Source organism: Oncorhynchus clarkii, unplaced genomic scaffold (assembly GCF_045791955.1).
Source record: "Oncorhynchus clarkii lewisi isolate Uvic-CL-2024 unplaced genomic scaffold, UVic_Ocla_1.0 unplaced_contig_559_pilon_pilon, whole genome shotgun sequence".
NCBI lineage: Eukaryota > Metazoa > Chordata > Actinopteri > Salmoniformes > Salmonidae > Oncorhynchus > Oncorhynchus clarkii.
The window spans coordinates 1-143,818 of record NW_027260878.1 but is presented as its reverse complement, the minus strand read 5'-3'; the positions used below and the strand labels follow the sequence as shown (position 1 = coordinate 143,818).

The 143,818-nt window shown below is 45.9% G+C and overlaps 5 protein-coding genes across 9 annotated transcripts; 3 read left to right on the top strand and 2 right to left on the bottom strand.

The window, feature by feature from the left end:
* Window positions 1-8,856: 8,856 nt before the first annotated feature.
* On the top strand, window positions 8,857-38,758 carry LOC139402048 (dynein axonemal assembly factor 5-like). Its single transcript, XM_071146102.1, has 8 exons — window positions 8,857-8,901; window positions 9,707-9,850; window positions 12,194-12,362; window positions 20,322-20,469; window positions 27,522-27,672; window positions 31,974-32,130; window positions 32,520-32,711; window positions 38,098-38,758. Exons 1-8 carry the CDS (start codon window positions 8,857-8,859, stop codon window positions 38,235-38,237), a joined length of 1,146 nt encoding a protein of 381 aa, XP_071002203.1. The 3' UTR covers window positions 38,238-38,758.
* A 3,255-nt stretch (window positions 38,759-42,013) lies between these two features.
* Window positions 42,014-49,617, top strand: LOC139402049 (glycerophosphodiester phosphodiesterase 1-like). 4 transcript variants are annotated; one of them, XM_071146106.1, is made up of 6 exons: window positions 42,014-42,403; window positions 42,899-43,074; window positions 43,978-44,083; window positions 47,833-47,925; window positions 48,332-48,543; window positions 48,932-49,617. In XM_071146106.1, the coding sequence occupies exons 1-6, from the start codon at window positions 42,143-42,145 to the stop codon at window positions 49,077-49,079; spliced, it is 996 nt and encodes a 331-aa protein (XP_071002207.1). In that variant the 5' UTR covers window positions 42,014-42,142; the 3' UTR covers window positions 49,080-49,617. The 4 variants fall into 4 exon arrangements, with proteins under 4 accessions (XP_071002207.1, XP_071002204.1, XP_071002209.1 ...); XM_071146103.1 differs by having other exon boundaries at window positions 48,899-49,617; XM_071146108.1 differs by lacking the exon at window positions 47,833-47,925.
* A 267-nt stretch (window positions 49,618-49,884) lies between these two features.
* Window positions 49,885-55,830, top strand: LOC139402050 (MAPK regulated corepressor interacting protein 2-like). The gene is made up of 5 exons (XM_071146109.1): window positions 49,885-50,459; window positions 50,773-50,839; window positions 51,827-51,969; window positions 54,244-54,360; window positions 55,354-55,830. Exons 1-5 carry the CDS (start codon window positions 50,405-50,407, stop codon window positions 55,422-55,424), a joined length of 453 nt encoding a protein of 150 aa, XP_071002210.1. The 5' UTR covers window positions 49,885-50,404; the 3' UTR covers window positions 55,425-55,830.
* Window positions 55,831-60,148: 4,318 nt separating this feature from the next.
* Window positions 60,149-73,832, bottom strand: LOC139402047 (heat shock protein 75 kDa, mitochondrial-like). Of its 2 annotated transcripts, XR_011633193.1 has the most exons (19): window positions 73,625-73,832; window positions 72,837-73,094; window positions 72,526-72,608; window positions 72,213-72,353; window positions 71,673-71,744; window positions 70,551-70,711; window positions 69,523-69,632; window positions 69,272-69,345; window positions 68,716-68,871; window positions 68,334-68,454; window positions 68,090-68,159; window positions 67,744-67,891; window positions 65,982-66,167; window positions 65,612-65,750; window positions 63,069-63,154; window positions 62,169-62,314; window positions 61,914-61,986; window positions 60,378-61,302; window positions 60,149-60,278 (listed from the first exon to the last, which is right to left on the bottom strand). XR_011633193.1 is itself a non-coding variant. In XM_071146101.1 (18 exons), the coding sequence occupies exons 1-18, from the start codon at window positions 73,740-73,742 to the stop codon at window positions 61,201-61,203; spliced, it is 2,244 nt and encodes a 747-aa protein (XP_071002202.1). In that variant the 5' UTR covers window positions 73,743-73,816; the 3' UTR covers window positions 60,149-61,200. The 2 variants fall into 2 exon arrangements, 1 of the variants encoding a protein (XP_071002202.1); XM_071146101.1 differs by having other exon boundaries at window positions 60,149-61,302; window positions 73,625-73,816.
* A 413-nt stretch (window positions 73,833-74,245) lies between these two features.
* On the bottom strand, window positions 74,246-141,671 carry LOC139402046 (CREB-binding protein-like). Its single transcript, XM_071146100.1, has 30 exons — window positions 141,101-141,671; window positions 128,252-128,455; window positions 126,656-126,905; window positions 122,865-122,978; window positions 120,014-120,268; window positions 119,582-119,672; window positions 106,003-106,140; window positions 105,580-105,697; window positions 104,551-104,779; window positions 104,239-104,301; window positions 103,162-103,283; window positions 99,409-99,609; window positions 98,916-99,188; window positions 98,335-98,535; window positions 97,932-98,127; window positions 95,158-95,276; window positions 94,490-94,729; window positions 90,397-90,485; window positions 89,135-89,245; window positions 88,676-88,732; window positions 83,599-83,676; window positions 83,437-83,504; window positions 83,116-83,266; window positions 82,600-82,746; window positions 80,353-80,466; window positions 79,862-80,027; window positions 79,463-79,630; window positions 79,010-79,168; window positions 78,414-78,695; window positions 74,246-77,664 (listed from the first exon to the last, which is right to left on the bottom strand). Exons 1-30 carry the CDS (start codon window positions 141,599-141,601, stop codon window positions 75,244-75,246), a joined length of 7,326 nt encoding a protein of 2,441 aa, XP_071002201.1. The 5' UTR covers window positions 141,602-141,671; the 3' UTR covers window positions 74,246-75,243.
* Between the last annotated feature and the right edge of the window lie 2,147 nt (window positions 141,672-143,818).

Genomic DNA, 143,818 nt, shown 5'->3' with positions numbered 1-143,818 from the left:
CCTCTACCTTGAGAGCACTTGATTCAGTATATCATGCAGCTCTCAGGTTCTTTACCAATCAAAAACGTTGGTGGAGTTTAAATACTTGATCCATTATAAATATCATGGAAGAGTGTAATTGTCTTTAGGACCGCTGTTTTTTAGTTATGACATTTTGTGTTTCTTTACGTAATATGTCATTGTACTGTATGTGTGTCTATAGTTTTGTTCAATGTTGTGTTAGTGTATGTAAGTAGTTTTTTGTGAAACGTTGTTTCCCTTGCTGCTGTCGGACCAGGTCTCCCTTGAAAAGTAGATGTTACCTCTATGAGAAAAACCTGTGGAAATAAAGGTTAAATAAAAATGATCAAATACTCTGACATGAACTTCAGAGACCCAGTCATCACACAGATGGTGTGAAGGTTAGCCAGCAGCCACAGTGATCATGCTTGTTGGACTAACTGTCTGTTTTTGATATCAGTTTAGCTCGTTGGTTTTTAGACATGTAAGGGGAAAATGTCATATGAGCACATTGGGCAGCGGTGGTGATAAGATAAAGTAGAGTTAAAAAATAATAGTTAAATTGCAGACTCAGATGCTCTGCTTTTTAAAATAAACTTCAAAAGTTGAGAACAACTTTTTGTGTTTTTGATCCTTCCAACATTAGAGAGTTTTGTGCAAGAGAGTGAGAGGTTTGACTTGGACCAAAAAGCAGTAATAAAAATCCAATATAAATAATCTTCAAAGTCACCACTCTGGTCAGCAGAGAGAGAGAGAGAGAGAGAGAGTGGTGGAGCCCCTTGAAGATGTGGACACTGATATTGTGCTTGGCACTCACAATGACTTCACTGTGGCAGAGAGGAGTTGAAAGGAGTGTTGGTTAGTTAAGCTTCCGTGTCGTACAAGTTGTAATTATAGGACATACCATAAAACACACACACCCACAGACATTAAGCTATTAGTACATAATAGGGACACGCTCTCACTCTACAGCTGAGGGCCATTGTGGTGTTGCCGTGGCTACGGCCCTAGTCTCACATTTGCGGAGCTAAAGCAAACAGGCAGATGGGAGAGAGAAAGGTGAAGGGAAGGAGTGTTTACAACCACGTCGTTAACAGACAGAACATTACACAGCAAGACACTGTCAAAGTGCTGAGCCAGAGGAGGCTCTGTTTTCTATCTTGTCTTCTGTGCAAATGCTGCCGAGAGACTTGGGAGTGGCTGTCCTTTGCGTGACGTGGTGATGCCATGTCGGCCATATTACTGTCTCTCAGAAAACACAAACCCACTCTGACATGTTTCCTCTGTCTGATGTCATGGCCGCTGACAGCTGTGGCCTGCTCCTCTCGCTGTTGAAAGAAAGGAGAAGTGTGGTGGTGGGTTGGGCTTACCGTAGCCGTGCCCGTGGCTGCCACCTCACCTGTGGACTGACACAACCGGGTCTGAGCTCCAGGGGTGTATCTGTTTCCCTGTTGCCATGACACCGGCAGAAGTTGTGGGGGGGGTGGTAATGAATCCCCAACTACCTCAGTATGTCAGTGTGCATTTGTGTCAGACACACACGGTGTTACGGGGCCCCGTGGCGTGTGCAATGGCACAGCACCAGTCAGGAGGCTACAGGTGTGTCTAACACATGATCATATCCACTAAGCCACCTACTGATGGCTGTTTTGGTGTCAGTGTCTGTCTGTGTGTTACAATGTTAAATGTCTGGTGGTGTCTCGCTACAGCATCCTGGGCTGCCTCCCTAGGGGTGTTGTAACAGACCACAACAAACCAGAACAGACCACAGCAGAGAACAGAACACAACAGACCTGAACAGAGAACAGACCAGATCACAGCAGACCAGAACAGAGAACAGACCAGACCACAGCAGAGAACAGACCACAGCAGAGAACAGAACAGACCACAGCAGAGAACAGACCAGATCACAGCAGACCAGAACAGAGAACAGACCAGATCACAGCAGACCAGAACAGAGAACAGACCAGACCAGATCACAACAAACCAGAACAGAGAACAGACCAGATCACAGCAGACCAGAACAGAGAACAGACCAGATCACAGCAGACCAGAACAGAGAACAGACCAGACCAGATCACAACAAACCAGAACAGAGAACAGACCAGACCAGAACAGACCACAACAAACCAGAACAGAGAACAGACCAGAACAGAGAACAGACCAGACCACAGCAGAGAACAGAACACAACAGAACAGACCTGAACAGGCCACAACAGAGAACAAAACAGACCACAGCAGAGAACAGACCAGAACAGACCACAGCAGAGAACAGACCAGAACAGACCACAGCAGAGAACAGACCACAGCAGAGAACAGACCAGAACAGACCACAGCAGAGAACAGACCACAACAGAGAACAGAACAGACCACAGCAGAGAACAGACCAGAACAGAGAACAGAACAGACCACAGCAGAGAACAGAACAGACCACAGCAGAGAACAGACCAGAACAGACCACAGCAGAGAACAGACCACAGCAGAGAACAGACCACAGCAGAGAACAGAACAGAACAGACCACAGCAGAGAACAGACCACAGCAGAGAACAGACCAGACCACAGCAGAGAACAGAGAACAGACCACAGCAGAGAACAGAGAACAGAACACAGCAGAGAACAGAACACACCACAGCAGAGAACAGAACAGACCACAGCAGAGAACAGACCAGAACAGACCACAGCAGAGAACCGAACAGAACAGACCACAGCAGAGAACAGAACAGAACAGACCACAGCAGAGAACAGAACAGAACACACCACAGCAGAGAACAGAACAGACCACAGCAGAGAACAGAACAGACCACAGCAGAGAACAGACCAGACCACAGCAGAGAACAGACCACAGCAGAGAACAGAACAGAACACACCACAGCAGAGAACAGAACAGACCACAGCAGAGAACAGAACAGACCACAGCAGAGAACAGAACAGACCACAGCAGAGAACAGAACAGAACACACCACAGCAGAGAACAGACCACAGCAGAGAACAGAACAGACCACAGCAGAGAACAGAACAGACCACAGCAGAGAACAGACCACAGCAGAGAACAGAACAGAACACACCACAGCAGAGAACAGAACAGACCACAGCAGAGAACAGACCACAGCAGAGAACAGAACAGAACACACCACAGCAGAGAACAGAACAGAACAGACCACAGCAGAGAACAGAACAGAACACACCACAGCAGAGAACAGAACAGACCACAGCAGAGAACAGACCACAGCAGAGAACAGAACAGACCACAGCAGAGAACAGAACAGACCACAGCAGAGAACAGAACAGAACAGACCACAGCAGAGAACAGAACAGAACACACCACAGCAGAGAACAGAACAGAACAGACCACCGCAGAGAACAGACCACAGCAGAGAACAGAACAGACCACAGCAGAGAACAGAACAGACCACAGCAGAGAACAGAACAGAACAGACCACAGCAGAGAACAGAACAGACCACAGCAGAGAACAGAACAGACCACAGCAGAGAACAGAACAGAACACAACAGAGAACAGACCACAGCAGAGAACAGACCACAGCAGAGAACAGACCAGAGAACAGAACAGAACAGACCACAGCAGAGAACAGAACAGAACACAGCAGAGAACAGAACAGACCACAGCAGAGAACAGAACAGACCAGAACACAGCAGAGAACAGAACAGACCAGAACACAGCAGAGAACAGACCAGAGAACAGAACAGAACAGACCACAGCAGAGAACAGAACAGAACACAGCAGAGAACAGAACAGACCACAGCAGAGAACAGAACAGACCAGAACACAGCAGAGAACAGAACAGACCAGAACACAGCAGAGAACAGAACAGAACAGACCACAGCAGAGAACAGAACAGAACACAGCAGAGAACAGAACAGACCACAGCAGAGAACAGAACAGAACACACCACAGCAGAGAACAGAACAGACCACAGCAGAGAACAGAACAGACCACAGCAGAGAACAGACCAGACCACAGCAGAGAACAGACCAGAGAACAGAACAGACCACAGCAGAGAACAGAACAGACCACAGCAGAGAACAGAACAGACCACAGCAGAGAACAGAACAGACCACAGCAGAGAACAGAACAGAACACAGCAGAGAACAGAACAGAACAGACCACAGCAGAGAACAGACCACAGCAGAGAACAGACCAGAGAACAGAACAGAACAGACCACAGCAGAGAACAGAACAGAACACAGCAGAGAACAGAACAGACCACAGCAGAGAACAGAACAGACCAGAACACAGCAGAGAACAGAACAGACCAGAACACAGCAGAGAACAGACCACAGCAGAGAACAGAACAGACCACAGCAGAGAACAGAACAGACCAGGCCACAGCAGAGAACAGAACAGACCACAGCAGAGAACAGAACAGACCAGGCCACAGCAGAGAACAGAACAGACCAGAACACAGCAGAGAACAGACCACAGCAGAGAACAGAACAGACCAGGCCACAGCAGAGAACAGAACAGAACAGACCACAGCAGAGAACAGAACAGACCAGAACACAGCAGAGAACAGACCAGAACAGAGCAGAACAGAACACAGCAGAGAACAGACCAGAACACAGCAGAGAACAGACCAGAACAGAGCAGAACAGAACACAGCAGAGAACAGACCAGAACAGACCAAAACAGAGCAGAACAGAACACAGCAGAGAACAGAACAGAGCAGAACACAGCAGAGAACAGAACAGACCAGAACACAGCAGAGAACAGAACAGAACAGACCACAGCAGAGAACAGAACAGAACACAGCAGAGAACAGAACAGACCACAGCAGAGAACAGAACAGAACACACCACAGCAGAGAACAGAACAGACCACAGCAGAGAACAGAACAGACCACAGCAGAGAACAGACCAGACCACAGCAGAGAACAGACCAGAGAACAGAACAGACCACAGCAGAGAACAGAACAGAACAGACCACAGCAGAGAACAGAACAGACCACAGCAGAGAACAGAACAGACCACAGCAGAGAACAGAACAGAACACAGCAGAGAACAGAACAGAACAGACCACAGCAGAGAACAGACCACAGCAGAGAACAGACCAGAGAACAGAACAGAACAGACCACAGCAGAGAACAGAACACACCACAGCAGAGAACAGAACAGACCACAGCAGAGAACAGAACAGACCACAGCAGAGAACAGACCAGACCACAGCAGAGAACAGACCAGAGAACAGAACAGACCACAGCAGAGAACAGAACAGAACAGACCACAGCAGAGAACAGAACAGACCACAGCAGAGAACAGAACAGACCAGAACACAGCAGAGAACAGAACAGACCAGAACACAGCAGAGAACAGAACAGAACAGACCACAGCAGAGAACAGAACAGAACACAGCAGAGAACAGAACAGACCACAGCAGAGAACAGAACAGAACACACCACAGCAAAGAACAGAACAGACCACAGCAGAGAACAGAACAGACCACAGCAGAGAACAGACCAGACCACAGCAGAGAACAGACCAGAGAACAGAACAGACCACAGCAGAGAACAGAACAGAACAGACCACAGCAGAGAACAGAACAGACCACAGCAGAGAACAGAACAGACCACAGCAGAGAACAGAACAGAACACAGCAGAGAACAGAACAGAACAGACCACAGCAGAGAACAGACCACAGCAGAGAACAGACCAGAGAACAGAACAGAACAGACCACAGCAGAGAACAGAACAGAACACAGCAGAGAACAGAACAGACCACAGCAGAGAACAGAACAGACCAGAACACAGCAGAGAACAGAACAGACCAGAACACAGCAGAGAACAGACCACAGCAGAGAACAGAACAGACCACAGCAGAGAACAGAACAGACCAGGCCACAGCAGAGAACAGAACAGACCACAGCAGAGAACAGAACAGACCAGGCCACAGCAGAGAACAGAACAGACCAGAACACAGCAGAGAACAGACCACAGCAGAGAACAGAACAGACCAGGCCACAGCAGAGAACAGAACAGAACAGACCACAGCAGAGAACAGAACAGACCAGAACACAGCAGAGAACAGACCAGAACAGAGCAGAACAGAACACAGCAGAGAACAGACCAGAACACAGCAGAGAACAGACCAGAACAGAGCAGAACAGAACACAGCAGAGAACAGACCAGAACAGACCAAAACAGAGCAGAACAGAACACAGCAGAGAACAGAACAGAGCAGACCAGAACAGGACAGACCAGACCAGAACAGAGTGAAACCGCCACATTCTCTCTGCTCTATTCCCATGATAGTGAGCTGCAGAGCTGTAAAGAGGGGGATCCCCACAGAAATACAATAACTAGAGATTCTATGGGTATCCTCACCACCCACTGTGAGCACGTCTACACTCTACGGGGGGGGGGTGAGTAAGCACACAGGAGGGGAGAACTGAGTCACAAGCCCAGAGGGGTGAGGGGGAGGCCCCAGGGAAGCCAGGAGGGGTGAGGGGGAGACCCCAGGGAAGCCAAGATGGGGTGAGGGGGAGACCTCAGGGAAGCCAAGATGGGGTGAGGGGGAGGCCCCAGGGAAGCCAAGAGAGGTGAGGGGGAGGCCCCATGGAAGCCAAGAGAGGTGAGGGGGAGGCCCCAGGGAAGCCAAGAGGGGTGAGGGGGAGGCCCAGGGAAGCCCAGAGAGGTGAGGGGGAGGCCCCAGGGAAGCCCAGAGAGGTGAGGGGGAGGCCCCAGGGAAGCCCAGAGAGGTGAGGGGGAGGCCCCAGGGAAGCCAAGAGAGGTGAGGGGGAGGCCCCAGGGAAGCCCAGAGAGGTGAGGGGGAGGCCCAGGGAAGCCCAGAGAGGGGAGGGGGAAGCCCCAGGGAAGACCAGAGAGGTGAGGGGGAGGCCCATTGAAGCCCAGAGAGGTGAGGGGGAAGCCCCAGGGAAGCCCAGAGAGGTGAGGGGGAGGCCCAGGGAAGCCCAGGCCAGACAGGGGGACTAAGGAAGCAGAGGTTATCCTCAATGCTCACTTTCTTTTAGAATAGTGTCTAGTCTCTCCTCTCCAGACCTGGAAGTCCTGACCCTCTAGTCTCTCCTCTCCAGTCCTGTCATAGACTCACTGCTCTTCCATCTTATTTATTTATGCTTTGATCTCTTTTCCTTCCCACTGAAGTGGCATGCTGCTCTCTGGCTGCTCTCTGGCTTCTCTCTGGCCACTCTCTGGCCGCTCTTTTTCTGCTCTCTGGCTGCTCTCTGGCTGCTCTCTGGCTTCTCTCTGGCCGCTCTCTTTCTGCTCTCTGGTCGCTCTCTGGCCGCTCTCTCCGCTCTCTTTCCACTCTCTGGCAGCTCTCTGGCTTCTCTCTGGTCGCTCTCTGGCCGCTCTCTCCGCTCTCTGGCAGCTCTCTGGCTTCTCTCTGGCTTCTCTTTGGCCGCTCTTTCCGCTCTCTGGCTTCTCTCTGGCTTCTCTGGCCGCTCTCTCCGCTCCCTGGCCGCTCTCTTTCCACTCTCTGGCCGCTCTCTCCGCTCTCTGGCCGCTCTCTTTCCACTCTCTGGCAGCTCTCTGGCTTCTCTTTGGCCGCTCTCTTTCTGCTCTTTGGCCGCTTTTTCTGCTCTCTGGCTTCTCTCTGGCTTCTCTCTGGCCTCTCTCTGGCCGCTCTCTTTCTGCTCTCTGGCTGCTCTCTTTCTGCTTTCTTTCTGCTCTCTGGCCGCTCTCTTTCTGCTCTCTGGACGCTCTCTTTCCGCTCTCTGGCTGCTCTCTGGCTTCTCTCTGGCCGCTCTCTGGTCGCTCTCTGGCCGCTCTCTCCGCTCTCTTTCCACTCTCTGGCCACTCTCTCCGCTCTCTGGCCGCTCTCTTTCCACTCTCTGGCTTCTCTCTGGCCGCTCTCTGGCTTCTCTTTGGCCGCTCTCTGGCTTCTCTCTGGCCGCTCTCTTTCTGCTCTCTGGCTGCTCTCTTTCTGCTTTCTTTCTGCTCTCTGGCCGCTCTCTTTCTGCTCTCTGGTCGCTCTCTGGCTGCTCTCTGGACGTTCTCTTTCCACTCTCTGGCTGCTCTCTGGCCGCTCTCTGGTCGCTCTCTGGCTGCTCTTTCCGCTCTCTGGCTGCTCTCTGGCCGCTCTCTGGCTGCTCTCTGGCTTCTCTTTGGCCGCTCTCTTTCTGCTCTTTGGTCACTCTTTCCGCTCTCTGGCTGCTCTCTGGCTGCTGTCTTTCTGCTCTCTGGCTTCTCTCTGGCCGCTCTCTGGCCGCTTGGGGAAGACAGTGTTGTGCTCCTCCTAGTGCCTGCTTTGAGCACTGAACAGACATTTTGTCATTATGGAGAATGGGAGGGATGAGGTGTGTGTGCGTGCGTGCGTGCGTGCGTGCGTGCGTGCGTACAGACTCTTGGCCATCTCTCTCCGTTCCCTAATACACCCCCTCTCTCCCTAAGCAAACACCTGGAGGCTGCCTCCCCATCCCTCCCTCCCTCCTCTCTAATGACAGGCCACAGCAAAACAGGAAACAAGGCTGTGCTCCCGGTGATGGCATGGAAATTGGTCCGAGTGGAGGTCCTTTTGTCTAAACATGAGCTCACCCTACAGAGAGAGAGACACAGAGAGAGAGACAGAGAGAGAGAGAGAGACACACAGAGAGAGAGAGAGAGAGAGACACACAGAGAGAGAGAGAGAGAGAGAGACACACAGAGAGAGAGAGAGAGAGACACACACAGAGAGAGAGAGAGAGAGAGACACACACACAGAGAGAGAGAGAGAGAGAGAGACACACAGAGAGAGAGAGAGAGAGACACACAGAGAGAGAGAGAGAGAGAGAGAGACACAGAGAGAGAGAGAGAGAGACACAGAGAGAGAGAGAGACACAGAGGGGGAGACAGAGAGAGAGAGACACAGAGAGCGCGAGAGAGTGTCAGAACTGAAGGGAGGATGGCGTGTCGTGAGAGAGGTGAGAGGGAGCAGATGGCGAGAAGTGTGAGCGAGGGAGACAGAAGGAGGGATAGAGGGGAGAGGGCGGATAGAGTTCAGAGAAAATAAATCTAGCTTCTAGGCTGGTGGTGAAGGGAGCGGTCACACCATTGACTTTTCCCTCATTTAACAGTATGACAGTGAGGAACAGAGGTCAGGGGCTTCTCATGCACCATCAGACTAGCACTGCAGTCTCTCTCTTACTCCCTCTCTCTGTACCTATCTCTCTCTGTACCTATCTCTCTCTCTCTGTACCTATCTCTCTCTCTCTCTCTCTGTACCTATATCTCTCTTACTCCCCCTCTCTGTACCTATCTCTCTCTTATTCCCTCTCTCTGTACCTATCTCTCTCTTACTCCCTCTCTCTGTACCCATCTCTCTCTTACTCCCTCTCTCTGTACCCATCTCTCTCTTATTCCCTCTCTCTGTACCCATCTCTCTCTTACTCCCTCTCTCTGTACCCATCTCTCTCTTATTCCCTCTCTCTGTACCTATCTCTCTCTTATTCCCTCTCTCTGTACCTATCTCTCGCTGTACCTATCTCTCTCTGTACCTATCTCTCTCACCCCTCTCTCTGTACCTATCTCTCTCTCTCTGTACCCATCTCTCTCTCTCTGTACCCATCTCTCTCACCCCTTCTCACACTTCACCTCAATCTACACATTCCCCTATCTCCGTCTCCCTCTCTCTCCCGGTCTCTCCTTTTCCAGGTGTAAATGTGTGAGGGCTGATATTTAAATGTGTTTGTGTGATGTATGATATTTACCCAATAAAGGGCTGAATTAGAATTGTCTCTCCGTCCCTCTCCCAGGCGGTGTATCTGGACCAGTTGCTGTCCTGTGTGGATGTTCTGTTGTCTGTGTGTGAGAAGGACTGTAGCTCGGTCAGTCTACAGCTGTTACAGGTGCTGGTTACTGTCCAGAGCCTCTCCACTGAGCCACAGCTCACTGACAAGGTAAGATGTGCTCACATACACACACATACAGGACATGGACACACACACGTATGTCTACACATCCATACATCAAACCCCAGCTCACTGCCCTGGTAAGACACACACACACACACACACACACACAGACACACATACACACAGCCTCACCCAGTGGCTCTAACGAGCAATCCCATTATCCTCTCTGTCTTCCAGGCAGGCCTCCCCTCCCCTGTGGGCTCAACGTTTATAACCATCCACCTCTCCTGTGTAACTACTCCTCTCCTTCTCTGCTCTGACATGTGGTGATCTAGAATGTTTTTAACATGTAACACTCTCTTTCCACCCCCCTCCTCCTTGTTTATTACAGCTGTGAGTATGTTTTGTATAGCGGGCCAGAGAAGCTATTTGAAGAATGTGAGTGTTAGCCCTGGTTCAAAGTGGGCACAGTGGAACTCGACAGTCTACTGTAATTACCCATTTAGTCAGAAATTGCACCTTTGGAGTGGAACTAGTTTAAACCGTTGCCGAGGGTGAAAGGAGGCGGTTTTGAGAGAGCGAGAGAATCAGCCCCATCTTTCCTCACGCCTGCTGCCATTACATGCCATGCGAGCGCCATCCTGCCGCGAAGGACACTCCTCGTCCGGGTAACTTGACCCAGAATAAAACAACAAAGAGAAGAGGCAGAGGAAACAGAACAGACTGTAAAAGCCCTGTGTTACGTCTTAGTTTAGCCGGTCTGTCTGGACTGTGTGCTAATAGCAGGTCTACGAGGAGAGGAGCGGGAAGTGGAGTTGCACTCTGGCCAACGGATGAATGACTGACCACTCAGTGGCCTTCTATGTCTGACTGTCTGTGTGTCTGTCTGCAGAAACGGTGTCCTGTTTGGAACTGGGAGGAAGAATAGGGACAGGGACATGTAGAGAAGGGGGGAAGGAGGGAGGGAGAGCATGGCCTGAGACATGTAGAGAAGGGGGGAAGGAGGGAGGGAGAGCATGGCCTGGGACATGTAGAGAAGGGGGGAAGGAGGGAGGGAGAGCATGGCCTGAGACATGTAGAGAAGGGGGGAAGGAGAGCATGGCCTGAGACATGTAGAGAAGGGGGGAAGGAGGGAGGGAGAGCATGGCCTGGGACATGTAGAGAAGGGGGCAAGGAGGGAGGGAGAGCATGGCCTGGGACATGTAGAGAAGGAGGGAGGGAGAGCATGGCCTGGGACATGTAGAGAAGGAGGGAGGGAGAGCATGGCCTGGGACATGTAGAGAAGGGGGGAAGGAGAGCATGGCCTGGGACATGTAGAGAAGGAGGGAGGGAGAGCATGGCCTGGGACATGTAGAGAAGGAGGGAAGGAGAGCATGGCCTGGGACATGTAGAGAAGGAGGGAGGGAGAGCATGGCCTGGGACATGTAGAGAAGGAGGGAGGGAGGGAGACCATGGCCTGGGACATGTAGAGAAGGAGGGAGGGAGACCATGGCCTGGGACATTCCTGGACGTTGTTCCACCTCCCAGGGGGAATGGCAACGCCAGTTTTCCCAGAAAATGATCTTCCAGTTTGTGTGGGGGGGGGGGGTAGGGGTTGTTGGCTCCCTTCGCAGGGGGTTAACACTATTGACTCAAGAGGACAGTCAATCAGACAGTGTCCATCCCCGCCTCCCCTCAAGGGGACCATAACGCGCCCCTCGAGGTCACTTCCTCTGTCCTGAAGAGACAACACTATGCTCACGCTCCTTTCTCTCACTCTGCTCATTTCCTCTCCGTTGATGTTTATTGTGACTATGGGATGTATGCTTCCTGTTTGTTTTCTGTATGGGTACATGTGTTAGTGGTTTGATGTATAAGACTAAGAGCATGTGAAGCACATTGTTTACAGTGTTTTTGGAGAGTTATTATTTTCATGGTAAAGTTACTGTTCATGCTTCTGTTTCCAGATGTAATCTAAACTTACAACACAGCCATTAACATTTTAATGGAATGTGTTGATCACTTTCTCTCACCTTCCCTTCCTGTTTCTCTCTCTCTCCCTCTCTCTGTCTCTCTCTCCTGTCTCTCTCCTCTCCATCTCCCTCTCCATCTCCATCTCTCTCTCCATCTCCATCTCTCTCTCCATCTCCATCTCTCTCTCTATCTCCATCTCTCTCTCTCTCTCCATCTCTCTCGCTCTCTCTCTCCTCTCCGTCTCTCTCTCTCTCCTCTCCGTCTCTCTCTGTCTCTCTCTCTGTCTCTCTCTCTCTCTGTCTCTCTCTCTCTCTCTCTCTCTCTCTCTCTCTCTCTCTCTGTCTCTCTCTCTGTCTCTGTCTCTCTCTCTGTCTCTCTCCATCTCTCTCTCTGTCTCTCCATCTCTCTCTCTCCTCCCTCTCTCTCTCCTCTCAGGCAGAGCAGAGCGTAGTGTCTCTGTGTAAGGTCCAGGGTCTGGCTACAGTAGCTGACCTCTACAGGCAGCACATGGATCAGCTGCTCCAGTGGCTCTCAGCCTCTCAGAAGACCTGGACCAGCTACTCCCCCCAGAGACTGCAGCTCCAGGTCATCGCCACCCAATCAGGTGAGACTATAGGTTAGGCTTCTCCAAGCGTGTTCCTGGAGAGCCTACCCTCCTGTAGGTTTTAAATCCAACTCCACTTGTAACTAACCTGATTCAACTGATCAGATCGATATTAATTCAAATCAGGTGTGTTAGATTAGGGTTGGAGAGAACCTACAGGAACATAGAGTTGATCAGGCTGTTGATTGTGGCCTGTGGAATGTTGTCCCACTCCTCTACAATGGCTGTGTGATGTTGCTACACCTGTCAGGAGGCTGGATTATCTTGGCAAAGGAGAAATACTCACTAACAGGAATGGAAACAAATGTTGGTATGTCCGTTCTATTCACTTTATTTCTACGCTGTCATCTACCCTTAAGACCTGTATGACTCTGAGACAAGTCAAAGACCTTTAACTCAAGTCCCCTTTAGAAACACTCACACAGACAGAAAGAGACTTGCCTGGCTACCCAAACTCCTTGCACCGGCAAAACATCACACCCATGGATGTTAGTTTCTTCTTCGCAATGAGTCTGTATCTGAGTACCTCCTCTACGGTCTGATTGGTCCCAGAAACCGATGGTTTGGGCCAGAGCCAGAACAAAAATGAGTCTGTATCTGAGTACCTCCTCTATGGTCTGATTGGTCCCAGAAACCGATGGTTTGGGCCAGAGCCAGAACAAAAATGAGTCTGTATCTGAGTACCTCCTCTACGGTCTGATTGGTCCCAGAAACTGATGGTTTGGGCCAGAGCCAGAACAAAAATTAGTCTGTATCTGAGTACCTCCTCTACGGTCTGATTGGTCCCAGAAACCGATGGTTTGGGCCAGAGCCAGAACAAAAATGAGTCTGTATCTGAGTACCTCCTCTACGGTCTGATTGGTCCCAGAAACCGATGGTTTGGGCCAGAGCCAGAACAAAAATGAGTCTGTATCTGAGTACCTCCTCTACGGTCTGATTGGTCCCAGAAACCGATGGTTTGGGCCAGAGCCAGAACAAAAATGAGTCTGTATCTGAGTACCTCCTCTACGGTCTGATTGGTCCCAGAAACCGATGGTTTGGGCCAGAGCCAGAACAAAAATGAGTCTGTATCTGAGTACCTCCTCTACGGTCTGATTGGTCCCAGAAACCGATGGTTTGGGCCAGAGCCAGAACAAAAATGAGTCTGTATCTGAGTACCTCCTCTACGGTCTGATTGGTCCCAGAAACCGATGGTTTGGGCCAGAGCCAGAACAAAAATGAGTCTGTATCTGAGTACCTCCTCTACGGTCTGATTGGTCCCAGAAACCGATGGTTTGGGCCAGAGCCAGAACAAAAATGAGTCTGTATCTGAGTACCTCCTCTACGGTCTGATTGGTCCCAGAAACCGATGGTTTGGGTCAGAGCCAGAACAAAAATGTGTAAAGTGGCACTTTTAAAAATGTGTCATTGGCTTTGATACTCTGATGGTTAGAGATGGTCCAATCGCTGATGACTTGGTTTTGTACAACACCCCGCACTTTGATGTCACTACAAATCACTTGAATGGTGGCAGTCTGACTGAAGTATGTAGCGAATGATAGCAGCAGAATAATTCAGTTTGAGGCATCTGGCAAGTCAGCAACATAACCTGCCATTATCCAGCTACACACAGAAAGCTTGTCATTAGAGCCAAGTTAGCTTAGTGACTAGGGTAAATCCCCCCCCCCCCCCACTCCCAGTCTGTCTCAGTCCAGGTTAGGGAGGGTTACAGGGCTCTGAACTCACTTTACGCATTACTTTACCCCTATCCACCATAATCCTCCGACATTAGCACCTCCGACACACGTTCTTTCATCCCGGATTGCTCTCTCTTTCTCTCTTTCAATTCAATTTCAATTCAAGGGGCTTTATTGGCATGGGAAACATGTGTTAACATTGCCAAAGCAAGTGAGGTAGATAATATACAAAAGTGAAATAAACAATAAAATTAACAGTAAACATTATACATACCGAAGTTTCAAAACAATAAAGACATGGGTTGTATTTACAATGGTGTTTGTTCTTCACTGGTTGCCCTTTTCTTGTGGCAACAGGTCACAAATCTTGCTGCTGTGATGGCACACTGTGTTATTTCACCCAGTAGATATGGGTTTGTTTTCGAATTCTTTGTGGATCTGTGTAATCTGAGGGAAGTATGTGTCTCTAATATGGTCATACATTGGCCAGGAGGTTAGGAAGTGCAGCTCAGTTTACACCTCATTTTGTGGGCAGTGTGCACATAGCCTGTCTTCTCTTGAGAGCCAGGTCTGTCTACGGCGGCCTTTCTCAATAGCAAGGCTATGCTCACTAAGTATGTACATAGTCAAAGCTTTCCTTAAGTTTGGGTCAGTCACAGTGGACAGGTATTCTGCCACTATGTACTCTCTGTTTAGGGTCAGTCACAGTGGTCAGGTATTCTGCCACTGTGTACTCTCTGTTTAGGGTCAGTCACAGTGGTCAGGTATTCTGCCACTGTGTACTCTCTGTTTAGGGTCAGTCAAAGTGGTCAGGTATTCTGCCACTGTGTACTCTCTGTTTAGGGTCCGTCACAGTGGTCAGGTATTCTGCCACTGTGTACTCTCTGTTTAGGGTCCGTCACAGTGGTCAGGTATTCTGCCACTGTGTACTCTCTGTTTAGGGTCAGTCACAGTGGTCAGGTATTCTGCCACTGTGTACTCTCTGTTTAGGGTCAGTCACAGTGGTCAGGTATTCTGCCACTGTGTACTCTCTGTTTAGGGTCAGTCACAGTGGTCAGGTATTCTGCCACTGTGTACTCTCTGTTTAGGGTCCGTCACAGTGGTCAGGTATTCTGCCACTGTGTACTCTCTGTTTAGGGTCAGTCACAGTGGTCAGGTATTCTGCCACTGTGTACTCTCTGTTTAGGGTCAGTCACAGTGGTCAGGTATTCTGCCACTGTGTACTCTCTGTTTAGGGTCAGTCACAGTGGTCAGGTATTCTGCCACTGTGTACTCTCTGTTTAGGGTCAGTCACAGTGGTCAGGTATTCTGCCACTGTGTACTCTCTGTTTAGGGTCAGTCACAGTGGTCAGGTATTCTGCCACTGTGTACTCTCTGTTTAGGGTCAGTCACAGTGGTCAGGTATTCTGCCACTGTGTACTCTCTGTTTAGGGTCAGTCACAGTGGTCAGGTATTCTGCCACTGTGTACTCTCTGTTTAGGGTCAGTCACAGTGGTCAGGTATTCTGCCACTGTGTACTCTCTGTTTAGGGTCAGTCACAGTGGTCAGGTATTCTGCCACTGTGTACTCTCTGTTTAGGGTCAGTCACAGTGGTCAGGTATTCTGCCACTGTGTACTCTCTGTTTAGGGTCAGTCACAGTGGTCAGGTATTCTGCCACTGTGTACTCTCTGTTTAGGGTCCGTCACAGTGGTCAGGTATTCTGCCACTGTGTACTCTCTGTTTAGGGTCAGTCACAGTGGTCAGGTATTCTGCCACTGTGTACTCTCTGTTTAGGGTCAGTCACAGTGGTCAGGTATTCTGCCACTGTGTACTCTCTGTTTAGGGTCAGTCACAGTGGTCAGGTATTCTGCCACTGTGTACTCTCTGTTTAGGGTCAGTCACAGTGGTCAGGTATTCTGCCACTGTGTACTCTCTGTTTAGGGTCAGTCACAGTGGTCAGGTATTCTGCCACTGTGTACTCTCTGTTTAGGGTCAGTCACAGTGGTCAGGTATTCTGCCACTGTGTACTCTCTGTTTAGGGTCAGTCACAGTGGTCAGGTATTCTGCCACTGTGTACTCTCTGTTTAGGGTCCGTCACAGTGGTCAGGTATTCTGCCACTGTGTACTCTCTGTTTAGGGTCCGTCACAGTGGTCAGGTATTCTGCCACTGTGTACTCTCTGTTTAGGGTCAGTCACAGTGGTCAGGTATTCTGCCACTGTGTACTCTCTGTTTAGGGTCAGTCACAGTGGTCAGGTATTCTGCCACTGTGTACTCTCTGTTTAGGGTCAGTCACAGTGGTCAGGTATTCTGCCACTGTGTACTCTCTGTTTAGGGTCAGTCACAGTGGTCAGGTATTCTGCCACTGTGTACTCTCTGTTTAGGGTCAGTCACAGTGGTCAGGTATTCTGCCACTGTGTACTCTCTGTTTAGGGTCAGTCACAGTGGTCAGGTATTCTGCCACTGTGTACTCTCTGTTTAGGGTCAGTCACAGTGGTCAGGTATTCTGCCACTGTGTACTCTCTGTTTAGGGTCAGTCACAGTGGTCAGGTATTCTGCCACTGTGTACTCTCTGTTTAGGGTCCGTCACAGTGGTCAGGTATTCTGCCACTGTGTACTCTCTGTTTAGGGTCCGTCACAGTGGTCAGGTATTCTGCCACTGTGTACTCTCTGTTTAGGGTCAGTCACAGTGGTCAGGTATTCTGCCACTGTGTACTCTCTGTTTAGGGTCAGTCACAGTGGTCAGGTATTCTGCCACTGTGTACTCTCTGTTTAGGGTCCGTCACAGTGGTCAGGTATTCTGCCACTGTGTACTCTCTGTTTAGGGTCCGTCACAGTGGTCAGGTATTCTGCCACTGTGTACTCTCTGTTTAGGGTCAGTCACAGTGGTCAGGTATTCTGCCACTGTGTACTCTCTGTTTAGGGTCAGTCACAGTGGTCAGGTATTCTGCCACTGTGTACTCTCTGTTTAGGGTCAGTCACAGTGGTCAGGTATTCTGCCACTGTGTACTCTCTGTTTAGGGTCAGTCACAGTGGTCAGGTATTCTGCCACTGTGTACTCTCTGTTTAGGGTCAGTCACAGTGGTCAGGTATTCTGCCACTGTGTACTCTCTGTTTAGGGTCAGTCACAGTGGTCAGGTATTCTGCCACTGTGTACTCTCTGTTTAGGGTCAGTCACAGTGGTCAGGTATTCTGCCACTGTGTACTCTCTGTTTAGGGTCAGTCACAGTGGTCAGGTATTCTGCCACTGTGTACTCTCTGTTTAGGGTCCGTCACAGTGGTCAGGTATTCTGCCACTGTGTACTCTCTGTTTAGGGTCCGTCACAGTGGTCAGGTATTCTGCCACTGTGTACTCTCTGTTTAGGGTCAGTCACAGTGGTCAGGTATTCTGCCACTGTGTACTCTCTGTTTAGGGTCAGTCACAGTGGTCAGGTATTCTGCCACTGTGTACTCTCTGTTTAGGGTCCGTCACAGTGGTCAGGTATTCTGCCACTGTGTACTCTCTGTTTAGGGTCCGTCACAGTGGTCAGGTATTCTGCCACTGTGTACTCTCTGTTTAGGGTCAGTCACAGTGGTCAGGTATTCTGCCACTGTGTACTCTCTGTTTAGGGTCAGTCACAGTGGTCAGGTATTCTGCCACTGTGTACTCTCTGTTTAGGGCCAAATAGCATTCTAGTTTACTCTGTGTTTTTGTTAATTACTTGACACATTGGAAATAATTATCTTTCTGTTTTCTCATGATTTGGTTGGGCCTAATTGTGTTGCTATTCTGGGGCTCTGTGGGGTGTGTTTGTGTTTGTGAACAGAGCCCCAGGACCAGCTTGCTTAGGGGACTCTTCTCCAGGTTCATCTCTCTGTAGGTGATGGCTTTGTTATGGAAGGTTTGTGAATCACTTCCTTTTAGGTGGTTGTAGAATTTAACAATTATTTTCTGGATTTTGATAATTAGTGGGTATCGGCCTAATTCTGCTCTGCATGCATTATTTGGTGTTCTACGTTGTACACGGAGGATATTTTTGCAGAATTCTGCGTGCAGAGTCTCAATTTGGTGTTTGTCCCATTTTGTGAAATCTTGTTTGGTGAGCGGACCCCAGACCTCACAACCATAAAGGGCAATGGGCTCTATGACTGATTCAAGTATTTTTAGCAAGATCCTAATTGGTATGTTGAATTTTATGTTCCTTTTGATGGCATAGAATGCCCTTCTTGCCTTGTCTCTCTCTCTGTCTCCGTCTCTCTCTCTCTCTGTCTATCTCTCTGTCTCTCTCTCTCTCTGTTTCTCTCGCTCTCTCTGTCTGTCTCCGTCTCTCTCTCTCACACACCACACACTTGCACTCCAGACCTATACACTCTTAGAAAAAAGGGTTCTTTGGCTGTCCCCATGTAGAACCCTCTATGGAATTGTTTCTACATGGAACCCAAAATAGAACCCCTTTAGGTTTGTCTGTATAATTCTAATAATAGAGAAGTTCTTTTTGTTCTTTAGTTTTATAGTTGTACTGTTATTCATGCTTAATCAGGACCAATAGATTTACACAGATATTTATCAGATGATAGTAACAGGATGTACTGAACAGGTATTTGAGGTTTCTGCTCTGATTGTATGAGAACAGCAATAAACAGCTGTAGTATGTCCTCTAGTCCCCTAAGCCTCCAGTCATAACTGACCAGTCCATTCTAAGCTTACGGTCAGACCCCCCCAGTCTTTGTGTGGTTATTTTTAAAATACTCCCTACAAAGCCCCTCGCCATTCCGGGGTTAACTTTTCACCTTTCTGGCCACTATGCCAAAGCATTCTGGGAATATGGGCCTGGGAGCCAAAGACATGCTATAGATTATAGCATCTATTAGTGGATGTTTGAGATCTGAGAATATCCCATTCTCTTAGTCATAGTCTGGTCTCACCTTCTGACTGCTGTTTGTCAGACATAAACTTTGTCCTCCCATTTCCTCTTCACACTGGCATTGCTCCTCTTTTCCGTACGTGTGTGTGTGGATCCCTGCGTTTGTGTATGTGTTTGTCCGTAAATGTCCCTGCGTTTTTGTGTGTGTCTCTGCATGCACGTGTGTGTGAGTGTGTGTGTGTGTTCCTTCACTGTCTCTGGTCTGGCACCCTCTGGCCCTGTAAAAATAAATCCCCTCTGTGTCTGTGTGCCTCCACCACACCACACACTGCCAGGTGAGCAGGGCAGGACACTGTGGTCAACTGGCTGTGTACTAGGGATCATTTTAGAGGAATCCAGCCTAGCTGACCCTCTCATTTCAGCAGTGAGTTAGTGTGAAGAGGCCTTGAGATGTCTGCTCTGGTCTGACACCTTCACCCTGTCTGTGGCACCGTTTTGATTCGCACAGTCCTGCTGTGTGACATCTTTCCATTTTGTTCTCTCTCTCTGTCTCTGTCTCTCTCTCTGTCTCTGTCTCTCTCTCCCTCTCTCTCTCCCTCTCTCGCTCCCTCTCTCTCTCTCTCTCTCTCTCTCTGTCTCTCTCTGTCTCTCTCTCTGTCTCTCTCTCTGTCTCTCTCTCTGTCTCTCTCTCTGTCTCTCTCTCTGTCTCTCTCTCTGTCTCTCTCTCTGTCTCTCTCTCTCTGTCCCTCTCTCTCTGTCCCTCTCTCTCTGTCCCTCTCTCTCTGTCCCTCTCTCTCTCTCTCTCTCTCTCTCTCTCTCTCTCTCTCTCTCTGTCTCTCTCTGTCTCTCTCTCTGTCTCTCTCTCTCTCTCCCTCTCTCCCTCTCTCCTTCCCTCTCTCTCTCTCTCTCCCTCTCTGTCTCTCTCCCTCTCCCTCTCTCTGTCTCTCCCTCTCTCTCTCCCTCTCTCCCTCCCTCTCTCCCTCCCTCTCTCTCCCTCTCTCTCCTCTCTCTATCTCCCTCTCTCCTTACCCTCCATTGCCTTGTTCTCTCTTTCTCTCCCTCTCTTTATCTGCTTATTGGGGGAAGTCCGTTCTACTGGCCAGCCGCTGCCCTCATCATCACAGGATATCCTCTGTCTTGTCTCTACAGCGTGTCATACACATAGTCAGACAGACACTTGGTTAGTGTGTGTGTGTGAGCTGGGAATACTTTCACTGTGAATTTCCCATCCAGTGACTGACCCAGCCTGGTAACACGACTTACCGCAACACACACACACACACACACACACACACTCAAGCAATTCACACACAAAAGCTCCTTTAACTCATGTCTCATTTCCTTGTTGCTGTGTGTCACAGTCTGGTCAGTCCTTGGAACTTTCCCTGTCTGACTGAGTAGTGGTCAGTGGTACTAATAATAGGACTTCTGTTCTTCTGTGTGTGTTGCGTGTGTGTTCAGGCCCAGTCATTGGAGAGTTCCTGCCCTTGCTAATGCCCCTTCTGCAGAACTGTCTGGACCCAGAGAGAGACCCTGAGATGAGACTACACATCTTCACCATGCTGTCCAAACTGCTGCTGGACGCTACACACACACTGGACTCCCAGGGGTGAGTTCTGAACACACACACACACAACCAGCCGGTCCCATCTGAATCCCTCCCCCTTGGCCCTAACCCTTCAAAGTTTACATATCTGTAAGGTTGAAGCAACACTGCTTAAATACCTCTCCAGGCATGCTAACATGGGGGGGTCCAAAAGGAGGGATAGGGAGTGATATGGGACCGGCTGATACACACAGACTCCCACACACACACAGACACACACACACACACACAGACTCACACACACACAAACACAGACTCACACACACACACACACACACAGACTCTCACACACACACACAGACTCACACACACACACACACACACACACACACAGACTCCCACACACACACACACATACAGACTCCCACACACACATACAGACTCCCACACACGCACACACACAGACTCCCACACACGCACACACACAGACTCCCACACACACACACACAGACTCCCACGCACACACACACACACAGACTCCCACACACACACACAGACTCCCATACACACACACACACACACACAGACTCCCACACACACACACACACACAGGCTACACACACACACACACAGGCTGCCAAACACAAACTGACGCAAGGACACGCGCATGCTCATGCACGTAAATTTACATACTGTACACACACATGCATACACACACACACACACACACATGCATGCACATACACGCACACATACACACACACACACACACACACGCATACACACACACACACACACGCATGCACTTACACACACAAACCTGTGTCCACCACAGACATAAAAAATGCATGATAAACACCTAGCTCCTACACCTACAGCTAAGTCGCAGAGTGAAAACAGGAAGTACCTCTGGTTTCCCGACATGCCACAATATGGGTAAAGGAGAGGTGAAAGTTCAGTAATGGTTTTAGATACACACAGTTAAAGCTAGGCTGGACCAGTATAGCCCAGGTTGACTTTCCACAGGCTCGTTAGCGCAGGCTGACCTAAACCTGTCACGTTTGTTTTCATTTCTCCAAACTGCCCTGAACGTGATGTGTTTCTCCCCAGGCGTTATTAGCAGATTTAGCACAGCTCATGTTTTTCCAACTTCCCCTCATTAACTGTAGAATTAGCAGCCCAGCGACACGGGACCCTCGTCAACAGACGTAGTTGTCAATGATGTATTATGTACAGCAAGTCTATGGTAGCTTTCCCATCTCAGGCTCTGCAGACTGCAGTGGGTCTGTTTATTCTCTATGAGGCTTGGGCTATATAGAGTCTATGGCTACTATAGGAGATTGGTCATAATAGGAAAAACCATGGGTCTAATTTCCACTAGTAATGGAGGGGACATGCCCCCCCCTACCCCTACTTTTGACTGTTTATATTTCTCATTACAAGGCTGAATTTAGAATTCATAGAAGCCATAGCTCAAATGTGTTGAAATGAGCTTTACTTGGCCTAAATTGTCCTCCCCGTCTCACTAATCTGGATGGAATCTACCACCACAGGCATCTTGTTACATCTGGGACCTACCAACATGAAACATACCTATCAATATGCCTCTGATGGGGGGGGGTGTATTTTGGTTTGATCTATCCGTCCTCAGTGAGTTAGTAACGCCAGGCCTCATCACCACCCCAGAGTGATCTTTCAACACTGTTAAGAGGGATGGAGCGTTGAGACTAACTGAATGATTGGAAGAATGAATGACAGAATTAAACTTGTATTGCCCTGAAGAGGATTTGATCTACACATCATGAGTCACATTGTAAACAGACACATACAACTAAATCACCTGTGGAGAGGCTACCTGTCACCCACGCATTCCACATTACATTCAGTCAAATCCAGACCAGGATATTAGCAGACAATCACATGAAAGACTCCTCATGGGGTCCCTGAATATCTCTGTTATCTCCGCCTCTCCAAGCCATTTCCACATAGTCCATCTCTCTTCCCCTCCAGCGCCTCTCTAGCGCCTCTCTAATCTTGGGGAATGCATTAAGTTAAGCCGGGGCCTTGTGGTCTGTGGTCTCTGCTGTGGCTCCTGCGGTCGCAGCAACAGTTGTCCCCGTCACTCAGTGGGGTAACTCGTCAGCGTGGTCCCCAAGGGTCGACCGTGACTGCCCGGGGTGCAGCGCGTGTCACCGTGGATGTGTACATAATGTCTAGGGTCATGTGGAGGTCAATCTGGGTAGTTATTATGGTGTGGAACCCTTTTAGTCAAACTGGCCAAAGGAGTTGGTAGAAGCAGACTGACACCCAGGCTAGAAGTCAGACATTAAGACATTAGCATTGTGAACTCCAAGCTCCAGAGGAGTGATAGGCTACATCCATCCCATAAAGGTAACAAGCAGAGCCTCTGTCCTTCCCCAACTCTCTCTTCCTCTCACAGGCCACCTATGCTGTTTAGTGTTGACTTGTGCTTTTAACCCAGGGCACCTTGGTAGTTAAGTCATCATAGGAAGATCAGTAGTGAGTGATTATACAGTATAGCAACTTTCATCTAAGGGCACCAGGTCTTCTGGAAGTTTATACTATGAAGAATTCATATTGACAGATAGGGTTGGAAGCATGAGTTTTTACTCACCAACGTGATGTGTGGTCAAAGACTTAGTAAGTTAGTTGTAGTCACGATCTGGTTACCTATAAGTACAAACATAGTTATTAAATATTTATTCACTTAATTCTGGAGATCTTCTCATCTACCCACAATGCACTATTTTTCAACGGCATTTGGAGGATCTACTCTGTGCTACAGAGTTTATATTCCAGCTCGGTTAGCCACTAGCCACTAATGTTAGCCACTAGCCATAAAGTCAGTGAAGAGCAGGCTGCATGGCAGCACGTGTCCCATGCAGCAATGCTCTTCACTGACATGGGGCACGTGTCCCATGTAGCAATGCTCTTCACTGACATGGGGCACGTGTCCCATGCAGCAATGCTCTTCACTGACATGGGGCACGTGTCCCATGCAGCAATGCTCTGTAGCAACTAGAAAAGTAGAAAAGTGAGCTGTATCTTTACATTGGGACTTTTAATGCATATACTAATGCAAATCCATTTGTTATATGTGGTTACAACCTGCCTTTTTTTAAGTAATACCTTCCCGCACACAGTCTCTCCCATGTAGAATGTTTGTAGTGCAGCACACCCACACAGACACACACTTCCATCTCATCAAGGCGATAATGATAATGATGCACAGTATCTCTCTATAATACACTCTTTGTTCCTGTAACAAAATGACATAATAACATGTCGGCAGCAGAACAAAGAGAAAGGAAAAGGGAAGAGAGAGAGTATCCTCAAACATATGCCTTAGTTCCACTGACACATAATGGCTTTGTTTCATGTGGATCTGTGGGCTGCTATTGAAGGTTAAGGTAGAACAGAAATAGAGAGGTGGGCTGCTATTAAAAGTTAAGATGAAATACAAGTAGAAAGGAATGTGTTATGGGAGAAAGAATACACCCCACACTGTGAAAATGACAGATACAATCAAAGTTCTTCTTCAGAAAGAGGTGTGTGTTGTTGGCAAGGAAGGTCTGTAATTGCTGTCTGAGATTTACAGCATAGAGCTAGGCAGTGTAGAGACCCGACAGGCTAGCAGTGTGTGTGTGTGTGGGGATGTGTACATGGGGATGTGTAAAACTGCCTCCTCAGCCAGAAGTGTCCCCACTTGCGCTGCCAAATAGCTAGCTATTCACGTGCCGTGATTGGTAAGACACTTCAGGAGGGTGGTCATGTGTGCTTGCAAAGAAGCAGAGGTCCTGTGTTCGGGCCTCGGTATGAGCCGAATCAGGAGGAAGCGGCCCTCGATAAGCAGCGTGACGTCCTTTACATGCGCGTTACTTGCTGGGAGTAGCACTTGTCTTGAGTCAGACTGTGTAAACGTGTGTTGGGTACCAAACTGACAATCATATCTTATTGTGCCTGCGAGCGCCATGCACACTATTGATGGGATTGGTCAATGCGATGTGGAAAGATCCATTACTCTTCATGGCATCCTTTCCATCCACTTCCATATAGGACAGATAGAGAGCAGGGAGAATAGAACACATGAAGGCTGCTGACTGGCTGCATTAGTGGGAGATAGGCTCCCCCTACTGGAGAATAGATGGTACAGCCCGCTCCAACATGTAGTCACACAGAACAGAAGTATAATGGGGGTGTATATAGGGATTATAGAGACTGCTGCCAGATTTTGCACTTACAAATACCACATGTCAGTGTTGGAGAGAAATGGGGTGCCGGACTCATAAATTAACTGTGTGTGTGTGTGTGTGTGTGGGCGCAGGCAGGCAGGGAGAGGGAGTGTCTGTCAGTATGATTGCATTGGCAGGAGAGTAGAGAGTGAGTGAGAGAAGAGGAGAAACAAAGGACATCCAGATGGTCCCCTTCTCTTCATCCCCTGTTCCCTCTCTTTCTGCACCTCTAGTCTTAGTATCCACAGACCGGCTGGCTGTGGGAAACATGGCCGTAGATACAGCTGTGTGTCAGTGGTTTGTCACTGTGTAGCGCTCAGTAATCTCCAGTAGCTGCCTGGTAGCTCTATATTACTCATATTCTCATCAAGTGTTTTCACATCGCGACACATAGGACAAGGAGGCTACTTCCCAGTCTGCTCATCCTGACTCTGATGATGTTGCCTATTTGTACACTGACTGCATCATTCATCACCATATCGTTAGATTATATTAGGTATTCCTAGACTTTTCTGCAAAGTTTTTAGGAATTTCATAGTGAATTATTCGATAATAGACCTGGGACTAGACCATTTCTTTATTTTCCGAAGAAAATAATGTATTTGTCCTTATCGTTAGAGAATTTCTTGGGAATGTGGGAACTAGAGTGTCACTCTACTAGAGCCTTCAAACTCATCTCTGGGCCTAAATGCCAGTTCCACTGTGTGTTTTCATTGTTCCCCTCTAACCAGGGACAGATTTAGACCTGGATGCCAGTTCCACTGTGTCTTCATTGTTCCCCTCTAACCAGGGACAGATTTAGACCTGGATGCCAGTTCCACTGTGTTTTCATTGTTCCCCTCTAACCAGGGACAGATTTAGACCTGGATGCCAGTTCCACTGTGTTTTCATTGTTCCCCTCTAACCAGGGACAGATTTAGACCTGGATGCCAGTTCCACTGTGTTTTCATTGTTCCCCTCTAACCAGGGACAGATTTAGACCTGGATGCCAGTTCCACTGTGTCTTCATTGTTCCCCTCTAACCAGGGACCGATTTAGACCTGGATGCCAGTTCCACTGTGTTTTCATTGTTCCCCTCTAACCAGGGACAGATTTAGACCTGGATGCCAGTTCCACTGTGTTCTCATTGTTCCCCTCTAACCAGGGACAGATTTAGACCTGGATGCCAGTTCCACTGTGTTTTCATTGTTCCCCTCTAACCAGGGACAGATTTAGACCTGGATGCCAGTTCCACTGTGTTTTCATTGTTCCCCTCTAACCAGGGACAGATTTAGACCTGGATGCCAGTTCCACTGTGTTTTCATTGTTCCCCTCTAACCAGGGACAGATTTAGACCTGGATGCCAGTTCCACTGTGTTTTCATTGTTCCCCTCTAACCAGGGACCGATTTAGACCTGGATGCCAGTTCCACTGTGTTTTCATTGTTCCCCTCTAACCAGGGACAAATTTAGACCTGGATGCCAGTTCCACTGTGTTTTCATTGTTCCCCTCTAACCAGGGACCGATTTAGACCTGGATGCCAGTTCCACTGTGTTTTCATTGTTCCCCTCTAACCAGGGACCGATTTAGACCTGGATGCCAGTTCCACTGTGTTTTCATTGTTCCCCTCTAACCAGGGACAGATTTAGACCTGGATGCCAGTTCCACTGTGTTTTCATTGATCCCCTCTAACCAGGGACAGATTTAGACCTGGGACACCAGGTGAGTGTAATTAATGATGAGGCAGAACAGAGAACCAGCAGGCTCTGGACCTCGTAGGGTCAGAGTTGAATAGCCCGGTACTAGAGAGCAGATTTTTTGGGGTATTTCTTAGTGAATCATTGGAGAAGTACTTTGTTGAGTGGGGACTGGGGAGGAGAGACGGCTTCAGAACATCTACTTCTATCCAAGACGTGTACTAATGTAGGAATCAGTCGATTGGAATAACTGACCGACTTCATTAATTCTCTCTCTTCTCTCGCTCTCTCGCTCTCTCTCTCTCCCTCTCCATTTCTGTCTCTCTCTCTCTCTCTTCCCCTCCCCCACGCCTCTCTCTTCCCATCTCTCACATTTCAAATGTCATTATGTCTATATACAGTGTTGTAATGATGTGAAAATAGTTCAAGTAGAAAAGGGAAAATAAATCAACATAAATATAGGTTGTATTTAAAATGGCGCCTCTTCACCAGTGAAGAACAAACACCATTGTAAATACAACCCATATTTATGTTGATTTATTTTCCCTTTTCTTGTGGCAACAGGTCACAAATCTTGCTGCTGTGATGGCACATGCTGGTATTTCAACCAATAGATATGGGAGTTTATCAAAATTGGGTTTGTTTTTCGAATTCTTTGTGGATATGTGTAATCTGAGGGAAATATGTGTCTCTAATATGGTCATACATTGGGCAGGAGGTTAGGAAGTGCAGCTCAGTTTCCAGCTCACTTTGTGGGCAGTGTGCACATAGGCTGACATGGCTCTCAAGAGAAGACAGGCTTTCTCAATAGTAAGGCTATGCTCACTGAGTTTGTACATAGTCAAAGCTTTCCTTAAGTTTGGGTCAGTCACAGTGGTCAGGTATTCTGCCACTGTGTACTCTCTGTTTAGGGCCAAATAGCATTCTTGTATACTCAGTTTTTTTGTTAATTCTTTCCAATGTGTCAACTAATTATCTTTTTGTTTTCTCATGATTTGGTTGTGTCTAATTGTGTTGCTGTCCTGGGGCTCTGTGGAGTGTGTTTGTGTTTGTGAACAGAGCCCCAGGACCAGCTTGCTTAGGGGACTCTTCTCCAGGTTCATTTCTCTGTGGGTGATGGCTTTGTTATGGAAGGTTTGGGAATCACTTCCTTTTAGGTGGTTGAACTCTCTCTCTCTCTCTCTAGGAGGTTCTGTGAGCACCTGGATGTGTTTCTGTTGGAGTTGCTGCTACCTAACCTGGTGTGGAAGGCAGGTCGTACTGCTGCAGCTATCCGTACCTCAGCTCTCTGCTGTCTGCTAGCCCTGCTGCAAGGGGGAGCCATCCCGCCCAGCCAGGTAAACACACACAAAGGTACCTTCACAAATGAACACACACGTAGAATCAGAGCTGCCATATCTGTCAGCACCATCTTACTAGCCTGGTGTATAAACTCTGAACTTTGGCTAAAAAATATGTTAGCATTGTCAGAAATGCTACAACAAGGTAGCACATCATTGGTTCTTAAATTATAAATGTAATCAAAACTGTTGCTCATACAACCTTATTCAGTCTGAAAGGTGGCAAGTCTGATGGTCAGTTTATGGATGCTGTAGGCTCGTTCTTATTCGATGCCTAGATAGTGAGCTAGGTCAGGGAAAGAAATAGTCCTTTTTTCCCCTAATGTTAATGACCCTGTTAAAACTCCGGTTCTCAGTAATGGCATGACGACTCATGACCAGAGGCCTCCAATCAAGTTGATTTGCAAAGTTTCATCAACATCCATGTCATATTGGTTTAGATATGATGGTAGGGAGCTTTGAATTTAATCAAACCATACTAATAATTATATATATAAAAAATATATTTTTCATTAAAATCAGTGGTCTCCATCATTCTTAAATGGAAGAAGTTTGGAACCACCAAGACTCTTCCTAGAGCTGGCCGCCTGGCCAAACTGATCTATCAGGGAAGAAGGACCTTGGTCAGGGACGTGACCAAGAACCTGATGGTCACTCTAGCTCTAGTGTTCCTCTGTGGAGATGGTTGTCATTCTGGAAGGTTCTCCCATCTCTGCAGCGCTCAACCAATCAGGCCTTTATGGTAGAGTGGACAGACGGAAGACACTCCTCAGTAAAAAGCACATGACAGCCCGCTTGGAGTTTGCCAAAAGGCACCTATAGACTCTCAGACCATGAGAAACAAGATTCTCTGGTCTGATGAAATCAAGATTGAACTCTTTGGCCTGAATGCCAAGCGTCATGCCTGGAGGAAACCTGGCACCATGCCTACAGTGAAGCATAGTGGCAGCATCATGTCTGGAGGAAACCTGGCACCATGCCTACAGTGAAGCATAGTGGCAGCATCATGCTGTGGGGTTGTTTTTCAGTGAACGGGACTGGGAGACTAGTCAGGAACGAGGGAAAGATGAACGGAGCATTATACAGAGAGATCCTTGATCCTGCTCCAGAGAGCTCAGACTTGGGCGAAGGTTCACCTTCCAACAGGACAACGACCCAAAGCACACAGCCAAGACAATGCAGGAGTGGCTTCGGGAGAGTCCTTAGTGGCCCAGCCAAAGGGCCTCCCGGGTGGCGCAGTGGTTAAGGGTGCAGCGCCAGCTGTGCCATCAGAGACTCTGGGTTCGCAAACCATTTAAACCATTGGGAGAGTTCACCTAGTTTAAACCATCGGGAGAGTTCACCTAGTTTAAACCATGGGGAGAGTTCACCTAGTTTAAACCATCGGGAGAGTTCACCTAGTTTAAACCATCGGGAGAGTTCACCTAGTTTAAACCATCGGGAGAGTTCACCTAGTTTAAACCATCGGGAGAGTTCACCTAGTTTAAACCATCGGGAGAGTTCACCTAGTTTAAACCATCAGGAGAGTTCACCTAGTTTAAACCATTCTTTCTCTCTCTCTCCCTCACTCCCCTCTCTGTCCCTCCCACTTTCTTTATATATATCTCTATCTCTCTCTCTCTCTCTCTCTCTCTCTCTCTCTCTCTCTCTCTCTCTCTCACTCAGACATATTAACACCCTCTCGACCGTCTGTTTGTCCTTGGGACTGTCTGTCCAGTCAGACATATTCACACCCTCTCGACCGTCTGTGTTTGTCCTTGGGACTGTCTGCCCACTCACACACTCAGACATATTCACACCCTCTCGACCGTCTGTTTGTCCTTGGGACTGTCTGCCCACTCAGACATATTCACACCCTCTCGACCGTCTGTTTGTCCTTGGGACTGTCTGTCCAGTCAGACATATTCACACCCTCTCGACCGTCTGTTTGTCCTTGGGACTGTCTGTCCAGTCAGACATATTCACACCCTCTCGACCGTCTGTTTGTCCTTGGGACTGTCTGTCCAGTCAGACATATTCACACCCTCTCGACCGTCTGTTTGTCCTTGGGACTGTCTGCCCACTCACACACTCAGACATATTCACACCCTCTCGACCGTCTGTTTGTCCTTGGGACTGTCTGTCCAGTCAGACATATTCACACCCTCTCGACCGTCTGTTTGTCCTTGGGACTGTCTGCCCACTCAGACATATTCACACCCTCTCGACCGGCTCAAACACCACTTTGCGTTGCACCACTTTTAAAATGGTGTTTAACAACGGTGAAAACAGTTTGGAGAACACTGGCTGTGTGTGGGTGTGTTCCTTTCCACAGGCAAATCAAACCGGGCTTTGTCTGGGGAGCATTGTTCCAGTCCTTCACTCCTTCCTGTAAAAACAATTAGCTGCTCCATTTACACACCGCCCCATCAGATAGACACTGATGTCATGTTAGATCACTTTAATGCCAAGCCCTCTCTCTCTCTCTCTCTCTCTCTCTCTCTCTCTCTTTCTCTTTGACCCTCACTCATGTGATCTTAGACCAGCTCAGGGATGGTTGTGTTCTGTTGTTGTCTACCTGGTCCAGTGTCAGTCTGCTGCAGCTCTGTCCTGCTGTGCTTTCCCCATCACTCCCACACTCACAGCCTGTCTCATAGTCACCAGGGATGATGGGCAACAGCCATCTCTGTCCAGTTCCTCCTCTGTTTAAAGTGTTTGGGAAGTCAATTGGTTATATAACAGGGTCTCCAGTGTCAGACCTGTGCTTTGGATTACTGTGTGTACTAGAGTGATTCACTGGCTACCTGTGAACATAACATGTATGAAATGTGAGTTCAGCTTTCCTGCTCTTTCGCTGCCAAGTGCCCACACACTATTTGCACAGTAGTAGTTGTGTACCGTAATTTCTGGACTATTAAGCGCACCTGAATATAAACCGCACCCACTGAAGGTGCCTACCGGTACATTGAAACAAATTAACTTTACACAGCCTTTAAACTAAACACGGCTTGTAACAAAAATAAATAGGCTTTAACTAAACACGGCTTGTAACAAAAATAAATAGGCTTTAACTAAACACGGCTTGTAACAAAAAATGTAAAAATAGCAGTAAACAGTAGCCTACCAAGAAAGTAATTGGTCACTATCTTCCTCCTCCTGTGCACTGAAACCACTGAAGTCATCTCCTTCGGTGTCAGAGTTGAATAGCCTCAGAATTGCTTCATCCGATGTTGGATCGCTGCCCTCTTCAACACGCAGCAGTCCAGCCTTTCCAAACCCGTTGATGATAGTGGATTTTTTGACAATGCTGTCAGTAGCTCTATTTCCTTTTCCAACAGCCAGATCGATCGCCTTCAACTTGAAAGCTGCATCATATGCATTTCTCCGTGTCTTTGCCATGATAAGGGTGACAAAATGACTACCGTAATCAGAATGATGGGAAGTTTGAGCGCGCTCGATTTACGTCACATTATGTGACGGTGCTCAGTTTTTTTGGCGGCATGAATCTTGTGAAAGCGGGAAAAATCCAGAAATTGGCTGCGTCATTGTGTAAGCCGCAAGGTTCAAAGCCTGGGAATAAAGTAGCGGCTTACTTCAGGGCCATCTCTAGCCTATTGCGGGCCCTAAGCAAGATTTGGTTGGCAAGACATGTTGCCATGGGGCAGAGAGAACTGCAATTCTACATGTTGCCATGGGGCAGAGAGAACTGCAATTCTACATGTTGCCATGGGGCAGAGAGAACTGCAATTCTACATGTTGCCATGGGGCAGAGAGAACTGCAATTCTACATGTTGCCATGGGGCAGAGAGAACTGCAATTCTACATGTTGCCATGGGGCAGAGAGAACTGCAATTCTACATGTTGCCATGGGGCAGAGAGAACTGCAATTCTACATGTTGCCATGGGGCAGAGAGAACTGCAATTTTATAACATATATTTTATGCAATTCTACAGAGAGAAATGTGCAGTTTTTCAGCTAATTTCCTACCCATTTGGGGTGGAGAGATTTTTACAGTTTTAAAGCACATTTCCTGCAGTTCTACACATGTTGAAATGAATGATGCCATGTTAACATGATAGTCATTCTCACTCAGATAGGCTAACAAAATCATTGGGGGCCCCCTGGAGCTCAGGGCCCATGGGCATGTTCCCCGTGTGCCCGGTCAGGATACGACCATGTTTACCAGAAGTGTAAATAGCTAGCTAAACTAACTACCAATTAAAACTTGGTTGCTGACATGGATAGTTGAGTGACTGACATAAAGAGAGAAAATACTGATGCACAACCAAATGTTCTGTTTTTATCTCTGTGTCTGTAGTTACTGGCCGTAGAGGAGAGGCTGAGCCCCCAGGTGTTGTCTGCTCTAGAGGAAGACTCTCAGCTGTCCAGACTACTGGCCTGTCGCTCTCTGTCCACCCTGCTCAAACTGATAGGACCCAGTCTCCGCCCAGATGCCCTGAACAACATCTACCCTGGTACTATACTGGTGTCTCCCTCTGTGTATCCTGTCTTTGTTAGGCATACTGTGGGCAAGAGAGGAGTTTGCTCTATCTTTCATTCACTCTCTTTCTTTCATTCTCTCTCCTTCTCTCTCTTTGTTCCTCTCTCAATCCTCTCTCATTCCCTCTGTCACTGACACACACCTTTTTTCTAGAATGCATCCATGATTGTTTATGATCCTATATAAATAGATTTAGACATTCTAATTTAGTCATTCTAATTTGTTCCCATCCTGCTCTCTGTTTGTGTCTGTGTGTCTCCTATCTTTGCGTGTCTCTGGGTTCTTTCATGTGTGTGTGTGTGTGTGTGTGTGTGTGTGTGTGTGTGTGTGTGTGTGTGTGTGTGTGTGTGTGTGTGTCCTCAGAGGTGCTGAAGCGTCTGGATGACAGCAGTGAGGAGGTGAGGGGCGTGGCCCTCAGGGCTCTAGGCCTATGGCTTGCCTCACTGGGGAAAGACTACAACTCCCAGCTCTACAGTCAACACCTGGAGGTCCTGTTCCAGCAGCTGCTGCTGCACCTGGATGACCCAGACAGCCGCGTGCAGGACACTGTGCTTGGTGAGACTCACAATACCACATTGGTCTAATCCTAGATCAACCCTTAGACCAGGAAGAGAGGTCATGACAACCCTTAGACCAGGAAGAGGGGCCATGACAACCCTTAGACCAGGAAGAGGGGCCATGACAACCCTTAGACCAGGAAGAGGGGCCATGACAACCCTTAGACCAGGAAGAGGGGTCATGACATCCCTTAGACCAGGAAGAGGGGCCATGATGGAAAAGATGGTATGGAGGAGAAACAGATGAGATTGGAAGACATGAGATGTTGATAAAGAACACAGATACCATGATGGTGGTGATGATAGCTAGTGAACATGAAGTGAGTGAATATGGCTTGATGTTGATCAGGTGGGTAGCAGTAGTGCTCATGTTTCACAGGCTCTGTCCTGTCTCAGTCAGAGTTTAAAGAGTTGATCCCTACGTCTAACAGCCCCATACACAAAACCACATTGCTAGGATATCAGATCCCCCTTTTCCGTCGTATCAAAGGCTATCTATCCACCTTTTCCACTCCATTCATCTTTCACGCTGACCCGTGCGAAGCCCCCCACTCCACACACACACACACCACCACTCCCCTCGTCCATCACGGGGCTGGGAGTGGATCCAGAGGGAGAGGAGTGTGTGTGATTGACGCTCCGTCATCACCCCTGAAAAGCTACACAACTTCCCTTCTGGATGACAGTGAGTATATAAGCGAAGGTCCTGTTCATAAACATGATTTACATCCCAACCACTGAACATCCTGTGGTCAAGGTTACTGATCTGATACCCCGACACACAGCCAGAACACATCATATTAACTCTGATAAAGGTTTCAAACGGAGTGGAATCCACAGTACGGTGGCTGTTGTTGCATCAGCTCTGTCCGACGTTGTCACAAACGGCATCCTATTCCCTACATAGTCAACTACTTGGCCCTGGTCAAAAGTAGTGCACTATAAAGGGAATAGGGTGCCATTTGGGATACAGCCCCATTGATGTTCTTTTCCCTCCATATGAAGATGGGAGAATATGGTTGAATCATCAGGCGTTTGTCACAGATAATCAAGGAGGAGCCTCCATGAGAAGCAGAGTGAAACTCCAGCAGTGTTCTCCGCTAAGGCCCCACATCCACACTACAGGAAACACACTCAGACCTTCTGCCAATAAATAACACACACACGTATGCACATTGCTCGCACGCACACACACACACACACACACACACACACACACACACACACACACAAAGACAGAGACTCATGCACACATGTACACACACACAAATAGCCATGAAACCACAGAACCGTCAAACCCTGTCGGAAAACACCAGGCATGAGAGGGGGAAGAGACAGGGAGGAAAGGGGTGAAAGAGGGATGAGAGAGATGAAAGAGAGGGGGATAACATGGAGTGGCTGTGTGGAAAGATGAGGGAGAGGGGTCTCCATGTGGTTGTGATTAGGGGGTTGTTCTCCTGGGTAGAGGGGGGACTGGAGGCTCACATTATCCCGCTAAGGGCTGCCTATCCTGGGTGTGAGGGTACAGGGATTGGGTGTAGAGGGTTGGGGTTGATAACAGGTTTTGGGGTCAATTCAGTCAGTTCAAGGGGTGAGTTTAAATTCCAATTGCAGTGTCCCTCAGAAAAAAATGAAATGGAATTGACCCCAACCCTGGTCGATTGATACAGCCAGTAGGAAGGGAGGTTAGCGGTGCCTCTGTGTGTGTGATATGCATGCACATGTGCGCTGCTCTGCTGTAAACGTGTGTGTGGATGAGCTCACCCAGTGCTGACTGATAGCTGTGTCGTACCCCCGTACCCATAACCACAATCCTCCCCACAAATCTGGAGACATTCTTTGTCTCATGTCTGTGTTTGAAGCTTTTTTCCTCCTTCCGTCTCTCTTTCTTCCTTTCTTTCCTGCTTCTATTCTTTTATTCTTGATCCCATTCTTATATGGTTCTTGAATTTCAAAGTCATCTCCCAAGAGCTTGATGTCTGCTGCTCCTCTGACAGTATGATGGACAGTACTGCCACTCCTCCCGCTCTCCCCCTCTCTCATCCCTCTTTCCCTGTTCCCATAATTCCTTCCTCCCATAATCCCACAGCCCTGGCAGCGCGGCTGCTGCTCCACACACACACACACACACACACCCCGTGGTTGGCACACGTTCAGGGGAATCACCGGATCCCCTCTCATCACAAATCATCATTGTTCTCCTTTGTTCAAAAGAGCTCAGAGAAAGAAAAAAACACTATTTATACACACAAGTCGCAAAAATCCCCCTTGGTCACCACTTGAGGAACAAAGCGGATTCCGAGGTGTATCGAATGCTGACTTGACGTGAACTAACTCATCCCAACTGACAGGAGTATCAACACTGTACAGCTTCAGTTACGCCATGCGGTTTCCTCAACACTTACTGTTGGCTCTACTTCAAGTAATTCCATAGCATCTTTATTACCATCAAATACCAGTGGTATCTGTCCTGTTGGAGTGGATGTCACTGTGGTGCAACACCCCCATCTGGTGGTGAACGTGAAGTGCTCTTTTTGTCGGGACTATTCACTCTTTATTTTACCTTTATTTAACCAGGTAGGCTAGTTGAGAACAAGTTCTCATTTACAACTGCGACCTGGCCAAGATAAAGCAAAGCAGTGCGACACAAACAACAACACAGAGTTACACATAAACAAACGTACAGTCAATAACACAATAGAAACTATGTACAGTGTGTGCAATTGTAGAAGAGTAGGGAGGTAGGCAATAAATAGGCCATAGAGGGGAAATAATTACAATTTAGCATTAACACTGGAGTGATAGATGTGCAGATGACGATGTGCAAGTAGAAATACTGGGGTGCAAAAGAGCAAGTAATAATATGGGGATGAGGTAGTCAGTTGTGCTATTTACAGATTGGCTGTGTACAGGTGCAGTGATCTGTGAGCTGCTGCTTAAAGTTAGTGAGGGAGATATAAGATTCCAGCTTCAGTGATTTTTGCAATTCGTTCCAGTCATTGGCAGCAGAGAACTGGAAGGAAACGAGGTCAAAGAGGAATTGGCTTTGGGGATGACCAGTGAAATATACCTGCTGGAGCGCGTGCTACCGGTGGGTGCTACTATGGTGACCAGTGAGCTGAGATAAGGTGGGGCTTTACCTAGCAAAGACTTATAGATGACCTGGAGCCAGTGGGTTTGGCAACAAATATGTAGTGAGTGCCAGCCAACGAGAGCATACAGGTCACAGTGATGGGTAGTATATGGGGCTTTGGTGACAAAATGAATGGCACTGTGATAGACCTCATCCAGTTTGCTGAGTAGAGTGTTGGAGGCTATTTTGTAAATTACATCGCCGAAGTCAAGGATTGGTAGGATAGTCAGTTTTACAAGGGTGAGTTTGGCGACATGAGTGAAGGAGGCTTTGTAGAAATAGGCAGCTGATTTTAGATTTAATTTTGGATTGGAGATGCTTAATGTGAGTCTGGAAGGAGAGTTTACAGTCTGACCAGACACCTAGGTATTTGTAGTTGTTCACATATTCTAAGTCAGAACCGTCCAGTGTAGTGATGCTAGTCGGGCAGGAGGGTGCGGGCAGCGATCGGTTGAAGAACATGCACTTAGTTTTACTAGTATTTAAAGCAGTTGGAGGCCACGGAAGGAGTGTTGTATGGCGTTGAAGCTCGTTTGGAGGTTTGTTAGCACAGTGTCCAAAGAGGGGCCAGAAGTATACAGAATGGTGTCGTCTGTGTAGAGGTGGATCAGAGAATCACCAGCAGCAAGAGCGACTTCATTCATATATACAGAGAAAAGAGTCGGCCCGAGAAATTAACCCTGTGGCCCCATAGAGACCCCATAGAGACTGCCAGAGATCCGGACAACAGGCCCTCCGATTAGACACACTGAACTCTATCTGACAAGTAGTCAGTGAACCAGGCGAGGCAGTCATTTGAGAAATGTGGGAGCAAACGGTACATATAGGGACAAACATAATACTGTAGAGCAAAGGTGTACATTAAACCACAAACAGAAAGCGGACAGGAAACCAAAGATTAAACAGACATAAGTGCTTAGGGTAAGATAGACATATATATTAATTTTAGGACACGAGAGGGTCCTGCCACCATTGTAATCTAATCAAGAGCGGATACAGGCGTTATTAGGCATGAACAAGCAGGAAGCCTGAACTGAAAGATAATGGTGGCCGATGACCTGAGGGAAGTAACTTCATTAACATATGGAATGGACTCATATACTGTGTGATAAGAATACGGTGATTGACAGAGTCGAAAGCCTTGGCCAGGACGATGAAGACGGCTGCACAGTACTGTCTTTTATCGATGGCGGTTATGATATCGTTTAGGACCTTGAGCGTGGCTGAGGTGCACCCATGACCAGCTCGGAAACCCGATTGCATAGTGGAGAAGGTACGGTGCGATTCGAAATGGTCGCTGATCTGTTTGTTGACTTGGCTTTCGTGGATTTTAGAAAGGCAGGGCAGGATGGATATAGGCCTATAACAGTTTGGGTCTAGAGTCTCACCCGCTTTGAAGAGGGGGATGACCGCGGCAGCTTTCCAATCTTTGGGGATCTCAGGCGATACGAAAGAGAGGTTGAATAGGCTAGTAATAGGGGTTGCAACAATTTTGGTGGATGGGATTGGCCAGGCAGTCCATCAACAGGAACAATATGTTGTTACTGAACTGGATAATGGGTTTTGGGTCTGCATTACATTGGGTACCAGGTCTCTACATCACCTTCGATCTGCCTCCACCCGAGAGAGAAGCCCAAGAAGGTGAGGGTGTTTGTTGATTATGAGGAGGGCAAGGTCTCATTTTTCAATGTGGAGAACAGGTCTTATCTTCTGTTTCACTGGATGTGACTTCACTGACAAAACCCCGGTGGTAATATTGATTGGGATAACTCTGCCTTCTTCAACCCCGGTGGTAATATTGATTGTGATAACTCTGCCTTCTTCAACCCCGGTGGTAATATTGATTGGGATAACTCTGCTCCATTGGACATCTCCCTTGTCAATCACTCAGACTGAGAACGGTATTGTGTACAAAAGTAACAAGTACAGAAATGCTGCCAAAAATTACTATTAAAATCAATGTATAGTTGCAAATATTCTCTGGTGGTTTCTTCACTGTCAGTCCTCATAAATACAATTACATTGAATCAAATTATTCATTTCCAATGAATGATTGCAGCCAGTGACAATAATCCACCCCAATATCTTGACTTTGTTATTGTGTTGAATTCATTTGTGTGGAGTTCCTCAAGGTAGTCGACGTGTGTGTGTGTGTGTGTGTGTGTGTGTGTGAGATAATCTACTGTTACTTATTTGTGTGTGTCCATTTCCACTTAACCCCTGACTGTCTCATGTCTGTCTGTGTGTCCAGAGGTCCTGAAGACCGGCAGTGGCGTCCACCCAGCCCTCCTTAAGCAGGAAGTGGAAGCCGTGAGGGACAAACAGCGCACCCCTGTCTACTGTGACCAACTGCTCCAGCACATCCACTCTCTACGCAAGGATACAGTGTAGAGATGCATAGTACTGGAAAGATCTACTGATGTGACAATACTGGTCAAATGAAGATCCTATATCTGTATGTAATCTAGACATCATATAGATTATATTTCTATGGCATACCAAGAAAAGTAAACCTGGAACTGCAACTCTCACAAATGGTCATGTCCGGCATGGACTCTCTCACACACACACACACACACACAGTATATACACACACACACACACACACAGCTGTCACTAAGAGAGTGATGCAACGATATGGGCATCCCGAGACATGACTTGACACATTGTATCTATGTATCTAACAGCTCTAAGGCAGGTATCTATTTGTGTTACCCTGTACAACAAGAGTATTGTCCAACTGCTTAGGTTCTCTTAGAGCTCAAAACTGTTACCCTTTTTCACATCTACCCCAGAACACATGGTTGTACTCTGTGGTTGTGTTTGTTCGTTACTATGCTTTTTAATTGGTTTCTCAATGTTGATTGTTGATATTTCATTCTGTTGTGCCTTGATTTCTAGACTGAATTGACTGTTTATCTTTGATAAATATAATACACTTTCACTAAGTGCACTGTGGTTTGCAATGTGTGGTCACACTAGTGTTCCAAATGGCATACAGGGGAGGGCTTTCACGTTGTCATGCAGGGTTCTAAAAACCTTTTATCTGTGACACATACTCAGTGGCCAGTTTATTAGGTACATCCATCTAGTACCGGGTCAGACACCCCTTTGCTTACAGAACAGCAGGAATTATTTGGGGAATGGAAACATTGCTCAATTGGTATCAAGGTACCTAACATGTGCCAGGAAAACATTCCCCACACCATTACACCACTGCCACCAGCCTGTACCACCATGGACTCATGCTGCTTACGCCAAATCCTGACTCTGTCGTCAGCATGATGCAACAGTAACCGGGGTTTGTCGGCCAGGCAATGTTTTTCCACTCCTCAATTGTCCAGTGTTGGTGATCGCGTGCCCACTGGAGCCGTTTCTTCATGTTTTTAGCTGATAGGAGTGGAACCCGGTGTGGTTGTCTGCTGTAATAGCCCATCCGTGACAAGGACTGACGAGTTGTGCGTTCTGAGATGCCGTTCTGCACACAACTGTTGTACTGCGCCATTATTTGCCTGTTGTGGCCCGCCTGTTAGCTTGAGCGATTCTTGACATTCTCCTTCGACCTCTCAAAAACAAGCTGTTTTTTCCTTCAGGACTGCTGCTGACTAGATGTATTTTAGTTTTTTCACACCATTCTCCGGTAAACCCTAGACTGTCATGCGTGAAAATCGCAGGAGGCCCGACGTTTCTGAGATGCTGGAATTGGCGTGCCTGGCACCGACGATCAAACCACGCTCAGTCACTTGTTTTGCCCATTCTAAAGTTCAATCAAACAGTAACTGAATGCCTCAATGCCTGTCTGCCTGCTTTATATACAGTGGCAGTTTTAGCAGGTAAATCTTGGTGGGGCAAAAAAAAAGAAAGTGTGATGCCTGCCAGCAAAGCCACTACACATACAACACTAAACAATACATGAATTACACTATAACGGTGACACACGGTGCCAACAAACTGTTAGGGCCTACATAAAGCTGTCCCAACAGCAGAGTCCCAACACCTTAACACTGCTACACCTGGCTTTCAGCGGATCCTTGTCTGGCAGCGAAACAGCTCATTCAGCCTCATTTACTGCCTTTAATTTATTTTTTTAAATACATAACTGATATGGCTGACTTGCTTAAACAAATGGGGTTTCTAATGACAATCGAGATATTCAAACTATGGCATAAGGGGACGACAAGCAGATAAGAGGCAATCTGTAATTTAGATTAAGACATTAATGAGCAACGACGGACGTAGTCAATATAACTATTTGTTCAGCACATTTGAAATGTAGTGACAGAATTCAGAACATGGACTGTTCTCACAGTATTCTCCCTGTACAACAAGTAAGAACCGTAGGATAAATAAAGGGGGCATATAAACCTACAATGAAAGCTCTTACAATATTCAATGATTACATTTTTCTAAAAACAGGCTATAGGCTGCATGTGCATCACCAGGTTAGAACAGTAGGCGAAAATAAGAGGTGAAAATAGACAAAATTATTAGGGTGAGGCAAATTGAATGCCGCTTGGTTATTTGCGTGTAAAAAAAAACATCATATAACACTATTTGACATGTTAAATTAGCTTTTAATTTGACACGTCAAATAACACACTTCTATTATAGAATGTTGTGTGTGCTGAATTTGCATGTGCGACCACAAACGATGTGTTTACAAAACCGCTTTGGTGAAAATAGACAATTATTAGGGTGAGGCACATGGGCTACTAACAGCATACTACACAACATGCATGTATGTATACTGTAGCTGAGAAAGTAATACTATTTCCCTTGCATATTACATCATTAATGCAGCAACATACAAGACATGTTTGGACTCATCTTGTGAAGGTGGCGCAGCGGCCCTTTGTGGGCACATTTTGTCATCAAAGTCTGGCATTCTCTGGATTTATGGTGGGAACTCCATTGAATAGCTAGCTGGCTAACGTTCGTGGTTTCTTTGCCGTTTTTGCAGTTAGCCACTGATTCCTTCCAAACGAGTCATTGTTGAATTTGGGATTTCCAATTTGTTGTGTAATCTTTATGGCCGATGAGCACCGATACGTTTTATCTATAATTTCCCTTCATATGACAAGGATTAAAAAGGATTTACCAGTAGATTGTCGACTTGATTCATGATGATGTTGACTGCTAGCTAAGACTTTGAAAGTAAGATGTTGACATGATCAGTCCAATCAAAGCTACTGTACATAAGACATCATTTTAAATAATTGTATCTGTGTCCAATGACCTTGAGCCTTCTTTGAAGGGCACTTGTAATACAACTATATGGCAGGACCTTAAGGGCTGAAATTTTGGATGTCTACCCTTCCTAAGGATGTTATACTTTATGAGTGACAGAACACTGAGCCAATCACGGCGCAATGCTCCTATTTTCTGCTGGCTCACCTCACCACCACAGAAAGCACTGAGCTAGGCTGAAACCTGCAATTTGGAGCTGCCTTACACAACAAAACAAAAAAGAGACCAAGTGTGTATGCGGCTTTATTAACTGAATTATATATATTTATTTTTTTTACATTGTTTGCAAACTGATATGTGACAAGTATTAACGCTAAAATAACATGCAAAACAGGCAAAAATATATTTATTTATAAATATATATGTATTTTTTTAGGGGGGGTGCTAAAAATGTGCACCTACCCTGAATAAACTGGTCGCCACTGTTTATATACCACGGCCACATGACTTATCTGTAGGAGTGAACCATTTATGTGAACAGGGTGGTGTACCTAATAACCTGGCCACTCAGTGTAATGTTCCGTATCTATAGATTAGTGCATAGCCACAGTCAGAAACTCTCCACTATGGCTCTAGCCATAGAAATATCATATATTTCTGTCATTCTATTCTATTGTACTTCTATGGCTCAGACTGCAGCTATCTCGAGTACAGTGTGAGCGTGGTACCTCTCTCTCGTCTCTGCTCCATAGCAACGACCTCTAGATCGGTGTGTACTATGAACTAGAAACCGACTGATGCTCTCTCCTTTCAAATCTCGGATTCTGCAACATCCCATCGCAATATAATATGGTGTGTTTTTATTTTGTGAAGCTGGAGCAGTGAGTCGGCTGTGTCTGGAATTATGCGTAATTGAACTCTTAGTTGTTTTTGCTGTGTCTGGTAGTTAGTTACCTAAGCGCACGCATCTCGGTCTCAACTTGGAATCTCACACCAGCAAGGAACTATCATTCGGTGATCAAGTAGATCGATCAAATAAATGAGGATTGAGAACAGTGACAGTGTATTGATTTTATCATTGGAGACATTTTAATCAACGCTTCTAAACGATGTTACAAATTGGAGACGAAGTTTATTTCTCAGCGGTATTTCTGCTGGTTCTATTCGGGACCAGGAGCGCGATTGGAGCATCGGCCGTCACCGCATCCATTTACGTCTTTATCGTGATGTTCCGGTTCCCACAAGTGCCGGCTGACCAGGCAAGTCAGGTGCTGCGGCCCACTGGCCTTGCGAGCGCCGGCGTCCCCGTGGTTGCGCACCGGGCAGGGGGACACGATGCTCCGGAGAACACCATTGCAGCGATCCGAGAGGTGAATCAAGGACAAAGTATCAGTTATCTACCCTGTCTGAGCTACTTAATGCTGTAGCTGCAAATAAAATGATGAGTAGGCTTCCTAGGCTATAATGATGTGATTTAGGGGCAGCAGGTGAAGTGAGCAGAGGCCGATGAAAGGCATATGACGTCCCTTGTCTGTACTGAGACATTGTTTCATATTATCAGGGGGTTCTCTAAATGTTGCCCAAAATCCATGCAGAGGGAGAGCCTGTTAACTTATTTTGCCATGGTTAGTTATAGTTTAGAGTGTCTGGAACATTATTTTTGTATCTACTCTTTAATTTGAAACATATTTTGGCTAATATCTAGGCCTACTAGATCAGTACAATCCCAGTTGGTTTAATAGCCTGCTGCTCCGTCTCCCCTACTCTATCTATCCATTTCAGATCTATATCTCTCCCGTCTTTCTCCACACACCTCTTCATCCCTTCCTCCTCCCCCTGCTTCATCCTCCTTTCCTGTCCTCTAGGCCAGCAGGAATGGAGCCACAGGGGTGGAGCTGGACTTGGGCTTCACTGCAGATGGAGAGGCAGTGCTGATGCACGATGAGACGGTGGACCGCACCACCAACGGGACGGGAGCGGTGGGCGCGCTGCGTCTGGCAGAGCTCAGGACGCTGGACGCCACGGGCAAACACAGGCTCGGGTGGGCTTGGCAGGGGAGGGGAGGTTAGGGCCTGGTCCAAAAGCATTGAACTCCTGGGTCATATTCATTAGGCAGGAAATGGACTGAAACAGGGAGGGATCAATAACAAATGCTTGTTTTTGTTTGCTGTTGCAAAACATTTTCAGTTGTATACCCTAATGAACATGACCCTGACCTGAATGTTACGCCTTCAGTGTTAGCAGATCTAAAAAGAACAGAAGTTAGTGCTTCTGCCAAGAAACACTGATAGGGTCGGTACCTGGTGCAAACGCTTAGTAAACATGGCCCCATGTGTGATCGGTGAGTTCAGTTGGACTTCAAGCAGGACAGAGTCAGGATGACTGAAAATACACTAATGGGGAGTGTAAACTGTGAATGGTACGAGGCCAGATATAGACCTATTGATATAGAATGGTATGAGGCCAGATATAAACCTATTGATATAGAATGGTACGAGGCCAGATATAGACCTATTGATATAGAATGGTACGAGGCCAGATATAGACCTATTGATATAGAATGGTACGAGGCCAGATATAGACCTATTTATATAGAATGGTACGAGGCCAGATATAGACCTATTGATATAGAATGGTACGTGGCCAGATATAGACCTATTGATATAGAATGGTATGAGGCCAGATATAGACCTATTGATAAATAATGGTACGAGGCCAGATATAGACCTATTGATATAGAATGGTACAGGGCCAGATATAGACCTATTGATATAGAATGGTACAGGGCCAGATATAGACCTATTGATATAGAATGGTACGAGGCCAGATATAGACCTATTGATATAGAATGGTACAAGGCCAGATATAGACCTATTGGTGGTGTCTCAAATATAGCAGCAGTACAAACGTTTGTGTGTCCCCGCTGGCCTTTGTGTGTCTCCAGGGAGAAGTTCAAGGGGGAGAGGGTGCCAACGCTTCAGGAGGCAGTGGAGGAATGCATCAACCACCAGCTGACCATCTTCTTTGATGTCAAAGATCAACCTGATAAGGTATTGTCCCTGTCTTGGAACAGCCCCTACTTCCTAGATACAACTGGAGATCTGAGGGGATTGGATAAAGGTTTAAGCAATATGGTGATGTCTCCATCTTGTCTTCTGATTGTGTAGCATATTGCTTACACTTCCACTCCTCAGTTCTTTCCAGGTGTCTAGTGGGTAGGCTATAGGGGTTGTTTCTGGACAGGGCCTCTCTAGGCAGGTAGAAGCCTTGTTATAAAGCTTTAGGACTTAGGGCTTCACTACAGTACACACCAGGTTTTCCCAACCCTGGTCCTCCAGTACCCCCAACAGTATACATGTTTATTGTAAGCCTGGACAAGCACATCTGATTCAACTTGTCAACTAATCATCAAGCCCTCAATGAGTTGAATGAGGTGTGTTTGTCCAGGGATACAAGGGGAAGGTGTATTGTTGGGGGTACTGAGGGACCAGGGTTGGGGAAACGCCCATATACACACTCCAGCAGCACTTTGAATGACAACCACATCACTGTAAGGTCAAATGGTAGTAAACTGAGTGTATAGGGAGATTAAGGCCGGTTAAAAACCCAGCTGTTTAAGGTAGTAACATAGGAATCCCTACTATAGAGATTGGTTATAAAGAATCTCACAGCTGCCCCAGACAGTAGGTCTGAGAGGAATTCAACCCCCCTTACAATGTGACTCACTATACTTCCACCTTCCCCATATTGACAGTTTTGTAAGCGTTACATTTGCCAAAGTCCCCTACAGACCTCATTATATATGGAGGACCAAAGCAGTCAAAAATACAATTAAATAGTCTTGGAGCAGTTTCCCGGATACAGATTAAGCCTAATCCTGGAATAAAAATGATTTTGAATAGAGATTCTCCATTGATCTTTTTTAGTCCAGTACCGCATGATGTCGTCACCATGGAAAGGCGAAACTCCCGCCCATGCAAACCTGCTGATTAGAAGGTCTTGTGTAGATTGTATTTTCAACCAGCAACTATCAGGAAAAAACTCTGATCACATTTGATTACACTTTTACAGTGTTAGTTCCATCAGATGTTGAACAATATGATAAAACACAGGAAAAAACTGAATTTTCACTCCATTGGGCCTTAAATAAGATGCCACTTGCTGACCATAAGATCATCATATATCACAGCCATACTCAACAGGCGGACGTGGTCCAGATCTGAACACACAATGGGGTCAACACACTCTGGCTTTCAGTTGAAAGTTAGATTATATTATAATATTAGAACACACAAGGTGCCATTTAGAAACGTGGTGCATGGCTAGTTTTCCTCTTGTTATGTCCTTCACTGACAGATCTGAGAGAGCTATTTAGAACCTTTCAGAAATGTCCAGTTGATCAACAAGCCCACATTAGCTAGGTAGGTAAGTTAGGCTATCTTGATCTTGTAGTTATCATGGCCAGATTGTGCCCAGGAGCCTTTACTTCCAGGGGCCCACATTTAGATTTTTGTTGACTCACTCAGGTGACATCGAAAAATGTGTAGAAGTGCAGAAAATGTGCTTTAAAACTGCAATATTTTCATTTCGCTAACAAGAGGGGTGTGAAACGTTGAGGTCGGGGGGGGTTGGGTCCAATAAAGACCATATCAATCCGGACCTCTGCCACAGAGGGGTATGAAACGTTGAGGTCGCGAGGTGGGGGGGGTTGGGTCCAATAAAGACAACATCAATCTGGACCTTTTCCACAGGGGACATTTGTGTGACTGGATCTTCTCAAATAGTAGTTGAGTAGTCCTGATATATCATGTTGTCACAAAGGATAAGCGCAGGGAAATGTGTTATTTTACAGGGTCAGCCATAGTGGTACGGCGTTCCTGGAACAAATTAGGGCTAAGTGCCTTGCTCAATGGTACATCGGCAGATTTGTCACCTTGTCGACTCGGGAATTCAAACCAGTGACCTTTTGGTTACTAAGCCACCTGCCGCCCACATGTATTTGTGTTACACTGCATGTAGTTTGACAGTAAGTACTGTACATGTTCCCTCCTCTCCACCAGGCAGTACTGTACATGTTCCCTCCTCTCCACCAGGCAGTACTGTACATGTTCCATTCTCTCCACCAGGCAGTACTGTACATGTTCCCTCCTCTCCACCAGGCAGTACTGTACAGTGGGGCAAAAAAGTATTTAGTCAGCCACCAATTGTGCAAGTTCTCCCACTTAAAAATATGAGAGAGGCCTGTAATTTTCATCATAGGTACACTTCAACTATGACAGACAAAATGAGAAATAAAATCCAGAAAATGACATTGTAGGATTTTTAATGAATTTATTTGCAAATTATGGTGGAAAATAAGTATTTGGTCACCTACAAACAAGCAAGATTTCTGGCTCTCACAGACCTGTAACTTCTTCTTTAAGAGGCTCCTCTGTCCTCCACTCGTTACCTGTATTAATGGCACCTGTTTGAACTTGTTATCAGTATAAAAGACACCTGTCCACAACCTCAAACAGTCACACTCCAAACTCCACTATGGCCAAGACCAAAGAGCTGTCAAAGGACACCAGAAACAAAATTGTAGACCTGCACCAGGCTGGGAAGACTGAATCTGCAATAGGTAAGCAGCTTGGTTTGAAGAAATCAACTGTGGGGGCAATTATTAGGAAATGGAAGACATACAAGACCACTGATAATCTCCCTCGATCTGGGGCTCCATGCAAGATCTCACCCCGTGGGGTCAAAATGATCACAAGAACGGTGAGCAAAAATCCCAGAACCACACGAGGGGACCTAGTGCATGACCTGCAGAGAGCTGGGACCAAAGTAACAAAGCCTACCATCAGTAACACACTACGCCGCCAGGGACTCAAATCCTGCAGTGCCAGACGTGTCCCCCTGCTTAAGCCAGTACATGTCCAGGCCCGTCTGAAGTTTGCTAGAGAGCATTTTGAGATTCCAGAATAAAATTGGAGAATGTCATATGGTCAGATGAAACCAAAATGGAACTTTTTGGTAAAAACTCAACTCGACGTGTTTGGAGGACAAAGAATGCTGAGTTGCATCCAAAGAACACCATACCTACTGTGACGCATGGGGGTGGAAACATCATGCTTTGGGGCTGTTTTTCTGCAAAGGGACCAGGACGACTGATCCGTGTAAAGGAAAGAATGAATGGGGCCATGTATCGTGAGATTTTGAGTGAAAACCTCCTTCCATCAGCAAGGGCATTGAAGATGAAACGTGGCTGGGTCTTTCAGCATGACAATGATCCCAAACACACCGCCCGGGCAACGAAGGAGTGGCTTCGTAAGAAGCATTTCAAGGTCCCGGAGTGGCCTAGCCAGTATCCAGATCTCAACCCCATAGAAAATCTTTGGAGGGAGTTGAAAGTCCGTGTTGCCCAGCAACAGCCCCAAAACATCACTGCTCTAGAGGAGATCTGCATGGAGGAATGGGCCAAAATACCAGCAACAGTGTGTGAAAACCTTGTGAAGACTTACAGAAAACGTTTGACCTCTGTCATTGCCAACAAAGGGTGTATAACAAAGTATTGAGATAAACTTTTGTTATTGACCAAATACTTATTTTCCACCAAAATGTGCAAATAAATTCATTAAAAATTCAACAATGTGATTTTCTGGAGAAAAAAAATCTCATTTTGTCTGTCATAGTGGACGTTGTATCTATGATGGAAATTACAGGCCTCTCTCATCTTTTTAAGTGGGAGAACTTGCACAATTGGTGGCTGACTAAATACTTTTTTGCCCCACTGTATATGTTCCCTCCTCTCCACCAGGCAGCTGCAGCCCTAGGGGAGATGTATCACAAACACCCTGTCCTCTACAACTCTAGCATTGTCTGCTCCTTTCAACCTAAAGTTATCTACAAGGTAAACTTTGTAACATCTCTGGTCATTTGACATTTATGTTTGTTCGAAAACAACCTTTCAACTCAGTAACACACAACATAGCCCAAATATATGCACAAAAACGTCAAATTAAACTGTAAATATGAATTGAGACATCTATGTGCACATTTAGTCATCTTCTGTTCCATTATAGTGGTGTTTTTCTTATAGCGTGCAGTTTAGCACCAGTCTGGTCCCAGGTCTGTTTGTACTGTTTTGCCAACTCCTATGGTCATTGTCATGTTTGGCCTGTAAACAGCCATTGTCCGACAGGTGTGGGTCCAGGCTAGGCTTGTTACACACTGTATGGATGTGTTATAACAAGACTGTTATCTGTCCTCATAACCATAACACCACCTCTGACTTCCTCATCGGTCAACTCCTCCAGATGCGTCAGGCGGACCCTGGGGTGGTCACGGCCCTGACCCACCGGCCCTGGAGCCTCAGTCGCTATGGCGATGGAACACCCCGTTCCCTGTCAGCGTGGACAAACTACTGGCTGGGAGTTCTGGATGTGCTGCTGGACTGGGCCCACCATCACCTGTTGTGGAACCTGTGTGGCGTCTCAGCCATCCTCATGCAGAAGGACTTCATCTCCCTGTGAGTAATACTAACAGCAGTGACTCGACCTACTGAGTTTGTTACACGGGTTGTGTTCATTAGGGAGAAAATTGAATAAAACACTCTGACACTGGGGACACTACCTGGACTTTTTCAATAGGAAACTCTCATTGTTGTTTTCAATTGCAAAACGTTTCGCTACATACAGTGTAGCCCTAATGAACATGACCATGGATTGAATCACACATCATTGTGTGTTAATATCAGAGGAAGTTCAAAATTGAGACAGTTGTATCCTATTGTCAGATAACATATACTGTCTGTATTCATATAATATATTGATGTTTGTTGAAGTATTAAAACAAACATGATACCCTGACCACTGACCCAACAGGTCTCCACTCCCCTCATCTATCCCTCTCTACAGAGACTATGTCCAGTACTGGGCAGAGCGAGGGGTGGAGGTGGTGGGCTGGACCATCAACACGGCCGTGGATAAACAGTACTACCAAGATGTCCTGAAGATCAGCTACATCACTGACAGCCTGAGGGAAGACTGTGAGCCTCACTACTGACTGACACACAACACACACACAGTTCTAGACTACTACCTAACAACGTGTAGTTGTACAAGGACTCAGACCTCACTATCATAGGGAATATGGAGTATGAATGTACAGGACAGTACACATCCAATATAGCTGCATAGCAGATCATTTTCTAGTTCAGGTTGCCCCTTTTAACCAGAATAGTTTTTACTGCAAACACTCATACAAGATCATACAATGTCAACCCTAATTTGGCAACTATACTACACCAACAATACCACCATAATCTCAGAACTCTCTTGGACCAATCATCACACCACTAAATGCAGACAATTTGCTAATATGCCATGTCGAATTGTTCATCTTAATACAAATCTGTAAGAGATTATGCTACATTCATTAATATTGTATTAACAATATGACACTGATATATCAATGGTACAAAATATAACTCTCTTTGTTGACATGTATCTTTGATTTCTCAATGAAAACATGATGTACAATGTATCCTTTATGAAACCATGTTATTTATTGTGACTACTGCAGGCCCACTGTAAATATTGGAAAAATAAATATCCCCTACATGCAGATTGGTGCTGAATAGTGAGTATTCTAGTGGATATGTGATTGTATTGTATGGTCACTGTGTAAACATGATGGGGGGGGACCTTATTCTTGTTTTGTTCATATCTGAAAGCAACGTTGATGACAGCGGCAACGCTGTACCCCTATCTTCAGACCTGTCCTCTGCCAGTTGGTCACTGTCGCTTTAAAAAGACGGAGGGAGGCGTGTTGCGATGTCAAAATGTATGCGCGTTGGTTGAGTGTCTTTGCAGCTCAATGACAGCTCATGTTTCATCAGATCTGACATTGTACCGACTCGGACAGCCCCAAGGACCAAAGTTACCGACTTCTTCACACACTTGGATGCAAGGCGATCAGCTCGTGCCACAGGGCCTCAGGAGAACGTAGCAATCTATAATGGTTTGTTTTGAGATACGTTTTCAACTAGAATGATTAAATACCGAAAAAGAGGAGCTTGATTCATGGTTATGTTGTTGCGCGGTAGATTATCCCAAAAGTTTCCACCAGTCGTTCGAAGCGCAGAAGATTCTAGTAGTTGAAATGCAGAGATAATCTTGAAACGGAATTTGCCCAATGTAACAGGAAAAACACGGACCTGTTTTTTGAATCGTGGAAGCGTCGATAAATTACACGAGAGGAAGTATTGTAAAGATTTTATAAATTATAAACTGTGCCTATACCCAATTTGCCTCTGACATAACCGGCCTGGGAAGTCTATAGGACACTCCAAAGTGCCATACTGAAGTTGACTAGGATTTTGCTAGCACATGATGTACACAATTACAAGAGGTCCCAGCAAACTTGTTACACAGCGACGAACAGGTGAGTGTGGGGGATTCTAGGAGACCGATTCGGACACTTTTGTAACAACATGTCAGTGACATCTCGCTCACACTGTCATCAAAGTGATGATACATTGTAATTATGAGGTTAGATACATGCCTTGTTACATGTTAACATTTACAGTGTGGCACGGGTGTATATTTGCGCATGTGCCAATGTTGATGCCAATCCATTAAATGGCCTTCATTCAGAGGCAGTAACATACATTGTGTTTTCAGTAGTTAACTTAACATGTTTATATCGCTTTCCTTTTCAATGCAATGTTGATATCTATTCCCTTTTTTAATATGAGGTCAAACGCAGCAGATTGACAAAATAAATGACTTCAAGCACAAACAAACGCCTTGGTCTATACCAGAGTAAGTACTATTATTGCATTGTACATAGGTTTAACAGTGTTATTAGCATATAATGGCAGTGTCACTGTTATTATTGTAATGTAATGATGTTTGGCATAGCTTCACCTGCAGCCCGTGAAACATTAAAGTTTCAGAAATGCACACAGAAATGCACTTACAACATTGTTGTAGCGCGAGCGCCTGTATTGGCACGTAATAGTAGCAAGCTAGCTATAAAAACTAATATCCATGGGGTACATTCTATCACAAGGCACACTGTTGTGGGTCATTTCCAAACCACAGCCACCTGCTTTTATGTCATTGAACAGGGGCGTGAAACGACCTTGTGTGTGGGAAGCAAGGTCACTGACGAGCGTTTGTTGTCACTGTCTAGTCCCAACACGTGTATGCTAGCTGAGCAACATGCTACTGAGCAACATGCTAGCTTGGTAGCTGCTCTCTGCTGTCTACTCACATATGTTTACTAAGTTTCAAGATAACCCGTTTCAAATAAACATCAACAATAAGGCGTTTATCATATCTTTAGCAATATTTCACTAATTTGGTCCTGATCGAGTAGAGTAGAGAGAAGCACAATCTGCGACATATCCATCATGGCATCCTCCATACTGTTAAATAAAGGTCAACTAAATAAAATAAAAATACTGCATTCTTATCATGTGGGCTTTCGTTATCACCATAGAAACCGTACTGTGTTCGAAGGTATGGTAACGATGTGGTTCAGGTGGATGACTTCCTATCTAGCTAGTCCTTGCTCTGAGTGAAGCATACATTTTCATTCATTTGTCGTGAATGAATGATTGAGAGAGAGCAGAGTCAGAGTAATTTATGACGCCTTAACTACAGTAGCAAACATGCCTAAGAAACTCTATTTGGAGAAAATTTCATCATGTCATATTTACTACAGGTCTATAGGTATATTGTGTGTAGACTTAAAATAAATCAACAAGTATTTAATGTTTAAGTCCATCTTTTTTTGTTGTGCAGCTCTCCTGCACCCAAGATAGTGTTTAACCGCCTGAATGGGAAGAAGTACCACAACACCCCAGCAGCTCTTCTACAGGTGGACCCCCAGCCCAAGGAGGGCTTCACTTCTGCACACCAGGAGAATGTCAAGTTTATCTATGAAGGTAAAGGAGTTACAGACCATAGAAATACAATTTATAGAATGGACCAAGCCCCTCAAACCTTGGCAATATGACTTTGACCGTACACCCACGAGTACATTTAATATGGTTGTGACTGAGGACGTCTATGGACAATGGGCCTCTGGGATCTGATCTCTCAACTCACTTTACAAAGAATGTGTGTTTCTCTTTCAACATGGTCAGCCATGTTCTCAGTCAACATGAATGTGGGCCATGGTAAACATAATATTACCATACTATTATTATTCACCTCATCTACAGTCTGAGTAGTGTCCAAATCATCTCCTTTCTGTCTAGTGTCCCTTTAGAGGTGACAGTAGGACCTCTCCTCTACCACTCCCTCCCAGTGTATTCCCACCCATCTACAGGCAGGGTGAGGGTCAGGGTTGGACAAGGAGTCAGTCTCCCCTCCCAGGCTCAGCATCACAGCTGCACTGACACTGATACCAGTGATAGCAGGCACAGCTGGCTGGAATTCCACTACCCTCACACCCAAATTGAAGCCCTCTGCCAGCCAGCCGTCCGTTCGTCTGTCCATCTGTTTGTCTGTCTGTCTGTAAATTATCTACTCTGCCTCCGATGAAGGTAGTACACAATGGCTTCTAGAAATATGTGTTGATAATCACTGCATGAATCTGCAGTGTAATTGAATGAAGACACAGGTATTTCTTTGTGTCTAAGTGGAGCTCTACACAGTAAGCTCAATGACTGTATTTCAACATTAACCCTAACCTACCCAGCCAAACAGCATGTGTAACTTGTTAAGTCATTCCTCCCTTGCCCATGTGACACACTAGGTCGTTCCTACTGAACGTTTGCAATGGCAGCACATTAACTACATAACCTTGGTCAGAGTGGACAAGGACAAAAAGTAGGCCCTGCTCTTACTAGGCTTTCTACAGAGAGGTTCTAGAAAGGAGGATTGCAACAAGTTTTATAGGATCATTAACCAGTAAATACACATTTTAAGTTACACCCAGTTACTTGTAACATTATAAAACAACACGTTGGTTCAACACTTGTAAGTCATGTGAAGGTCCATATGGTGAAAAGTGCCTATATCATAGATGTGAAAGGATTGGATCATTAACATGGTAGCTCCATCTTGCCTTCACTATGAGCATGTTTAATTAAAATGATAGTAATTCAAACTTGCCTTCATCATTCATTCATTTATGCAGTCATTCATTCCCCAATAGGGGTTCATTTTGACTTGTGATTTTTTACATTAGTACTTGAAACATTTAGACTAGTGAGATAATATTGGTCATTAGTGCCAGTGGACTGAACTCTCATAAATCCACATGACAGAGTGCATTATTTAAATGTAGTTTCAAACGCGACATGCTTTGTAAAATTCACCCTACTGGACCTTACACTGTGGGTGTGATGTGGCAGGACTACTTTTGTTCAAAGGTTATTTCCTTTTTACACCTTTTAAGCTGCAAAATGTTTTGACTCTTAGGGTGAGTTTCCCCCTATTTTATGTTTACCAATTTCAACTATATGACTGTCTGCTTTCATATTGTTTTCTTATTATTTGTTTCTCCTGGTAGTATTTTGATATTGTTTTCTTCTTCTTTGTTTCTCCTGGTAGTATTTTGATATTGTTTTCTTCTTCTTTGTTTCTCCTGGTAGTATTTTGATATTGTTTTCTTCTTCTCTGTTTCTCCTGGTAGTATTTTGATATTGTTTTCTTCTTCTTTGTTTCTCCTGGTAGTATTTTGATATTGTTTTCTTCTTCTTTGTTTCTCCTGGTAGTATTTTGATATTGTTTTCTTCTTCTTTGTTTCTCCTGGTAGTATTTTGATATTGTTTTCTTCTTCTTTGTTTCTCCTGGTAGTATTTTGATATTGTTTTCTTCTTCTTTGTTTCTCCTGGTAGTATTTTGATATTGTTTTCTTCTTCTTTGTTTCTCCTGGTAGTATTTTGATATTGTTTTCTTCTTCTTTGTTTCTCCTGGTAGTATTTTGATATTGTTTTCTTCTTCTTTGTTTCTCCTGGTAGTATTTTGATATTGTTTTCTTCTTCTTTGTTTCTCCTGGTAGTATTTTGATATTGTTTTCTTCTTCTCTGTTTTTCCTGGTAGTATTTTGATATTGTTTTCTTCTTTGTTTCTCCTGGTAGTATTCGCAATATTAAACTAAAGCATGTCTAAGAACAATCTATAGATTTCTAAGAAAACCCAAGGAACCTACATTCATTTCTACTGAAGGCTGCATGTATCCAGGTTGTGTCTGTGTGTTGCTGTTGCAGCCTGGCAGGAGGTAGTGCAGCTGGCGGAGGAGGGAGGAGCCAGTGATGAGACAGGAAGTGCCAGTGCTCAGGGACCAGTGCAGTATTCAGACACCAACCCCAACCCAGCCTTGAAGAGTGAGTCCTGACCTGAGTCTACCTTCCTCCTTCAGTCTCATCCCTTAAACACTCATTCACTGTAATCTGTTCTCCATTCTCTCCCCCTCAGTACATTTCCTTGACACTAAACCACTTCCTCTGCCCGTACCCCCCATGCTTTTCACACCCAATGGAAAGATGCACCTTCTTTTGGTCACCTGGACAGAAGGTCACATCTGTGTGTGCGTTAGGGCTGTCACAGCACTGCCACCACATAAACCAGTGTGATGTAGGGTTGTGTCAGTCATCATGTCTTCATTCTTAGCAATGTGAAGAGGCATTTTGGGAAAGTCCTATTTGGGAACATTCAGAAGTTATATTGGGGGACATTGGAAAGTGATATTGGGAAAGTCATATTGGAGTTCATTGACTGGGAATGTCCTATTGGGAAACATTGGGAAAGTTCTGATATGACCTCTGAGTTTTCACTGTTCGTGGTCTTAAAGGCCCAGTGCAGTTGAAATTGTGAAAATGATGAGAAAAGACTGCTTGTTTTGGCCTGCCTGATGACATCACCAGGTGGTAAATGAGTTAATAGACCAATAAGAGAGTTCCACACCTCTGCCAATAACAGCTCGTTTTCAGTTTTCCATTCCCTACTCAGACATCTCCCAGACAGTCCTAGTAAAATTCTTGCTTGTGAAATTGCTCTTTGCTAAGAATCTATTTTTGTTTCTCTTCGACCATTCTAATTGGAAACAATCACAGTAAAGTACTTAATTATTACCCAGAAATGATTTAATATTGAGATAAAAACAGCTGCATTGGACCTTTTAAAGTCATTTCACCACTGAATTCTTACTTTAGTTTAAAATATAGTCACCATCTATGTTTGACCAGTTCCAATAATGTGCTTCTAACCTTTATTCACATCATCACCCTACAAAAAGTTGAGGTCCACTTGTTAATGCTGCCACACCATAACCCAATGTTTGAGGCCTCCTCTAACTCTCTTATTTTCCCCGTCCCCAGACTTTGTTCCCATCGATCTGGATGAGTGGTGGGCCCAGCGCTTCCTGGCCAACATTGACAACCTGTCCTGATGGGCTTCTCCATCTGGGGCCCCATCGGCCAGGGAAGAGGGCCTTATGGAGGGGCCTGGAGGTCGGGGTGAGAGGGGGGTTCAACCGGGTTGGAGCCTAGTGCACCTGGTAACAGGTGTGGGTCTTCTCTAGAGGTGTGGAAATATGGGATGGCGATGGGCATTACTCGAGAGCAGCGCTGGGACGCTGGCGATGACATAACCATGGCAACCCCCTCACCTGAACTCTTTTACCTTTTTAACAGAAACAGTACAACCAACCAACCAACACTGTCCACTTGGGCAGCTACCCGGAAGATACAAGTCTTGAATTTTTGGTTATTCTCCATCTCTCAAGCCCAACACTGTGGGCTAAGATGTCAAAATGTCTGTACTACTTTAAAAACACAGTAAAGATGTGTTTTCAAGACGTGCCGTGGTGAGATTTATTCTTCACTAATTTGGAGTTTGGATGTGGCTTGCAATGCCATAGCTCTACACAGGGGGTCACTGATGTCAAACAGCAGTGGTTCACTGCTTGGCTACATTATTTTATCTTTATTTAACTAGGCAAGTCAGTTAAGAACAAAGTCTTATTTACAATGACACTGGCCAAACCCTAACCCGGAGGACGCTGGGCAAATTGTGCACCGCCCTATGGGACTCCCAATCACAACCGGTTGTGATACAGCCTGGAATTGAACAAGGGTCTGTAGTGACGTCTCTTGCACTGAGACGCAGCGCCTTGGACCGCTGTGCCACTTGGGAGCCCGTGGAGAGAACGGATCCCTGTTTATACCGGCTGCTAACATGCGTCCTGATCTTGGCCATATTCTGATTTAGGCCACATTTCTAGACAGGTATAGACAATTTAAAAAGAAGGGATTGTGATCAGATCTTCCTGACCTCCTTCCTCCTCCGGAGGTAGTCATGCTGTGTTCATAGTATCACCTCCAGAGGTAGTCGGGAACTGATTGATTGGTTGGATGAAAGCTTAGTGGGAAGAGCTTAGTGACAGGTCAGTCAGTGGAGTTTACAGGTGAGAGTTAAATACAATAAAGGCTGGCAGGGAGGTTGGAGGTGGATGGAGGGTCAGGGAGGTTGGAGGTGGATGGAGGGTCAGGGAGGTTGGAGGTGGATGGAGGGTCAGGGAGGTTGGAGGTGGATGGAGGGTCAGGGAGGTTGGAGGTGGATGGAGGTTCAGGGAGGTTGGAGGTGGATGGAGGGTCAGGGAGGTTGGAGGTGGATGGAGGGTCAGGGAGGTTGGAGGTGGATGGAGGGTCAGGGAGGTTGGAGGTGGATGGAGGGTCAGGGAGGTTGGAGGTGGATGGAGGGTCAGGGAGGTTGGAGGTGGATGGAGGGTCAGGGAGGTTGGAGGTGGATGGAGGGTCAGGGAGGTTGGAGGTGGATGGAGGGTCAGGGAGGTTGGAGGTGGATGGAGGGTCAGGGAGGTTGGAGGTGGATGGAGGGTCAGGGAGGTTGGAGGTGGATGGAGGGTCAGGGAGGTTGGAGGTGGATGGAGGGTCAGGGAGGTTGGAGGTGGATGGAGGGTCAGGGAGGTTGGAGGTGGATGGAGGGTCAGGGAGGTTGGAGGTGGATGGAGGGTCAGGGAGGTTGGAGGTGGATGGAGGGTCAGGGAGGTTGGAGGTGGATGGAGGGTCAGGGAGGTTGGAGGGTCAGGGAGGTTGGAGGTGGATGGAGGGTCAGGGAGGTTGGAGGTGGATGGAGGGTCAGGGAGGTTGGAGGTGGATGGAGGGTCAGGGAGGTTGGAGGTGGATGGAGGGTCAGGGAGGTTGGAGGTGGATGGAGGGTCAGGGAGGTTGGAGGTGGATGGAGGGTCAGGGAGAGAGATTTTTTTATGTATTATTATTAATTTGTTCACCTTTATTTAACCAGGTAGGCCAGTTGAGAACACCTTTATTTAACCAGGTAGGCCAGTTGAGAACACCTTTATTTAACCAGGTAGGCCAGTTGAGAACACCTTTATTTAACCAGGTAGGCCAGTTGAGAACACCTTTATTTAACCAGGTAGGCCAGTTGAGAACACCTTTATTTAACCAGGTAGGCCAGTTGAGAACAAGTTCTCATTTACAACTGCGACCTGACCAAGATAAAGCAAAGCAGTGCGACACAAACAACAACACAGAGTTACACATAAACAAACGTACAGTCAATAACACAATAGAAAAATCTATGTACAGTGTGTGCAAATATAGAAGAGTAGGGAGGTAAGGCAATAAATAGGCCATAGTGGCAAAATAATTACATTTTAGCATTGGAGGGTCAGGGAGGGAGATTGGAGGGTCAGGGAGAGAGGCTAGAGGTGGATGGAGGGTCAGGGAGGGAGGCTGGAGGTGGAAGGAGGTTAGAGGGTGTTAAATTAGGTGAGGAGAGAGGACACAAAACTGAGGAAAGAATAATTGAGAAAGAGTCTTGGAATTGTGCTCAGGAGTTTTCCTCATTCAGGGCAGGATTCAGGCTCATTACAGAGCAGCACTAGACAATAGAAAGTTGACATGAATCATGGGTCACGTTCAGCAGGACCCAATGTTTTGGGTTCATATATAAATGGGCTATCTAAGTAGGACAAACATGCCTCTGACATGTAGACTAAGGAATCACATCAGCTCAATTAATGATATTTCTATCTGCAACGTTTGACAACATTTGGCAACAAGGTGGCCCTGGCCTCAATTTTGTTCTCAGAGAAGCTCAGGCTCAAAGACAGAACTAATTTGATTGGTTAGATGAAAGCTCAGTGGGCAGAGTGTAGAGTGGCATGTCAGTGGATGGAGTTTACAGGGTCATGTCTAGACGGGATCCAGCTTTTGTCAAAAGTAATTTTTTTGTATTTATTTTTTGCATTTGAGTTAATCCTAACACTTTTCTTAACCTAATTCTCATAAACCTGCAACAACAAGTACATTCTGACAAATGCTGGATCCCTTCTAGCCATGACCAGTTTACAGATGGTCAAATAAAATAAATGCTTTTAAGAAGGGAGGTTGGATGTGGATGGAGGGTGTTAAATGCAAGTTGTGACTCGCAAGGTTACCAGTTACCAGGTTACCATCCTGGTAGCGACTTGTTTTCCAACCTTACTCAACATTCTTAACTAATCACATTTATAATCTACACTGAACAAAAATAGAAATGCAACATGCAACAATTTAAAAGATTTGACTGAGTTACAGTTCATATAAGAAATAAATTCATTAGGCTCTAATCTATGGATTTCACATAACTGGGCAGTGGTGCAGCCATATGCCCACCCACTGGGGAGCCAGGCCCAGCCAATCAGACGGAGTCTGTCCCCACAAAAGGGCTTTATTACAGACAGAAATACTCCTCACCACTCTTTCCCTCCACCCCCCCCTCAGACGATCCCACAGGTGAAGAAGCCAGATGTGGAGGTCCTGGGCTGGCGTGGTTACTCGTGGTCTGCTGTTGTGAGGCTGGTCAGACAGACTGCCAAAATATATAAAATGACATTGAAGACAGTTTGTGGTAGAGAAATGAACATTTCATTCTCTGGCAACAGCTCCGGTGGATATTGCTGCAGTCACCATGACATCAACTTGAGACATGACATCTGTGGAATTGTGTTGTGTCCACAGCACAAGATGCATCTGTGTATTGATCATGCTGTTTAATCAGCCTCTTGATATGCTACACCTGTCAGGTGGATGGATTATCTAGGCCAGGGCTGCCCAACCCTCTTCCTGAGGTTTTCAGTCCAACCCTAATTTAGCACATCTGATTCAGCTCGTTAAGGTCTTTTTGAGCAGCTAATTAGTAGAATCAGGTGTGTTAAACTAGGGTTGGACTGAAAACCCACAGGACTGTAGATCTCCAGGAAGAGGGTTGGGCTGAAAACCCACAGGACAGTAGATCTCCAGGAAGAGGGTTGGGCTGAAAACCCACAGGACAGTAGATCTCCAGGAAGAGGGTTGGACTGAAAACCCACAGGACGGTAGATCTCCAGGAAGAGGGTTGGACTGAAAACCCACAGGACGGTAGATCTCCAGGAAGAGGGTTGGGCTGAAAACCCACAGGACAGTAGATCTCCAGGAAGAGGGTTGGGCAGCCCTGATCTTGGCAAAGGAGAAATGCTCACTAACAGGGACGTAAACAAATGTGCACAAAATTTGAACGAAATAAGCTTTTTGTGTGTATGGAGAATGTTTGGGATTTCTTTTACCTCAGCTCATGAAACATGGGACCAACACTTTACATGTGTATATTGTTGTTCAGTGTACTACCTTTAAATATGTGAAAAAACAAGAGGTGTCACAGGTTTTAATCTTGCCGAAGCATTTTTTGAGAAAGTGGATGGAAATTTTTTGAGAAAGTGCTTCGGCAAGGGTGTAGATCCCATCACTATCTGATGAAGCTTTGCCTCATCTACACATGGTATTAAAATGTCTTCTTTTTCCTGGTCCCTCTTATTTGAGTGTGATATTTTTAGATACATTCACTCCATAGAGCAGCAGGCTGGACAGCCACCAATTCAGCTTTTAAAGGCATTTTCCTCTACGTCCACAGATAGCGCATTTACGGTCATCGCTGCAGACTCAATCAGAAATGACCTGAAAAATGTGTGCTATAATACAGAATGGATTGAATCCCAGCCTTAAATGGTTGCATAAAACATCTGTTTACACGAGACATCCAGCTAGACCGTGTGCCTGACTACAGGACGCTGTATGTTAGCACCAGGTATAAACGGGTCTCTAGAGGTCAATCCACAGGGTTCAGTAAATGGGTTTTATTCACAATACATCAGTATCATACGTTACAATCGGAGTATTAGACGCGCTCTTTCTTCGATGTCAGCCTTTGTTAACGGGTACAAAAAAAAAATTGGGATGGATTTCTAATAATATTGGATGGATAACTAATAATATTGGATGGATAACTAATAATATTGGATGGATAACTAATAATATTGGATGGATAACTAATAATATTGGACGGAGCACCGAATTAAGACATTTGTCAAATTCCACACAGATGGTAATATACACTCTCGTTCAAATTTCTCCCAGCAACACATCTAAATGTAAAATAAGTCTTTACAGTCAGTTTGAATACTATTGTCTGAAGGACAGGAATCTATGGCTCTAATATTGGGATTGCCAACCATCATATCTGAGGAATAGCTGGGAGGAAAATATCACCTAACAAAGCAATGGTACAAAAAAAATGTGGAACACGAATCAAGATGACAAACACTAAAATAGGAAGAAAAAAGAGGGCCAACAGTAACAATTGTATTGAACGGTCATCTAGGAAGTCTGCACGTCATGGAAATGTGTACGATCATTACAACAGTCCCAATGTCAATAAGATGTCCTTTACAAAGCCCTAACCCATTCTTCAGATCTGGGGTTTCCACTCTGCTCATGACACAGTCTGATAAATATCTGGGCCATCACACACAACATGAGTCAACACTGCTGGAGAGTCTGAGCAACACACACATCCACAGCTTGAGTCGTGTCCGTCTACTCCATTTTCAGGTCTCTGAGCAGGCCGAAGCCTCCCTGCTCTCCTCCAACAGTCCGTTGGTATTGAAGGGACTTTTCTGGGGTACAGATGGGCAGGCCTGAATGTGGAAAGGCCACCAGAGCCGTGTGTTGTTGATGGGGGTAGTATCTGCAGCATGTAGAGCCAGGTCACGTGTCTATGTAGGGCCTACAGTGACCTGACCAGTAGGACAGTTGGTTGGGGAGATGGGGAGTTAAACCAGGCAGTGACTGTAGTGTATAGGGCCTACAGTTGACGGCCGTGACGTCTCAGTGTTTCTCCAGCGCTCTGGTCAGCAGGTTGTTGAGGCGGGCGATCATGGGTCGGGGGTCGTCGTTGAGGCCCGCTGCGATCATGGCGTTGTCGTAGATCTTGAGGTCAAGGATCAAAAGGGTTAGAGACACATGCAAGACTGGTCTAATACCACCGTCTCAAGGATTCATCTTAGTTTGACATCTAGGAGTCCGAACACAACAGGTATGAGAATGAAACTGACACAAATAAGAGTGAAACAGATTGCCATTAAGCTCAGAGAACTATGAATGTCCAGAAGAGCCCCATTTCCAGAGAATCTAACTACCATGTTTTTTAAAGTGCTGATAATGTTTGTGTCTCAACCAGTGTTGAGGGTAAATTCCATTTCAATTCAGTACAATTCAGGAAGTAAACTGAAATTACACTGTAAATGGAATGGGCCCAAACCCTGGTCCCAGCTTGATATGGCTTCAGACCCCAAAGTGTAGGGAGTGTGACCCAGGATCGTGTGATCCAGGATCGTGTGATCCAGGATCGTGTGACCCAGGATAGTGTGACCCAGGATAGTGTGACCCAGGATAGTGTGACCCAGGATAGTGTGACCCAGGATAGTGTGACCCAGGATAGTGTGACCCAGGATAGTGTGACCCAGGATAGTGTGACCCAGGATAGTGTGATCCAGGATAGTGTGATCCAGGATAGTGTGATCCAGGATAGTGTACTCTACCTGCTCCAGCAGCAGTTGTGCGAGTGCAGAGTCGGACTCCTTCAGTGAGTGCATCTTCTTGATGAGGTCATGACTACAGAGGAAAGGGAGAGCAGGAGACAAGCACAAATCAACACAATACTATTTTGACATTGAATACTGCTGACAAGTTAAGCATTTCACTTGTGCATGTGACAAATACAACTTGAAACTTATGGATTTGCATAAAACGCCTCGATTTAGAGATCCCTCTCCCCTCCATCCCCCCTCCTGTACCCAGCGTTGATCTCCAGGGTGGGCTGCAGTATCTGGGCCCTCTCCTCTGTGCTGCGGGCCATCTGCTGGGTACGCAGGAAGTGGCGTGCGGCACCCATCTCCAGCACCGTGATCATGGCTGGGTGGGTGTCCAGACGAGGGGTCACCTGGAGGTCATGGGGTCAAAGGTGAAGAATGAGCAGTCACAGACAAAGGAAACCTTACAAATGGACTGATTCTTACATACAGTACCAAAGTCCAGTTAGCCAGTAGTTACTGTATATATAGGCTGGATCAAATCAGTCACACAAGACCACGGAAGAGGCCCTGGACCGTTCCCCACTGGGTTATAGTGATCAGGGTAATGGAACTAGTGTAGATAGTGATGGTAGGGTAACAGTCAGTACCTTGATGTTGGTGACTAGTGTAGATAGTGATGGTAGGGTAACAGTACCTTGATGTTGGTGACTAGTGTAGATAGTGATGGTAGGGTAACAGTACCTTGATGTTGGTGACTAGTGTAGATAGTGATGGTATGGTAACAGTACCTTGATGTTGGTGACTAGTGTAGATAGTGATGGTAGGGTAACAGTACCTTGATGTTGGTGACTAGTGTAGATAGTGATGGTAGGGTAACAGTACCTTGTTGGTGACTAGTGTAGATAGTGATGGTATGGTAACAGTACCTTGATGTTGGTGACTAGTGTAGATAGTGATGGTAGGGTAACAGTACCTTGATGTTGGTGACTAGTGTAGATAGTGATGGTATGGTAACAGTACCTTGATGTTGGTGACTAGTGTAGATAGTGATGGTATGGTAACAGTACCTTGATGTTGGTGACTAGTGTAGATAGTGATGGTAGGGTAACAGTACCTTGACGTTGGTGACTAGTGTAGATAGTGATGGTATGGTAACAGTACCTTGATGTTGGTGACTCTGTTTCCCAGATTGTTCCTCATCCAGGAGATCAGGTCTTCAGCCTGCTCCTCTGTCAGACGCTCAGAAGCTATAGACACAGGAGAGAACACAGAGTTAGTTTTAGAGTACTTCATATTGCTGTCTGACGCTAGGTTAACTCCTAGATTAGCTCTGTGGTTGGAGGCTAAGAGGCAGATTTCACTTCGTCTCCCATTAGCCAGGATTCCATCCAATTGGAGACAAAATCTGCATAAAAACCTGCGCATTTTCCCACCAGAGATGTGTGTTGTCCCACCAGAGATGTGTGTTGTCCCACCAGAGATGTGTGTTGTCCCACCAGAGATGTGTGTTGTCCCACCAGAGATGTGTGTTGTCCCACCAGAGATGTGTGTTGTCCCACCAGAGATGTGTGTTGTCCCACCAGAGATGTGTGTTGTCCCACCAGAGATGTGTGTTGTCCCACCAGAGATGTGTTGTCCCACCAGAGATGTGTTTTCCCACCAGAGATGTGTTGTCCCACCAGAGATGTGTGTTGTCCCACCAGAGATGTGTGTTTTCCCACCAGAGATGTGTGTTTTCCCACCAGAGATGTGTTGTCCCACCAGAGATGTGTTGTCCCACCAGAGATGTGTTGTCCCACCAGAGATGTGTGTTTTCCCACCAGAGATGTGTGTTTTCCCACCAGAGATGTGTGTTTTCCCACCAGAGATGTGTGTTTTCCCACCAGAGATGTGTGTTTTCCCACCAGAGATGTGTGTTTTCCCACCAGAGGTGTGTGTTTTCCCACCAGAGATGTGTGTTGTCCCACCAGAGATGTGTGTTGTCCCACCAGAGATGTGTGTTTTCCCACCAGAGATGTGTGTTTTCCCACCAGAGATGTGTGTTGTCCCACCAGAGATGTGTTGTCCCACCAGAGATGTGTGTTGTCCCACCAGAGATGTGTGTTGTCCCACCAGATATGTGTGTTGTCCCACCAGAGATATGTGTTGTCCCACCAGAGATGTGTGTTTTCCCACCAGAGATGTGTGTTGTCCCACCAGAGATGTGTGTTTTCCCACCAGAGATGTGTGTTTTCCCACCAGAGATGTGTGTTTTCCCACCAGAGATGTGTGTTTTCCCACCAGAGATGTGTGTTTTCCCACCAGAGATGTGTGTTTTCCCACCAGAGATGTGTGTTTTCCCACCAGAGATGTGTGTTGCCCCACCAGAGATGTGTGTTGTCCCACCAGAGATGTGTGTTGTCCCACCAGAGATGTGTTGTCCCACCAGAGATGTGTTTTCATCAGTCACTTGTAGGGACAAAAGGCTGTGTGTGATGACGTAATGTACATAAAATACCTTTTGCATTTTTTTAATGAATAAAAAATACAAAGTTAAATGGGTTTCTATTGTCAACAGTACTGAGGGTTCTCTCACAACACGTTAAATAGAGAGCGTGTCCACTCTGGTGTAGCAGGGCGCTCCAGCCAACAGCTGGCAGATACAGTGCTGGTGTAGCCTACATGACATTATTACGGGCAAAAGAGATAAATTACTTTTTGTCGTCAAACGGCAGCCAAGCATCAAACAACATGTCACCAGAATCAGACCCTGGAGATTTATTGGAAAGGAGCATCAAGATCACTGTGCACTTTCATCACCCTAAGTTCTTCATAACCTCCATCTGAAGCCTAATGAACTGCATGCTTTCCCCAGTCCTAGTGAAGTTCTTCATAACCTCCATCTGAAGCCTAATGAACTGAGGGCTTTCCCCAGTCCTAGTGAAGTTCTTCATAACCTCCATCTGAAGCCTAATGAACTGAGGGCTTTCCCCAGTCCTAGTGAAGTTCTTCATAACTTCCATCTGAAGCCTAATGAACTGCATGCTTTCCCCAGTCCTAGTGAAGTTCTTCATAACCTCCATCTGAAGCCTAATGAACTGCATGCTTTCCCCAGTCCTAGTGAAGTTCTTCGTAACCTCCATCTGAAGCCTAATGAACTGCATGCTTTCCCCAGTCCTAGTGAAGTTCTTCATAACCTCCATCTGAGGCCTAATGAACTGCATGCTTTCCCCAGTCCTAGTGAAGTTCTTCATAACCTCCACCTGAAGCCTAATGAACTGAGGGCTTTCCCCAGTCCTAGTGAGAGGACCACACAATACTTCCACCTGAAGCCTAATGAACTGAGGGCTTTCCCCAGTCCTAGTGAGAGGACCACACAATACTTCCACCTGAAGCCTAATGAACTGAGGGCTTTCCCCAGTCCTAGTGAGAGGACCACACAATACTTCCACATAAAAGCGTATCCACCGGCATTTCCCACATAATTCATTTTACAGAGACAAAAATATCCCACATTGTCCATCATATTTTGTTTTGTCGACATTTGGAAAGTTTACTGACAAATTTATCCGACGAACTTCACTCACATTAACAGGTTGGAAGGAAACCTGGTTATTGATATCCATGATCAGGTGAAAATGTGACATAAGTGGAAGCAAGGATTTCCCCTCGAATGTAAATTCCCGCAGCATTCAGTGACATGGTCAGAGAGAGATGGGTCTTACCAGGCTTGCTGTCCTGGTACTTCTCCTCCTTGTAGTGGTCCACCACAATGTCTGTTTCCACAGAGATCAGCTTCTTCTTGTCAAACTCTCTGAGGTGCAGGAGGGTGAGCTCGTCAAACTGCTCATAGCAGAACAGCACCTGGAGACAAAGAAAAGGAGACAAAGAAAACAGACTGACAACAACTAGAGGGAGTAATGATGAAATCCTGTCCACCACTGATGAAGTGACAGACATTATCCTCCACCATCACTTCTGTCTTATATTCCCATCTGGTCCCAGATCTGTGGTCGTTGTTTGACATGACAATGCTCATAGGAGTTAGCAAGACAGCCAACAGATCTGGTAGCAGGCTATCTGAAAACAACTCACCTCCATGTCTTTCTGCTTCATGGCCTCAAAGTAGGGGGAGTGTTCAGCCAGGTGTCGGTTTGGGGCACACAGGTAGTAGATGTTACGTGTCCCGGCCTTCATACGGGAGCCGTACTCCTTCAGGTTGGTCTGCTGGCCCGCGGGTAGCACTGAAGACTCAAACCTCAACAGCTTGCCGATGTCCTCCTGTACAAAGACAGCGAGAGAGACAGAAAGGACTGAGTGATAATGAGTGTGGGACATGACTGACATAATTCACATTTCTGATTCCTAGGACATGATCCTCTTGCTCCCTTCCCCAAAAAACCTACACGCATACCATTTTTTCTATTCTTCACACCTCCATTCCTCCACCCCAGCTCTCCCCTGTCCCAGTCTCACCCTGACGTCCTGCTCTCCCCTGTCCCAGTCTCACCCTGACGTCCTGCTCTCCCCTGTCCCAGTCTCACCCTGACGTCCTGCTCTCCCCTGTCCCAGTCTCACCCTGACGTCCTGCTCTCCCCTGTCCCAGTCTCACCCTGACGTCCTGCTCTCCCCTGTCCCAGTCTCACCCTGACGTCCTGCTCTCCCCTGTCCCAGTCTCACCCTGACGTCCTGCTCTCCCCTGTCCCAGTCTCACCCTGACGTCCTGCTCTCCCCTGTCCCAGTCTCACCCTGACGTCCTGCTCTCCCCTATTTCAGCGCCCCAGTCTCACCCTGACGTCCTGCTCTCCCCTGTCCCAGCCCCCCAGTCTCATCCTGCTCTCCCCTGTCCCAGCCCCCCAGTCTCGTCCTGCTCTCCCCTGTCCCAGTCTCACCCTGACGTCCAGCTCTCCCCTGTCCCAGTCTCACCCTGACGTCCAGCTCTCCCCTGTCCCAGTCTCACCCTGACGTCCAGCTCTCCACTGTCCCAGTCTCACCCTGACGTCCAGCTCTCCCCTATCTCAGCCCCCCCAGTCTCACCCTGACGTCCTGCTCTCCCCTGTCCCAGCCCCCCAGTCTCACCCTGACGTCCTGCTCTCCCGTCTCAGCCCCCCAGCCTCACCCTGACGTCCTGCTCTCCCGTCCCAGCCCCCCAGCCTCACCCTGACGTCCTGCTCTCCCGTCCCAGCCCCCCAGCCTCACCCTGACGTCCTGCTCTCCCCTGTCCCAGTCCCTCAGTCTCACCCTGACGTCCTGCTCCCCCGTCCCAGCCCCACCCTGACGTCCTGCTCTCCCGTCCCAGCCCCCCAGTCTCACCCTGACGTCCTGCTCTCCCCTGTCCCAGCCCCACCCTGACGTCCTGCTCTCCCGTCCCAGCCCCCCAGCCTCACCCTGACGTCCTGCTCTCCCCTGTCCCAGCCCCCCAGCCTCACCCTGACGTCCTGCTCTCCCCTGTCCCAGCCCCCCAGCCTCACCCTGAGGTCCTGCTCTCCCCTGTCCCAGCCTCACCCTGACGTCCTGCTCTCCCCTGTCCCAGCCTCACCCTGACGTCCTGCTCTCCCCTGTCCCAGCCTCACCCTGACGTCCTGCTCTCCCGTCCCAGCCCCCCAGCCTCACCCTGACGTCCTGCTCTCCCCTGTCCCAGTCCCTCAGTCTCACCCTAACGTCCTGCTCCCCCCTGTCCCAGTCTCACCCTGACGTCCTGCTCTCCCCTGTCCCAGCCCCCCAGCCTCACCCAGACGTCCTGCTCTCCCCTGTCCCAGCCCCCCAGCCTCACCCTGACGTCCTGCTCTCCCCTGTCCCAGTCCCCCAGTCTCACCCTGACGTCCTGCTCTCCCCTGTCCCAGCCCCCCAGTCTCACCCTGACGTCCTGCTCCTGCGTGGTGACGATACCCTCCCTGATGAACAGGCCGTAGTCCTCAAAGAACTTGGCGTATTTCTCAGGTTCCTTCTTACTCTGGTCCATCAGGAACTTGATGATACGCTGCTGTAGAACGTCCCTCAGCTTCCTGTAGAGAGAGAGAGATGGAAAGCATGGCAGGGAGAGAAGCGGAGATCATGAGAGAATAAAAGGGAGTGAGAGAGCCGTGGATGTAAGAGAGAAGGAGTAGAAAGACAATATTAAAAGAGGGGTGATGTGTACAACAGACTTGACATAGCAGTGTCATTGTCTGGAAAGAGCTGATGTTGTAGGGCTCCAGTCTCACCTGATGAGGGTGCTCTCCTGCAGCAGCTCTCTGCTCAGGTTCAATGGGATATCCTCACTGTCCACCACACCTGTATACACAAATACATACACACTGTTATACTGTAACACTACTAGCATTTACAATCAACAAAGGATCCGGAAAGAGACAGACAAGGAAACACACCAGAGGGCAGATGTGAGGGGAAAGATGAAGGGAGACATTAAGATGGGCACAGCTGAGGAGGTACTGAGTAAAGACTGACCTCTAAGGAAGCGTAGCCACTTGGGCAGGATTTCAGTGGCCTTGGTCTGGATGAGAACCTTCCTGCTGTACAGAGCCACACTGGAGCCCATCTCTCTGCTCACGTCAAACATGGACGGCTTCTGCTCACACATTGACACACAGTAATATTACAGGCAGTTGTGAACATACCGGGACGTCCACATTTACAACTGTCACAGAGCCTTGATCTCAGAAAGATCTCATTTAACATCACTTATTAGTTTCTCTTTTCCTCAACAAGTATCTTTGCTCCCTTCCTCTCCCCAGTCACACCCTTGGTGGCCAAGTGCTCCCCAACCCTCTATCCCCAGCCCATCCTAGCCCTCTGCTCCCAACCCCCCCCCCCCCCCCTTTCTCCTCACCACGTCTGGGACGTAGAAGATGGAGCGGATGTTGACGGGGGCGTCAGCGCGGTAGTGCAGTGTGTAGCGGGGCTTGTCGTACGACTGAGCCACATAACGGTAGAACTCCTCGTGCTGCCACTCACTGATGGACTTGGGTTCCATCATCCACAGGGCCTGGGAGGGACGTTAAGATACCGGATGGATACACTGTTACACACAGAGCATGCAGGCAGGCAGGTACACACACTCACTGCACAGACAGGCAGGCAGACACACACTACACTACAAAATAGGACTAATAACTGGGAATCAGTCCAACAAGTTTTGAGAACCAATAAGTTGTCAGGGCCAATTAATGTATCAATCAGTTTGTCTCTTGACTTTGTTTCCAGATAAGTTGATTCCCTCTATTAGAATCCATCGATAAGTCCAGCAATTCAACTAATCCTCACTAACAACCCCATGAAGGACATTAAAGCCATAACAATCAGTGGTCCAATGAAAAGCAATCGCTGTGGTCCATCTCAACCCTGTAAGAAGTCGATAGAACCAGAAGAGTGGGCCAGGTGCTCACCTGGAGAGTGTTGAGTCGTCGTCCGTTCAGGAAGACGGGGAAACTGACAAAGTTGCTGTATTTGGTCACCACCTCTGCAACAACATATGACATCTGTTAGTCCTGCCTGGACAAGCAGCAAGCCTCCCAGCCTGACACAGACCCTGACATGAATCTTACAGGAACGATTATGCATGTTGAATGTCTACTATATATGTGGAATGTCTATAAAAGACAGTACAGTTATCAAAGGGGTCTTGTATGGTCCATACCTTTGACTCTGTCCTCAGCAGAGAACTCCTTGCAGTCATCCTTGAGGTGCAGCACTATCTTAGTGCCTGGTCTGACCCCACTTGCCTCAGCTATCTCAAACACTCCAGACCTGGGGAGCACAGAGATCACACACTGTGGTCCATATCTTTACATTAAACACTCCAGACCTGGGGAGCACAGAGATCACACACTGTGGTCCATATCTTTACATCAAACACTCCAGACCTGGGGAGCACAGAGATCACACACTGTGGTCCATATCTTTACATCAAACACTCCAGACCTGGGGAGCACAGAGATCACACACTGTGGTCCATATCTTTACATCAAACACTCCAGACCTGGGGAGCACAGAGATCACACACTGTGGTCCATATCTTTACATCAAACACTCCAGACCTGGGGAGCACAGAGATCACACACTGTGGTCCATCACCTTTACATCAAACACTCCAGACCTGGGGAGCACAGAGATCACACACTGTGGTCCATATCTTTTACATCAAACACTCCAGACCTGGGGAGCACAGAGATCACACACTGTGGTCCATATCTTTACATCAAACACTCCAGACCTGGGGAGCACAGAGATCACACACTGGTTCATATCTTTTACATCAAACACTCCAGACCTGGGGAGCACAGAGATCACACACTGTGGTCCATATCTTTTACATCAAACACTCCAGACCTGGGGAGCACAGAGATCACACACTGTGGTCCATATCTTTTACATCAAACACTTCAGACCTGGGGAGCACAGAGATCACACACTGGTTCATATCTTTTACATCAAACACTCTAGACCTGGGGAGCACAGAGAGCACACACTGTGGTCCATATCTTTTACATTAAACATATTAAAATGTGTTACTAAGACATACCTCGCTATCACACCATATTCTCGCACAATCCATCGACATACCTGTCACCTCTCCATCCTTCTCTCCCTCCTCTTTCTTACCATCCCTTCCTCTTTTCACACTGATCAAATTCCTCCCCTCTCCAACCCTCCCTCCTCTCCTACCCATCAGAGGACCACTTGTATCCGGGGCTGTTGGGCTCGGCTGACTGAGAGTAGACGTCCACACGGTCAGCCACCATGAAGGCAGAGTAGAAGCCCACACCAAACTGACCAATGATGGAGCTGCTGGCCTCCGCCTGGCTCTGCAGGGACTCCAGGAAAGCCTAGGAAGAAGGGATGGGGGATAGAAAGAGGAAGCAGGGGTAAAATGTGAATGAATGGAAAAGAGACACCAACAAATGTGAGCAAATTGATGAAACGAGAAAGCTTAGGCCCTGACATTGTAATTGAATGAGATTGTAGATTCATTTTTTATTTTTTTATTTCACCTTTATTTAACCAGGTAGGCTAGTTGAGAACACCTTTATTTAACCAGGTAGGCTAGTTGAGAACACCTTTATTTAACCAGGTAGGCTAGTTGAGAACAAGTTCTCATTTACAACTGCGACCTGGCCAAGATAAAGCAAAGCAGTTCGACACAAACAACACAGAGTTACACATGGAGTAAACAATAAACAAGTCAATAACACAGTAGAAAGAAAAAAATAGTCTATATACATTGTGTGCAAAAGGCATGAGGAGGTAGGCGAATAATTACAATTTTGCAGATTAACACTGGAGTGATAAATGATCATGTGCAGGTAGATACTGGTGTGCAAAAGAGCAGAAAAGTAAATAAATATAAACAGTATGGGGATGAGGTAGGTAAATAGATAACGATGAATTTGGGGAGGGACGATACCAGAGATACCAGAGATCGTTACAGAGATGGTGACCACTCATTGGTAACGTGGCAAAGAAACAATCCACAAATTGAATTTCATTTCTTTATGAAAACAGCCCTACTGTTGGAAACAAACAGTACGCTGTCATCCAGAGTCATGTCATTATTTTACAAGCTAAGGCACAATATTTTACATACAGCAGGTTTTTAAAAGGACCAAGGCCTGCTTCATGTTTTCATTTTTGCCATGGAAAGAATATTGTGATACTGGTATTATCACAGGCCCATAATTTATTTTTTGAATATTCCTCAAGTCATTGGAATTAAAACATGAATGAAATGGGAAGGCAGATAATGGGGAAATGTAAGAGATGTAACAAAGATAAGGGAGCGAGGTTTACCTTGGATCCAGAACGAGCGATAGTCCCCAGGTTGGCCACCAGCTCCTCTTGGTTCATCCCAACTCCTGTGTCCTAAAAGAGGAAGGTATACTATGATAAATACGCTGCTGTTAAGCCATCACCAAGAGCAAAGGACCATTCTGTAATACATTCCTCCCTATCTTTGGAACTACAGCCAGCTGTCAGAGCTACAGCCAGCTGTCAGAGCTACAGCCAGCTGTCAGAGCTACAGCCAGCTGTCAGAGCTACAGCCAGCTGTCAGAGCTACAGCCAGCTGTCAGAACTACAGCCAGCAAGTTTTATAACTGTGCAAGTTCTGTTTCATCCACCAGGTGGCAGACTGTGCTATACAGAACTTTGAAATGAACAGAAACATCTAACAGTGATTATGTGCATTTTAAGTCAATCAAATTAGCATTTGACGATGATTCATGACTAAAATAATTCTAAGAAAAATAGGATAAAAATGTAAATAAACTCTTTAAAGCATGTTAGCAGTTACCACAGCAACCCTAGTCCCTCGTCCTGGTTTGGGCGTACCTGGATGGTGAAGGTGCCCTTGGCCTGGTCCGTCTGTAGGTGGATCTCCATGGGGGCCGTGTCTCCCCCTCCCGTTATCAGCTTGTGGCGCAGCTTCTCCAGGGCGTCACTGCCATTGGAGATCAGCTCACGGATGAACACCTGAGCAATGGGCCAGGATGGAAAAGGTTAAAAACACAGAATATCTTAGCGTAAGGTTCCTGAAATACCTAGCTAGATATAGCAAGCACATTATCACTGGTCCATCAGTTAGTCATTTATATGCATTCAAAACAGTTCTCAAGTTGCTGTGACTGGTCAGACCACCCCTCACCTCCTTCTCAGAGTACAGAGATCTAGCAACAATGTCCAAGAGTTTCTTGGTCTCAGCCTGGAACTCATGCTTGGAAAAGGTGCCTGGACAAATCAGATTGAAAACGGTTAACTTCATTAGTTTAGCATGCTAAGGACACAGGATGTGGACTAAAGTATATCATAAGCTACACATACAACTATCCAGTGTCCATTAATGTTGCCAAATCATAATACTATGACAATCACTGGCTAGTGATGTTGAAGTTCCAATTGTTATAGCACAAAACTGAGAATGTTAGCTAACAGGTCTGAGGTCAGAAAACATATCACCTTGGACATTCTCTGTGTCTTGGATGATTGTGTGCAGGGGTTCTTCTTCGGGAGCTTTATCCTCTGCCTCTTGAATATTCTCTACTTCCTCAACCTTCTCTGTCGCAGGAGCTTTCTCAGCTTCTAGATCCTTGTCTGTATCCTGAGGGACTCTCTCAGCTTCCTTGGTGCTGTAGTAGGAACACTGGGTGAGACAAAGGCTGGGGTTCCACATGCCACTTCTGGACCATTGTTTCTGCTGCTGCCTGACATGGGCATCTGTTGACAGGAGGGGATAGGTGGCGTGCGAGGTCATGCAATCATCATATTGAATATTCAAACGCATTGAGTGTCAGTGGTCATGGTTCACTTTTAGAACGTCCTTGTCTTGGATTTATCTGATGCAACATGAATGCAAGTTTACAATGAAGTAGGTTAGGTCAAGGATACATCCTTATAAATTTGATTTGATTATCCTTGGTAAAGATACTGGTCGTCTGTGCTGCGGTACGGGGCACATGCAACTGTCCCCATATTTATATACAATGGTCCGGTCACATATGTAATTAATTCACCAGATGCCAAATATCAAAATATGCTAGCTAGCTCAAACAAAAATAGTTGGATGGCTAGTTAAGACACATTTGTCAATAAACACCGCATTCCACAGTCGTCGACAACTTCATGTTGCATATGACAGGGAGTGAGTGATCTTGTGTAATATAACGTCAGGCAGAGCACGCTAACATTAGTTAGCTCATATAACTGCAGTGCTTTAGCTAGCGAACTAACGTTAGCGAGCGGCTTACCTTCACTGAATGGTCCTACAGTCCTACTACCCAATCCTCGTCCAGAAGACAGGAGCCTGGAGTTGGCCCTTCGAGAAGAACCCAAAGCGAATTTGAACAATTTCAGGCACCGAGACATCTTTGACAGAGCAAGAGGTCGTTTGACCTATTCAACACACGTTAAACAGAAGTGCGACAACTGCAAGCACAAGTAGGACCTCTCACAGTCGCACAAAGATTACGTAATTCAAGCTACTAGCATATTGCCTGCTTAGAGAGATGTGAGAAATAAATGAAAATACGGGAATTAGACAGAAGACTTTGGTGCAAATGAAAAACCCCATTCCCAGCATAAGCTACATTTGCATTAAGACAAATCTACGATGCAAGACAGGAAAACATGTTTAAAGTTGTCAATTCCAAACGTCCCAATATTTACCTTTGATTGAAGGTCATTGTTGTGTATACTGTTAGGGGTTAACTGTGCAGCAATCAATTATTTTACAGTATATCTGCAACCACCAATATGGCACGTTTTGCTGTAAGTAATGTTTTGGTAAACCGTTACATGATGCTGAAGTACATTAAGTTGCACCATCGCCATGCACACAATACATGTAAAATATACAAACACCATTGTTGTCTGTTTGCACACAGTTTATTTAACAATATGGTATATAAGTACGAAATGAGTCATTTTTAACCAGTTTGTACAGTGATTCATTCTTTTTCTGCATATTTACATTGTCAACCTGCATGATTTACAACAGTGAACAGTTTCACCTCAATTCAAGTTTAATGCAAGAGGAAAAAAGATGCACAGAACGCTCTCCAATCACAAATCAGCAAGCAGTCCAAAAGGTACAAACCCACGCCACAGTTAAGCCCGGGGAGGGGATCAAGACTTCAGATTGAAGGATAAACAAAGAAACAAAGATGTCCAACATCTGGAGGACAGAGATACTGGTTCCAAGCCAGTAGAAAAGGAACATTCCGGCAGCTGTGGATGAAGGAGCATTTGAGAGAGTCAGTTGTTCACACCTGAACGTGGTGTTTGGGTGTGCGATAGTTCCTAGCTCTATACAAATACATGAATATCCCACAAGGACTCTTCTGCAGTACGGAAAGAAAATAAGTCTCACCTAAAGGCATGTGCCCTTTTTTGAAAAATGGTACATTATAATAATAAATTAGCCAGGAATGAAGAGGGAGCAAAGATGCAAAACCTGGCACAAAAAGTTCAGACAAGATTATTTTACAATCTTCTCAACACAAAAACGCTATGATTTTTTTTGCAAAGGTACAAAATAAAAACATTGAAAAATAAAATGAAAGACTCGTTTTGAGAAGGTGTCATTAAAAAAAGTACATACCAGAGACATAAAACAAATAATAATACAAATTAAAACAAAATTATTTTCATGGCTGGTCTGAACCCCAAAATATGTGTTTTTTTCCCCCCATTCTCCTCTTTAAACAGCAATAATTATTCAAATTCCTCCGTTTTGTTGGAAGAAATAGCAGTCCCTTGGTTTAAGGAAAGGTTCACAGTCCTTAGGCCTCATCTCTTTACATAGCAGTCAGTACAAAAAGTTATTTGTGGAAAACCGAGAAAACCAAACAAGTCTCGTCACAAAATGCTACAATCCTTCAACAAACTTCTCGAGTGTGTCTCCTGTGGTGTCGCCCACCATATTCAAGTCATTGCTAAGCCTGCCACGGCTGGGCGTGTTGAGCTGCGGGAGCATGGCGCTCTGCTCGGGCGTGCCCATGTGTCCCTGGTCCATGGAGCCTGGCATGAGGCCGCCCAGACTGGGGTGGGGTGAGCCGGAGTGGAGGTTGGCGTGCTGGGGTGAGGGATGGGGCTGTAACCGGGGGGAGGGGCTGGAATGTGGGGGCTGCTGTGAGGGAGGGTGGGGCGACTGCACCGGGGCTGGAGACCTAACCTGATTGCCTAGGGCGTTGCCCATCGCCTGGCCAGGCAGGTGAGCTCCTCCCTGAGGCTGTCCTTGGAGCATGTGGGGCTGGGGGCTCATGGAGTTGGCCTGGGCTGGAGAGCCCATCTGCTGCTTCAGCATCTGCTGTTGCTGTTGCTGCTGGAGCATCCTCTGCTGGAGGAGGTTTTGGGCCTGGGGCCCGTCCATGCCCATGCCGGGCTGCCCCATCTGGGCCATGGGGGGGAGCTGCATGGCCCTCTGCTGCTGCATGCGGAGCTGGGAGTAGCTGGCTGCTCCTCCCTGCTGCTGGGGGAACTGGCCTGGAAGGCCCTGGGGCATGGCTCCTTGCTGTTGTTGTTGTTGCTGCTGCTGCATCTGTTGCATCCGGAGCAGCTGCCTGCGGTAGAGCTGGGGGTTGCCGTTGTGTGCGGCGGCGTTCATCAGCTGTTGTCCCTGTGGGCCCATGGCGGCCATACCCTGGGGGCCACCAACCTGCTGAGGGCCAGGCTGCTGCTGCTGCTGGGGGGGCATGCCCACCCCCGGCCTCTGCTGCACTGCCCCAGCCTGCATGGCAGCAGCCATGGCCTGCATCCCAGCCTGGCCTCCCAGGATCGCCTGGGGGTTCTGCTGTTGTTGTTGTTGGGGGTTCTGCTGCTGCTGCTGGCCCGGTAGTTGGCTTGCCTGGTACTTGGCCGTGCGCTGCTTGATGAAGGCGGCCATGAGGTGGGGGTTGGACTTGAGGATGTTGAGCACCTGCTGCTGCTGCTGGGGAGAGCTGGGCGACTTGAGGGTCCTCAGGAGGTCCTGCAGGGCATTGGGGGCGATGTTTCCCGGGATGCCCCGGGGCATGCCCCCTTGTTGCTGTGGCGTCATGCTCTGCTGCTGAGGGGGCCCCGGGGGGGGCATGTGGACCCCCGGGGGCATCTGAAGGCCGGGCTGCTGCTGCATCATGGGCCGCTGCTGCATCAACTGAGTGGAGTTTCCCTGAGCCTGTTGGGGGGCCATGGGGCCACCTTGCTGGGGTAGGCCTTGCTGCTGTTGTTGGACCGCTTGGGGGTTCTGGAGGGGGTTCTGCTGCATCCCCCCCTGGGGGCCCCACTGGCTCTGCTGCATGGCCTGCATCACTTGGGGGCCCCGGGGCCCCATCATCTGCTGCATCTGCCCTGGCCCCATCTGGCCTTGCATAGGCCCCACCATGCGGGGGTGGTTCATGGGCACACCGTTGGGCATGTTCATGTTGTAGTTCTGTTGTTGCTGCTGCTGCTGCTTGGCCTTGGCCACCATCTTTATGTGCTGGGCCATCTTCAGAGCGGCCCGCGGGGGCGGTTGTTGTTGTTGGGGAATCTGTTGTTGTTGGGGGGTCATGTTGGGTATGTTGGGCAGGGGCGACTGCACCTGATGTAGGGGGGAAGACTGGGGCCCCGGCTTTCCCCCTTGTGGAACCGGCGTTGGCGGCTGGCTGGTGCGCCCGTTGTTGGGAAAGCCGGGTTGTTGCTGGGCCATGCCGGCTGTCACGTTGGGGGGCGGCTGCTGCTGGGGCTGGCTGATGGGTAAGGAGGCCTGGGGGGTGTGGGTGGGTGTGCTGGGGGTCTGTCCGCCCGAGGTGGGGGTGCCGGGGGTGGCTGAGGTAGGTGGCGACGGCAGGCTCTGAGGTGCCATTCCACGCCCGGCCATAGTGGCCATTCTTCTCCTCATCATCTGAGCCTGTTGTAAGCGGTGCTGGAGCTGCTGCTGCCTCAGCTTGTGCTTGATGTTCAGACAGAAGGGCACGGGACACTTGTTCTCCTGGCAGTGTTTGGCGTGGTAGCAGCACAGGGCGATGAGCTGCTTGCACACGGGGCAGCCGCCGTTGGTCTTCCTCTTGCAACCTTTGGTGTGCTGCACCACGCGCTTCATCTTCTGGCAGGAGGGCAGCGAGCAGTTGGCGTTGCGGCACTGACAGGCGTGGACCAGGGACTGGATGCAGCGTTGGATGGAGAGGCGGCGGGATTCTTGGGGACTCTGGGAGGCCTCGCCCCCGGCACCGCCCGCTCCGTTGCTGTCGTCGTCCAGCCCGAGGCCCCACTTAACCATCTTGTGCTCGTGGCCCTTGGCAGCGTAGCAGTTGATGCATAGGTCAAAGTCCTGCGAGAGAGAAAACACCACATATCACAGTTCCACTCATAATGTTTCTATGGTTACACACTCCCAGCCCCACACACACATACCTGCACCAACTTGTTACAAATGTGATGACGTTTAATCACAAAATGTATTGAAGGTCCAGCGCTGTCAAAAAGGTGATTTTCCTGTTTTATGGATTTCCACATTATGAGGTTGGAATAAAACTGTGAAATTGTTCAAATTAGGATAACGCCCCTATTAAGAGCGGTTTGAAAAGACCACCTGACATTTCTGCCTGTTTTGGTGGGATGGAGTTTTGGCCTTCCATGGTGACATAACCAGGCGGTAAATGAGTTAATAGATTAATAAGAAAAAGCATTCCAAACCTCTCGGGCCAATAACAGCTCATTTTCAGTTTTACCCTCGCCACTCAAGCCACTCCCAGATAGCAAAAATCCTACTTGAGAAATGTATCTTTGCTAAGCTCCTTTTTTTACCATTTATATTGAAACCATCACATTAAGGTAATTCATTGTTACCCAGAAAAAATATGATAGAGATAAAAACGGCTGCATTAGACCTTTAAAATCATTTGACAATTTATCGATTATCTGGCATGAGCACACTTTTTAAGTGAAATAAACATACAATAAAATACTTCCTTTGCTTCCAGTTTAAAAAAGTGAATTGACAATATCCATGTATTACATGCTGTCGGAGCGTGTGTTGGTGTATGTGTGATGAATCAGCACCATCACCCCCTGGCTTACCTCACAGACGGTGCAGTGCCAGCGCGTCTCCACGTGGTGTTTACACTCGTTGCAGGTGTAGACGAAGCGGTCCTGGCCCTGGTTGTGCAGCTCCACCAACATACACATGGTGCTCCACTTGCACCTCCGCAGAGAGCTGAACTCCCAGTGCTTGTCCCGGGCCAGGGTGAGGAAGGCGTCACGGCCGTCCATCAGGTCGCAGGTCAGCAGGGGGTCTGGATCCATGATAGGGGGGAGGGTGTTGACCGAGGGTCCCGCGTGCAGATGGATCACAAAGAACACCTGCGGGAAAGGGTGGAGAGGGAGGTAAGAGAGGGAGACATGAGTCATCAGATTATCAGACAAAAGAGAGGACAGGAAGTCACAAGCTAGAAGTGGTTGTGTTTCAATATCCACACTAGTACACCAGTTAGAATGCAAGTTCAATGCATTGCTTCATTCTAAGTGATATGTTAGTGTTGGATCTGAGCCTCTACAGATAATGTGACCACAGAAGTCCTTACAAAACTGTGATCAACTAAAGGAGTGAGAGATGAGGAAGGTAACGGGGCTTTAGAGTGTATGTTATATGAGTGGGTGGAGTGAGTGACATCTACCTCCTTGTGTTTCTCCAGCGTGGAGTAGAGCTTCTGGGACAGGTCGTTGGCTACATTGGGCATGCCAGGCTTCTTCTTATTGGCTCGGCTCACGCTGCTCTTGTTTTTATTGGTCTTCTTGTTGTTCTTCTTCTTGGCGTTTTTGCTGTCAGCAGTGTGCTGATATGAGAGGGGGGGGGGGGGGGACAAAGAGCTGTTAACAGAGGCAATGGAGGACACATGGACATAAATAAATGGTAAAAGAAGAATAGGTCTGTGACGTGCTTTGACCTAGTGGCTGTCGAAAGACAGGAGGACAGACACCATCATCTGCCCTCTCCTCTGATAGGTAGACGTTTTCACAGTACAGCTTATACCAATGAAATCCTCAGAGACCTCTACAAATTCATAGGACACGGTGTCTAGGGGTCAGATTGGGTCCACTCCTCCATCATACAAAGCACTCCGTCTTACCTCGGGGGTCTCACAGGAGGCCACGTTCTCTTCCTTCTTCCTCTCCTCCTCCTCCTGCTCCAGCTCCTTGATGCTCTCCTCCAGCACGTTGGGCCAGAAGTCCCCTTCGAAGTAGGGCATCTCGTTGGCACTGGTAATACGGTCCTCCGTGGCCTGCTTGAAGATGTCCTGGAGAAAAGACGCCTGTTACTTGGACTGCACAGATGGGGCTGATGGTGTGGGACAATGCCACACTCAAAACAGCATTTAATAAGAAACGTAAGCACGGGCCTAAGACAGAAGCCACTTAAAAATACAATTTCTTATTGAACCAATTCCAGACGAGTCCCTCCGAGTTCCAATCCGTTGCCTTCTGTTTGGTGCCTAATGAACACAGCCACGGTCCCCTTCATGTCTCACCTTGAAATCATGGAGGATCCTCTCTGCGAAGGCCTTCTCCAGCATCTTCCTGTACCACTCCTGCAGCCTCTTGGGCTTGGGGATCTTCTGGTCCTGCGGGTGGCAGTGGAAGATGTAGTCGTCCCCTTCACTGGGGGGGCACGCCCAGATATGACCATACACATAGCTGCATGGGACCAGGGATGGGAGGACAGATTTTAGGTTCAACGTCATGCATTTCAAGGTACTGCGACAAATATCTTGGGAATATTCTTTGTTAAGAAATTATTTCAAAATGAGTTTGCAAGATTTAGCTATTCCTAAACCTGCCTGGACACACAAACGGGTTTTACAGACATAAATGAGGCCTAGTCCTGGACTAAGAAGCATGATATTCTCCACTGAAATAGCTTTTTACTCCAAAACTAGGCTTAATCTGTGTACAGGAAACCAGCCTGGAAAAGCAGTGTAATGATTGAATGGGAGTGTTGTCACCGGTATTGAAAACCTACCCCAGTTTCTTAACGTACTCCAGGTACCCTATCAAGATCTCATGGTAGACTGCCGTCCTCAACGCCCGGGGCTTGAAGAAGTGAATACTGTCCAGATACGATATGTAAACCCGTCTGGAGAGAAGAAGACACTAGGTGTGTTACACTGACAACTATAGCTAACCTGGTTAACTAGGCCTGTTACACTGACAACTATAGCTAACCTGGTTAACCAGGCCTGTTACACTGACAACTATAGCTAACCTGGTTAACCAGGCCTGTTACACTGACAACTATAGCTAACCTGGTTAACCAGGCCTGTTACACTGACAACTATAGCTAACCTGGTTAACCAGGCCCGGAATTGCTTTTCTGGTTGGCTAGCAAGTTTCACCATCCAATTATTTCAGATGTACAGGAGTCCAAGTTTCACCCTGGTGATACGTTGGCACGAGAATTATTTGAATATGGCAAATGTTTGTCAATTATTGATTCTATCCATGCTGGGTTTTGATGGCTAGCTGAGACATGAATCCTATGTGGGAGGGCATCAGGCTTCATGCTGTCACCAGTGTATTAGGCCTAATGTGCAATTTGCCTAAATGGGTAATGGAAACACTTCAACAACTTCATTTTTATTCACAGTTATGAAAACTTAGGACACTAAAGAGGCCTTTCTACTGACTCTGAAAACACCAAAAGAAAGAAGCCCAGGGTTCCTGCTCATCTGCGTTAACGTGCCTTAGGCATGCTGTAAGGAGGCATGAGGACTGCAGATGTGGCCAGGGCAATAAATTGCAATGTCTGTACTGTCAGACGCCTAAGACAGCGCTACAGGGAGACAGGACGGACAGCTGACCGTCCTCACAGTGGCAGACCACGTGTAACAACACCTGCACAGGATCGGTACACCCGAACATCACACCTGCAGGACAGGTACAGGATGGCAACAGCAACTGCCTGAGTTACACCAGGAACGCACAATCCTTCCATCAGTGCTCAGACTGTCTGCAATAGGCTGAGAGAGGCTGGACTGAGGGCTTGTAGGCCTGTTGTAAGGCAGGTCCTCACCAGACATCACCGGCAACAACATCGTCTATGGGCACAAACCCACTGTCGCTGGACCAGACAGCAGCGGTGTCTGTTTCACCAGGGGTGATGGTCAGATTTGCGTTTATTGTCAAAGAAATGAGCGTTACACCGAGGCCTGTACTCTGGAGCCGGATCGATTTGGAGGTGGAGTGTCCGTCATGGTCTGGGGCGATGTGTCAGCGTCACCGGACTGAGAGGGCTAGGGCCATTCCCCCCAGAAATGTCCGGGAACTTGCAGGTGCCTTGGTAGAAGAGTGGGGTAACATCTCACAGCAATAACTGGCAAATCTGGTGCAGTCCATGAGGAGGAGATGCACCGCAGTGCTTAATGCAGCTGGTGGCCAAACCAGATACTGACTGTTACTTTTGACCCCCCTCTTTGTTCAGGGACACATTATTCCATTTCTGTTAGTCACATGTCTGTGGAACTTGTTCAGTTTATATCTCAGTTGTTGAATCTTATGTTCATACAAATATTTACACATGTTAAGCTGAAAATAAACGCAGTTGACAGTGAGAGGATGCTTCTTTTTTTGCTGAGTTTATATTATCATCATCCTCGTTCTGAAGTGTAAGTTACCTGGTGTTGGGAAGGAATGTATTACTGTTAAGAAGTGTATTATGTTGTGTTATCACTACGTTATAAAGTGTTACCTGGTGTTGGGAAGGAGTGTATTACTGTTAAGAAGTGTATTATGTTGTGTTATCACTACGTTATAAAGTGTTACCTGGTGTTGGGGAAGGAATGTATTACTGTTAAGAAGTGTATTATGTTGTGTTATCACTACGTTATAAAGTGTTACCTGGTGTTGGGGACGAGTGTATTACTGTTAAGAAGTGTATTATGTTGTGTTATCACTACGTTATAAAGTGTTACCTGGTGTTGGGGACGAGTGTATTACTGTTAAGAAGTGTATTATGTTGTGTTATTACTACGTTATAAAGTGTTACCTGGTGTTGGGGAAGGAGTGTATTACTGTTAAGAAGTGTATTATGTTGTGTTATCACTACGTTATAAAGTGTTACCTGGTGTTGGGGAAGGAATGTATTACTGTTAAGAAGTGTATTATGTTGTGTTATCACTACGTTATAAAGTGTTACCTGGTGTTGGGGAAGGAGTGTATTACTGTTAAGAAGTGTATAATGTTGTGTTACCACTACGTTATAAAGTGTTACCTGGTGTTGGGGAAGGCGCACTCGGAACCGTACTCCTGGACGTGCATACCAAAGAAACACACGTCCACACCGTCAATCTCCTCAAAGGCAAAAAGTGCTTTGGTTCTGTAAGGGAAGGTCTCCTGCATTTCACCCGAGTCCACAAACCTGGGGAGACAAACACAGTTAATCAATTCATTAGTGAATGAAACATTTATATAGTGCTTTTACTAGTAAGGGAGAAATCTCCACATCCACAACCACAGGGAACGTCACTCATCATTAACGGTGTAGACGCCTTCTGCCACAGAATCTCCTCAGCACTATCAAGAACACTACCGCGCCATCGCTTTCCAACCAAGGTGCATGAACAAAGGAGCAAACTGAAGATGAAAAACATATTGGAGCAACTCTTGGAAGACAACTTTATTAGAACAATCCTCAATGAACATCTTTCTCAACATGTTCAATAAACTGGTTTTAAAAGTATTGATAAGGGGCCATTTCACTGTTGGAGCAGCTGCAGTCCTTCCTTACCTAGATTTCATGCCAGGTTTGATTTCAACATTTTTGTCGGAGCTAGCCACCACCCGTACAAACACCTCCCCGGCCTCAGGGTGGTTCTGTCTCTTCAAGTACTTATTCACCCGGTCCTCGATGTACATGCCCAACCTCGTCGTCTGTAGCCCTGCGAGAAAGATACCATCAAATAGTTCCGTTGTCCTACAGGTTATACAGATGCAGGTCATATCAAACCTCACATCCTCATTACCAGTTACTGAAATAACTTCCATCACACGTCTACAATGGTGGATCCACTCGGATCGCCACAATTATTCAACACAATCTCAAACTTACTTTTGGCAGCGAACTTGTTCTCTTTCCTCGTCTTGCCGGACTTCTTCAGACAGATGTCGCAAATGAAGCTGAGGGAAAGTGGAAGTGTCAAATAGACAGTCAGAAACAGTGATCAGAAGACACACGGGGGCCGTTGGTCTGTTCAGGGTACATGAGGCTTACCCCGATGGCCAGATGACATCATAATGCAGCACACAGATCTGGTGCATCTTCCGTCCACAGTCTTTACATTCAACAAACCTGTGTGAGGAGAGAGAGAAGGCTGGTCAGGGAAGGTACACCAACACCTCGGTCTCCAAGAAGAGACTTGCTTGTTCACAGATACTGCAGAGTGGGTAATAGATACAACAGTTGACTGACATATGGTCTCCAAGAAGAGACTTGCTTGTTCACAGATACTGCAGAGTGGGTAATAGATACTGCAGAGTGGGTAATAGATACTGCAGAGTGGGTAATAGATACTGCAGAGTGGGTAATAGATAGTGCAGAGTGGGTAATAGATACTGCAGAGTGGGTAATAGATACTGCAGAGTGGGTAATAGATACTGCAGAGTGGGTAATAGATACTGCAGAGTGGGTAATAGATACTGCAGAGTGGGTAATAGATACTGCAGAGTGGTAATAGATACTGCAGAGTGGTAATAGATACTGCAGAGTGGGTAATAGATACTGCAGAGTGGGTAATAGATACTGCAGAGTGGTAATAGATACTGCAGAGTGGGTAATAGATACTGCAGAGTGGGTAATAGATACTGCAGAGTGGGTAATAGATACTGCAGAGTGGGTAATAGATAGTGCAGAGTGGGTAATAGATACTGCAGAGTGGGTAATAGATAGTGCAGAGTGGGTAATAGATACTGCAGAGTGGGTAATAGATACTGCAGAGTGGGTAATAGATACTGCAGAGTGGGTAATAGATACTGCAGAGTGGGTAATAGATACTGCAGAGTGGGTAATAGATAGTGCAGAGTGGGTAATAGATACTGCAGAGTGGTAATAGATACTGCAGAGTGGGTAATAGATACTGCAGAGTGGGTAATAGATACTGCAGAGTGGGTAATAGATACTGCAGAGTGGGTAATAGATACTGCAGAGTGGGTAATAGATAGTGCAGAGTGGGTAATAGATAGTGCAGAGTGGGTAATAGATACTGCAGAGTGGGTAATAGATACTGCAGAGTGGGTAATAGATACTGCAGAGTGGGTAATAGATACTGCAGAGTGGGTAATAGATACTGCAGAGTGGGTAATAGATAGTGCAGAGTGGGTAATAGATAGTGCAGAGTGGGTAATAGATACTGCAGAGTGGGTAATAGATAGTGCAGAGTGGGTAATAGATACTGCAGAGTGGGTAATAGATACTGCAGAGTGGGTAATAGATACTGCAGAGTGGGTAATAGATACTGCAGAGTGGTAATAGATACTGCAGAGTGGGTAATAGATAGTGCAGAGTGGGTAATAGATACTGCAGAGTGGGTAATAGATACTGCAGAGTGGGTAATAGATACTGCAGAGTGGGTAATAGATACTGCAGAGTGGGTAATAGATACTGCAGAGTGGGTAATAGATAGTGCAGAGTGGGTAATAGATAGTGCAGAGTGGGTAATAGATACTGCAGAGTGGGTAATAGATAGTGCAGAGTGGGTAATAGATACTGCAGAGTGGGTAATAGATAGTGCAGAGTGGGTAATAGATACTGCAGAGTGGGTAATAGATACTGCAGAGTGGGTAATAGATAGTGCAGAGTGGGTAATAGATAGTGCAGAGTGGGTAATAGATACTGCAGAGTGGGTAATAGATACTGCAGAGTGGGTAATAGATACTGCAGAGTGGGTAATAGATACTGCAGAGTGGGTAATAGATAGTGCAGAGTGGGTAATAGATAGTGCAGAGTGGGTAATAGATAGTGCAGAGTGGGTAATAGATACTGCAGAGTGGGTAATAGATACTGCAGAGTGGGTAATAGATACTGCAGAGTGGGTAATAGATACTGCAGAGTGGGTAATAGATACTGCAGAGTGGGTAATAGATACTGCAGAGTGGGTAATAGATACTGCAGAGTGGGTAATAGATACTGCAGAGTGGGTAATAGATAGTGCAGAGTGAGTAATAGATACTGCAGAGTGGGTAATAGATAGTGCAGAGTGGGTAATAGATACTGCAGAGTGGGTAATAGATACTGCAGAGTGGGTAATAGATACTGCAGAGTGGGTAATAGATACTGCAGAGTGGGTAATAGATACTGCAGAGTGGGTAATAGATACTGCAGAGTGGGTAATAGATACTGCAGAGTGGGTAATAGATACTGCAGAGTGGGTAATAGATACTGCAGAGTGGGTAATAGATACTGCAGAGTGGGTAATAGATACTGCAGAGTGGGTAATAGATAGTGCAGAGTGGGTAATAGATAGTGCAGAGTGGGTAATAGATAGTGCAGAGTGGGTAATAGATAGTGCAGAGTGGGTAATAGATACTGCAGAGTGGGTAATAGATAGTGCAGAGTGGGTAATAGATACTGCAGAGTGGGTAATAGATACTGCAGAGTGGGTAATAGATACTGCAGAGTGGGTAATAGATACTGCAGAGTGGGTAATAGATAGTGCAGAGTGGGTAATAGATACTGCAGAGTGGGTAATAGATACTGCAGAGTGGGTAATAGATACTGCAGAGTGGGTAATAGATAGTGCAGAGTGGGTAATAGATAGTGCAGAGTGGGTAATAGATACTGCAGAGTGGGTAATAGATACTGCAGAGTGGGTAATAGATACTGCAGAGTGGGTAATAGATAGTGCAGAGTGGGTAATAGATAGTGCAGAGTGGGTAATAGATACTGCAGAGTGGGTAATAGATACTGCAGAGTGGGTAATAGATACTGCAGAGTGGGTAATAGATACTGCAGAGTGGGTAATAGATACTGCAGAGTGGGTAATAGATACTGCAGAGTGGGTAATAGATACTGCAGAGTGGGTAATAGATACTGCAGAGTGGGTAATAGATAGTGCAGAGTGGGTAATAGATACTGCAGAGTGGGTAATAGATACTGCAGAGTGGGTAATAGATACTGCAGAGTGGGTAATAGATACTGCAGAGTGGGTAATAGATACTGCAGAGTGGGTAATAGATACTGCAGAGTGGGTAATAGATACTGCAGAGTGGGTAATAGATACTGCAGAGTGGGTAATAGATACTGCAGAGTGGGTAATAGATACTGCAGAGTGGGTAATAGATACTGCAGAGTGGGTAATAGATAGTGCAGAGTGGGTAATAGATACTGCAGAGTGGGTAATAGATACTGCAGAGTGGGTAATAGATAGTGCAGAGTGGGTAATAGATACTGCAGAGTGGGTAATAGATACTGCAGAGTGGGTAATAGATACTGCAGAGTGGGTAATAGATACTGCAGAGTGGGTAATAGATACTGCAGAGTGGGTAATAGATACTGCAGAGTGGGTAATAGATAGTGCAGAGTGGGTAATAGATAGTGCAGAGTGGGTAATAGATAGTGCAGAGTGGGTAATAGATAGTGCAGAGTGGGTAATAGATAGTGCAGAGTGGGTAATAGATAGTGCAGAGTGGGTAATAGATAGTGCAGAGTGGGTAATAGATACAACAGTTGACTGACATATGGGCGTGAGACAACATACTAATGCGGTGGACTCTTGTATGTACAAGAGTTGGGGGTCAATTCAGGAAGTGACTTCAATTCATTAAAATTCGCGATTGAAATGGAATTGATCCCGAACCTTGGTATACACCCTTTAAAAATGTAGTGGAAAATGTCAGTGACTGATAGTAATGAATCTAGTTACATAAAATATCAGTTAGAATTGTCACCTAATTCAAAACACTTTTGCAGCCACCATTGCCCATGTACTTGGGGAGGTCATCTCACGCTCCGTGATCGAATGGGAAAAGCGAGGGACAGGTGCAAGAGACAAGGCTCATACACTATTCACCATCAATGGTTATTCATTTTCATGTCTTTGTTTGACAGATCTCTCAGCTCAGGACAATACTTTCATCCTCCGGTATTTTAAATGCAGTGTATCCACTTGTGTGGCTGATTAGTGTTTTTAAATGGTCCAAATAAAGGCAGTACTGTGATGCGTACTGTACATACTGTGATGCATACTGTACATACTGTGATGCATACTGTGCATACTGTGATGCATACTGTACATACTGTGATGCATACTGTACATACCGTGATGAACACTGTACATACCGTGATGAACACTGTACATACCGTGATGAACACTGTACATACCGTGATGAACACTGTACATACCGTGATGAACACTGTACATACCGTGATGAACACTGTACATACCGTGATGAACACTGTACATACCGTGATGCATACTGTACATACCGTGATGAACACTGTACATACCGCGATGAACACTGTACATACCGCGATGAACACTGTACATACCGCGATGAACACTGTACATACCGCGATGAACACTGTACATACCGTGATGAACACTGTACATACCGTGATGAACACTGTACATACCGTGATGCATACCGTGATGCATACCGTGATGCATACCGTGATGCATACCGTGATGCATACCGTGATGCATACCGTGATGCATACTGTACATACTGTGATGCATACTGTGATGCATACTGTGATGCATACTGTGATGCATACTGTGATGCATACTGTGATGCATACTGTGATGCATACTGTACATACTGTGATGCATACTGTACATACTGTGATGCATACTGTACATACTGTGATGCATACTGTGGTACATACTGTGATGCATACTGTGATGCATACTGTGATGCATACTGTGATGCATACTGTACATACTGTGATGCATACTGTACATACTGTGATGCATACTGTACATACTGTGATGCATACTGTGATGCATACTGTGATGCATACTGTACATACTGTGATGCATACTGTACATACTGTGATGCATACTGTACATACTGTGATGCATACTGTGGTACATACTGTGATGCATACTGTGATGCATACTGTGATGCATACTGTACATACTGTGATGCATACTGTACATACTGTGATGCATACTGTACATACTGTGATGCATACTGTGATGCATACTGTGATGCATACTGTGATGCATACTGTGATGCATACTGTACATGACGGCTCATCGCCAACGGATTTAGAAGCTTTAAAGCAGAATGAAAAGGGCTAAAACCCCATCAAACGTAAACAGTTTGAGACGGTAAGGTACACCAATACTCACGGTTCTGGATCCAACATGTCATTTTTCTTCTTTTCAAACTGGTCTTTAGATATCATACTGGAGGACAGAGAGACAACGGACGACCAGTTAGAATCAGTTCTGATACTCTACAGCCAACGCCCCCAACACGCAGCCCACTCATATGAATACAGATTCCCTTTTTTCAAGCTTTGACTATAATTAGCTAAGCCTACCACTTCTGGACCAGTATTTATAATTATGGACTAAGGATATCCACTGAGGAAAGATGGAATCAGTGGAGACTTAAGGGCGGTTACTTCCACTAACAAAATGTTCACTTAGTCATGTATTGATGAAAATTCAAGTTAAGTGAAAGTTAGGATTGGTAAAAAATATAAAAACTACGGAACTAATCCAAATCAAACAGAGCATTGTTTCCCAGTGTTTTTTCAATGTATTGACATGAAAACGTTACCACAGATTCCACCACGAACTTACGTCTGTGGCTGTGCCGGGTCGTCTCCCAGGGTGACGCTATTGCCCTGGATCTCGTTGAAGCACTTCTCACAGAAGTGATACCTGTCGGCAACAAGGCCATATTTGGGTGAGCTAGAGCGAGCACACAGTAGCAGAAGCACAGGGAAAGTTGGCAAGCCGGCACACGTGTGGCAGAATGAGTTGCGGAAATGGTTGTCAGAATGGCACAATGGGTGGCAGAATGGCAAAGCATAACACAGGCAGAGGACAGAGGACAGAGACAAGAGGACAGAAAGACAGGACAGAGACAAGATGACAGAAAGACAGGACAGAGACAAGAGGACAGAAAGACAGGACAGAGACAAGAGGACAGGGCAGAGTGAAGGTAGAACACAGGTTAGTCACCATGAGAATGGTCATGACAGTCATTCACACATCTTCTCATAGTGTTATACTGAAATGACACAGGAACACTAACCATGTTGATGGGAGGAACATGAATGTTAACATAAGCAAAGTAAATCATTAGTACATCTGAATATCCATACTACTAAGTATAACCACTTCGCTGAACTACTAGGTTCCACTACTTCTCCACGTAAAGCTTTAGTAATGCGCAGGCATATGATATGATTGATATGATCATGTCAGTTGGGAGACTGTTGGAGTGAATGCCAGCCCTGGTGATGTAGGGGAGAGAGGGATGCACACAGAACACACAGACATATGGATCACCTCTGCTTGTCTTTGGAACTTTTCATAACAATTTTTGTTGAAATTACTTTTAAAAATGTGGGTAATGTGGGTAAATAACTAGTGTAAAATGCATCAACGTGCTTCCAGAAGGGATAGAGTAGTTAACCCTAACGAGCTTCACTGCGCTGAGTTCAGATTAACTCCACTACATGCAACTGCAATGCATCCGCAATATTTGGAGCTACTGAAGTGCAATAGCAATGTGTGAACAGCAGGGGGAGCAGTGGTGCTGATATTGCAGCACATCGGGCTTGAAGGGAAACCTGAAGATCCTGTCAATGTAGGCTACACTCCTTTTAACAACATGTAACCCTTCCAGTATCTAGTACGCACCATCCCTCTGGTGAAATACCCTCTTAGAATACTCTCATCATAATTATTCATTGTTTTACATGTACCTGAACTAACATTACAATGTACTGTGAGAGCACAATCCTATTCCCCTTCTCTCTCCTTCTCCCCCTTTCCTTCACCTGCCCTGCCTACTTACAACACCCCCCACCCCCCCACCAGGAGTGTGGACTTACCTGTTCTGGTAGCTGAAGTAGGTTCCGTCTCTGGAGATGGTGCACAGCTGCTTGCCATAGCAGCAGAGGGTCTGGGGTGAGAACTCAAACTGTGGAGGAACACAGGGAGAAAGGGTTAGTGAATCCACTTCTACACTGTCTAGCATTCAGCCAGGTCAGTCCTGTCCACAGATTCTCCCAAATTAAAACCTAGTGTTCCTCTGAAAGTTCCCCTTTCACTGGTACGTATAGTCTCAGGCTTACATCCCAAAGGGCACTCTATTCCCTATGTAGTATACATTATTTTTTAACCAGGGCCCATAGGGCATAGTGCACTACATAGGGAATAGAGTGCCATTTGGGAAGCACACTCAGTGTCACAAGTACGACAGGAAGTCAAAAGGCTCATCATGTTAAGTCAAGTGTTTCAATCTTTTTTAAGGACCATCTAGCCATGGGGTCATACAGGTGGCTGTCTGTCACACAGTAAACACAGCAGCGCATGGTTATGCATGTCTGGAGGGGTTAGGGATGTTTCTTGTCGTGTCATTTCAGACTTAAATACCATCACTAACCGACTTCCACCCGGTTACTCAACCCTGCACCTTAGAGGCTGCTGCCCTATATACATAGACTTGGAATCACTGGCCACTTTAATAATGGAACACTAGTCACTTTAATCAAGTTCAAATAATGATGACATACTGCTTTACTCATCTCATATGTATATACTGTATTCTATTCTACTGTATTTTAGTCAATGCCACTCTGACATCGCTCTATCTAATATTCATATATTTCTTAACTCCATTATTTTACTTTTAGATTGTGTGTATTGTTAGATAGTACTGCATTGTTGGCGCTAGGAACACAAGCATCCGCTAAATATGTGTATGTGACCAGTAAAACCTGATTAGAATTGCAGGGCATTGTATCCTCTTAAATGACAGTACAGTGCATTGACTTTATCCACATTGTTCAGTTACAGTCTTATTCTAAAATAGATGGTTTTTTCCCCTCATCAATCCACACTCCATAACGACAAAGCAAAAACAGGTTCAGGCATTCTTGCAAAAAAATATCACACATCACAAAAATATTCAGACCCTTTACTCAGTACTTTGTAGAAGCACCTCTGGCAGCGATTACAGCCTTCAGTCTTAGGTGACGCTACAAGCTTGGCACACCTGTATTTGGGGAGTCTCTCCCATTCTTCTCTGCAGATCCTCTCATGCTCTGTCAGGTTGGATGGGGAGTTTCTCCCATTCTTCTCTGCAGATCCTCTCAAGCTCTGTCAGGTTGGATGGGGAGTTTCTCCCATTCTTCTCTGCAGATCCTCTCAAGCTCTGTCAGGTTGGATGGGGTGTGTCGCTGCACAGCTTTTTCAGGTCTCCGCAGAGATGTTCAATCGGGTTGAAGTCCGGGCTCTGGCTGGGCCACTCAAAGACATTCTGAGACTTGTCCTGAAGCCACTCCTGCGTTGTCTTGGCTGTGTGCTTAGGGTCATTGTCCTGTTGGAAGGTGAACCTTCACCCCACTCTGAGGTCCTGAGCTCTCTGGAGCAGGTTTTCATCAAGGATCTCTCTGTATAATGCTCCGTTCATCTTTCCCTCGATTGGGACTAGGCTCCCAGTCCCTGCCGCTGAAAAACATCCCCACAGCATGATGCTGCCACCAGCATGCTTCACTGTAGGGATGGTGCCAGGTTTCCTCCAGATGTGACACTTGGCATTCAGGCCAAAGACTTCAATCTTGGTTTCATCAGACCAAAGAATCTTGCTTCTCATGGTCTGGGAGGCCTTTTGGCCAACTCCGAGCGCGCTGTCATGTTGCCTTTTACTGAGGAGTGGCTTCCGTCTAGCCACTCTACCATAAAGGCCTGATTGGTGGAGTGCTGCAGAGATTGTTGCCCTTCTGGAAGGTTCTGTCCGGGGGTATCGTCGGACGGGCCGACATTGTTTCCCGACCCCTCCTGTCTCAGCCTCCAGTATTTATGCTGCAATAGTTTGTGTCGGGGGGCTAGGGTCAGTCTTATGTCTTGAGTATTTCTCCTCTCTGAGCCCTAGGGCCATGCCTCAGGACTACCTGGCCTGATGAGTCCTTGCTGCTGCTCCAGTTTCAACTGTTCTGCCTGCGGCTGTGGAACCCTGATCTGTTCACCGGAAGTGCTACCTTGTCCCGGACCTGCTGTTTTCAACTCTCCAGAAACAGCAGGAGCGGTAGAGATACTCTGAATGATCGGCTATGAAAAGCCAACTGACATTTACTCCCGAGGTGCTGACCTGTTGCACCCTCTACAACCACTGTGATTACTATTATTTGACCCTGCTGGTCACCTATGAAGATTTGAACATCTTGGCCATGTTCTGTTATAATCTCCACCCGGCCCAGCCAGAAGAGGACTGGCCACCCCTCATAGCCTGGTACCTCCAGGTTTCTTCCTAGGTTCTGGCCTTTCCAGGGAGTTTTTCCTAGCCACCGTGCTTCTACACCTGCATTGCTTGCTGTTTGGGGTTTTAGGTTGGGTTTCTGTACAGCACTTTGTGACATCAGCTGATGTAAGAAGGGCTTTCTTCTGGCTAATTATTATTATTTTTAATTAAAAAATTGATTCATTCTCCAATCTCCAGAGGGACTCGGTCAGAGTGACCATCGGGTTCTTGGTCATGTCCCTCAAAGGCCCTTCTTCACCGATTGCTGCTCATAGACAAGGGTTTGAATAATTATGTAAATAAGGTATTTCAGTTTATTTTTTTTATAAAAAAACTGCTTTTGCTTTGTAATTATAGGGTGTTGTGTTTAGATTGATAAGGATTTTTATTTATTTAATCAATTTTAGAATAAGGCTGTAACGTAACAAAAAAATGTGGAAACGGGGTCTGAAAACTTTCCGAATGCACTGTAGGTCATCAGCAGCAATGTGCCATGGTTTCCCACCTTGAGGGCGTCAACAGCCCAAACCTGGCTAACAAACCCGTATTTCAAGGGACACAAGTTCTCCCTATTTAGGTAACTCCTGTCCCTCACGATAACCTACAATTAGAGCTGAGAGTTTCTCCTGGTCCTAATGATAACATACAATTAGAGCTGAGAGTTTCTCCTGGCCCTAACGATAACCTACAATTAGAGATGAGAGTTTCTCCTGGCCCTAACGATAACCTACAATTAGAGCTGAGAGTTTCTCCTGGTCCTAACGATAACATACAATTAGAGCTGAGATTTTCTCCTGGCCCTAACGATAACATACAATTAGAGCTGAGATTTTCTCCTGGCCCTAACGATAACCTACAGTTAGAGATGAGAGTTTCTCCTGGTCCTAACGATAACCTACAATTAGAGCTGAGAGTTTCTCCTGGCCCTAACGATAACCTACAATTAGAGATGAGAGTTTCTCCTGGCCCTAACGATAACCTACAATTAGAGCTGAGAGTTTCTCCTGGCCCTAACGATAACCTACAATTAGAGATGAGAGTTTCTCCTGGCCCTAACGATAACCTACAATTAGAGCTGAGAGTTTCTCCTGGCCCTAACGATAACCTACAATTAGAGCTGAGATTTTCTCCTGGCCCTAACGATAACCTACAGTTAGAGATGAGAGTTTCTCCTGGTCCTAACGATAACCTACAATTAGAGCTGAGAGTTTCTCCTGGCCCTAACGATAACCTACAATTAGAGCTGAGAGTTTCTCCTGGCCCTAACGATAACCTACAATTAGAGCTGAGAGTTTCCAGTAGCCCAGGCTGACCATGACGGGGTCTATCTCCAGCTCAAACACCACTAACCTCCCGCTCTACTCCTTCTCTTTCCTCCACTAACATCCCTCCATCCCTCCCTCCCATCTCACCTTCCTGCCACAGCAGTAGCCCAGGCTGACCATGACGGGGTCTATCTCCAGCTCAAACACCACTAACCTCCCGCTCTACTCCTCCTCTTTCCTCCACTAACATCCCTCCTCCTTCCCTCCCATCATCTCACCTTCCTGCCACAGCAGTAGCCCAGGCTGACCATGACGGGGTCTATCTCCAGCTCAAACACCACTAACCTCCAGCTCTACTCCTTCTCTTTCCTCCACTAACATCCCTCCATCTCTCCTCCTTCCCTCACACCATCTCACCTTCCTGCCACAGCAGTAGCCCAGGCTGACCATGACGGGGTCTATCTCCAGCTCGAACACCTCGGCCAGCTTGGAGCAGTACTTGTAGACGCGGGACGTCTTGCGGTTGTAGATCCAGGCGTTGTTGAACATGACCCAGATGTCTTCCACGTACTGCCAGGGTTCCTGGTACTGACCCGTGTCCAGCTTACGCTTTATAGTGGACAGGTCCATAGGTTTCTTCACTATGTCAAAGTAGTCCTGAAGGGGGGGAGGAGGGGAATGGTTAGAAGAGAGTTAAGTGGTACTGAGTTAAGAGTGCCTTATCATTCGCTATCAAGCTTCAGGACAGTCAATGACAGCGCTTCACTGATATTGTGAGAGCTTCACTGATATTGTGAGAGCTTCACTGATATTGTGAGAGCTTCACTGATATTGTGAGAGCTTCACTGATATTGTGAGAGCTTCACTGATAGCTCTGACCAGAATGATATGGACATGGTTATGAGAGAGATCCTTCATCCTTATTGAGCCTCGGCTAGATCTATGAAATCTGCATAGAACTGAGTAACGAGTTCATTTGTCATTTGTTTTCATATCAATACATGACTAGGCATAACCAATCAAGAGAGAGACTCTCAGGGTGTACGACTATCTAAGTGTATGTACATGAGTATGTGTGTACTCACAGGGATGCCCAGCAGCATGGGGTCGACAGGCTGTCTGAAGGGCAGAGACTCGGGGTCCTGTCTGTAGAGGGCCTCTAGTGTGGGCATCAGGGCCTGGCGCAGCTCCTCTGGCTTAAAGACTGCAGCAAGGACAGAGCGGTCAGGGCTCTATTCAAATGAATCATGTACAACATCATAGAAATCTATCAAGAAGAACAAAAAGTATAACCTGTCATGTGGAAAAGGGAGATCGCGAAGACTATTTATTCTATTTCTATCTGACATTCAGAACGCTTCAGTCTCTTCACAGGGTCAGTTATCATGGTCAAGTCATATTGACAGAGTTGTTGTGAAGATGGGGAGAGAGGTACAGTGCCTTGCGAAAGTATTCGGCCCCCTTGAACTTTGCGACCTTTTGCCACATTTCAGGCTTCAAACATAAAGATATAAAACTGTATTTTTTTGTGAAGAATCAACAACAAGTGGGACACAATCATGAAGTGGAACGACATTTATTGGATATTTCAAACTTTTTTAACAAATCAAAAACTGAAAAATTGGGCGTGCAAAATTATTCAGCCCCCTTAAGTTAATACTTTGTAGCGCCACCTTTTGCTGCGATTACAGCTGTAAGTCGCTTGGGGTATGTCTCTATCAGTTTTGCACATCGAGAGACTGAAATTTTTTCCCATTCCTCCTTGCAAAACAGCTCGAGCTCAGTGAGGTTGGATGGAGAGCATTTGTGAACAGCAGTTTTCAGTTCTTTCCACAGATTCTCGATTGGATTCAGGTCTGGACTTTGACTTGGCCATTCTAACACCTGGATATGTTTATTTTTGAACCATTCCATTGTAGATTTTGCTTTATGTTTTGGATCATTGTCTTGTTGGAAGACAAATCTCCTTCCCAGTCTCAGGTCTTTTGCAGACTCCATCAGGTTTTCTTCCAGAATGGTCCTGTATTTGGCTCCATCCATCTTCCCATCAATTTTAACCATCTTCCCTGTCCCTGCTGAAGAAAAGCAGGCCCAAACCATGATGCTGCCACCACCATGTTTGACAGTGGGGATGGTGTGTTCAGCTGTGTTGCTTTTACGCCAAACATAACGTTTTGCATTGTTGCCAAAAAGTTAAATTTTGGTTTCATCTGACCAGAGCACCTTCTTCCACATGTTTGGTGTGTCTCCCAGGTGGCTTGTGGCAAACTTTAAACTACACTTTTTATGGATATCTTTAAGAAATGGCTTTCTTCTTGCCACTCTTCCATAAGGGCCAGATTTGTGCAATATACGACTGATTGTTGTCCTATGGACAGAGTTTCCCACCTCAGCTGTAGATCTCTGCAGTTCATCCAGACTGATCATGGGCCTCTTGGCTGCATCTCTGATCAGTCTTCTCCTTGTATGAGCTGAAAGTTTAGAGGGACGGCCAGGTCTTGGTAGATTTGCAGTGGTCTGATACTCCTTCCATTTCAATATTATCGCTTGCACAGTGCTCCTTGGGATGTTTAAAGCTTGGGAAATCTTTTTGTATCCAAATCCGGCTTTAAACTTCTTCACAACAGCATATCGGACCTGCCTGGTGTGTTCCTTGTTCTTCATGATGCTCTCTGCGCTTTTAACGGACCTCTGAGACTATCACAGTGCAGGTGCATTTATACGGAGACTTGATTACACACAGGTGGATTGTATTTATCATCATTAGTCATTTAGGTCAACATTGGATCATTCAGAGATCCTCACTGAACTTCTGGAGAGAGTTTGCTGCACTGAAAGTAAAGGGGCTGAATAATTTTGCACGCCCAATTTTTCAGTTTTTGATTTGTTAAAAAAGTTTGAAATATCCAATAAATGTCGTTCCACTTCATGATTGTGTCCCACTTGTTGTTGATCCTTCACAAAAAAATACAGTTTTATATCTTTATGTTTGAAGCCTGAAATGTGGCAAAAGGTCGCAAAGTTCAAGGGGGCCAAATACTTTCGCAAGGCACTGTATGTGTTGTAAAAAGATGCTCTGCGTTTTTGGCACAACGGTCAACTTGTCCTAGTTGTTCAGGCTCTGGTCTCATCTCATCTTGATTAATGTCCGGTAATACAGTCCAGTGCAGCAAAGAAAGACCTGGCAAAGTTGCAGCTGTCTCAGAGCAGCATACACAGAACAAATATCAACAACATGCATGATAGTCTCATGGTTGAGGAGAAATGTACTAATTATCTTCTAGTCTTTTTAAGAAATGTGTTGAATACTAACCACTAGTATAATCTATTACATACACTACAAAACAGACATACCACCATGGGTTTCATCACAGCACCCAAACCAAAAACACATTGAATGTATCGCTCAGTTCTGCATAGAGCCGTCTCATAGTGGAATGCTCTGGTCAGAGGTTACTCTCTTAGCTTTACAAACAGAACATATTGAATCACAGCACCTCTCCTCTAAAGAGCTCATTTAACTGGATATAAGAATATAGTGTTTAAATAGTATGTGTTGTCTCTTGTCATCTTTCCAATATCAAACTCTTATTTTTGTAATTGTAATACCTTCGGTTGTTCTAGTCTATTACGGTTCTGCATTTTGTCATGTATTTGTACGTTTCATGAGGACCCCAGGAAGAGTAGATGCTGCATTTGCAGTAGCTAATGGGGATCCTAATAAACTAAACAGGGTAAAGGTAAGGACTGACATAACTGAGGAAAGAGCTGCAATAAGATAAGGACCAACTGGGGAAAAACTACTTGTCATTGGAAAAACTCCTGGCCCCGGCTAGTTTTATAGAAACCAGGTCCTCACTTTTTTTGCGGTTCTGGGTGGGGGAGGTGGACGCTGAAGTGCCGTTGACCCCGCCCTCCTCCTCCTCTTTGGGTTCATTCTTAATCTCCGGCTTCTTCTCCTCCTTTGTCTCCATTGGCTCCTGCTTAGGCTCCGCCCCGTCTGGCTCCTCCTCCTTGACCGTGAGGGGTTTGGTGTCTTTTTGGTCTTCGTCCTGCTATGGGGCACAGCTACATTTAGAGGGTGCACTTAGATCATTCTGTAGGACACTACGTTTTGAAAGATGGAGGGCAACATGGCCACCTTACCAGATGAGTTCATATGCATTTTAATATTTCCATCCAAGAGCACTTGCATTCATAATGTACATATAAATAGAAATCTCTGGTTGGTCAAGTGTCTTGTAGTCAATATCGATCCTCACCTCCATTTTGAAGTCGCTGGGCTGCTTTTTCCCCGAGCCACAGTCGTCGTCCTCGTCGTCCTCCTCCTCCTCCTCCTCGTCTTTGAGCTCGGCTTTGTGCTCCGTTTGGGCCATGTCTGGTGGGGCCTGTTGGGAGTGGACCTCTGCCACCGAGCCTGGGGTGGGCATGCGGTTATCTATGCTGGCTGGCGCCTGGGACAGCTAGAGGGGAAACATTTGAGAATGACCCTTCAAACCCTTCAAAAGCGAAGGCTGGGTGCTGGCTATAACTGTTGACTGGCACAACAACAAGTCATTAAGAGCTGGCATGTGAAAGAAACACCATATTGTTAATAAAGCTTTAGTATCACTCCAATCATGCTGTTCCTTCAATAGACCTTTTTACATGTGGAAAAGCTGCATGACCGTAACAAAGGCTGCTTTAAAAAGAGCATCTATTTATTTCCTGACTACATGACCTAAGCAGGAAATACTCTGGGCCCAAGTGAAAGAATATAACTAGCCATGAGTTATGCTCGTCAGTTCACCAGGTCAGGATAACTCCCTATAAGAGTGTTGTGGATCCTAAGCAGGTATTTTACCGGTGTGCTGGGGGGCTGCACTGAGCTGGGCTGCGTCTGGCTGGGGGTCCCCGGTTGCTGATGCTGCAGGGGCGTGAGCGGCTGGGAGGGGGCAGCAGGGGACTGCATGCCCAGGGTCGAGGGGGGTCGGGCGGTGAGGCCGCCACTGGGGACATGAGTGGGGGTGGAGGACGGCGAAGGCTGAGCCTGGGGGGGTGGGTGGGAGTGGGGGTGCTGGAGCTGCTGCAGGTTAGCCGAGGCGTTGGGTGGAGGGGTGCCGCGGGGCAGGGGGGGCTGGGATACAGAAGTTACAGTTAGAGCTCCATCTACTATTACATATTCACACAGAGTTACAAACCTACCCACTCAGACACGTACATATTCTAACACTACACTTATATTGACAACCATAAACACATACAACGCTGCTTCTTCACATATGATCAAACCAACAGCAGAGATTATCAATGCAACAGATCACAAGCCCCATCTGTGTGAGTGTCTCTCTCCTCACCTGAGTGACAGCTGCCTGTGCTTGCGGCTGGCCGAGGGAGCCCAGGTTGTTCATCATCATTCCCCCGCCAGGGGCGGTGTTGGGAGAGAATTGGCTCTGGGGCATGAACTGGCTCTGATTAGCTGTCTGTCCCACCATGCTGTTGGCGTGCTGTCCCATCATGCCTTGCACCTGGGGCATCCTGGATGGGGACATGCCCATCTGGGGAAAGGAGAAGAAAAAAACAGACACGTTATAGAGAGGAAACCTCTATCTTGCATTGAGACCTTGCCAATAATAACTACGCATCTAAATGAGATCTGAACTGGGTTCAAATACTATTTCAAATTCATTATTTTTAAAACTTCAGCTGTGCTTAATTGAGGTTGCCGGGTGAAATGGAACCAATAGAAAAGTCACAAAAGTGCAAACCCCACCAACCTGTTACTCCAGGCGGGCTAAAGGAAATGCTCAAAGTTTTTTTTAAAGATGTAGAAAAGTATTTAAACCCAGGTCTGAATGGGATACAATAACACACACATGCCACCAAGACAATACTCCTTATGAAAGGCCTGCGACGTAATAAACTAACAAGTGTGCTGATTAGAAAGCAGAAGGCAGAGAGGCAACAACTAGAAGTAGATAAATACTCAACAGTGAAACTCCAACCCAACTCATTTAAGACATATACAATGCTCAACCACTTTCCCAGTAGAAACAAGGAGGCTACAGGGTACATTTATTTAACAGCACCCCTTTCCATTAGAATAAAACCTTCCATACATATTTGCCCGTTGTAGATGTGCTCAGAAAGTGACATTTTGGACCTGAATGCCAAAACATTCAAGAGATAAAGTTGCTCAAAGTTCACCTATTTTGCATAGCCCACCATACAAGCATTTCACAACACCAGCAATAACATCGGCTAAATATTGGATTTGCCGAGACATCCAGTTCATCACTGGAAAAGATAAAGGGTTCAGAGTGATGATATTTAAAAGATTATCAAACTATTTATAATTTAAAAAAGTGTATAAACATTAAAACGTCAATTACCTAAAAATTCTTAAACTCAGATTTCTCTCTCTCATATTCACATGTAGCTTAGACCTTATTTTACATGATCTGAGGTTTTTGTGTTTTGCCCGCCATCGGTTGAAACAACATGCTCTTTAATAGAGGGTGGTTGTTTTGGCAGATAAATGTACTAAAATGGGAACCAAATGGACATTTCAACTTTCAAATGGTACCACAAAGACAGTTGGAGATCCACACGTCAGAGAATGTTGACTTGAATGGGAATATGTTGTCTTAAAGTGTTCTTGTCAATCTTCCATAGGAAACCTACTGAAATCATAGAAATACAGATACTATAATAGACATGACCATCTCAGTTGACATTCGACGGTGGGTGGACCGGCCTCAATCTTTGTGGTAGTAATTAGAAGTTAAAATGTCAATTACATTTAAATTTCAAATGGTGTACCAGCTAAATTGCAGTGGTCTGAAGGGATAGGTCCATTCTATTCATTATGTTGATATGATTGAAATGACACCAACCCTGTATTCAAGGCCATGTCAAGGCAAGGGCTGATTTCAAGGTTTTACTGCTAACCTACAAAGCATTACATGGGCTTGCTCCTACCTCTCTCTCTGATTTGGTCCTGCCGTACATACCTATACATACGCTACGGTCACAAGACGCAGGCCTCCTAATTGTCCCCAGAATTTCTAAGCAAACAGCTGGAGGCAGGGCTTTCTCCTACAGAGCTCCATTTTTATGGAATGGTCTGCCTACCCATGTGAGAGACGCAGACTCGGTCTCAACCTTTAAGTCTTTACTGAAGACTCATCTCTTCAGTGGGTCATATGATTGAGTGTAGTCTGGCCCAGGAGTGTGACGGTGAACGGAAAGGCTCTGGAGCAACGAACCGCCCTTGCTGTCTCTGCCTGGCCGGTTCCCCTCTTTCCACTGGGATTCTCTGCCTCTAACCCTATTACAGGGGCTGAGTCACTGGCTTACTAGGGCTCTTTCATACAGTCCCTAGGAGGGGTGCGTCACTGATGTGATCTTCCTGTCTGGGTTGACGCCCCCCCTTGGGTTGTGCCGTGGCGGAGATCTTTGTGGGCTATACTCAGCCTTGTCTCAGGATGGTAAGTTGGTGGTTGAAGATATCCCTCTAGTGGTGTGGGGGCTGTGCTTTGGCAAAGTGGGTGGGGTTTTATCCTTCCTGTTTGGCCATGTCCGGGGGTATCATCCAGTTTCAACTGTTCTGCCAGTGATTATTATTTGACCATGCTGGCCATTTATGAACATTTGAACATCTTGGCCATGTTCTGTTATAATCTTCACCCGGCACAGCCAGACGAGGACTGGCCACCCCACATAGCCTGGTTCCTCTCTAGGTTTCTTCCTAGGTTTTGGACTTTCTAGGTTTTTCCTAGCCACTGTGCTTCTACACCTGCATTGCTTGCTGTTTGGGGTTTTAGGCTGGGTTTCTGTACAGCACTTAGAGATATCAGCTGATGTACAAAGGGCTATATAAATAAATTTGATTTGATGTGTCTCAACCAATGGAGGCTCAACACAAAAACCTAATGTGATGGAAAGTAGGGTCAAAGCTACAACACGGACAGCAATATTCAAACCTTGTCGCAGATTTTTTAAAAGCAGATTCAAGTCAGGACAGACTACACCACTCACAAACCCTCTTGGAATGCCATTTTGGTGAGTCTTTTGCATAAAAATATGTAATTGTCCCACAGAAAAACAAAACCTTATCCCAGGGTTTTCAGAGGATTGAGGTGAGTTATGTAACTTTTAAACTAGTCTTTGCTCCTTCCATATTTATTTTCACTGCTGATAACCCAATACAAGTATGCTGACACCACAATACTTGAACGCACAAAGGGATCAACAACATTGGATTCACTCCAATTTACTGGCCTGTATGACGAAGTGAGAAGAAGCCTGTGTTAAATCCATTCCTAATCATCCATTCTGTAAATAATATTGCAAGACAACACTTTTTTAGCCTAAATGAAAAACTACGGGGTTGGGTCAAATCCAAGAGTAAAACCCTCCCCATTTTGAAGTATTGTGGGGGCAGCATCATGTTACGGGTATGCTTGTCACCGGCAGGGAATGGGGAGTTTGTCAGGATGAAAATAAATATGAAAAGGACCAAAGCCCAGGTAAAAAGTTAAGGTCAACCCGCCACAGTTTTACTTTTCAGCTATTTTTTATAACTTTCTTTCACTTTGAAAATGTGGAGTAGTTTGTGTAGAAATAAAATCTAATTTAATCCATGTTTAAAACCCTCAAGGAGGTGAAGACTTTCTATAGACACTAGTGGAGCAAGACGGGGAGAGGAAGTGAGAGAGGGGGAGCAAGACGGGGAGAGGAAGTGAGAGTGGAAGTGAGAGAGGAAGTGCGAGACGGGGAGAGGAAGTGCGAGACGGGGAGAGGAAGTGCGAGACGGGGAGAGGAAGTGCGAGACGGGGAGAGGAGGTGCGAGACGGGGAGAGGAAGTGCGAGATGGGGAGCAAGACGGGGAGAGGAAGTGCGAGAGGGGGAGAAAGACGGGGAGAGGAAGTGCGACGGGGAGCAAGACGGGGAGAGGAAGTGTGAGAGGGGGAGCAAGACGGGGAGAGGAAGTGCGAGAGGGGGAGAGGAAGTGAGGGAGAGGAAGTGAGAGAGGAGAAAGGGAGAGAAGGAGATCCAGAAGGAAGGAAAGAGTTAACTAGGGCATAGAGGGAGCATGGAGGTCTCACCGCTGGGACAGAGCTCATGTTCATCTGCTGCGAGTGGTTCATGGGCGAGGCGGCGCGGGCCCCCATGGGCGCCTGGGACATCTGCACGTTCTGCATTGCCATGGGGTTGAACTGATTGATTCCTATGTGGGAGAGGAGAAGCACACACAAACATACAATACATTCACACACACAGGATTAGTGTTGTCTACAATACACATGAGATGTTGTAATTAATAATCCTATGCTCTGATGAGCAGGTGAAGGAGCCACTGAGTCAGTTAGGCGCTAAATCATAACTTTTCACAAACTTGTACATTTCCTGTTAGTGTTTCCACTATAATTTGTTTTGCTACGGTGGATAAAGTCAAAGGGGCGGGGGGTGCCACCCCAGGATATTTTTTGTAGAATGACTGATGTCATTTACAGTGACATTAAAAATACATTCTACTCCAAAAGTGTTTAGACACCATGGTGAGCCCAATAGCATATTGTTAAAAACATATACATGGCACCATTCCATATTATCAGGCAGGTGTTTTATTAGCAATAAGCAGGGGTTTTTCTGGATCAAAAAGTGGCTAAATTTCCCCCCCATGGAGCCAAGAGAAAAATGTACAATTGTAAAGCAATTTTTTCAGCAAATCTACACATTTTGTCATGGAGCTGACAAAAAAAAATTTGCAGTGTGAAAGCGAATTTCTTGCAATTCTATTCATTTTGCCATGGCCAATTCTGTGTTCTTATGCAAAAATCTGGGCCCCTGGGCATATGCCCGCATGCCCACTCAGTAATTCAGCCATTCCAAACGTACTCCAAAATTCATTGTTTATTTTATTGGTTTCATTCTTTTAGCTTCTTAATGAATACAGGGGAAACACTGGCTCTAATTATATAAATAAACATTTACAGAGAAACCGTTCCTGAAAAAAACATTTACACTATTTGCGTATTGGGAGTATTTACCCTTTACTATGTTAGTGATTATAGTATATAATCAACTGGCCACCAGGGGGGTTGACAGTCACTGAGCAGTTGACTGTCTGAATGAAAGGAGGATGAGAAACAAGTGTTGAAGTGTAGGAGAAGGACTGGTACCTTGAGACACCTGCATGCGGGGCATGATCTGATTTGGCACGTTGGGCATAGGCACAGATCCATCTGAAAGAGAGGAGGATGAGGTGGTCAACATGTCCTATACCAAAGCTTCCAAATTAGCTAACTACAGCCTCAAACACCGACTTTAACCAAACATGTCATTATTCTGTTATAGCTAGTCAAATTTCCACCGTCAATGCATGACTGATAAAAGGTTTGGCCCCACACATGGTAATAGGATGATAATAAACATAAGTGATTATGTTGCTCCCTCCTTCAATAGAGGGGTCTCCAGAGGTCCAGGGTACTTACTGGCTGGCCGTGGGGACTGGCCAGGACCCATGGAGTTCGGCTGAGGGGGCATGCCAGGCTGCTGCTGGGCCCCTGGGCCCCCAACTGCCATGGGGCCAGGCTGCTGCTGGGCCCCTGGGCCCCCCACTGCCATGGGGCCAGGCTGCTTCTGGAGCCGCGAGCGCCTCTTCTCCTCCAACTCCTTCTGGATCTTATAGATCTTCTCCGCCAGGAAGTGGTAATATTCGTCCTGCAGAAATTGACAACACCAGATTAGAAATAACTTATACTGAACAAAAATATAAACACAACATGTAAAGTGTTGGTCCCATGTTTCATGAGTTGAAATAAAAGATCCCAGAAATGTTCCATTCACACAAAGCTTATTTTCCTCAAATTTTGCGAACAAATGGGTTTAGATCAATGTTGGTGACCATTGCTCCATTGCCAAGATAATCCATCCATGTGACAGGTGTGGCATATCAAGAAGCTGGTTAAACAGCATGATCATTAAACAGGTGCACCTTGTGCTGGGGACAATAAAAGGTCACTAAAATGTGCAGTTTTGTCATACAACACAATGCCACAGACGTCTCAGGTTTTGAGGGAGGGTACAATTGGCATGCTGACTGCAGGAATGTCCACCAGAGCTGTTGCCAGAGAATTGAAAATGTATTTCTCTACCATAAGCCACCTCTGTCGTTTTAGAGAATTTGACAGTACGTTCAACCGCCCTCACAACCGGAGACCACGTGTAACCACGCCAGCCCAGGACCTCCACATCCGGCTTTGTCACCTGCGAGATCGTCTGAGACCAGCCACCCGGACAGCTGATGAAACTGAGTATTTCTGTCTGTAATAAAGCCCTATTTTGGGGAAAAACTCAATCTGATTGGCTGGCCCGGGCTCGGGCTCTTGGTAATGACTGGAGCAGAATGGTATCAAATACATCAAACACATAGCTTCAATGTGTTTGACGCCATTCCATTCGATCGGTTCCAGCCATTATGAGCCGTCCTCCCCTCAGCAGCCTCCACTGGAGTTCATTACCCTGCTGTTGGCAGACTGGTACATGTCCCCTTCCACCTTCCTAGCGTACGCCACCAGGTTCTCCATCCGCCGATCCTTCAGTGCTGCGGGGTCTGGGGTGGGGAATATGGCTTGTACTCTGGAGGAGGACAGGGAGAAGGAAGGGATGGTGGAGGGAAAGAGGGACAGCACAAAGGGAGAATTAAACAGTGAGTTGGAGTAGCGGCAACCTCAATCAGAAAACTGCTTTTCCTTTCAGAACACTGATCTGAACGGACGAGGTAAGTGAACACAGTGGGCCAGTCCCAAACCAACTCCTATACCTTTAGCCCTATGGTGGCAAAACCATGAGGGTTGTCCACCTATTAAACCCCGGTAGATTCATGGTCATTGAGGAGAAAAAACGTTGAAGGAAGAGAATGCAAGCATCTTGGTGGTACTTACAGTTTGTGCACCAGGTGGGTGCGTAGGTCCTGAGTGACGTGCTCGTGCCACGTCTTCCTCACCCCCGAGGCAGAGAGAGGGTTGGCGCCCGGCAGGTTGCCCATGCCCCCCATGCCCAACCCGTCTGGCATCAACTGACTGGAGGACGGAGAGAGGAGAGGAGAGCAGGACAACTTAGGAAACATGTAATCATAAGAGTAACACCAAGGTAACTATGAGAGAATAACTTGTGTAATGCTGTGTCAGGTAACTGAGTAGAAAGAGTGGCATTGTAGTTATCAGGAATTTAACCCCAATTTCAGCCTTTGCCCAACCCTTTCATATATTCACACAACGCATTCAGGTGAGAAGTGGTGGGGAATTGCTCAGAAATATTCATTTTGGGGGTGGGTAAACATAGTTGTACCCGATCAACACTTTCTCACTGAAGTATACTTACCAGAAATCCACTGGCACGCTCTGATAACATTGTGTGCATTGCGAGCAAATATGGCTCTGCACTGTTAACTAAGTGGTAAGGTGGTGACATCTATCTGCACTGTTAACTAAGTGGTAAGGTGGTGACATCTATCTGCACTGTTAACTAAGTGGTAAGGTGGTGACATCTATCTGCACTGTTAACTAAGTGGTAAGGTGGTGACATCTATCTGCACTGTTAACTAAGTGGTAAGGTGGTGACATCTATCTGCACTGTTAACTCAGTGGTAAGGTGGTGACATCTATCTGCACTGTTAACTCAGTGGTAAGGTGGTGACATCTATCTGCACTGTTAACTCAGTGGTAACGTGGTGACATCTATCTGTACTGTTAACTCAGTGGTAACGTGGTGAGTTCCTGACATCTACCTGCACTGTTAACTCAGCACTGTTAACTCAGTGGCGAGTTCCTGACATCTATCTGCACGGTTAACTCAGTGGTAAGGTGGTGACATCTATCTGCACTGTTAACTCAGTGGTAAGGTGGTGAGTTCCTGACATCTATCTGCACTGTTAACTCAGTGGTAAGGTGGGGAGTTCCTGACATCTACCTGCACTGTTAACTCAGTGGTAAGGTGGTGACATCTATCTGCTCTGTTAACTCAGTGGTAAGGTGGTGAGTTCCTGACATCTACCTGCACTGTTAACTCAGTGGTAAGGTGGTGACATCTATCTGCACTGTTAACTCAGTGTTAAGGTGGTGACATCTATCTGCACTGTTAACTCAGTGATAAGGTGGTGACATCAATCTGCACTGTTAACTCAGTGGTAAGGTGGTGAGTTCCTGACATCTCTCTGCACTGTTAACTCAGTGTTAAGGTGGGGAGTTCCTGACATCTACCTGCACTGTTAACTCAGTGGTAAGGTGGTGACATCTATCTGCTCTGTTAACTCAGTGGTAAGGTGGTGAGTTCCTGACATCTACCTGCACTGTTAACTCAGTGGTAAGGTGGTGACATCTATCTGCACTGTTAACTCAGTGGTAAGGTGGTGACATCTATCTGCACTGTTAACTCAGTGGTAACGTGGTGACATCTATCTGTACTGTTAACTCAGTGGTAACGTGGTGAGTTCCTGACATCTACCTGCACTGTTAACTCAGCACTGTTAACTCAGTGGCGAGTTCCTGACATCTATCTGCACGGTTAACTCAGTGGTAAGGTGGTGACATCTATCTGCACTGTTAACTCAGTGGTAAGGTGGTGAGTTCCTGACATCTATCTGCACTGTTAACTCAGTGGTAAGGTGGGGAGTTCCTGACATCTACCTGCACTGTTAACTCAGTGGTAAGGTGGTGACATCTATCTGCTCTGTTAACTCAGTGGTAAGGTGGTGAGTTCCTGACATCTACCTGCACTGTTAACTCAGTGGTAAGGTGGTGACATCTATCTGCACTGTTAACTCAGTGTTAAGGTGGTGACATCTATCTGCACTGTTAACTCAGTGATAAGGTGGTGACATCAATCTGCACTGTTAACTCAGTGGTAAGGTGGTGAGTTCCTGACATCTCTCTGCACTGTTAACTCAGTGTTAAGGTGGTGACATCTATCTGCACTGTTAACTCAGTGGTAAGGTGGTGAGTTCCTGACATCTATCTGCACTGTTAACTCAGTGTTAAGGTGGTGAGTTCCTGACATCTATCTGCACTGTTAACTCAGTGTTAAGGTGGTGAGTTCCTGACATCTATCTGCACTGTTAACTCAGTGGTAAGGTGGGGAGTTCCTGACATCTATCTGCACTGTTAACTCAGTGTTAAGGTGGCGAGTTCCTGACATCTCTCTGCACTGTTAACTCAGTGGTAAGGTGGTGAGTTCCTGACATCTATCTGCACTGTTAACTCAGTGTTAAGGTGGTGAGTTCCTGACATCTATCTGCACTGTTAACTCAGTGTTAAGGTGGTGACATCTATCTGCACTGTTAACTCAGTGGTAAGGTGGTGAGTTCCTGACATCTATCTGCACTGTTAACTCAGTGTTAAGGTGGTGAGTTCCTGACATCTATCTGCACTGTTAACTCAGTGGTAAGGTGGTGAGTTCCTGACATCTATCTGCACTGTTAACTCAGTGTTAAGGTGGCGAGTTCCTGACATCTATCTGCACTGTTAACTCAGTGTTAAGGTGGCGAGTTCCTGACATCTCTCTGCACTGTTAACTCAGTGGTAAGGTGGTGAGTTCCTGACATCTATCTGCACTGTTAACTCAGTGTTAAGGTGGTGAGTTCCTGACATCTATCTGCACTGTTAACTCAGTGGTAAGGTGGTGAGTTCCTGACATCTATCTGCACTGTTAACTCAGTGTTAAGGTGGTGAGTTCCTGACATCTCTCTGCACTGTTAACTCAGTGGTAAGGTGGTGAAATCTATCTGCACTGTTAACTCAGTGGTAAGGTGGGGAGTTCCTGACATCTACCTGCACTGTTAACTCAGTAGTAAGGTGGTGATATCTATCTGCACTGTTAACTCAGTGGTAAGGTGGTGAGTTCCTGATATCTATCTGCACTGTTAACTCAGTGGTAAGGTGGTGAGTTCCTGATATCTATCTGCACTGTTAACTCAGTGGTAAGGTGGGGAGTTCCTGATATCTATCGGCACTGTTAACTCAGTGGTAAGGTGGGGAGTTCCTGATATCTATCTGCACTGTTAACTCAGTAGTAAGGTGGTGAGTTCCTGATATCTATCTGCACTGTTAACTCAGTGGTAAGGTGGTGAGTTCCTGATATCTATCTGCACTGTTAACTCAGTGGTAAGGTGGGGAGTTCCTGATATCTATCTGCACTGTTAACTCAGTAGTAAGGTGGGGAGTTCCTGATATCTATCTGCACTGTTAACTCAGTGGTAAGGTGGGGAGTTCCTGATATCTATCTGCACTGTTAACTCAGTGGTAAGGTGGGGAGTTCCTGATATCTATCTGCACTGTTAACTCAGTGGTAAGGTGGGGAGTTCCTGATATCTATCTGCACTGTTAACTCAGTGGTAAGGTGGGGAGTTCCTGATATCTATCTGCACTGTTAACTCAGTGGTAAGGTGGGGAGTTCCTGATATCTATCTGCACTGTTAACTCAGTAGTAAGGTGGTGAGTTCCTGATATCTATCTGCACTGTTAACTCAGTGGTAAGGTGGTGAGTTCCTGATATCTATCTGCACTGTTAACTCAGTGGTAAGGTGGTGAGTTCCTGATATCTATCTGCACTGTTAACTCAGTGGTAAGGTGGTGAGTTCCTGATATCTATCTGCACTGTTAACTCAGTGGTAAGGTGGTGAGTTCCTGATATCTATCTGCACTGTTAACTCAGTGGTAAGGTGGTGAGTTCCTGATATCTATCTGCACTGTTAACTCAGTGGTAAGGTGGTGAGTTCCTGATATCTATCTGCACTGTTAACTCAGTGGTAAGGTGGGGAGTTCCTGATATCTATCTGCACTGTTAACTCAGTGGTAAGGTGGGGAGTTCCTGATATCTATCTGCACTGTTAACTCAGTGGTAAGGTGGTGAGTTCCTGATATCTATCTGCACTGTTAACTCAGTGGTAAGGTGGTGAGTTCCTGATATCTATCGGCGCTGTTAACTCAGTGGTAAGGTGGTGAGTTCCTGATATCTATCTGCACTGTTAACTCAGTGGTAAGGTGGGGAGTTCCTGATATCTATCGGCACTGTTAACTCAGTGGTAAGGTGGGGAGTTCCTGATATCTATCTGCACTGTTAACTCAGTGGTAAGGTGGGGAGTTCCTGATATCTATCTGCACTGTTAACTCAGTGGTAAGGTGGTGAGTTCCTGATATCTATCTGCACTGTTAACTCAGTGGTAAGGTGGTGAGTTCCTGATATCTATCGGCGCTGTTAACTCAGTGGTAAGGTGGTGAGTTCCTGATATCTATCTGCACTGTTAACTCAGTAGTAAGGTGGTGACATCTATCTGCACTGTTAACTCAGTGGTAAGGTGGGGAGTTCCTGATATCTATCTGCACTGTTAACTCAGTGGTAAGGTGGGGAGTTCCTGATATCTATCTGCACTGTTAACTCAGTGGTAAGGTGGGGAGTTCCTGATATCTATCTGCACTGTTAACTCAGTGGTAAGGTGGTGAGTTCCTGATATCTATCTGCACTGTTAACTCAGTGGTAAGGTGGGGAGTTCCTGACATCTATCTGCACTGTTAACTCAGTGGTAAGGTGGGGAGTTCCTGATATCTATCTGCACTGTTAACTCAGTGGTAAGGTGGGGAGTTCCTGATATCTATCTGCACTGTTAACTCAGTGGTAAGGTGGTGAGTTCCTGATATCTATCGGCACTGTTAACTCAGTGGTAAGGTGGGGAGTTCCTGATATCTATCTGCACTGTTAACTCAGTGGTAAGGTGGGGAGTTCCTGACATCTATCTGCACTGTTAACTCAGTGGTAAGGTGGGGAGTTCCTGATATCTATCTGCACTGTTAACTCAGTGGTAAGGTGGGGAGTTCCTGATATCTATCTGCACTGTTAACTCAGTGGTAAGGTGGGGAGTTCCTGATATCTATCTGCACTGTTAACTCAGTGGTAAGGTGGTGAGTTCCTGATATCTATCTGCACTGTTAACTCAGTGGTAAGGTGGGGAGTTCCTGACATCTATCTGCACTGTTAACTCAGTGGTAAGGTGGGGAGTTCCTGATATCTATCTGCACTGTTAACTCAGTGGTAAGGTGGGGAGTTCCTGATATCTATCTGCACTGTTAACTCAGTGGTAAGGTGGTGAGTTCCTGATATCTATCGGCACTGTTAACTCAGTGGTAAGGTGGGGAGTTCCTGATATCTATCTGCACTGTTAACTCAGTGGTAAGGTGGGGAGTTCCTGATATCTATCTGCACTGTTAACTCAGTGGTAAGGTGGGGAGTTCCTGATATCTATCTGCACTGTTAACTCAGTGGTAAGGTGGGGAGTTCCTGATATCTATCTGCACTGTTAACTCAGTGGTAAGGTGGTGAGTTCCTGATATCTATCTGCACTGTTAACTCAGTGGTAAGGTGGGGAGTTCCTGACATCTATCTGCACTGTTAACTCAGTGGTAAGGTGGGGAGTTCCTGATATCTATCTGCACTGTTAACTCAGTGGTAAGGTGGGGAGTTCCTGATATCTATCTGCACTGTTAACTCAGTGGTAAGGTGGGGAGTTCCTGATATCTATCTGCACTGTTAACTCAGTGGTAAGGTGGGGAGTTCCTGATATCTATCTGCACTGTTAACTCAGTGGTAAGGTGGGGAGTTCCTGATATCTATCGGCACTGTTAACTCAGTGGTAAGGTGGGGAGTTCCTGACATCTATCGGCACTGTTAACTCAGTGGTAAGGTGGTGAGTTCCTGATATCTATCTGCACTGTTAACTCAGTGGTAAGGTGGGGAGTTCCTGACATCTACCTGCACTGTTAACTCAGTGGTAAGGTGGTGACATCTATCTGCTCTGTTAACTCAGTGGTAAGGTGGTGAGTTCCTGACATCTACCTGCACTGTTAACTCAGTGGTAAGGTGGTGACATCTATCTGCACTGTTAACTCAGTGGTAAGGTGGTGACATCTATCTGCACTGTTAACTCAGTGGTAACGTGGTGACATCTATCTGTACTGTTAACTCAGTGGTAACGTGGTGAGTTCCTGACATCTACCTGCACTGTTAACTCAGCACTGTTAACTCAGTGGGGAGTTCCTGACATCTACCTGCACTGTTAACTCAGTGGTAAGGTGGTGACATCTATCTGCTCTGTTAACTCAGTGGTAAGGTGGTGAGTTCCTGACATCTACCTGCACTGTTAACTCAGTGGTAAGGTGGTGACATCTATCTGCACTGTTAACTCAGTGTTAAGGTGGTGACATCTATCTGCACTGTTAACTCAGTGATAAGGTGGTGACATCAATCTGCACTGTTAACTCAGTGGTAAGGTGGTGAGTTCCTGACATCTCTCTGCACTGTTAACTCAGTGTTAAGGTGGTGACATCTATCTGCACTGTTAACTCAGTGGTAAGGTGGTGAGTTCCTGACATCTATCTGCACTGTTAACTCAGTGTTAAGGTGGTGAGTTCCTGACATCTATCTGCACTGTTAACTCAGTGTTAAGGTGGTGAGTTCCTGACATCTATCTGCACTGTTAACTCAGTGGTAAGGTGGGGAGTTCCTGACATCTATCTGCACTGTTAACTCAGTGTTAAGGTGGCGAGTTCCTGACATCTCTCTGCACTGTTAACTCAGTGGTAAGGTGGTGAGTTCCTGACATCTATCTGCACTGTTAACTCAGTGTTAAGGTGGTGAGTTCCTGACATCTATCTGCACTGTTAACTCAGTGTTAAGGTGGTGACATCTATCTGCACTGTTAACTCAGTGGTAAGGTGGTGAGTTCCTGACATCTATCTGCACTGTTAACTCAGTGTTAAGGTGGTGAGTTCCTGACATCTATCTGCACTGTTAACTCAGTGGTAAGGTGGTGAGTTCCTGACATCTATCTGCACTGTTAACTCAGTGTTAAGGTGGCGAGTTCCTGACATCTATCTGCACTGTTAACTCAGTGTTAAGGTGGCGAGTTCCTGACATCTCTCTGCACTGTTAACTCAGTGGTAAGGTGGTGAGTTCCTGACATCTATCTGCACTGTTAACTCAGTGTTAAGGTGGTGAGTTCCTGACATCTATCTGCACTGTTAACTCAGTGGTAAGGTGGTGAGTTCCTGACATCTATCTGCACTGTTAACTCAGTGTTAAGGTGGTGAGTTCCTGACATCTCTCTGCACTGTTAACTCAGTGGTAAGGTGGTGAAATCTATCTGCACTGTTAACTCAGTGGTAAGGTGGGGAGTTCCTGACATCTACCTGCACTGTTAACTCAGTAGTAAGGTGGTGATATCTATCTGCACTGTTAACTCAGTGGTAAGGTGGTGAGTTCCTGATATCTATCTGCACTGTTAACTCAGTGGTAAGGTGGTGAGTTCCTGATATCTATCTGCACTGTTAACTCAGTGGTAAGGTGGGGAGTTCCTGATATCTATCGGCACTGTTAACTCAGTGGTAAGGTGGGGAGTTCCTGATATCTATCTGCACTGTTAACTCAGTAGTAAGGTGGTGAGTTCCTGATATCTATCTGCACTGTTAACTCAGTGGTAAGGTGGTGAGTTCCTGATATCTATCTGCACTGTTAACTCAGTGGTAAGGTGGGGAGTTCCTGATATCTATCTGCACTGTTAACTCAGTAGTAAGGTGGGGAGTTCCTGATATCTATCTGCACTGTTAACTCAGTGGTAAGGTGGGGAGTTCCTGATATCTATCTGCACTGTTAACTCAGTGGTAAGGTGGGGAGTTCCTGATATCTATCTGCACTGTTAACTCAGTGGTAAGGTGGGGAGTTCCTGATATCTATCTGCACTGTTAACTCAGTGGTAAGGTGGGGAGTTCCTGATATCTATCTGCACTGTTAACTCAGTGGTAAGGTGGGGAGTTCCTGATATCTATCTGCACTGTTAACTCAGTAGTAAGGTGGTGAGTTCCTGATATCTATCTGCACTGTTAACTCAGTGGTAAGGTGGTGAGTTCCTGATATCTATCTGCACTGTTAACTCAGTGGTAAGGTGGTGAGTTCCTGATATCTATCTGCACTGTTAACTCAGTGGTAAGGTGGTGAGTTCCTGATATCTATCTGCACTGTTAACTCAGTGGTAAGGTGGTGAGTTCCTGATATCTATCTGCACTGTTAACTCAGTGGTAAGGTGGTGAGTTCCTGATATCTATCTGCACTGTTAACTCAGTGGTAAGGTGGTGAGTTCCTGATATCTATCTGCACTGTTAACTCAGTGGTAAGGTGGGGAGTTCCTGATATCTATCTGCACTGTTAACTCAGTGGTAAGGTGGGGAGTTCCTGATATCTATCTGCACTGTTAACTCAGTGGTAAGGTGGTGAGTTCCTGATATCTATCTGCACTGTTAACTCAGTGGTAAGGTGGTGAGTTCCTGATATCTATCGGCGCTGTTAACTCAGTGGTAAGGTGGTGAGTTCCTGATATCTATCTGCACTGTTAACTCAGTGGTAAGGTGGGGAGTTCCTGATATCTATCGGCACTGTTAACTCAGTGGTAAGGTGGGGAGTTCCTGATATCTATCTGCACTGTTAACTCAGTGGTAAGGTGGGGAGTTCCTGATATCTATCTGCACTGTTAACTCAGTGGTAAGGTGGTGAGTTCCTGATATCTATCTGCACTGTTAACTCAGTGGTAAGGTGGTGAGTTCCTGATATCTATCGGCGCTGTTAACTCAGTGGTAAGGTGGTGAGTTCCTGATATCTATCTGCACTGTTAACTCAGTAGTAAGGTGGTGACATATATCTGCACTGTTAACTCAGTGGTAAGGTGGGGAGTTCCTGATATCTATCTGCACTGTTAACTCAGTGGTAAGGTGGGGAGTTCCTGATATCTATCTGCACTGTTAACTCAGTGGTAAGGTGGTGAGTTCCTGATATCTATCTGCACTGTTAACTCAGTGGTAAGGTGGGGAGTTCCTGACATCTATCTGCACTGTTAACTCAGTGGTAAGGTGGTGAGTTCCTGATATCTATCGGCACTGTTAACTCAGTGGTAAGGTGGGGAGTTCCTGATATCTATCTGCACTGTTAACTCAGTGGTAAGGTGGGGAGTTCCTGACATCTATCTGCACTGTTAACTCAGTGGTAAGGTGGGGAGTTCCTGATATCTATCTGCACTGTTAACTCAGTGGTAAGGTGGGGAGTTCCTGATATCTATCTGCACTGTTAACTCAGTGGTAAGGTGGGGAGTTCCTGATATCTATCTGCACTGTTAACTCAGTGGTAAGGTGGTGAGTTCCTGATATCTATCTGCACTGTTAACTCAGTGGTAAGGTGGGGAGTTCCTGACATCTATCTGCACTGTTAACTCAGTGGTAAGGTGGGGAGTTCCTGATATCTATCTGCACTGTTAACTCAGTGGTAAGGTGGGGAGTTCCTGATATCTATCTGCACTGTTAACTCAGTGGTAAGGTGGTGAGTTCCTGATATCTATCGGCACTGTTAACTCAGTGGTAAGGTGGGGAGTTCCTGATATCTATCTGCACTGTTAACTCAGTGGTAAGGTGGGGAGTTCCTGATATCTATCTGCACTGTTAACTCAGTGGTAAGGTGGGGAGTTCCTGATATCTATCGGCACTGTTAACTCAGTGGTAAGGTGGGGAGTTCCTGATATCTATCTGCACTGTTAACTCAGTGGTAAGGTGGGGAGTTCCTGATATCTATCTGCACTGTTAACTCAGTGGTAAGGTGGGGAGTTCCTGATATCTATCTGCACTGTTAACTCAGTGGTAAGGTGGTGAGTTCCTGACATCTATCGGCACTGTTAACTCAGTGGTAAGGTGGTGAGTTCCTGACATCTATCGGCGCTGTTAACTCAGTGGTAAGGTGGTGAGTTCCTGATATCTATCGGCACTGTTAACTCAGTGGTAAGGTGGTGAGTTCCTGATATCTATCGGCGCGTGTGGAGTAAGTTCCAACTTCCCATGGGGCGTAAACAAATATTTGAAATGTGTATATTTTTTTGTTGCAGTATTGTGTTGGGAAAAGTGCAATCATCACATTGAAAATTAAGATATGGGGCTCAATTCAATCAGCACTGCAGTAACTATTTGACCAATGATCAAATTAACTCTCAGGTTGGTCTTGGGTAGTGTATAAAAACCTACAACTACTACCAGGCCAACCAGTCTCACAGGTAGGCTTTCACTTCTCAGAACTAGAAGTGTGTGGGCACGGGATGAACAGTGTAAATAAAGGATTTATAAATATATCTGCCACATGTAGGATTACAACTCAACCATTGAAATATGAGCTAACCGTTTTAGCACACTGTGCCACCAGTCATAGCAAAACAAGTTGACATGACCATTGTCATCCATTTCTTGTTACGATACATGTAGCTATGAATATAAAAGTATAATCCTCATGAACCTCATGGATATTTTTTATTGGTTCATCATGTAGATGTGTATGAAACAGTAAGCAACAACGGTTCATTTGGTCATATGTGGAAATGTGCCTTACTGCCTTTTGCATAGTGGTCTAGTCAAGGAAGAGTTACGCAAAATATATTGATTGGCACACTCCCCTCACCAAGACCATCGGCAAATAAAGCACGCGGTCACCTACTTTTATAGTAAGCCTCGAGGTGGTACCGCCCAGCACCTCTACAAGGGAGTGGATTTCATACCCAACTCTTCCCTTTGAGATGACGTAGAGGCACCTTCAAGGTGCCTCTCCATCACAATTTCAAATGGTAGAGTAGAACCGCTAAGGGTAAAAAGAGCCAGATCAAAACTTTCAAACTTTTAAAATAAAGACCAGAATTTACATGTTTCACTAGAACTAAGCCAAAAACAGTTGTTTTTATGCAGATTTTTTTCTTCATCATGAAAGCTACTATTTAAATAGAATATACAGTGAGCTCCAAAAGTATTGGGATGGTGACACATTGTTGTTTAGGCTCTGTACTCTGGCACACTTGATTTGAAATTATACAATAACTGAAGTTAGAGTGCAGACTGTCAGCTTTAATTTGAGGGAATTTTCATCCATATTGCTGTTCATCAAAGTATTCAGACCTTCACGTTTTGTGGCTGGGCCACTCATGGACATTCAGAGACTTGTCCTGAAGCCACTTCTGCATTGTCTTGTCTGTGTGCTTAGGGTCGTTGTCCTGTTGGAAGGCGAATTGTCGCCCCAGTCTGAGGTCCTGAGCAATCTGAAGCAGATTTTCATCAAGAATCTCTTTGCGCTGTTCATATTTCCCTCCATTCTGACTAGTCTCCCAGTCCCTAACGCAGGAAAAACATCCCCACAGCATGATGCTGCCACCACCATGCTTCATTGTAGGGATGGTAGTGTCCTTGTTAGCTAGCAAATAGATCCACGTTGGCTCAAGTTGAAATATAAATATTAGCTGGATTCTCACTAACACGTGGGCTTGTGTGAGAGTCTGCTGATGAGACCTGTGTTAATGTTCTATAGCCTGCTACAAGAAGTGAGTCATTAGTGAATGTGCATTATACATGGTTCTTGTTCAATTTGTAACAAAAAAAAAGGCATTTTCAGACTTAAAATCCAGATCAGTGATTGCCTGCCCACCCAAAAAAAAAGCAGGTTCAACTAGTTTTATCAAATAATGAACTTATTAGTGTGTCTTATGGTTGTGGAGGCTTATATTTAGCATAGGTATAAAACTTCACAATACCTGAATTCATTACATTATTGCAGACTGTTTGAAATGCATAGATATTGTGAATCACCCATACGCTTGGAAAAAAAATATGATTTTTAGGCCATCAAGCTCTAGCCCGTCTCCGCCGATTGCCCACTTTGGTCAGGCGGCCAGCTTTAGGAAGAGTCTTGGTGGTACCAAACCTCTTCCATTTAATAATGATGGAGGCCACTGTGTTCTTGGGGACCTTCAATGATGTGCAATTTTTTGGTACCCTTCCCCCAGGTGTGTGCCTCAACACAATCCTGTCTAGGAGCTCTACGGACAACTCCTTCAACCTCATGGCTTGTCTTTTGCTGACATGCACTGTCAACTGTGGGACCTTATCTAGACAGGTGTGCGCCTTTCCAAATAAACTCGAATCAAGTTGTAGAAACAACGATGATCAAAGGAAACAGGATGCATGCACCTGAGCTCAATTTCGAGTCTCATAGCAAAAAGTACAAATTTAATAAAATGTTTTTCACTTTGTCATTATGGGATATTGTGTGTAGATTGATGAGGAAATGTTTTTAATTAATACATTTTAGAATAAGGTTGGAACATAAAATGTGGAAAATGTGAAGGGGTCTGAATAAAATGAATGGTAAATAATGTAGTGTCATTTTGGAGTCACTTGTGTTTAGAAGCATATTATATTCTTATTTACATCTACATTCATGTGGATTATAGCATGATAACGGATAGTCCTGAATGACCTGTAAATAATGATGAGTGAGAAAGTTAAATGCACAAATATCAGACCCCCACTAAAATGCTAACCTCCCCTGTTAATGTAATGGTGAGAGGTTAGCATGTCTTGGGGGTATGATGTAAAATGCTAACCTCCCCTGTTAATGTAATGGTGAGAGGTTAGCATGTCTTGGGGTATGATATAAAATGCAATCCTCCCCTGTTATTGTAATGGTGAGAGGTTAGCATGTATTGGGGGAATGATATAAAATGCTAACCTCCCCTGTTATTGTATGGTGAGAGGTTGGCATGTCTTGGGGGTATGATGTAAAATGCTAACCTCCCCTGTTATTGTATGGTGAGAGGTTGGCATGTCTTGGGGGTATGATGTAAAATGCTAACCTCCCCTGTTATTGTATGGTGAGAGGTTGGCATGTCTTGGGGGTATGATGTAAAATGCTAACCTCCCCTGTTATTGTATGGTGAGAGGTTGGCATGTCTTGGGGGTATGATATAAAATGCTAACCTCCCCTGTTATTGTATGGTGAGAGGTTGGCATGTCAAGAAGGCATGATATTTGTGCGACTAACTTTCTCAAATCATTATTCACGATTCATTCAGGACTATCCGTAATCATATTAGCATCCACATTAATGTATAAGTCTCTAGAAACATATTCTATTCTCATTTACAAAAGTGACTCCAAAGTGACAATACATTACTTACCATTAATTTATATTTGGCATCCGCCAAATTTGTTGTCACAAGCTTAATGCAATCATTTCAAGCTAGGAATATGGAACCAAATAACATACTTTTGACTACCTTAATACACATAAGTTAATTAATCTTACTGTTTTTGTTCCCCTAAAACAGGGAGGACAATGTACAATAAGTGCTGTAATTTTTAAACGGTTCACCTGATATGGATGAAAATACCCGCAAATTAAAGCTCAGTCCGCACTTTAACCTCATAGTCATTTGATAATTTCAATTCCAAAGTGCTGGAGTACAGGGACAAAACAAAAGAATTGTCACTTTCCCAATACTTTTGGAGCTCATTGTAAAAATGGTGAGTGCTGCTGTACACTGTAGTGGGCCCAGCTCTGTACCACCCAGTTGGAGTGATCTAGGGCACAGAATTAAGAGAGACAATCTAAATGGGTGAGCGGACTCACTTGTTGAGCGACGAGGGGAGCGATGAGTCCGAGAGCATGCCGGTCTCTGAGGGCACGCCCACCCCTCCTCCGGCCATGTTCATGTTAGTGCCTGGGAGAGAACACAGCCAACCAGAGGCAGCATTAGCACCAAAACAGTGACCAATACCCTCACTATACCACTTCGACTCATCACACGAGAGACCCTTATACAGAGAACTTTACCAAATGTGTATGTGACACTATATGTGTCTGGGATTTCATCCTCTGGGATTTCAAATTGTGCATATTTGCAAACGCAAAATTCAATTCAGTTGAATCAATCGAATGCATCTATCAACCCATTTTTACATTTACAATTGAGTCATTCAGCAGATGCTCTTATCCTACTGTCCTCAAGTGCTTTACAGTAACCTAGCCTAAAACTCCAATGAGACCAAGCAACATTCTTACCTAGTGCATTGATGGAGCGTAGCTGCTGCCCTCCCTGGGCTGTGTTCTGTCCTCCAGGTCCTCCCTGAGCAGGGGACTGGTTACCATAGGGCAGGCCCAGGGCAGCGTAGGCCCGCTGCATGGAACTGGGGTCGATGTGCCCGCTGCTGACCCCGCCACTGTTCATGGAGGAACCCGGGGAGCTGCCGGGAGGGCCTGTGCCCACCGTGGCATTGATGGCACTCTGCAGGCTGGCGCCGGGCGAACCCAGCATGGCTGGAGAGGGAGCGGAGACATGTATGAAACATTTCAAAGAGAAACCTTATTGCTTTGGCAATACAATAACTTTTGTATCAAATTGAAGAGGGTGGTGGGTGGAGAGGGAGATGAGTAAATATGAACACTTGCGATGAATCCCAACTGCACATAACTCACCAATCTCCCCCAGTTTTCAAACAGAACTACAGTTAGGACTTGGCTTGGGCCTATGTTAATAAATCATTAGTATACCCTTCCAGAAAAGGAAGTTACATTTGATGTTACATTTGATGAAAAGCAATCTACTGATTGGCAAAGATTAAATCAATTATTTTTCTCATAGAAGTCATAAAAAACTCAAGTTGTTAAACAAAACAAAATTGTAAAGCCTACATTTGTTATGATCTAAAATAATATTTATCCGCTTCCACCCAAAGATCCTACTACTGCTGCTCTTTGCTTTCTGTATGTTGATCTGTGACCGGCAGAGAGAATATGCAGGTTGCCTCTGTGGGGGGATTTAAATCGGTCACCGGTTTTCTGGCCAATCAGAGAGATTTCTCCCCCTGAGCTCCTCCCCCACAGATAGAAACTCCGGAGCCCCCCCCCCAGGGTGTCAGATTACAGGCCCAGCATTCTACAGGAATCCTTCACAGCCAGCGAGCAAGCACAGAGCGAGCCAGCAGCGCAAGCACAGAGCACAGCTAGGGATGCGGCTGCAGGTGGCGCCACTGAAAACTTTACTCGCTCACTCACTCACTCTAGGGTTCTATGCTCTCAGCTCAGCATGCTTCTCTGTTGACAATTCAGTTACATTGTAAAAAAAATAATTAAAAATGAACTTACATACAAGCCCTTAATCAACAATGTAAGCTTTTCACTGTAAGGTCTACACTTGTTGTATTCGGCGCATGTGACTAATTCAATTCGATTTACATCGCAAATCATTTATAGCTCAAGTGTGTTATAGTGTGCAATGCATCTGTTGTAAATGAAATGTGTCAGTTTTTGTATCTGTGCCTACAATATGTAAATACATTTAAATGAAATGTAATGTGGCAGATGTAACACTGAGACAGATTTCTGTATGAAAACTGGCTGAGGGGCGACAACAACCGGTTTATCTACGGTGCGTTCGGAAAGTATTCGGACCCTTGGACTTTTTTCACATGTTGTTACTTTACAGCATTAACTCAATCTACACACAATACCCGCATCCTTCAGGTGTTTCTACAACTTGATTGGCGTCCACCTTTAGTCAATTCAATTGATTGGACAAGATTTGGAAAGGCACACACCTGTCTATATAAAGTCCCACAGTTGACAGTGCATGTCAGAGCAAGAACTGTCCGTAGAGCTCTGACAAGATTGTGTCGAGACACAGATCTGGGGAAGGTTACCAAAAACATTCTGCAGCATTGATGGTCCCCAAGAACACAGGGGCTTCCATCATGCTTAAATGGAAGAAGTTTGGAACCACCAAGACTGTTCCTAGAGCTGGACACCCGGTCAAACTGAGCAATCAGGGAAGAAGGGTCTTGTTCAGGGAGGTGACCAAGAACCCTATGGTCTCTCTGACAGAGCTCCAGAGTTCTTCTGTGGAGATGGGAGAACCTTCCAGAAGGACAACCATCTCTGCAGCACTCCACCAATAAGGCCTTTATAGTCGATTGGCCAAACGGAAGCCACTCCTCAGTAAAAGGCACATAACAGCCCACTTGGAGTTTGCCAAAAGGCACCTAAAGGACTCTCAGACCATGAGAAACAAGATTCTCTGGTCTGATGAAAGCAAGATTGAACACTTTGGCCTGAATGCCAAGCGTCACGTCTGGAGGAAACCTGGCACCATCCCTACGGTGAAGCATGGTGGTGGCAGCATCATGCTGTCGGAGTGCTTTTCAGCGGTAGGGACTGGGAGACTTGTTAGGATGGAGGGAAAGATGAACAGGCAAAGTACAGAGAGATCCTTGATGAAAACCTGCCCCAGAGAGCTCAGGACCTCAAACTGGGTGACGGTTCCCCTTCCAACAGGACAATGACCTTATGCACACAGCCAAGACAACGCAGGAGCGGCTTCATGACAATTCTCTGAATGTCCTTGAGTGGCCCAGCCAGCGTCCGGACTTGAATCCGATCAAATATCTCTGGAGAGACATGTAAATAGCTGTGCAGCGACACTCCCCATACAACAAGACAGCACTTGAGAGGATCTGCAGAGAAGAATGGGAGAAACATCCCAAATACATGTGTGCGAAGCTTGTAGCGTCATACTCAAGAAGACGAGGCTGTAATCGCTGCCAAAGGTATTTCAACAAAGTACTGAATAAAAGGGTCTGAATACTTATGAAAATGCTATATTTCCATTATGTTTTTAAATACATTTGCAAAAATTACAGGATATTGAGTGTAGATTGATGAGGAACCAAAACAATTGAATCAATTTTAGGATATGGCTCTAACGTAACAAAATGTGGGAAAAGGGTTCTGAATACCTTCCGAATGCACTGTATGCTAATGCCAAAACACCTGTATGGGATGATATTACACAAAACCCAATGTTACACACACACACACGGGTCCTAAAGGGTCCTAGGGTAAAACAACAGGTACTCACGCTGCTGGTTCCTTTTGTCACTGGCGTTCTTCAGCGGCAGGCAGACGGGACAGTCATGCCGCGTGCAGTTCTTCCAGTGAGAAATTATCTGTCTGGACGACGCACAGTGAGCCACTGAGGGGATAGAAGGATAAGAGAGGAAGAGAGAGAGGGAGGGGGGGGGGGGGGGGGGAGGGAGAGAATGTTGAATGAGAGAAAGGAAAGAGATTGAATGAAAGACAGAAAAAGAGCAAGAAAGATGAGGGATGACAGAAGAGGAAGAGAGAAGGCAACGAGTCATTGAAAAACACATACAGTAGCTATGACAAGATGACCACTCCCTGTCCAAGACACCATATAAGCTGGGCAAATAAACACCTGGGCACATAAAACATGCTTTTGTCCAGTAAATCACAGAGCCAAAGAAAAAACAACAGAAATCAAAAGTTAGTAACTATTCCAAGCCTAATGTGACTGTTGCCTAATGGGCCCTGTGGACTAACAGAAATCAAAAGTTAGTAACTATTCCAAGCCTAATGTGACTGTTGCCTAATGGGCCCTGTGGACTAACAGAAATCAAAAGTTAGTAACTATTCCAAGCCTAATGTGACTGTTGCCTAATGGGCCCTGTGGACTAACAGAAATCAAAAGTTAGTAACTATTCCAAGCCTAATGTGACCGTTGCCTAATGGGCCCTGTGGACTAACAGAAATCAAAAGTTAGTAACTATTCCAAGCCTAATGTAACTGTTGCCTAATGGGCCCTGTGGACTAACAGAAATCAAAAGTTAGTAACTATTCCAAGCCTAATGTGACTGTTGCCTAATGGGCCCTGTGGACTAACAGAAATCAAAAGTTAGTAACTATTCCAAGCCTAATGTGACCGTTGCCTAATGGGCCCTGTGGACTAACAGAAATCAAAAGTTAGTAACTATTCCAAGCCTAATGTGACTGTTGCCTAATGGGCCCTGTGGACTAACAGAAATCAAAAGTTAGTAACTATTCCAAGCCTAATGTGACTGTTGCCTAATGGGCCCTGTGGACTAACAGAAATCAAAAGTTAGTAACTATTCCAAGCCTAATGTGACTGTTGCCTAATGGGCCCTGTGGACTAACAGAAATCAAAAGTTAGTAACTATTCCAAGCCTAATGTGACCGTTGCCTAATGGGCCCTGTGGATTAACAGAAATCAAAAGTTAGTAACTATTCCAAGCCAAATGTGACTGTTGCCTAATGGGCCCTGTGGACTAACAGAAATCAAAAGTTAGTAACTATTCCAAGCCTAATGTGACTGTTGCCTAATGGGCCCTGTGGACTAACAGAAATCAAAAGTTAGTAACTATTCCAAGCCTAATGTGACTGTTGCCTAATGGGCCCTGTGGATTAACAGAAATCAAAAGTTAGTAACTATTCCAAGCCTAATGTGACTGTTGCCTAATGGGCCCTGTGGACTAACAGAAATCAAAAGTTAGTAACTATTCCAAGCCTAATGTGACTGTTGCCTAATGGGCCCTGTGGACTAACAGAAATCAAAAGTTAGTAACTATTCCAAGCCTAATGTGACTGTTGCCTAATGGGCCCTGTGGACTAACAGAAATCAAAAGTTAGTAACTATTCCAAGCCTAATGTGACTGTTGCCTAATGGGCCCTGTGGACTAACAGAAAGGTACCATTGTGTTCACACAGTCAGATAATTGCTGTAATAGATTTGATTTAGACCCAGGGAATGGAAGCAAATGGTTGTGGAGGAAGACTCCAATAACAGCATGATTAGGGGCTTTAGAGACACACGGTGGTGAACATGCTACTGATACCAATGCATTAACTTAAGTGGAAGTTTCAGATTCATCCCTTCAAGAGTATAAAAGAGATCATTCTACTCCTGTTAACATCAAATAAGTCTCATCCCAGAGTTTATATTACTTAAAGAAAAGCCTCAAGTATTTGAGTTATCATTAATAAATTAGGGCTAGGGTCTATTTTCCTGAATTTCTGCCTGACTGACGTGCCCAAAGTAAACTGCCTGTTACTCAGGCCTAGCATTGGATAGAAAACACTGATGTTTGTAGAAATGTTAAAATAATGTATGCGACTATAACACAACTGATATAGTCGAAAATCTAAAGAAAAACCCAACCATAATTATTATTAGTTTTATGTCCCAGGCTCTTATAATGGAAAGCTATGGGTCCTATGCAATTCTAGCTCCCAGATTGCAATTCCTATGGCTTCCACTAGATGTCTTTGTTCAAGGTTTCAGGCTTGTTTCTTACAAAATTAGTAAGAATTAGGAGTTTTGGCACAAAGAGTCTCAGTGGAAAATCTATTTGTTCGCGCGAGACAGAGAACACACGCCTGCCAATTTCACTTTTCTATTGAAAAAACTTCATTCTGTATGAAAAATTATAGTTTATTTACATTTTAGCGTACCTGAGGATTAAATAGAAACGTAGTTTGACTTGTTTGAACAAAGTTTATCGGTAGCTCTTTGGATTCCTTTGTCTGTTGAAAGAGTGGATTACTGAAATCGATGGCGCCAACTAAACAGACCTTTTGGGATATAAAGAAGGATTTTATCTAACAAAACAAGCATTCATGTTGTAGCTGGGACCCTTGAGATTGCAAACAGAGGAAGATTTTCAAAAGTAAGCAATTTATTTAAATCGCCATTTGTGATTTCATGAAGCCTGTGCTGGTTCAAAAATATGTTGTGGGGCATCGTCCTCAAACAATTGCATGGTATGCTTTCGCTGTAAAGCCAACTGTTTATCGGACAATGCAGTTAGATTAACAAGAATTTAAGATTTTAAATGATATAAGATACTTTTACGTTCATAAATGTTTAATATTACGATTATTTATTTGAATTGCTAGCGGGCTATCCCACAGGGCTAGTAGGTACGTGAGATATTACACCACAAAATGTTAAAACAAATACAACATTGGAACCGGCAAACCCAAACAACAAGGCCATTTAAACAAATAATCACTAATATAAACCATTTTAAAAACATGTAAACAGCACAACCCAATTAAAACCGGATGAGACCTAGAACATCATATATCCTCATTTGACCCCATAGCCATTAAAACACATTACCAATATGACTGGCACCTCAGGGGTTAAAAGTCAGAGGCCATCGACCTAGAGACACCCTTTAATGTCCAGAGCAGCACGGGGCGGCAGGAAAGCGCCGTAGCCACCCAGACTCAGTGTGGAGACTAAAGCCACTTGAGTATTTACATTAGGCCTAAGCACCCAGACAGGCTTTTAAAACAAGCCCCGGGATTTATAGCTGCTGGTGTCCTCACTATTAATATAGGCTGGAGCGGGATTTCAGTCAGTCACCGGGGCAAATAGGAGGGAGGGAATGGAAGACAATGGTTATTTCCAAATTAATCTTTCCTCAATTCTGCAAATCCTCTCTTCACTTCCTCCTCAAAACACACAGAGAAGGTCAGAGGGCAGGGACCTTCAACCTTCTCCTCCAATACGGTTGAGAAGTAGTTGAGCAGATAGGATGCCGGGAACAGCAGAAAGACTAATTCATATGGAGCCATGGAGAAAGAGGAGAGAGGGGCTTTGGACACAGCAGCACAGAGAAAGATAACCAACTTGACTTCAACGTCAATCAACAAACTATAGCCTTCTAAACAGCAGAAGAAGATATAAATGTCTCTTACATTAAATGGAGTAAAGCTGATATCCCGTTGGACATTAACGAGTGTGTGTTCAATCATATTCACACAGGCTCAGTCCCCCAACACTTATCCAGCAACCAACACCACAACCCCCCTTCCCCAGACACTCACCCTGGCAGGACTTGCCGGCCTGGCAGTGGGTCATGTGGTTGAGGACGTTCTTCATGGTGCGGCAGTGTGGCAGGGCGCAGGCCCGCACCTCCCCGTTGGCCTGCTCCCGCCGCTGGCACTTGTGGGCGTGGAGCAGCAGGACCAGCTGTTGCTGGATGAGCTTGCGCTTCTCTGGGTCGGCCGTGTGGCTCGCAGTCGCTGCAGACACCCCACCGCCAGGGACCATGGAGGGTACCTGCTGCATCTGGGCCTTGGGAGGGAAACGCAACAAATAAGTGAGGCAGACTGGATTTATTTGAAACTTAGCTTGAACCCAATTACTTGAATTGGAACTGGGTTGCTTGAATTGTATCCCTGAACCGTTTATATTGAAATGGAATCACCCAATCCCGGTAATTAAGCCTACTTATACAAGTACATTACTTTCACAATTTGAAAAAGAAAAGCTGATCTACATAAACACATTTATGCCGAGATCAACGGGGTGAGGTTTGATTAGGGAGAAAGAGGGAAAACACTTGTGTGAGAAAGACAAAGAGCGGAGGGCGGCAGGGGGAAGAGTGGTGAACAGAGAAAGAACGATTCCCAGACAGAATAATGGGAGGCAGCCAGTGAATGAATCAAAAAGAAAGAAAAGCCGACCCCCCCCCCCCCCCTCAAAAGGCCTGGTAAACATCCAACTATTTCACATAAGACTCCATTAACCTTTAACCAAAATAGAAACACAACTATTTCCTCTGTAATGAGTTCATTAGGCCCTTTTCCTGTTCCTGGGAGAGAGATTTGCATGCAGTATTTACTCAGTGCCTTGAAAGAGACCCTTCTCTTTTTCTCTTCCTCTTTCCCTCATTCTCTCTCTCTCTCTGTACAACAATATTCTGAGTGGAGTGTCTTTTAACAAATGTTTCCCCTTCCAACAATCTCTCATTCTGCATTCCAGGCCTGGTTTTTGGAGATGGAAGAGAAATGTGTCAGAATAATTGTTCCAATACCGTGGCATTGGGAACTGCAGCGTTATTCAAAGTCAATGCAGAGACTAATGGACTCAGACTTCGGGAGAGTTGTCACTACGTGAGACTAAATCTGAAAGGATTTGATAGGCAGGGGGTCATTTTCACCGTATTGCTTCAACCAATCCTCCCATAGTACGTAGGATCTAGGGGTTAATGATAGGGGTTTTAGAGACCAGTCCTCTAACCAGGGCCTAATCTAATCTCTTCAGTGTTCAAACATCTGAAAGGACTAGGTAGGTAGGCACATTAATATGATGATGGCTTCACTTAACCCTCTGATAAACTGAGTGGAGATTCCAACATATCTTTTGTATAGTCAGTACTTTCATATGTGAGAACACCAGGAGGGTAGGGGCAAGGTAACAAGTCTGAAACACAAAGGCATGGGGACCACATCAGATCTGAGAGCTGATTTTTTGTGGCCCCCAGACAGATATCGGATTCCAACTGTTTAAGGGGGCGAGACGAAGAGGCTCGAGATCCAAATGGAAACAGATCTTTCCCAGAATCCTCCGTTTAGGTCATCGTGTAAACTTACCGCAGGTTTGCATTTCTCCTTTTCTACAAAGTTGGAGGAACTTACCAGGTTTGGCATGCTACTGGCCCCTTTCAGGTCACTGGGGAAGGGGGGCAGGCTGTTGGCCCCTTTCAGGTCACTGGGGAAGGGGGGCAGGCTGTTGGCAAGGGCTGCCTTGTTCCGGAGCTGCTGCTGGGCGTTCACCCCCATCTGCTGCTGGGCCCCGCCTTGACCGTACTGCTGCCCAAAAGGACTGCCAGCCATACCCATCTACAGAGAGACAAGGGATTAGGACCATCTCTGAGGTGAACCAGGTCTCTTCTCTATTCATGAGTTTCAAAATGGGTCAAGAAGGACCAGGACAATGTATGATTTGGGACTGTAAAACGAACCTATTGGGTTCAAATGAAATTGGGCCCCAACACTGCAAAGCCCAGCCACAGGTTTCCCTACTGCACACAATACCAAAGAGCCTGGTGTTTTAGCACTGATTCCATGGGGATTGTCTAGAAGGGGAGAATGACATGCAATGGTGGGTCTGCCGGTTGACATCTGTCTCTCCGTGGTTGAGATAAGAGGAAGTGGCCCCTGTTACAAGGCCTCCCCAAATCACGCCATCTCTCAACCACAACATGTGATAGTAAACAAGGGAGCACCTAAACCTAACACAGGCTAGGTATAGATATGAATATATGTCTTACAAGTTACTTGTAGATGATTACACATGTCGGATCTTGTGGACGAGCTCATTGAAATGGATGAAAATAGGAGAGAGCGGTCAGATGCAGTGTGACTTATTTCAACAGGTCTTTGTCCCCCCCATCGTTATAACTGCCAACCCCAAAATCAGGCAAATAAGGAAACAGAGGTATGAAAGAAACATTTCCCCATGAGTGGCTGCCAAATCCCATCCATTTATCTATCCATCTACCATCATTAAACTTCATTGACTAGCTTTTCAATGTGAGTTGAACACATAAAAAACACTATTTCAGAGACAATGGGTGGTGCAAGATCTGCTGCAGGCATGGACAGAATAGTTAGGTGCGCGGCTACAATCTCTTTAGAATAAATAAAAAAACACTAATTTTGATCTTCCAATATGACCAATAAGGTTGAAAACATGCAATTATGACATCTACAATGAGTATACCAAACCTTAGAAACACCTTCCTAATATTGAGTTGCAACCCCATTTGCCCTCCACATGCCCTGACAAATTCAGGCTAAGGCCTCTAAGGTGTCGAAAGCGTTCCACAGGGATGCTGGCCCCTGTTGTGTCAAGTTGGCTGGATGTCTTTTGGGTGGTAGACCATTGTTGATACACACGGGAAACTGTTGAGCGTGAAAAACACAGCAGCGTTGCAGTTCTTGACACAAACCGGTGCGCCTGGCACCTACTGCCACACCTCATTCAAAGGCCTTTACAGTGCATTCGGAAAGTATTAATTGTGTTATGTTACATCCTTATACTAAAATGGATAGACTTGTTTTTCCCCCCACATCAATCTGCACACGATACCCCAAAATGACAAAGCAAAAACAGGTTTAGATTGAAAGATCACATTTACAAAAGTATTCAGACCCTTTACTCCGTACTTTGTTGAAGCACCTTTGTCAGCGATTACAGCCTTTGCGTCTTCTTGGGTAAAACACTACAAACTTGGCACACCTGTATTTGGGGAGTTTCTCCCATTCTCCGCAGATCATCTCAAGCTCGTCAGGTTGGATGGGGAGCGTTGCGCTACATATATTTTCACAGATGATCGACCGGGTTCAAGTCCAGGCCACTCAAGGACATTAAGAGACTGTCCCAAAGCCACTCCTGCGTTGTCTTGGGTGTGTGCTTAGAGTCGTTGGAAGGTGAACCTTCCTGTTGGAAGGTGAACTTCGACCCAGTCTGAGGTCCTGAGCTCTCTGGAGCAGGTTTCATCAAGGATCTCGCTGTACTTTGTTCCATTCATCTTTTCCTCAATCCTGACTAGTCTCCCAGTCCCTGCCGCTGAAAAACATCCCCACAGCGTGATGCTGCCACCAACATGCTTCACTGTAGGGATGGTGCCCGGTTTCCTCCAGACCCCGGGCTTGGCATTCAGGCCAAAGAGTTCAAACTTGGTTTCATCAGACCAGAGAATCTTGTTTCTCATGTTCTGAGAGTCCCGTAGGTGTCTTTTGGCAAACTCCAAGTGGGCTGTTATGTGCCTTTTACTGAAGAGTGGCTTCCGTTTGGCCACTCTACCATAAAGGCCTGATGGAGTGGTGGAGTCCTGCAGAGATGGTTGCCCTTCTGGAAGGTTCTCCCATCTCCACAGAGAAACTCTGGAGCGCTGTCAGAGAGAACATTGGGTTCTTGGTCACCTCCCTGACCAAGGCCCTTCTCCCCCAATCGCTCAGTTTGGCCAGGCGACCAGATCTCGGAAGAGTCTTGGTGGTTCCAAACTTCTTCCATTCAAGAATGACGGAGGCCACTGAATTTTTTGGGTACCCTTCCCCAGATCTGTGCCTCGACACAATCCTGTCAGAGCTCTACGGACAATTCCTTCAACAGCATTACTTGGTTTATGCTCTGACATGCACTGTCAACTGTGGGACCTTATATAGACAGGTATTTGCCTTTCCAAATCATGTCCAATCATTTAAATTTACCACAGGCGGCCTCCAACCAAGTTGTAGAAACATCTCAAGGATGATCAAAGGAAACAGGATGCACCTGAGCTCAATTTCAAGTCTATTAGCAAAGGGTCTGAATACTTATGTAAATAAAAATACATTTTCTACAATTTTGAAAAACTTTTTTCACATTGTCATGGGGTATTGTGTGTAGATTGATGAAGAAAAACATTTATTGAATCCATTTTAGAATAAGGCTGTAACGTAACAACATGTGGAAAAGGGAAAGGGGGTTGAATACTTTACGCATGGACTGTACATCATTTGTATTCCCCATTCACCCTCTGAATGACACACATACACAATCCATGTCTCAATTGTCTTAAGGCTTAAAAATCCTTCTTTAACCTGTCTCCTCCCCTTCATCTACACTGATTGAAGTGGATTTAACAAGTGACATCAATAAAGGATCATAGCTTTCACATGGATTCACCTGGTCAGTCTATGTCATGGATTCACCTGGTCAGTCTGTGTCATGGATTCCCCTGGTCAGTCTGTGTCATGGATTCCCCTGGTCAGTCTGTGTCATGGATTCCCCTGGTCAGTCTGTGTCATGGATTCCCCTGGTCAGTCTGTGTCATGGATTCCCCTGGTCAGTCTGTGTCATGGATTCACCTGGTCAGTCTGTGTCATGGATTCACCTGGTCAGTCTGTGTCATGGATTCACCTGGTCAGTCTGTGTCATGGATTCCCCTGGTCAGTCTGTGTCATGGATTCCCCTGGTCAGTCTGTGTCATGGATTCCCCTGGTCAGTCTGTGTCGTGGATTCCCCTGGTCAGTCTGTGTCGTGGATTCCCCTGGTCAGTCTGTGTCGTGGATTCCCCTGGTCAGTCTGTGTCGTGGATTCCCCTGGTCAGTCTGTGTCGTGGATTCCCCTGGTCAGTCTGTGTCGTGGATTCCCCTGGTCAGTCTGTGTCGTGGATTCCCCTGGTCAGTCTGTGTCGTCAGGATTCCCCTGGTCAGTCTGTGTCGTGGATTCCCCTGGTCAGTCTGTGTCGTGGATTCCCCTGGTCAGTCTGTGTCATGGATTCCCCTGGTCAGTCTGTGTCATGGATTCCCCTGGTCAGTCTGTGTCATGGATTCCCCTGGTCAGTCTGTGTCATGGATTCCCCTGGTCAGTCTGTGTCATGGATTCCCCTGGTCAGTCTGTGTCATGGATTCCCCTGGTCAGTCTGTGTCATGGATTCCCCTGGTCAGTCTGTGTCATGGATTCCCCTGGTCAGTCTGTGTCATGGATTCCCCTGGTCAGTCTGTGTCATGGATTCCCCTGGTCAGTCTGTGTCATGGATTCCCCTGGTCAGTCTGTGTCATGGATTCCCCTGGTCAGTCTGTGTCATGGATTCCCCTGCTCAGTCTGTGTCATGGATTCCCCTGGTCAGTCTGTGTCATGGATTCCCCTGGTCAGTCTGTGTCATGGATTCCCCTGGTCAGTCTGTGTCATGGATTCACCTGGTCAGTCTGTGTCATGGATTCCCCTGGTCAGTCTGTGTCATGGATTCCCCTGGTCAGTCTGTGTCATGGATTCCCCTGGTCAGTCTGTGTCATGGATTCCCCTGGTCAGTCTGTGTCATGGATTCCCCTGGTCAGTCTGTGTCATGGATTCCCCTGGTCAGTCTGTGTCATGGATTCCCCTGGTCAGTCTGTGTCATGGATTCCCCTGGTCAGTCTGTGTCATGGATTCCCCTGGTCAGTCTGTGTCATGGATTCCCCTGGTCAGTCTGTGTCATGGATTCCCCTGGTCAGTCTATGTCATGGATTCACCTGGTCAGTCTATGTCATGGATTCCCCTGGTCAGTCTATGTCATGGATTCACCTGGTCAGTCTATGTCATGGAAAGAGCAGGCGTTCCTAATGTTTTGTCAGTGTATAGCTCAGGTCTTCAAGTGTCAATCAGCAGTTACCTCATCCATTTTTGGACTTTATGATATGTACCCAATAAATACTTCACTAGCTTACAATGTCGTACCCCATCAGAACCCAAAATATAAGCTTGTTTTACCCCAATGTTTGTAAACAAATTAAATGTAAACAAACACTGTTTAGCCGCAAATCATGGTTAAAACTATACTTTTGATATCAAAGCGAGTCCTTGCATCCAAAGCAAAGCAAAGCTCTGTCTTTGAATTAGAGAATGATTACATTTCCCCAGCCCAATCCCTCAGATTTTTACCGAAACAGGGGCGAGGAGATCATTTGTTATCGTTTCAACTGCTGATTGCCACTTCAGTATGTTGGATGACTAGCAATCGAGCATAATGACCTAATCCCCATTTCTAGTCCATCCCTCTCCTGGTGTGCATGTGTACACAGCCCTGCCTGCTCTGCTCTAGCAGCATGCTCCTCTACTGTGCTCCACTGTGCTTAGTGGCGAGGAGGCTCTCCCGCCGTTGTCAGCGCTCCAGCAGACAGATGAAAGAGCCAGAGACCAGCAGCATTGTAGCCACGCTCAACAGCTGAGCTCTAGTCTGCCCCACCCCCTACATACAGTGGAGCTCTGAAACGCCGAGTTCCGCTCTGCCTCACGTTCACTTTAGTCTCCCACAAACAAACGGTCTCACGCGCCTGGGCTAGCACAGGCACGCACACGCTTACTGACTGGCTAACACACTTCAAGCTTGAACTTTTTACACGCAGGCCAACTCTAGACCCTCCCTAGCTCTGACACACACACTCCTTCCTACCTGAGCTGTTATTTAGCACATCTTCCATAGTCACAACAGCTTTAGGACGCCCCAACACACACTCTTTTTATCATACCGGTACTGAAGATTATACAGTTGGCATTTCAAAATACTCCAGTATACAGTATACCACCCAAGCATAAAACACACACAACAGCGCAGGGGAATCAACTCCCAACTTCTAACTAGAGCGAACATGCACTAAAAAGTAATACATTCAAAACACACCCCAGACAGATGTGGAGACGGCCTCTGAAATAGCCGCGTTCCCTCTCTCCATCCCTCGCTCCTCCTCCTTTCTCTCCTTCCACACACACACACCTTAACATGATTTACAGCTCCATTATGAGCCAAGGGGCCGGGAGGACCAGCACACACACACAAAATTGGAAGAGAAAGAAGAAAATAAGGAGAAAGAAAAAGAATGAAGGTAAACTAGAGAGAGGAAGAGAATGTTAGAGGGACAGCGAGAGAGAAAGAGGACTCACTGAGAATGAATGAGAAAGAAAACAAAATAGAGAATGAGAGAGTTCACATGCCCTATGCCAAACCGCTTGAATTTCTTTGAATGGCATTGGTAGCAGTACTGTAGCTAACGGAAACAACGACAGACCTGAGAGTATACCAGGCTGTGGTTGTCTCTGTTTCAAATAGCTGTCTCATGGCCAGACCACAAACCCAAAGGCTCTTTTACGTGCAACCAGTGCCACCATTGCAGAACTATCGCACAGGAAAAGTCTTCTGTTGACAGCTTCTAAAATGGATTATTACGTCAAGTACTTCATTAACTGTAAAACCACTCATGTCATCTACAGATTGGAATGTCCACAGTGCAAGGTGTTCTACATTGGATGGACAAAGAGACGCCTTCAAGACCACTTAGCGGAACACAAGTACGCCATACGGGTTGGCAATGAAGACGACCCCATGGCAAGGCACTACAAGTCCTTACACCATGGCAACCCTGCCTCCCTACAAGCTATGGGTATTGATCATGTTCCAGCCTCAATTAGTAAAGGGGACCGTCTTAAACAGCTAAACCAAAGGGAAAGTTTTGGGATTTACAAACTACAGGCCACTAAGTACCCTGGTTTAAATGAAGATATGGGTTTACAAATTACATGCCACTAAGTACCCTGGTTTAAATGATATGGATTTACAAATTACATGCCACTAAGTACCCTGGTTTAAATGAAGATATGAATTTACAAATTACATGCCACTAAATACCCTGGTTTAAATGATATGGATTTATAAATGACATGCCACTAAGTACCCTGGTTTAAATGATATGGATTTATAAATTACATGCCACTAAGTACCCTGGTTTAAATGAAGAAATGAATTTACAAATTACATGCCACTAAATACCCTGGTTTAAATGAAGATATGGATTTCTCACCTTTCCTGTAGGGTTGTGAGAGGTCCATTTTCTGTCATCTAGTGGACATTTTGCTCTATTGCCCTCAGCTATGTTTAGACTGTTTTCCATGTTTGCTGTGTTCCAGTGTACTATGGAATAGACAGCTCTCCTATTCTTGACACTTTGCCCAGTCACATTTAAAGGTTAGAACTACCTTTCTAGGCGTTCTGATGCTTCTTGCTTGGAGTTGAATTTGTTGATAACATATGTACAGTATTTCACTTTTTAATGTGTATAGTAACGCTTACTAGATGTTGTCCAATAAATTCTGTAACCACTCCCCTTCAAATCAGAGCTGACAGGAAAAGCTGTTCAAAAGAGGATATTATCATTTCTTTGTACTCCCTGAGGAAGACCATGCAGAGGAAATGAATCAGAGTTATTAATGTTCCATTGAACATGCCATACAGATAGGCATTTTAATTCATTATATGAAGTGCCTTGGTCCTCCTCGTTTTTTGATGACCAATGTACCCCTTTAACCTCTCTGCGCACCGAACCCGTTAGCGGGATTAAATTCGACAACATACGGTGATCGCTACAAAAATAGTCATATTAACCTGTTGGGTCGACCAAACCCGGATCCGGGATTCTATTTACAGACCTAAGCTCATTACCATAGCGCCCCTAGAGATCCAACAGGTTAAACATTAATGAAAATAAAAGTGTCTCACATGGGTCGAAAGCCTAGAATCTTGCTAATCCAACTGCGTTGTCAGATTTAAAAAATGATTTACTGCAAAAGAATACAATGTGATTATCTGAGGATAGAGCCCCATAAAAAACAACTATTTCAACCAGCACAGGCGTAACATAATCACAAACTGCATTAAAATAAATAGTTTACCTTTGACCATCTTCCTCTGTTTGCAATCCCAATGCTCAATGTTACACAATGAATGGTCTTTTATTTGATCAAATACATTTTTATAGCCTAACAGGAAACATTTTGTGAACCGCTTGTGTCGTGAATTCCGTCTCATTCCATTTTCGACGACACATTCGATGTAAATACACAAACGAAACATGACTTTTCCAGTCATGTTTGGTTTCATTGCAATCAACTGGTTTTTTTGTAACACAACCAAACCTGATGGGTCATTTCGCGGGACGTATTGAGTGAAAGAAACCGAGTAACGGTAACAAGTAACAAGTAATGACATCATTGTGCACCAATGATATGACCGCTCTTTCGTTGATTGACTGTATTTTAACCCAATGACCACTGATCATCTTGAAATCTAGCTGGGTAGATAGCCAATGAGCTGAGGTAAACGGCAATATGTAATGTTTATGTGTTGGAAGACCAACCCATGTAGTAAACTCTGGCGTAAAGAGGGTCATTCGCCATTAAAGTTTCATACCGGAAGGAGCAACGCATGTTACGCACAACATTGTTTTGGTAAAGCGCGTCTTCAGCTGTTTATATCTCAATCAGTATGGCGACTAAGTCAGGGAAAGCTAAATCGGAGTACAGATGTACACACAATTTTAGAAGAAATTGATCGGGAAAATGAGACAGATTGTTGTAGGACGATTAATTTAGCGATTCCCAAATGGAGGAATATTTTTTTAACGGAGAGGACATCGTTTTGGACTGGTAAGTTTCTCATGCCAATGCCGTTGTTTGAAATGAATAATATAAAATATTATTTGTGAAATTAAATAGCCTATTTGAGGCTGTTGAGGGGAGGGCAGGCCCACAACAATGGCCAAAGTGAAATGAAGACAGTAGATACAGCTGGTCTGTTGTAATATAATAAAGACAGATCTAGCTGGTCTATCATAATATAATAGAGACAGTAGATCTAGCTGAAATGTCATAATATAAAAGACAGATCTAGCAGGTCATAATATATTCAACCTTATGCACTTCAACCTTCAACCACTTTATATATTTCTGTTTATTATACCTGTTGATACAGGGCTCATATGTGAAACTATTCTAACTGAACATTTTCTTTCACAGTGACACCGACTCCGAATGGGAGCCCCCAGTGCCAAGGTGTCCATCCCCCACTGAAGCTGGTTCATCCAGCTCCTGCCACAAGTGGTGTTCATCTGCCTAAATGTATTTCTGCAGGCATGGATGTGCCTCAGGGCCAAAAGGGCACAGCATGGAGGCGTCGCTGTGTTCTTTGCAAAATGAAGTTCCCCATCACCTGCACCACGAGCTTGGTGACCCTCTGCTTTACAGCAGAAAGAGACTGCTGTGGCACCTGGCATCAGCAGCACAATATTGTGTAGAGGACTGAGGGTCTTCCAAATATTTTGGTATTTTGAATATAGTTATTCCATTCAAAAATGTATAACTTCACCAATTTGGCCACTTGGGTACATTTGGGCTACTTGTGTGGGACACCTGGGTAACTTCATGATAAATGTCATGTAGCACACTCATTTTGGAAGTTATCAGTCTGAAACTTTGCACAAGTACTGTTGCCCTCTTATATTTTTCACTGAAATTGTCCCCATCATCCTATCTGACTGTTTGTTTTGTCTTGTTCATTTTAAAGATGATACAACAATAAAAATGAAAAAAAATGTATGGTTTTTCCATTGTATTATCTAAACCAGATCTATTGTGTGATATTCTCCTACATTCAATTCACATTTACACAAACTTCAGAGTGTTCTCTTTCAAATGAAATCAAGAATATGCATATCCTTGGTTCTGTGCCTGAGCTACAGGCAGTTAGATTTGGGTATGTCTTCAGGCGGAAATTGAAAAAAGTAGGGGGGTAGCTCTAAGATGTTAACCAAAGAGAACCTTCTGTCTTCCAAAATCTACTATTGTGTACCTTAGCAGCACTTCCCTTCCCCCTCTTTTTACTAGAAGTTGTCTCATGTTGTTGTGCCTACTGAACCGTCCTACTGATTCTCACAGACCACCACATCTCTGTGAATGGCAACAGTAGGTGTACTCTAGCTAGCAGGGGTGCTGTATTTACACTGAAATTACTTTTCTCTTCAATTAGAAACATTTGGAATGAGGATTTTTGTTTGGTCTACTGTGTGAATGAATGGAATTGACCCCTAACCTGCTTCTGATTCAGACAGATACTAAGAACGCAGGACTGACACTCTGGTGTCTGCCACACTTCAGCAGCATGCGTTAGTCTTGTGGCAGCTGTGCAATGTCAATACTGCCAGAGCCAGCTCTTTTATCTAGCAACCACAGCCTAACCAACGTACCATGGCATGTACACACTATCCTCCACGGCTTGAAATCCCTCTTTCTCCTGGCAGTAGGTTAGATGGTGAAGATACACCCAGGGTTGACCCTGCTACTGTTGCCTAACTATGGAACATTCGCAGAGAACTGGAGACATGATGTTACTCCCTGTCAGTACTGTGTAAGAAAGCAATGCCAGACAGTCACGTGTGTCAGCGAGCCCGGGGGTTTGTTTTATGTGGTGACAGCCTGCATGTGTCGAGTCTGTATGAACTAGCAAGCTGGTTTCCCCGTAGTTTCCTGTCAAACCACAACAGTAGCAGAGAAAATCCGTAGACATCCCTGAAACTAGCACTACCACACAACTACTACGCACTTTTCACAAATCAACAGATAAAGCTTGTCTTTCTCTAAACACTACTATGCTTTCTCAGACTTGTCATCATTACAAACAATCTCCCTTCACCCACCTATATCCACATTCCAAAACAACTCGAAGCAGGTAAATAGTAGGCCTAAGTCTATGGGATATTAATGAAATACCAAGCTAGAATCAAGTTACAGGCCTAACCATAGCATTCAAATTAAATATATGGGCCTAACTCTCCATGCTTTAGCCTCAGCCTTACCTACAAGCGAGACAGGCGGGGGAACACCTATACACCGACCTCAGAGCAGACAGCAGGCTGACTCCAGTTGCTCCAACCAGCTAAGCCAAGCAAGGGAATCCAGTAGATAATGTTAGCATTGATCCGCTATGGAGACCTCTGACTACAGTAGCTATAGGAAAAATCCTGTTATTGGAAAAGACTATTCGGAGGTCAGCCTGTGCTCCTAACATGCTATGAAAGGTCATTTCTTCTGTCCTGGAGGGATGTATTCAACACCCCAGCTGGGTGTCCTGTTCCTCCAAAAATCCCAGGGTAAGATTACAGATGGATGTGCATATGGTGGGTGGGAGACAAGGATGCATCAGAGAGAGAGACCCAACAGATGCATGTGTACATGTACTGACCAACAGGGATTATAGCGCTCAATCGGTACAAGAACAATGCACACTCACACTGAGCAGGAAATCCCTGTTCCAAACAGAGACATGACTTTGAATCTCATAGCTCAACAGTGATATGAGCTGGGATACCAGAGCTGTACCAACGATTCTGTCACCAAACCAACAAGCTTCCTATCTGGACAGACAGATGTACTGATGCAAAGCACGCATGAAACAGACAGCCATGATGCCATGAACAAGCCATTACAAAGCGTTGCTCCCAGAGCACGGGAAGACTGTGGGACACAGTAAAGCAAGGACATCATTTCCCACTCCCATCTGTGTCAAGCCTGGATGAATATAATGAAATAAAAGGTAAATATACAGTACCAGTCAAAAGTTGACAACTTTTCTTTATTTGTACCATTTCCTACATTGTAGAATAATAGTGAAGACATCAAAACTATGAAATCCTGTAGTAACCAAAAATTGTTTTATATTTGAGATTATTCTAAGTAGCCACCCTTTGCCTTGATGACAGCTTTGCACATACTTGGCACTCTGTCAGCCAGCTTCATGAGGTAGTCACTTGGAATGCATTTCAATTAACAGATTTGCCTTGTTAAAAGTTCATGTTTGAGCCAATCGGTTGTTGTGACATGGTGGGAGTGGTATACAGAAGATAGCCCATATTATGGCAAATACAGCTCAAATAAGCAAAGAGAAATGGCAGTCTATCATTACTTTCAGACAGAAAATTAAGAACTTTGAAAGCTTCTTCAAGTGCAGTCGCAAAAACCATCAAGCGCAATGATGAAACTGGCTCTCATGAGGACCGCCACAGGAAAGGACGATGCAGAATTCTCTGCAGCAGAGGATAAATTAATTTGAGTTACCAGCCTCAGAAATTGCAGCCCAAATAAATGCTTCAGAGTTAAAGTAACAGACATCTTAACAACTGTTCAGAGGAGACTGCATGAATCAGGCCTTCATGGTCGAGTTGCTGCAAAGAAACCACTACTAACGGACACCAATAAGAAAAGGGGACTTGCTTGGGCCAAGAAACACAAGCAATGAACATTACACCGGTGGAAATATGTCCTTTGGTCTGATGAGTCCAATTTTTGGTCCCAATAGCCGTGTCTTTGTGAGATGCAGCGATACGCCATCGCATCTGGTTTGCGCTTAGTGGGACTATCATTTGTTTTTCAACAGGACAATGACCAAACACACCTCCAGGCCTTGTAAGGGCTATTTGACCAAAAAGAAGTGATGGCGTGCTGCATCAGATGACCTAGCCTCCACAATCACCCGACCTAAACAACAATTGAGATGGTTTGGGATGAGTTGGAACGCAGAGTGAAAGAAAAGCAGCCAACAAGTGCTCAGCATAAGTGGGAACTCCTTCAAGACTGTTGAAAAAACATTCCAGGTGAAGCTGGTTGAGAGAATGCCAAGAGTGTGCAAAAGCTGTCAAGGCAAAGGGTGGCTACTTTGAAGAATCTCAAATATTAAGTATATTTTGATTTGTTTAACACTTTCTTGTTTACTAGATGATTCCATATGTGTTATTTCATAGTTTTGATGTCTTCATTATTATTCTATAGTAAAAATAAAGAAAAACCCTTGAGTGAGTAAATGTGTCCAAACTTGACAGGTGCTGTATATATAAATGACCAATGTATTTACTCCAGTTTTACAATCACAAATCATAGGCCATGGCAATGAGTTTTCCTGACCAGACTAGTCAAAACCCTCGGTCCCGAGTGAAGCCAGACAATGAGTTTTCCTGACCAGACTAGTCAAAACCCTCGGTCCCGAGTGAAGCCAGACAATGAGTTTTCCTGACCAGACTAGTCAAAACCCTCGGTCCCGAGTGAAGCCAGACAATGAGTTTTCCTGACCAGACTAGTCAAAACCCTCGGTCCCGAGTGAAGCCAGACAGTAAACAGACAGTACATGCACCAACACTCACCTTATTCATGTTGCTAGCCTGCTGGGCGTTCATGGCGTTGTGAGCTCCCATCTGCCCTCCTCCCTGAGCCAGAGTCTCAGCCAGCACACTGCTGCCTCCCGGCCCCACGCCCCCCCCAGCACCCTGCATGGCCTGGACCTGGTACTGCTGCAGCCCCAGCCTGCCCCGTCCTGCCGGCCCCAGGGCCCCGTTCATCACCTGGCCCGGCATCCCGTGTCCATGGCTGTTCATCATGGCCTGGTTGAAGCCCACCATGGAGCCGTTGCCTTGTTGTCCGCTGGCGGGGCTTCCTTTCTGGGCTTGGTTGGGCGAGCCCTGGCCCATGGGGACTTTCCCCATCATGGGGCCCATGCCACCGGACCCAGCACCGCCCGCTCTCAGGAGCTCAGACAGCTGCTTGTGTTTGGCGGCAGCGTCAGGGACCATGGAGCCCAGGCCCCGGGGACCTCCTCCAGGCACTCCTCCCCCACCGCCAGGGGCACCGTTGGAGGGCATGCCCATCAGGCCACCCAGGTCCCCATTTGGGATCAGCTCGTCTGGGAGGTCATTCTCCAGGTCGAACAGCGACACCAGGTCTAATGGGAGAAAAATTTAGTTTAGAAGGCGTGGTTTCTACACCTGTTCTCTCAGTAACTTTCAGTCATGATTTGTCTGTTGTGCTCGTTTGACAAGAAACTGTCCAAAGGAAAAAACACATTACCATCAAACGATTTCTACACTACAAACACCTTCTATACCTGGCATACTCCAACCGGGCAGAAGCATTGCTTTGCAAAAAAAAATAAGACGGCAGTGTCAAAATCGAATTGTTGCTGTCAACATTAAAATGAAGGGAAAGTCCCCACAGAACAGAATAGTATCCAATTCACAGATAGTCAAAACGGCAGTCAGAGTGAGATAAAGGCTTAGGTCAGTTTACCATCAGCCTGCCTGACTGTTAGCGTGGCTGTCAAAAGTTACCAAATGTCCAAATATAGTCCAGGAACAGAACGGACGACAGTCCTGCCTTTGCACAATGCACAAACACGCCCTTACTGAAAGTCACATTTAGTACTGACGAACACCACAACAGGGCACACACACACACGACCTACACAACCGACACACACAACTGCCCTACACAGACAACCTACACAGACCGACACACACAAGCTAGACACACACACAACCTACACACACAACCTACACACACAACCCACACCTACACACACAACCTACACACACACAACCCACACCTACACACACACAACCCACACCTACACACACACAACCCACACCTACACAACACAACCCACACACACAACCCACACCTACACAACCCACACACTAGAGGTCGACAGATTATGATTTTTCAACGCCGATACCGACACCGATTATTGGAGGACCAAAAAAGCCGATACCGATTAAAATCGGCCAATTTTTTTATTTGTAATAATGACAATTACAACAATACTGAATTAACACTAATTTTAACTTATAGTAAATCAATAAAATAAATTTAGCCTCAAATAAATTATGAAACATGTTCAATTTGGTTTAAATAATGCAAAAACAAAGTGATGGAGAAGAAAGTAATATGTGCCATGTAAAAATGTGTGCCATGTAAAAAAGCTAACGTTTAAGTTCTTTGCTCAGAACATGAGAACATATGAAAGTTGGTGGTTCCTTTTAACATGAGACTTCAATATTCCAAGGTAAGAGGTTTTAGGTTGTAGTTAATATAGTATTTATAGGACCATTTCTCTCTATACCATTTGTATTTCATATACCTTTCACTATTGGATGTTCTTAAAGGCACTTTAGTATTGCCAGTGTAACAGTATAGCTTCCATCCCTCTCCTCTCCCCTACTTGGGCTCGAACCAGGAACACATCGACAACAGCCACACTCGAAGCATCGTTACCCATTGCTCCACAAAAGCCGCGGCCCTTGCAGCGCAAGGGGAATAACTACTCCAAATCTAAAAGCGAGTGACGTTTGAAACAGTATTAGCGCACACCCAGCTAACTAGCTAGCCCTTTCACATTGGTTACACCAGCCATTAGGCTGATAGGCTCGAAGTCATAAACAGCACTGTGCTTGCGAAGAGCTGCTGGCAAAAAGCACCAATGTGCTGTTTGAATTAATGATTACGGGCCTGCTGCTGCTCAGTCAGACTGCTCTATCAAATCAGACTTAATTATAACATAACACAGAAATACGAGCCTTTAGTCATTAATATGATCAAATCCGGAAACTATCATTTCGAAAACAAAACGTTTATTATTTCAGTGAAATACCGAACCGTTCGGTATTTTATCTAACGGGTGGCATCCCTAAGTCTAAATATTCTTGTTACATTGCAAAACTTTCAATGTATGTCATAATTACGTAAAATTCTGGCAAATAAGTTTGCAATGAGCCAGGCAGCCCAAACTGTTGCATATACCCTGACTCTGCGTGCAATGAACGCAAGAGAAATGACAATTTCACCTAGTTAACATTGCCTGCTAAACTGGATGAGTAGTTATAACTAGTGATTATGATTGATTGTTTTTATAAGATAAGTTTAATGCTAGCTAGCAATTTACCTTGGCTTCTACTGCATTCGCGTAATGAAAACCATTAAATCGGTCGACCTCTACTACACACACACACACACAACCTAGACACAGACCGACACACACACACACAACCGACACACACACACACAGACCGACACACACACACACACAGACC

Excerpts from the sequence above, each read along its gene's own strand:
- LOC139402049 (XM_071146103.1), top strand. The coding sequence starts at position 42,143 with ATGTTACAAATTGGAGACGAAGTTTATTTCTCAGCGGTATTTCTGCTG. Across the intron at positions 42,404-42,898 it reads CCATTGCAGCGATCCGAGAG|GCCAGCAGGAATGGAGCCAC; the intron begins GTGAATCAAGGA and ends CCTGTCCTCTAG. Across the intron at positions 44,084-47,832 it reads TCAAAGATCAACCTGATAAG|GCAGCTGCAGCCCTAGGGGA; the intron begins GTATTGTCCCTG and ends CCTCTCCACCAG.
- LOC139402046 (XM_071146100.1), bottom strand. The coding sequence starts at position 141,601 with ATGGGCATGCCCTCCAACGGTGCCCCTGGCGGTGGGGGAGGAGTGCCT. Across the intron at positions 88,733-89,134 it reads GACCCGGCACAGCCACAGAC|TATGATATCTAAAGACCAGT; the intron begins GTAAGTTCGTGG and ends TCTGTCCTCCAG. Across the intron at positions 80,028-80,352 it reads GAGTACGTTAAGAAACTGGG|CTATGTGTATGGTCATATCT; the intron begins GTAGGTTTTCAA and ends GGTCCCATGCAG.
- LOC139402048 (XM_071146102.1), top strand. The coding sequence starts at position 8,857 with ATGGCGTGTCGTGAGAGAGGTGAGAGGGAGCAGATGGCGAGAAGT. Across the intron at positions 8,902-9,706 it reads GGGAGCAGATGGCGAGAAGT|GCGGTGTATCTGGACCAGTT; the intron begins GTGAGCGAGGGA and ends TCCCTCTCCCAG. Across the intron at positions 20,470-27,521 it reads CACACACTGGACTCCCAGGG|GAGGTTCTGTGAGCACCTGG; the intron begins GTGAGTTCTGAA and ends CTCTCTCTCTAG.
- LOC139402047 (XM_071146101.1), bottom strand. The coding sequence starts at position 73,742 with ATGTCTCGGTGCCTGAAATTGTTCAAATTCGCTTTGGGTTCTTCTCGA. Across the intron at positions 68,160-68,333 it reads GTGGCTACGCTTCCTTAGAG|GTGTGGTGGACAGTGAGGAT; the intron begins GTCAGTCTTTAC and ends TTGTGTATACAG. Across the intron at positions 65,751-65,981 it reads TGAAGCAGAAAGACATGGAG|GTGCTGTTCTGCTATGAGCA; the intron begins GTGAGTTGTTTT and ends CTTTGTCTCCAG.
- LOC139402050 (XM_071146109.1), top strand. The coding sequence starts at position 50,405 with ATGATGTACACAATTACAAGAGGTCCCAGCAAACTTGTTACACAGCGA. Across the intron at positions 50,840-51,826 it reads ACGCCTTGGTCTATACCAGA|CTCTCCTGCACCCAAGATAG; the intron begins GTAAGTACTATT and ends TTTGTTGTGCAG. Across the intron at positions 54,361-55,353 it reads CCCCAACCCAGCCTTGAAGA|ACTTTGTTCCCATCGATCTG; the intron begins GTGAGTCCTGAC and ends CCCCGTCCCCAG.